The sequence below is a fragment of the Micromys minutus genome (assembly GCF_963924665.1).
Source record: "Micromys minutus genome assembly, chromosome: 3".
Classification (NCBI taxonomy): domain Eukaryota; kingdom Metazoa; phylum Chordata; class Mammalia; order Rodentia; family Muridae; genus Micromys; species Micromys minutus.
The window spans coordinates 72,119,116-72,263,294 of record NC_137972.1 but is presented as its reverse complement, the minus strand read 5'-3'; the positions used below and the strand labels follow the sequence as shown (position 1 = coordinate 72,263,294).

The following is a 144,179-nucleotide window of genomic DNA, read 5'->3' as shown; positions in this document are numbered from 1 at the left end:
GATGGCTTACAGGTTGTGGTCTAACTAGTCTAACAATGACTGCCCATCAACAGTGTTCATCCAATAGTAGTTCAGTCCACAAGGCTGGCTGTCTCAGCTGGTCCTTATTACACACTGGAATCCTGAATAAGTATGCTCTAATGCCAGTAAAATAGTGGAATTGCTCACAAGCTTAAGAGTAAGCAGGCAAAGAGAGCAAGTTTCTTTCTCCCATGTCCTTTAAATAGTCTACCAGCCGATGGTGTGGCCCAGATTAACGGTGCTTTTTTTCCACCTCAAAAATACAATCTAGATTAAAAGTAAGTCTTCCCACTACAATAATTTCATTAAGAAAAAAATTTCCTCACAGGTGTGCTTAGACACTTGGGTTTTAGTTGATTCCAGATGGAGTCAAGTTGACAACCATCACATAGACAATATGAAACTTGTAGGGTTCTGTTCTCTATAAGACTGAAAACCCCACTTACTGATGGCTGAATTAGGTAGAGAGGATCAGAGGTCTTGTTACTTACCAAGATGACATTAGTACACTGAAGGAGGGGCACTCTTATCCTGAGACAGGGGAAATCCAGTAGTGCTTACCAGCACAATAATGGGAGGAGGTGATGTGGGAAGAAGTTAAGGATGGAATGGGATGATGAGAAACTCAATATGTTGCAGGTAGCATGTGACTGCCTCTGGTTGACCATAATGGAACTAAGTGAATTCAGTATTCCTAGGAGAAGATGAGCAAACAATAACAGTACTCACTACACTTGTATATACAAAAATTTTTGGAATAATTTTAGAGTGGTAACTTCAAAAAAACAAGTCACAATTCCTTATCCATTTATTGGACATAAGAAATGTCCAAGAATATCAGCTTATATGTCAGAGGCAACCAGTTGAAGAAAAGATTAGCTTTTTAACAATAATTGCGATAGAAATACTACAAGTAATTAATGATACTGAATTGTAATAGTTGTGATAGTCTCGTGGCAGCTTCATTAATTCTTTTCCAAATGCATTCATGTACAAAATGGAAACCCTTCAACACTGAAACTTCAGACACTGGATCTCAGTTGGTTCTGATATTCCAACTATCCAAAGCCTTATCACGGACCACTCATCACCGCCATTGCATAATAAGAGTGTAAATTAGATGAAGTGTGAATGTAAACTTCCAGGTGACCAAAAGGCTGCAAGCTTTTGTTACATTCCTTTTCTCCCCCAGAGGATACCTTGTCACTTGGACCAAGAGATAGGCAAACAGTACTATAGAGATCTACTGTCAGAAGAAACAGCAGGAGAAAACCAAGTAAAGATAGGAGTCAAAGACAGGTACTTTGACAATGATCATTGTGTGGGTGCAGCAGCTGTGTTAATGAGAGGAGAATAAACTCAGTAAGCACTGGGTGGTTCTTATGTCTCTAATTTTGATGATAAATAACCTTGTGCAGTTGCCATAGTCTGAGAAATCCATAGTGGCCAGGAGGTCACAGGCATCATTCACCTTTCTTCTTTGAGAGACCTCCTACACTAACAATAGCTTCCACGATGACATGTGCCATAACTGCACCACCCTTTCTAGCATTGGGTTGTGAGTTGTTGGCTTTGTTTTCCAATCCTTTACACTTACTTTGATAGGATGCATACATCTACTGGGAAGCTCACTGCCTATGAAGGTGCATAGTACAGTAATGTTTGAGTCTGCCTCAAACATCAGTTCTTTCTTCAATCAAGAGTTTATGAGTATAAAATAAATACATCAAAGAAATGAGCACTTTTTTTGCATGCCATATTGTCCCAGTTATCATGGGTGCAATTTGTCTAAGTCACAAAGTTGAGTCTGTACCTGCGCAGTGTGATCTAAGCCCAGGGAGTTTCAGAAATTTACCACTGAACGCTCTGAGACCACTCCAGTTTGAAAGGAGTCCTCGTTCTGAGATATTTAGTGATTAATTCAAAGTAGAAATGTAAACATATCTGAATGATGTGTTTAACTTTGGTGGGACCCAAGGATAAGAAGCTGGGGACAAGAATCATAGAAAGAATGGCCAGCAGAGCAAAGAGTGATGAAATGTCCCACACTGTGTCAGACGGAGGAGTCTGGGTATGGGAGGCTGGAACATGTTAAAACATAAAAGCTCTGTGAGATTCTTGCAGGCATCTGCAGAAGAGACCCTAGCAGTGTAGACTGAAAGCAGAATTGGGGTCTATAGAATTTGGGGGGATCCTGACACAATACTAAGGATACACCTGGAAAATTGCTGGGTGCTGGCTGGAGGAGATAAGCATCAGAGGAGGCATAGAGGATGGAAATGTCTGGTTTAGGTTGTAGACTGGATGACGGTGGTGGTGGTCAGATGTGGAGGACCAAGGGAGAAACTAGTTCCTTTTGGGGAACTAAGGAAGGCTGAGTTTCTAAGGGCACCAACTACTTAAAATTGACACTTACAATTTAGGAACCTGCGAAACCTTATCATGTAAGATGTCATATTTGACTATTGCTACTCTCCAAGAATAACCCTCATAATTATATTAATAGAAGTATTGTGAGTTAAAAACCTAAGCTCCATCAGCAAAACAAGTGTGCTTTCATGCCTGCTTCTTCGTGTGTGTGTGCATGTCAGGTGCGTGCTCATGTGTATGTGTGTGGGGAGGGTGGGCATGTGTTTGTAGTTTTCATTGTCTCCCAGGCAATATATAGAAAATAAGAATCAGCACAACCTTCTTAACTCTGATGATTTCACCTTATTGTGTAAAAAGAGTCATGTAATTAATATCTTTAAAAATAACCTCTTCACATAGATTAGTTCAACTTCCTAACACACCCTTAAAAATTGCCTTTAAATTCCCAGTCATCGTTCCAAACTGATTCACTTAAAAGGGGGGTGGGGAATGAAGTTATAAAAAGAGAATGTGACCAAATTTTGAGGCGATCCCAAGCTATAGAACACAGTAGCCCCTCGTTTGGGGAACGTTATCAAGAAAACATTCCATGCCACGCCAGTTTTCTGTACTTCACACTGCTACTACGTTTCTTCCATCAGCGGAGTCCTGGACAATTTAAGGCAGTGAAAGAAAAAGGACGTTCTTGTTCTCGGGCTGATAAACCAAAGAAAAAAAGCCCTGTGACAGAGATTATAACCATGTGAAGAACAGGATGGGGAGATGAGAACAGAGAAAATAGCATGTTAATGACATTCAATATTCTCCCTGGGTCGGGCCATCAGCATTTTTATTGCTGCTATTTCTCAGCATACACTATTAGAATTTATTGAGTCAATCTGTCTCCATCACCTGTGATATAATATATTTTATTCAATAAGATATAGAATAATATTTATCTTTCAACTCCAATGACTGGATTTCGGGGCAGTAACTGCACATCATCCCAGTGCCACAAGAGTAGAAGGGATTGTACATTTTAATATCTGACCAGAGGGTTGTCATCTTAGCATCTCTAGGTTTAATGGAAAGAAATGCACAGACGTCCATCCAAGAAATTACTCAGAATCAACAGTTGTGGGGAAAAGAGGCATTAAACTCTATGGAACACTTATGCATGGGGAAGCGTAGTGCAAGGATTCGTCAAAGCCGAGATTTTCAGACGGACCCCACGACGTGTTTCCAATGGCTTCACATAGTTTGTTTTGTTGTTATTCCTTGTGGAGCCCTCATTTAAAATCTGGGTGATGGGAGCCTAGAAGCCCTGTTTTTGAGATGTCTGCCTGAATCAGGCACATTCGCAATACCCAGTGATCTCCACTTGCTACATGAGCTAAGAACTACACTGGTTGGAGGCTGGGTGGCTCTTTGGAGGAAGGCAACAGATTAAATAATACCTGCAATTGAATTGATCACATTCTCCACTTTCTGCACAGGTTCAGGCCCCGGCTAGTCAAGATATATAGTTTTTAAAATCAATTCTCCCCCCCCATCTTTGTGCCTTAATGTTTATTTCCTATTCATTTTTTTTCCAGTTTTCCCCTCAGAAATTCTGTGTCAATGTGTGACAAAGCTGTCACAGCCCCGATGAGATGGAGGTTATATTGGGCGATTTCACCCCAGAAAGGACAGGGTGCAGATCTCCTGCTGGTAAAACACATTAATTCGTTGGGCATTAATTCCTCGGCCCTTAGTCTCGCTCACTAGGAAGTCCTCGCTCCCAACTCAGAGTAGGGTCAGCACAGAAGCCACTTCCTATCAAGGAGTTTACTGCTTGATCGCCTCAAATGCTTTCAACCTGCAGGAAGGGGTCAGGCTGCAGGTAAAACAGACACCTCCGACTTTCAGCAAGCGCATGAACGCCCTGTCAGCAAATCTAATCTGGGCACCATGTTTGCCCAGTTCTGCCCTCTTCGAGGCTTCTTGCCTCTCGTCTTCTTCGGTTTCTTTCTCAATTTCATCACACTCACACAAATGTATAAAGTTGGCTCCCTTCCTTCACCACCTGAACAACACGCATGCTTATGTATGTATTTGTTTATGTGCATTCTTGGATATTAGAAGCAAGTGAGTAAACGCTTGGATGTTTGGAGCTCTCCTATGTGATTTTAAATGGCAGTCATATTCCAATAGATGGTTGTTTGATCATAAATCAATGCATTTCTTCGAGCTGCGGTCGCTGGCTCACTCAGGCCTGCTCTCTCTGGGCATAACTGTTCATAAGAGGCTATATGTGCTGCCTCTTTGTTAGGCTCATAGTAGGTGCTTTGGCTTTCTCTTTGAATTAAAATGAAACAAGAAAGCATTCACAGGGCACTGTCCTCTCCAAAGAAAACACAGTAGAGGGGTACTTGTTGGTTCATTTATTTACTTCCTACTGCCCATGAAGGGGAACCAGGAAGGAGGAAGCCTGGTTAGGAGAGATCATGTTTTAACCCTGTGGGGAACAGCTCTAAGAATGTTTTCTGTATCCCACTTACATCTCTTTAGCATCCCTGTTGTAAAAGCGCAGCTTGTCTTTACTTTGGCATCATGCAGAACAGCAACAATGGGATTAAAAGGAGTGTATCTGGTTTAAGATTATTTGGAAGCTTTAGCCAAGCCAAAAGAAGGTGTTGTATTTGGTCGGGGCTTAGCAGGAGAGTGCTTGACACAGAAAAGCTCAGCCTCAAATCCTTGGCTGTGTTCCATAGATTTCAGGTTGCCCTGTGATGTGTGTGTGTGTGTGTGTGTGTGTGTGTGTGTGTAGTTTTGTATATTGGTGTTGTGGGGAGATGTTGGAAATGAACCTGATTCTGCTTTATTTTTTTTTCTCAGACAGTAGAGATAGGCTGGGTTGTTTGCAAATGGTATTTCAATCCATTTAACAGTTCTCACTTGGCATACATTCTTCAAACCACAAGGCACTTGACATCAGCTTGGATTAGGGAGAAGAACTTGTATCTCAAGGAAACTGGGTGAGGATATGTACATGTATATTTATATGCTATCACATATATATATGACACAGTATAAAGTGTATACAGCAATCACAACTTATTAACTGTATACAGGAGTTTATCATTTTAGCTTCATATGGTAGATTTTTATCTTAGGCCCAGAGAGGACTATTCTTGATGTAGTAGTCAAAAGTAACATCAATTCCCTTTGAAAAGCAATTGTCAGCCTGTGGGTTGTGACCCCTTTGCAGTTGCATATCAGATACCCTGCCTATCAGCTGTTTACAATACTAGTTACAACAGTAACAAACTTTCCTTTATGAAGGATCAATGAAATAATTTGTGGTGAGGGGTCACCACAATATGAAGAACAGTATTAAAGGGTCACAGCATTAGGAAGGTTGTAAACCACTGCCCTCAAACAATGTAAAGATCACATTGGAACTAGGCGTGCCTCTGGAGATTTATTTTAGAGCTTCTCTCACACTCAATACAGGTATCTTCTCTTGAATCCAATGCCACCGTTTGATCATATTAGGGTTCAGAACACCACATAGTGCTCTCTCTTTCATAAATGAAAATGAAGGGAAGCAGGTGGTTGGGAGAAAAAGCACTTTCATGGAGGCAATGGGAGGGGGAGAGACAATGAAATTGGAAGAAAGGGAATAACATCTGAAATGTAAATACAGGGAATATCCAATAAGAAAGAAATAACAAAAAAAAAAAAAAAAAAAAAAAAAAAAAGAAAATGAAGAATCCAGTGAAACAGAAAGATCAAAGTTGCCCACACACTTCTGACAGAAAAGTAGTTCATCAAATTTTTATTTGGTTTATTGCAAATCTATAAAATGCCAAGTAGGCCATGGGGTTTTGTAGGAAATATGTGAACAAAGACAACTACTGAACATCTGAGCAATTATGCCAGGGATAGAAGCAAAGAAACCCTAAATACCCAGATACAGTGGTACCTGCCAATGGTGAAACCCTCAGAAGGAAAACATAGTTGTATAGTGAAGAAATGGACAAAGAAGCAGGTGCTACCTGGTGGAACAGAGAAGCCCTCTGAGCAGGGGATACAGCTAAGCAGATAAAACCAGGCATGATTTGGGAGAAAAATGTCTGTTTCAAGCAAAAAATATATCACCTTGGTTTTCATAGGATTAGTGCAAGGGACATTGTGGCTTCAGACTGAGAGACAAGGGAAAAAACAGACAGGTCAATGAGGTAGAATCTGAGTTGTACAGAAAGCCAGGAAGGGAGGAATGAAGAACTGATCTTGAGTATTGGGACTTTATTCTGAGTATATAAGGCCACTGATGTCTTTGAACCTGAGAGCACTGTTTTCTGTTTCATGCATTACTAAGTTTCCCTAACAACTCCATGTAGAATTGACTGTAAGTGAGCAATAGCGGATAGCATCCTCATTAGCTCTTGTTTGTACAGGGCAGTATGATTGTCAAGCAGAAAGTAAGACAATGCCATGCAGCCTACTCTTATCTAGTTGACTCTAGGTGAGGTACCAAACATTCAGTCTTAGAGTTTCCATACATAAATTGGGACACAGACTCTCTACCCACAGGTCTATTATGAAAATGTAGCAAATAGCCCATATGGAATGTATGGGACCTTCCCAGAATATCATTAGCATTCTAGAGTGTCAAATCTGCCTTGTTCCCTAAGTATAGAACCTTAAACTTAGTTCTTTAATAATAGTTTGCCTGTGTTACAGGCAAAAAATGGAGTCCTTAAAATGATATGGTGCCCCATTTCTATCCTAGTAGGACTCACAGCCCAGCAGGAATTGTGGAGGTGAGGGGTATTCATACAGAATACAGCTAGTGAACCATAGTGGTCATCAATCGCCAAGGGAGTGGGACAATTGTATCTGGAAATAGTCTTGAAGAGATGTGGTGGCTCCAGGCTGTGGGTGCTCTAAGGTACTAGGGGAGATATTTTTTTTTTTCTCTCATCATTATGAAGCACAAACTTGGTCCTTTTGGAAACTTCTTTTAGTAAGATGTTCTTCTTTATTTTTCTGAATGGACCAAATGTACTGATGTAATTCAGGTCACAGGCAGGCATCCCCACCAACAGTGTTTACTATTTGAACAGAAACTTCTCTACCTCTTTCAGTTACATATGAAGGCTACACAGGGATCAGATGGTCAGGGAAGATAGAGAACAGAGAAAGTTTGAAATTGGAATAAGAGTAGTCATTGCCCAACACCAGAAATGAGAGTTTAATGAACTACAGTGGATCACACAGAGCCACAGGGTATCGCAGCAACTTCTACAGAAGACTTTACAGAGCAGACAGTGATGAGAACAGACAAAAGATGCTTCAGTTTCGTAGACGAACATTACCCGTGGCAGGGTCAAAATCATCACACATAGTTCTTACTAACACACACTTGAAAAGGCTGTGTGCTTCGGGGCTGTGGTCTACTCCCTAATAGGTATCTAAAGGAAAATCCATTTTCTAACTATATTTGTTAATAAATCTTAGTAAAACATAAATTATAAAGAAATGTAATGTCTTGGCTAAAAGAAATCAATAATGCTTTTAAACACTAGCTTATTAGGATTAAAGATTATTCCCATCTTTTATTATATTAAGAAAGAAAGAAAATGATAACCATATCAATGCATGCCAGCCATTGAACTAACATGATGTTGAATGTATTGTCTAAAAAAAAAAAAATTAAAGTGTCCCATACAAATCAGCTATTATTTATTTATCTACCACATTTCTCAGGGCATTCTTCACCCACATACACATACATAATTTTATCCAAAGGCTTCCTGACACAGCGTATAAAATATGCATACAACACACAAAGACAAAAAAAGGTAAATAGAAGAATCAGAGAGACATGTCTGATTGTTAAATATAGCCTGTCATATACACAATAAAGGGAACAGTTGGTGTAGGGTGCTATTTTGTCATTGTTATTTTTTTTCTCTAGCCTAAAAGTAGGCTATATGGATGACTATTAAGAGATCTGTGATACTTGCCCATGTAGTTCATTTAAAAAAGAATTAACATTTAGCAATTCTTAAGTAACTTGGTTTGACTGAATGCATAGGAAAATTCTGGAAGCCATTTGCGTGTTGTTTAGGCCACTTACACATAGTTTTCATGAGTTCACTTCAAAAGTGAAAAAGCATAGAACAATTACAAAGCAGTCAAGATGCTCTATGTGAGTCAGTCCAAATAGACCCATGTATGCTCATACATATTTATGCATGTTCACAAATCCACATACACTTGTGTTTGAGCTCATGTGAATAAAGAATGTTTGTAAAGCAACGGTGGAGAGGGCCTGCCGCCTATCTCATTTCTTGCACTGTGCTGGCCAGATAACTACACTAGTTAGCACTAGGTGTGATAGGCAGCTGGCCCTCACCTCTGACCACACCCCCAAGGGAATTGTAATAAGTCTTGAATTCTTTCCAGATAAAGGTGCGGTGGGAATGTGGTCACATCCTCTGGGGACAGGAAATAGATGAATTCAGATCATGTTATTTATTTCATAGGAGACGCAAATTTAAAAGGTGTCCCAGTGCCAACTCACGCCTCAGTCACGTCAAGCAGCCTAGGAGTCAGGAGTCCCTAGAGAGAACAAAAGACAATTTTTTAAAGGCACCGTAGAATTTCTGCAGGTATTTTTACTTGCTCTGTGTGCCTTTCCCTTCGAGAGTGCAGTGGCTTCCTTCTCCTTTTCTGTGAGGTCTTTGAGGGAGTTCCTTTCACTAACAAACCATGAATATAAAATATGAAACTGAGATCACCTACCGCAGAGGAGAAGCCAAACATCACTGAAAAGGATTACTTTCTTTCACTGTCTAGAAATTTTTCATGGAAGACCTTGGCTGGCCTTTTAATATAAAAACATCCTAACAAGTATTACACAGGAGTTTTAAATTAGAACTCGCTGTCACCGAGACAGTTATAAACTGTTAAATATGTCCTCTCTACGCTAAGCCCCTGTGAAGTATGCGTACAGCCGTGGCCAGGACACTCTTTCTGACAGGCAGCGGGGTGAGATCACAGGGAGATTTGAAAGCTGTGTACACTGGTGTGCAGGTGGCTTCTGTGTGTGTGACTGTTCACATGTATGATCGTGTGTGGGGGCTTGTCAGAATCAGTACCTCTTTTCTGCTTCTCAAACCATATTCTTTCCGCCTAAAACTTCTAATAGAAATGGATATAGTACAGTTTAGTGGTGACTATATTTCAGAGACTACATTTCAAACTTACTGGTATTAGGAGTAAGTATTCTTCTGTTTGTGGTGTGTGTGTGTGTGTGTGTGTGTGTTGTGATTTGTGTATATGGAGTGTGTTAGTATGTGTGGTGTGTGGTATTTGAGATGTGGGGTGTGTGTGTGTGTGTGTGTGTGTGTGTTGTGATGTGTGTATATGGGGTGTGTTGGTATGTGTGGTGTGTGGTGTTTGGGATGTGGGTTTTGTGTGTATGTGTGTGTGTGTGTGTGTGTGTGTGTGTGTGTGTGTGTGTGTTGTGATGTGTGTATATGGGATGTGTTGGTATGTGTGGTGTATAGTGTTTGGGATGTGGGGTGTGTGTGTGTGTCTCTGTGTCTGTGTGTCTTTGTGGTGTGTGTCTGTGTGGGGTGTGTGTGTTGGTGGTGTGCATGTACTGTCTGGTGTGTACATGTGTGTGTCTTCATATAAGGGGTGTGGGATGTGTGTGTCTCTCTGTCTGTGTATGGTGTTTGTATGGTATATGTGTGGGATGTGTTACAGTGTATGTGTGTGTGTGTGTGTGTGTTTGCAGGTCAAAGGACAATGTTGGATATCACTTCTCAAGCACTATCTGAAGCAATGGAGGCTTTAGGCTCTCCAAGAACTCTGCCACTCTCCACCATTTCTACATTGAATTATAAGCAGATAGTCTCCATTCATGGCTATTTTCTATGAATTTTAGGACAAATCAGGTCTTTATGCAAAGCAAGCACTTTAGTATCACACCTACAACCACTGGGACTTAATTCTTCCTAAAGTCTCTTCAAAACATTTCATTTTCTGAAAAGAGCAAGAACTATAAGACTTTATGCTTCCATTTTTTAAATATTTTCCAACCAAATTCTCTTCTAATGTTCTGCAGGTTGCATAATGCACATTGCCTCCTGCTATCTGACCAGTAGAGCCGTAATTAGTACATAATTATAGTTTATAAGGCCACTTTAGTCAGAAAGAAAAGAACAGCTCTGTTACAGTCAATGAAGGATTTCTAGCTACGCTCAGGACTGGGATGAGTTTATTAAACACTTGGGTAAGCAATAACAACCCTACATTGATTAGGAAACTCTATAGATCTCTTTTATATGCTGCTTTAAAAAAAAAAATCCCAGGTGGAGTTGAAAACTCACTAGGGAATCTTAATTGTCCATAGGAACAAAAACTGACTCCTGACCAGGCCAGTAGACTAAGGCAACACAAACTCTCCCATCATGTAAAAAACAAAAAAAGAAACTGATCCCAAGCCTACACAACAACAGCAACAAAACAGGTCTCAAAAATGTGGGTTCCCAAGGAATGATGCTTTTGACAAAAAGGACGAACACAGCTACTATCAGTGAATACTACCTCCTATATGCCTTGAGAACCAGGGCCCAGCTTGGCACACTGTTTGCAGATAAAGGTTTCATAAGTAGCTTAAAGGTCACAAAAAGAGAGAATTAATTAATTATTATTTAATTAACTAAGCTGACAACAAGAGCTCTCATCCTCTAAATTAATAAATTTGTCCTCTTTACACTGAGTCAAAAATAGAGGCTGTCTTAATGAACACTGGCTTTTTGTTATTTTTAAAATCTTATAATTGACACTTTTTTTTTTGACTTTTCTCCCCAGATTAAACATCTTAGCGGGACAGCATCCCTATTCTCTACAGACACTGCAAAATCAATTCATTTTCCCAGCTTTGTTTGGGATAGGCCCCATGTCCTGGAGCCTGAAACTGTGAGTTTTGCTCACAAGGAAAACAGAGTACCATAGATGTCCATGGAAGCCAATGGCAGCGGAAGTCCCAGCTAGTCTGCTAGGGGAGAGGGAGCTGTAGAGCCCTGTGTCCGAGGGACAGCAGATAGGGCAGGCAGTTTATGTGGGGGCAATGTGCTGTGTCATCTGTGTTCATGGGAACAGGCACAGTGTCCTTCCACACCTGACCTTGGCTGCTGCCCATAGCTTCTGCTTTCTGCTCCTGCTTCTCCATTCTTCCTGATCCTCTAACTTCTGTAAAAATGTGTTTCTTTGTTGAAATTCTCTAAATCACTAAAATGCCCGATATAGTGATGTGTTAACTTTTGTATGCCTTCCTCAATGCTATTGAGCTGGCTGTATTTGGAAGGACAAGGTAAACATGAGGATTTTGAGTTTGGACAATGGCTTGAAGGCACCATAATTGCTAAGCCAAATGTCTGGCATAAATACAGTTCAAGGCTTGGAGTGGATGTATTCCACTGCTATATGCCAGCTGTTTTCATGATCTCCTATCCTTTGTCACAAAGAGAGGAGGGGTGTTTGCCATGCCATAGTTTCTATCATATCTTGGGACCACTTTTCAGGGCAACATGCTAAAAGAGACAACCGAAAAGATGAAACTAAATTTCTGAGGGATACTAGGTGGTTAAAAGTACATAGACTGTTCATGCAGAAAACCCGAGTTTAGTTCCCAATAACCCATGTCAGGTGTCTCATAAACATCTTTATAAATTTAGGTTGGGGATATCCAACTCCATATTCTGGTCTCCATAGGCACTCATACATATGCTTGAAATGTTAGGTTATAATTGAAGAGTGGCACCCATCATTGTCCTTTGACATTGTTGAAATACACACAGACACAAAGATACACACATATACACATATACCTACTCACACACAAATAAACCTATTTAAATATATTATATAAATATATAAAGTATACTATACATATTATTTATGCCTCTTCTGTGTGCATAACTGGCTTGCAGTTTAAGTCCAACGATGCTGCTGTCTGACTTCAGGACATGGGATCTAACCAGAACAAAGCTGGAAAAATGGATTGTCTCTACAATGTCTGTAGAGAACATGGATGCTGTCCCACTAAGATCTTTCATCTAGGGAGAAAGGTCAAATATTCATACAGAATATACACTGCATCCCTCTACTTCTTTTCTTGGCTTGTATTTGTTTCAGTACCAAGATTTGGCACTACAATATTCATTCACTCATTTATTCATTTGTCCCTTGAATTCACCATGGCTTTTCTCCAGTGCCATTTAACAAGCAACAGGGGAGCAGATAAAAGCCAGGTTATTCCTCAGACCCATGAGGACACATGTGGGCATGTGCTTTGAAGCATCCCTTCAAGTGGCTTGAATATAACAGGAGGCACAATGTGACCCAATGAGGAATATCTACAAAGACTGTCCTGAAGACATGGTACACAGATGGTGGTTTAGATGAAGGATGTAGGATGCAATTTGTATAAGTTGTTCCCAGAGCACATTGTCTAATTTAGCAGTTCACAATGACACTGATATCTTATAGTTTGGGAGTTTTAGAGTTTAAAATGAGCTAAAATCAAGATGTCAGCTGAGCTGATAACTTCTTGAGAATTTACAACACAATCTGTTGCCCTGCCTTTTTAAGTGCTTGAAAGCTTTTTGGGCTGTGTAGGATCATAGCCGCTTCCTTCAGCCTCAGAGCTGGTATCTGCACCGTGTTTCATTTTCTTCCTAACAAATCTATAGCTTCTCATTTCTTGCCTCCCATTTTCAACTTGCAGCCTCCATCTCTGACTCAATATCTTGATTTTAATGGGCTCAACTAGATAATCCATGATAATTTCTTCATTCCCAAACCCTCAGCTTCATATGCAACAAGACTTACACCAGAATGGGTCTCATGGTTTCAAAGATTAGGAAGAATATAGGGATACTCTGGGCAAAGGGGAGAAATCTGTACAAAGGCAGGTTCACATAATGAAACAAGTCAAGTAGAGAAAATGGGGAAGAGTTTGTCATAAGAGAGGCCAGAGAGAAAGACAAAAGCAAAGCTTCATGGGTTATGTTGATGACTTTGCTTTTAACCTACTAACAACAGGAAGCCATAATCTGATTTTGAGTGTCACTATCATCCCAATACTGGAGAGAAGAGCTAGAACCAATTGTCTTGGAACATGAGAAGAAGGTATAAAAGACAATATTAAGAAATATTCAGCCCATGTTAGTAGATTGATAAGCAATCAGATTCTGGGGCTCTGTTAAAGGATGTGAACGTGGACTCCCTAAAATTCAGAATCCCTTTCTCATTCCATTTTTGAAAAAACTGTGTATTTTAAGCATGTGTGTACATGTCTTGAGTGTATGTATGTGTACTATATGTTTGTAAGTGTCCTCCAAGGCCAGAAAATGGCATCAAATAACCTGGTACTGATTCTACAGGTGGTTATGGACCATCCTGTGTGGATGCTGGGGACCAAATGTGGGTCTTCTGCAAGAGCAGCAAGTGCTCTCAATCCATGAGCCATGGCTTCTACTTATCGCTGGGTCATTGTACTATAAACCATCCAAACGGTCACAAGAAGTGGGATTTCAACATCAAGGTCAGCCAAGCAAAAACTTCCATAACATAAGGGAATAAATCCAAGTGTGTAAGAGAGTACTGCAAATTAATTCTTGAAATGACTCTACCTAAAATAAACAAGAATCATCAGTTTACATTTTTTAAAAACAAGCAAACGGACAAAGGTCATTCTACTGTGGGTTCTCCTCAGAATTTATAGAACCCGAATTCACCTTCACACACACACACACACACACACACACACACACACACACACACACACACACATTTAAACTTACCACTACAGTGATAAAAGGGAATCTTTTATGTCTGCCGTCTAGTTTACTGTCTTACATGGGCCTCAGCAAAAACAACCTAGTCATTTCCTATCAGTTACAAATGTTAGCTCAAGTTACCCTTGAATATAAAAATCAGAACATTTCTGCAAACATTCAAGACACTTTCAGTGAAAAGTCTACCATCAATTTTGAGATCCTAAATAGTTCTTCAGAGACAAAATTGCCATAGTTAGCACCCATGTTGAGTCTTATATGAATTTCTTATTTCTCATTTGATATTAGGCAGTTTAAGGCTTATCTCAAATTCCTGGGGCTGCTCTAACTGCCTCTTGTGCAGTTAAGAAACCTTAGGAAGTGTTGCTGCTGCACATGTGCCACTGAACATGTGGAGACCAGAGGAGGACTTTTAGGAGTCCCCTCCTTTCACCATGAGTTTTAGGAATTAAACTCAGGTTGTGAAGCTTCTCTGGTAAAGGCTTTTAGCTACTGAACCATCTCTGCCACCCTGTAGAACGCCTTTATTTGGTCAATATATGTGAAGACATTATTATAGCATGAAAAGTCTTAGAGCAGCAAAATTAAATGGCAATGCCAGTTGAAAGTTGAGATTGTAGCAAATCTAAAGTCTGTTCGCATGAATTTCTAGAAACAAATTACTCTCCAGGTGTTTCCGAAGACAGACAATAAGGTGGTGTTCGTGTGCTCCACAGAAGCACCATTACCTTTCAATAGAACCTGTTCCCTCTGTAGAGACCAACTTCAAATGTTGCCATTGGAACCCATTGGTGACCACTGTCACCAGTGGCCATCAAGCAACAGATCTGGAGAACCTGACGCCAGTCATTCCCATGGCTCTCTGCATTAATTCCCTAATGACATATCTAGAAACAAGTTCCTCCTTCAAATTCTCCCTTCCCTGGGAAAAACAGCATTCTAGACTCCTATGGACACATTTGCCTCCTTCAGTTCACCTGTTGAGGGTCTGAAGATCCATTGTCTTACTCCCAAGATTCTCTGTTTTATGGTGTATGTCTTCCTTGAGCATGCTATGACCCTAAAGGATATCTTCACAGGATATTTGCAAGGTCCTAAAATGTGTGTGGGCCTTTGTACAAATTCTTTTCCTAAACCCAGTTCTTTTTTATGTTCTCATGCCAAAGAACCTTCATCAAATGGATGAATGAGAAATTCAGTCACCATTTCTCTCATTTATTTCTCTTCTATTAAGAAGTCTCATATTATCTTCCAATCCTGTGCTACAACCAGTAAGTATTCTTTGTCTGAGTTACCCTCTTACCATGTACCTTGACCTAATCGGACCCTAAATGTATTTCATTCCCTTATACATAGTATCCATCCTTTATTTCCCCAAGGAACTTCACATGTGCTGGTCTTGGACTCATCATCTACTTTTGGTTGACTCAAATACCATGATGTGACTTAACCTATGTGATGGGTTAACAAATATCTCCCCCAAAGTTTAGATAATAGACACTTTACAGACAGGGCAATTGCAATGATTCACTGTGACACTGCTATATGAAAGTAGCTGTGATTAGTATGTAAGCAAGTGGTCCTGGTTGCATCCCAACATCATAAACAAAAAAAAAAAAAAAAACAAAAACAAAAAAAAGCCCGCATTTTACTTCATGAGTTTAGTTTCATGACCTTCAATCTAAGCTGTTGAGTTTTTATTAAATGTCACACAATAAGGTTATTCTTTTTGGGCTATTTCCCCAACATGAACAAAGTCTGAAGATGTTTCTATTACTAAATGGTAAATCTAGCATTCATCTTTATAATAATTTCAGTTAAATATGAAAAGTCTCATGGTTTCTTCCTAAAGCCAACATGACTTCTTTGCTTTTATTTTCTTTCCCAAATGACGATATCCAAGGGTTTACCCAAATAAAAGAAGTCCGTTTTCAAGGCACTAAATATTTCTTTTTCAGACAGTAAGGTAGCAGAAGCCCACAAATGCCCTGCCTCTAAGGACACTAAAGTGTGTGAAAATTCACTTTCAGTAACATCGTTGGTCATAACAGACTGCTCCTTCTCATCTTCAGGGTTAAGAATTGCACTTCCTTAGCTCATAGCCAAACGGATTGCTTTGCCTAATGAAATAGGCTTTAGTGCTAAGGTCAGTTCAGGATTGTAATGTCTTATCATTTTCTTGTCTTTGGTGGTTAACAGTGTCCTAGAGAGAAACTGATGTCATTTCCTATAACTATTAATTAAATAAAAATGAGCAATAAAGATAATGCATAGGGAAAACACACTAAAAAAAAAAAAAATAAGGCTGCAGAAGCCAGAAGTCCTCACATAGGATATTAACAAGTTCTCACCATTACAAGGTATTTCTGGCATGCAACTGAACTTTGAAGTATGTGTGCATTTCATTTTTCTAAGCTAAAATGTAGGGGAAATTTCATTCTTGGTATTTAGTAACAGTTGGACACTTGTTTCAGGCAAACATGGTTAAGGTCCATCCAAGTCTCAGGAAGGGAAAGCTAAAGCTGATGTCTGTGAACTCAGAAAATTAAGATCCATCACACAAGCAATATCCATTTTCCAAACCTGCCATATTTCACATCCCTGCCCTTTCCTCTCTCACCCTCAAATTGGTCCATTGCACTTTAGTCTTTTGTAGTGGGCAGATGAGAGAAGGAGAGGTAATTCATGTGCCATATTCAGATCATGCCTAGAATGTGCCTCCCTTCAGTGTGAACATTGCTAAGCCCTGGCCTTCTTTCAAGGTGTGCATACCTAGCAAACACCTGTAAAAGAAGTATCTAAATGATTACAGAGTATGGTCAATTGGCCCAATGACAGAGAGCCAACACCCATCTTTGACATTCATTTATCTGTTTATCTTTTAATGTACTTTTGAATCAGTTTTGAGACATACATGTGATTGTGGGCAGTGGAAACACTGTAGTGAAGGTTTTTTGGTCACCAATTTCACTTTTTTTACAAAAATAAATGATGAAGTTGAGTTAGTTTATTTTGATAAATAAACACAAATTTGAGTAGACATTTTAATTCTATATTACTTTTGTAGCCTCTCTGTTTTAATCAAAGTAGCCATGTTCTCATTTCCAGCATTTTCCCAAGACTGCCATTTTAAAAAGTATTCTGAATTCATCTTCACTCTTTCTGGTAGTCTAGGGACTTATCTGTCTTAAGTAGGGCTTCTCAACAAGAGAGCACAATATGTAATAAATAAACTAATGAACTCAGTCAAAAGAACTTTCCTTATGTGTGTGTGCTTTATTCTTAGGTGAATATCTATTGCCCATTGTCATTTGTATCAAATGGGAACCATTTTACAATGCTTGCCTCTAATCTCCTTGCTTCTAAGGAAATTAAACAAAGAATATGTCGAATGTGTGTTCATGGGCAAAGTGATTATTTTTTCAAAGGAGAAAAGATTACAGACTCATCACAGGTCCAAAGTTCATCTCCTCTTTTGTTTCATTAATTAAAAACCAGGCCAAGTGCATATTTAGAAGAGTTTGTATAATCTATTGGCTCTGTACACTGGGACCAGTCACAGAACTAATTGTTGTATGTTAGTTTCTGAAAACATATTGTATGTTCTTACAAGCAAACATGTTTGACCATGAATCATGATAAGTCCACATAATTCGACACCTGGAAGTCCATATGGGATCCACGCTAAATGATTCATGCATTTGTCAATGGTTTCATTTTTGACATTTCCAGTAACTATATCCAATGAGTGTCATGTGTAGTTACTTAAAGAGCTAGGCACTATTTTCTTTATCTTCCATTGAAAAGATGACTGATTGTAGCTGACTAAGAAAAAAAAGTATATCTGTAGTCAATTATCATGACTAAAAAGTGAAGTTACTTTTGATTTTGTTGATAGGGTTGACCAGTTGTGGTTTTGGGGTTTTGTTTTGGGAGTTTTTTGGGGTTTTATTGTTTTTTTTTTTTTGACAAAGAAATTTACCTGCAGATGGTCATATGAATTATATTTTATCTCAATAAGTCCACTAGTTATTTTTAGCATGCTTTGCTATGATGTCTTTCTATCAAAGAAAGTTCATCAACACAGAGGATGAGGTCACCTGTCAATAATTATATGTTGAAAGAAAAGAAATGTTATTGTTGCCACCTACAGCACAAAACAGAAACTCTAAAATGTGCATAGATATATTTATAGACTACTTTTTTCTGTATAAATGTCCAATCTGTGATATTCCCCCTCATATCCCACTCTCATCCTGATTTTAAATTGGAATTCCTTTCCATAGGAATAATAAAAATGATTTAGTTTTTAACACACACTTGACAGCCAGACCTTTCCCCCTATTTCAAAGCAACTGTATCTCACTGTATGATGACATACTTAATATATTCGTATGTGCAATTTTAAACCTGTGCATCCTGGGAGAATTCAATAGAATTCCTAACATTTTCTTATTTCTACTACCATGTTCATTAAATAAATTTTCTTGGTTCCTATTGTTGTGATTAATCATCGTGACTGAAAGTAAGTTGTGGAGGTAAAGATTTATTTTTACAAGTCAAACTTCATCCCTGAAAAAAGTCAGGGCAGAAACTTGTAGCAGAAACTCAAGCAGAGGAGTGCTGCTTTCTGGATTGCTCCTTATACCTTGCTCAGCCTGCTTTTTTATACAACTCACTTGGCCAGACTTCCAGTCTGGGCTTTCCTATATTACTCATTAATAAATAGAATTCCCCCAGTTGCTTGACTACAAACCAATCTGATTAAAGCATCCTTTTCTCAAATGTGATTCCTTCTTTGACTTCAAAACAAAACGGGACATAAGCATTTCTTATAAAAATCATTTTGTTATTGTATGTATATGAAGGACAGATTGCGACTTCATTTGAACTTGTGAGGAGATGTCAGCTACTCTCATATTTTTACCTTGGGTCCTAGTATGATTCTGGTAAAATTCACACAGCATAAAATGTGTCATTTAATCGTACTTGAAACATGGATATGATATTAATAGAATAAAACATTAAATTGAAAAAAACTGAAACAGATGCACACAACAATTAATTTTGGAGACCTGGGAATGCGGTTTGTGAATGGCTGAGGTATGCATATTTGGAGACTAGTAGAAAGCAGCGAATTGGTAGTTGTAAAAGACATTTTAGAATTTGTCAGGCAAATCATGAGGGAGGTAGCATCCGTAAAAGACTTTAAGCCACAAAAGTATGTACTTAGGAGACATAAGGAAGGCAGCAAAAACGGATACTATTACAAACAGCCAGATGAGGATGAGCAGAAGATCTGTGAGTGGCAAGAATGGCAGTTTACATGGCCCGCAGAATCTCAGGGCTGCTAAAGAAGGAAGACTTAGGCAAATAGGAACTTAAGGACTCTTCAGCCGATTGTGTTGGAAGCTGAATCAGGAGTGAAAAAAATTAAAGAGATACAATCACATGACCAGCTTAAATGGAGAGAATTTCAGAGGAACAAGTTAGGTAATAACTGTCAGCTCCTCTGGAGCTCAGAGGTCCCAAAGGAGTCCAGCATTAAAAACTGAAAGCAGGCTAAGTGATTCCTTGAATATCACAGGAGCCACATCTTCTAAATCCTCCCACCAAGCAATAGAATGCAAAAAGGGGAAGGGCATCATTGGTGGATCTGGACCTCTGTGAAGTTTAGGAAGACCCTATCATCACCTCAGAAACTTGTGGTTTTAAAACAAATATGTGTGTGTGCATATGCATGTACATTGTGTGTGTGTGTGTGTGTGTGTGTGTGTGTGTGTGCTTCTATAATTTCCCCAGTTACCTAGAAACTAAGGATTCAAAGATATCAAATACATAATTGATCAATGAATCTGGTAAGAAATACCAAATTGGGAGATTTAAAAAATTGAATCAGCTTTGGCTTTGAATAAATACAGGCAAATGACAAATAGATTCAGAATAATTCAGAAATCATCAGTAAACACTATTAATGAGCCTTGTGAGGGCATGGGACAGGGAGAAGAAACACTAACCCAAAAAAGATGCAAAGCAACAGAAAGCACCCTATAAAATCTCATTTGTTTGGAATGACAGGTGATAATAAAAAGTAGGACAACATGGGAGATCTCAATAGGTTTTATAATTTATAATATATGCATAATATAACAGTGTAATATTTTAAGTTGTTCATTTGCTTCCTAAATATAAATTAATTTATGAATTGATTTATAAGCCAAAATAAAAGCACAGATTGTGTTAATTTACCTAAGACAGATGCTCTAAATATTCTAGTATACAGATCTCATGCATCATGAAGTGAGCGAGTTACTAACCCCCACTTAAGAACAACCCTTCTAGCCGGAAGCTGGAAACAACCCACATGTCTCGCAACAGAAGAACGAATGAAGAAAATGTGGTTCATTTACACAATGAAATACTACTCAGTCATTGAGTACAAGGACATCCTGAATTTTGCAGGAAATGGATGGATCTAGAAAATATTATCCTGAGTGAGACCCAAAAGCATATTCACAGTATATACTCACTAATAGTGGATATTAGCTTTAAAAAAAAAAGTCCAAAATAACCAAGATATAGTCCACAGAACTCAAAAAGGTCAACAAGCTGAAGGGCCCAAGTGAGGATGCCTCAGTTCCACTTGGGAGGGAGAAGAAAGTAAACACAAGGTGGGGGCCTGGGGGTGGAGGGAGGGACCTGGGGAAGAGGACCGGCAGTCTCAATTAACCTGAGCCCCTGAGATCTCTCAGACACTAAATAACCAAGCAGGCAGCATAGACCAGCTGATATTAGGCCCCAACACATATACAGCAGAGGACTGCCGGGTCTGGGTTCAGTCAGAGAAGATGCACTTTTAACCCTCAAGAGATTGAAGGGCCCAGGGAGTTTAGAGTTCTGGTGGGGTGGGTGGTGACATACTCATGGAGACACAGGGAGGTGAGAAGGTATGGGATGTGGACTAGTAGGAGGGTGGACTGGGAGGGAAACAAAATCTTGAGTGTAAAAATAAAAAAAGAAAAATAACAACCCTTCATACCCTACTTAAGACTGTAACTAGGCCTCTGAAACACACAGAAAGGTCAACAACGGGCCCTGCTGGAAGAATGGGAAGATTCAATGCAAGTGCCAACTTTGTATGATGCCTAAGTTGGCAGTAGACTGTAATCCTGAAGCAAGTGTCAAAACCCTGCATCTTAGACCAGTGAGTTCATCTTGATTTGTGATTCCCCAGTCTCTAGCTGCAGTAGAAGCACCAAGTGTCTCTCTTGGGTTTTAAGACCATTTCTTGAAAATATTCTTCTCTGTATCCTTACACTCTTTCTTGCTTATAACCAAATTCCTCACATGTGAATGCAGATGGAGTTCCCCATGTCTCACACCTGGGTATCCAGTAAAGACGATTTCATACAAATATATGCCTAATGTTTATGAGCTTAGGGTTCAAATAACTTACGGGTTAAACAAGTGATCTTAGATTGTCAGCATCATAATAGGAGCATCATTCTGCAACACACAGAGAGAGTAACAATTACCATCCTTCAGAATGCTCAGAAGTGAGTCCATACGATCCAAGTTTTATGAAAGAGTGGTCCTTTTGAAAGTGTTTCTGTGAGTCAAAGCAGTAATATATAAGAGCTGTTTTTGTTTTTGTTTTTTTATCATTAATATTCACAAAGGCCACTGTAGATCTCCGAGAAGCTACAAAACTCTGTGAGTCAATACACACCAAGATGAAAGGGATTAATATTAATATTCAACTGGGTACATATCTTCAAAAACTATTAGATCAGTCCATTAAAGACATCCAGAATACAGAAAGTTGAATTAAGGCCAAATCCACCACTAGAATCATGAAGGTAAGTTTGTTTTAGAAGTGAAGAACTAAACACTGAAGACAAGGGAGTCCTTTCCCAACTGTTGAGCACTAGATGACTAGCATTGTCTAGGCTGTCTCAGTATACTAATTAATTTGTTCCTGTTTTATAAAACTGTGTGTGTGTGTGTGTGTGTGTGTGTGTGTGTGTGTGTGTGTATGGGTATGCCTGGATGTGTGATGGTTTGTACACATGAGACAAGACACATGAAAGCCAGAAGGGGGTGTTGATTCCCTTGAAGCTGTAGGGTGGTTGTGAACTGTCTGACACAGGTGCTGGGAGCCACACTCAAGTCTTCTGCAAGAGTAGTATGTGGTCTTCACTACTTAGACAATTCACTAGAATCCCTGTCTGTCTCTGTTTTGGTTCTTTCTGTTTTATGCTTTCCAAAACTCTCTCTAAAATATCTGGATAAAATATTATTGTAAAGTATCTGATGAAGAAATAAAAATATGAAAAGATAAGTAAATTCAGAGGGAAGAAAAGAAAGGTTTCTTTGAATAAACACCCTTAAGATTCATCTTATTTCTGAATAGAAACAGAGAAGAATGCACCAGTATACACTCCTGAAATGTTAGAAGAAATACCTGCCCATGAGCATGATATGACCATTAAAAACTATCCCTTAGAAGTGTAGTAAAAGGCAGGAATGCTGCTGTGTGCCTTTAATCTCAAGACTTAGGAGGCAGAGACTAGAGAATATATGTTAATTCGAGGCCAGCCTAGTCCATATAGTGAGTTCCAGGAAAGCCAAGATTGTGTAAAAAACAATACCCTGTCTCAAAATAAACAAAAGAAGAAGTAGTAGTAACTATGAGGCCTTAATTTCCTCATTCATTCATTCATGGATTAAACAATAATTTATTTTTATCCCGATAAAAGGGAGAGCAAAAAGTGGTTTTACTCCAAATAAAAACACCAATGTGAAATGCAAGATCAAAAACTTCATAAAGAGCTCAAATGCTTAGCTATAAAAACTAATATTAACTTCAAGAATCCTGTTTCTGGTCTTGAATGGAGACTAAATATGCATCATTAGAAAGTTTATAAATAAAGACACAGTATTACAATGAAGTTAGATTATCATCGCCAAAAATAAACTACAGAAAAATTGTCTGAATTGTCAGATACAGAAACCTCCTCCGCTGGAGAGTATTTAAAAGTCAGCCAGTCATGAAGGAGACAAATAGCTGTTAGATGATAGTACACTGTAGCACTGTTTAGTAATTAAAATAAACAAACTGGAGCTACACAACAGAAGGATCAAAGGAAACCAAAACCAACAAAAATAAACTCGACTACATTGGAGTAACATAAAAATATGCTAAACTTGCTATATGGGATAGTTGTTTAGGATACAAAAGACAAGCAGGTTGTAGAGTTACTGGTGTGTTTATAAAAAGATAAAGAGAGGGGAAATATGTTCTATAGAGGGGTGCTGAGGTGTAGGGGAAGGGGAATGCACTCTGTTCGGCCCAGCTTGAGGCATCCTTTCCTCCTGAAGGACCAGCCACATGACAGTATAGTATAGAATAGAGTTTATCTAGGACATAGAGAAAGAGAGAGAAGAGGAGTAGAGAAGTAGAGGAGTAGAGGCTGGCCATGAGCACATGGAGGGAGGGGGGAGAAAATAGGGAAAGTTCTGGGAGTGGGGGACAGAAGCCAGAGAGAACAAGAGAACAAGAGAGTAAGGAGGGGGCAAGCAGCCTTTTTTATAGTGCCAGGCATACCTGGCTATTACCAGGTAACTATGGGGTAGAGCTTACACAGAATGCTACCAGTTCTAGAGTTATAGGAGACAATTAGGCAGGAAGAGTAGGTCCCAGTTGTTTAAATACAGTGATTGTGACAACTTTAATCAGATCACCAGGAAGGAGCATATTGCTACTTCATCAGATGTTCTACAATAATGTCACAGAGAGCTCACACTGACTCACCTCCATAAATGCTGGACTCACAGAAGCTAGGAGTAGATTGTCAGACTGGATGTCCTAGCTGCAAGTGTGAAATCTGACATTTGAAGAGTATATATCTTAGACCTGGCCGTAGAAACTTGAGATGGTGTGCCAGAGGACCCCCGGTAGAATCCAAACACAGCAGAATCAACAGCAGGATGAAGCACTTTTTGAAGTTAACTTTAAAGAAGAGAGAAAGAAGGGGGGAAGGAAAAAGGAAGGGAGAGAAAGGGGGGAAGGAGAATGGAGGAAAAGGGGGAGGGAATGAGGGGATGGAGGGGGAGGGAAGGAGGGAGGACAGCAGGGAGGGAGAGTGGATGCAGGGGCAGGTAAATTAAGAAATGGAATATAACTGAACATAAATAAATTTATCTCAAATACCCACTGTGAATTTTGTACTTTTAAGGACATTTTCATTTGATCATACCTGAACATAAATCAACTCATCTGAAGTACCTATTAGTGTCTTAAGTGCTTTATTCTTTGTCTCAATACACAGACTCCAGTCAATGGTGGAAGTAGATGCAATTTCTACAAACAATTAAAGAATTTTTTTTAATTCTCTTTCAGACCACTTTCCCTAGAATCACAAACATATAGATCTATATTTTATCATCCCAAAGAGCAATCCCTCCTTTGTCTGTTAACGGACAGCAAAATGGAAATGGCTCTCTGTTAAAGCTAGAAAAAAAACTTTTTTTAAAATATAAAGAAGCAGAAAGCACCAGGGGTCAGGCAGGGTCAAGCCAGCCCTCCCAGCCATGTGTTCCCTCTGCAGAGAGATTAGGGCCTCGCTTGGCCAAGGGGCAGCAGAGGGCACTCCAGGCCAGAACAGGTTAAGTTGTGGTCACTTTATCTCTTATTGTTGACGCAAAGTCCTGAGGCCATGGCCCAGGGTTTTCCTGCAGAAATGTGTTTACAAGCAGGTCAAGGACTTGCAGAGAGATAGCCATTAGCAAAACAACTTTTCTATTGACTGCAGCAAAGGAAGGTGTGTTTGCAGATGAATTATCACTTGCTTCTTAAAGTGGGGGTTGGGGGTAAGGGAAGCTTATTCAAATCCGAAATCCTGGCTTCCTTATCCCTCATGGAAATTTCCCATGAGAGGCTTTCTTGCTTTGTACACAGTCACTCTCCACTTTCGCCACTGCGGGGACAAATGTATGGCGACATCTTCCTCCTTTTGCCAGTTTCTATTTAGTCCTTATTCGGATGAAGGAATAATCTAATTCCAGAGTTAGAAAGAATCAAGAATTGGGAAATGTCAAAAGGGGGCGGGGTTAACTGGGAATATTTTAGGAAGGTCCTATGGCTGTAGAAGTGAATTCCCAAATAAATAAGCTGCGCTAATTTCATAATTTAAAAATCAGCCATAGCCTCCAGGCTACGGATATTTTTGGTGAATCCAGTTTTTGAGACAGGAACAAAAAAGAAGTGCCCAGAGTCCAAGTACAAGAGCGGAAAGAAGAGAAAGGAATCGACAAACAAGCAGAAACATAAGTAAAAGCAACAACAACAGAAAACAGTGACACAATGTTATCAGAAACAAACAAACAATAAAATAACAGATGTCTGTGCTTAAGGCTTTTAACGCTGAGGCAGCCCTGCTTGGGAACGTGACGTCACTGGCCTGGAAGCTGAGAAAAATTAGCCTCTGCGCATGTCTAGTCTTATGCAAAAGAGGGGTGCTTGTGTTTCCACTGAGAAATCTGAACTTGGGAATCTGCACTTGGGTATATGAGCTGTCTCTTTAGAAAGATACTTCTCAATTAGTTTCCTTTTCTACCCCTGCCATCCCCCTCCCCCGTTTCTTTCGGCTTCCAGCCTTCTGGCGCACACCCACACAGACACACAGAGTCTCGCACTTGCAAAGGGTCAGAAAGGTTCCTGGCCATTTCTCTCCATAGAAACCCTGACAATGTGGCATGTGCAGTCTCGACAATGACATGCCACTCAAAATCCCCCCTGTTCAGATTGTCCCTCCTTTTAAAGGAGACAGCCAACGTGAATGAAACACTTTTCCCCCTTGGGTATGTCTGACTTGCTTTCATTAACCCAGATACAAAGTGCCACTCAGAGGCTTCGGACAGTAGAATTCTTTCTTCTCTCAACTAGCAATTCATTTGACCCTCAAGAATAGTATTAACGCTCTATGGCATTCTATGTTTCTTATTTGTTTTATGCTCTCTCTGCTCTGTGAAGCATGCTTATAAAAATGTTGCCCAGTACCATGAAGACTTCACAGTAAAAGGACGTTCTCAACAGTTTCATCTTCGACATGTGTCTGTCACTCAAATTGGAAAACTTTATGCGGATTCCTTTCCAAGCTGTTAAAGATTAGCTTGATGCAGATAAGGCTATTCCCCAAACTCATTATCTTCCAAATGCACCTTAAGGACTCCCTAATAAAGTCAAGGTTACATGAAGAGTATTTTACTGAAAATCAGCAAAAGACTGTTAATAAATCTGCATTACAGGCAGGATATTTTGTCCCTGCCTCTCCTCCTTAAAGAGATGATCTTTCCCTCTATTAGTTCCCTTAAACAATAAGACCCCTTCTTAGCTGTACAACACCAATTAATCAGTGCTCAGAGAAAATGGAAATAGATAAAAATACTATTGGCTGCTAGTCACTAAATTCAAGCCATTCCGTATACATCACAAAAATATCTTTGATCTTTAGATTACCCTCAAATCAAAACTCTTCTGCAGCCTGACTCTTTCTTGCCTCTATTAGTTCCAAGGTGCTAAACACACACACACACACACACACACACACACACACACACACACACACACCTATTCCTAAGAAACATAGCTCCTGGCTACAATAGCTTTATTTTTGCTCAAACAAAACTCCAGCCCATATAATTCCTGTAGTAAATGCTTCCCTAGGCCTGAAACAAAAGATTACAATTCCATTTCTCCTTCACTGCCATACCCAGTGAGTCTCCCATGTCATCTCTGTAAGAATCATCCTCCCACGCAAAACTCTTTCTCTTCTTATCCTTATTTACCAAATTCAATTGGAAATCTGGCTTCATGAATCCATGTTAAGAAAGCAGCAAGGGCACCCCCCCCCCCAGAAGGTTTGCTAGCTGTGACATTACCACTGGGTTGCTTTTCTCATATGCAATGAAACTGTATACAAAGCTCCTGTTTGCTGACTGAGAAGGGCACGCTTCCATCCGCTGCTCCTTTCTCAGGAGCCTGGGCTCTACTGCAACCATTTGTTGAGAAGTTAAGCTTTTCCTTCTCCATCTTTAAGATGCAGTTCATGTGATTCTTCTGCATTTGTTGTAATGTTGGCCTCCTGCTAAAATCACAAACTGCAGACCTGTGACAGTAGTCATGATGGGGTGGAGAGGAGGGGGCGGTGACCCACCTCAGGCTGAGAACACAACCTCACATGCTTACATTTGATCAAACTATGTCTCAGGGTTTACTTTCCAGGGTCTTCCCAAATCCATGGCCACAGTCTATCATTTAAGTCTCTTCGGAAATTGGGGAAGCAAAATCGGCTCCATGTGAAGTTCAAAAGACTAAGCTCTTCAAGGCTTTCCCAGCCCACTTTTGCCCAAACATGGATGAATGCTTTAAACTTGTTCTCCTGAGAGACCCTATTCTTAGCCACAGCCAGAAGAGATGGAAGGCACTGAAGCCCAAGGCCAAGGGGAGAGCTGCAAGCCGATGGGGTCTCTGCAGCCAGAAGTCCCCAGGGCGAGTGTCAGGGTGGCTGCTCCAGATGGTCATGGTAGAACTAATCCTCAGGCCTGAGGGACAATTAGTCTGGGCTGAGTCATTAATAATGCCCTTCCCCATTAAGGGATAGAGGTTGCAGGTGACCCATAACTGAAAGCCTTTAAAATGTTTTTATGACCTATACAAGAGAATCCCTGAACAGCCCATGAAATAAAGGCCATACCGTTGACATTTTATACATTTTAAATTTAGAAATAATATGTACTGTGAGTTAGAACTTGTATCTACCTGCCTTCATTTGCTCTCCATTTTCAGGGTCTTTCTCTGGCTATTCGCGGAGGGGTGGGGGGGGGGGAACTGGAAGTCTTTGATGTTTGCATAGGAACATTTTTCTTTAAAATTGACCATCAATGTCTTTTTAATTTTGTGACTCAGGATGATTTTCTTGAAGCTTCGAGCCTCTGTGGGAGCCTAAGACAAACCTCAAGAATCTGCTTTCACACATGCTCAGGACTGGCTCTCTGAACTGACTGGGTTAACTAAAGGCAGAGCTACCCTGGAGCGGTTAGAGTCAGCCTCAAATAAACACCCAGCCCCACAGTATCCTACCCATTTTTAGTTGCAGTAAGCAATAAACCCAATTAAACAAAATGACATTTTAGGTGTTTTGTACAACTAATTTTTACTATTTTCTTATCAATGACTAGGTCATATCAACTCATCATCAATAACTTGTAGTTATTAGAAGTCTAATAAGAGAATAAAATTTTAGAAGTTAAGCAACTATTTAGTAAATATTTATAGAAGACCATCTGTCTTAACCAAATAATGGTTTACATTGTCCTCCATATGTATAGATATAGATGTTTATGTAAATGAAATATATTCTCACACAATTATGTATGTTCTCGCACAATCAATACATATTCAAAATTATACACATATAAAATCTACACTCAATTTTGTGTTTATACTTGTTTGTTTTATTTTATGATTAGACCAAAATTAATTTTTGTAAGATTAATTTTTTGTAGTTCTTGTTTTAAATCTGTGTATTTGTGTGGTTATGTGCAAATGAGTGCAGGTCCTCTATTAGAGGCTGAAAGAGACCACGGATCCCTGGAACTGGAATTACAGTTGTGAGTCTCCTGAAGAGAATAATGGAAAGTCCAGTGCTCTGACTTTCCTCATACATACATACATCCATAATGTCAGAGCCATCTCTTCAGCCCTTCTCCCAAATCCTTAATAGTGCATAATAATATCTTTAATGAGTTCCCAAATGTTGAACTTTCCATAGAAAGGCTTGGAGGGCTACTGTGACATCATGTACCTCCAAGGTATGAACAAAGCTTGATTCTATTGCAGTAAACTACAGCATACTTGGGTCAACATCACTAATCAACCATTGAGTGACCATTTTGTTTTTATAATTCTCTCTATAAACATACATGTATGCATACATGTCGATGGCTTTACATACATTATTCAGGAGTATCTAGAGGTAAACATTGATCTTATAATCCAATTTTGCTAGCACTTTTTTTGCTCAAATGTTGTCATGTCCTCTGTGTTGCCCCTCACCCTCTAATCATGCTTTCTATATGGACTGTCACCATAAGAAAAATTATATTTGATAAATTATATTTGTCAAACGTGGTGTTCATTAATATGAAAAGATATTTTGTTCAATCAAAGATTTATTCAAAAGAATTAATGAAAATATATTATGATCAATCAAAGATTTATTTAAAAGAATTAACATCTCAGGGCTTAAGGAATTTCTCAATGATTAAAAAGGACTTGATATTTTTCCAGAGGATCCAAGTTCAGTTCCCAGAGCCCATGTTGGACAGATCACAACTACATGTAACACCACTTTCAAACTATTCAAGTCTTCTTCTTACCTCTGTGAACACACATATGCACATGTGTGCATGTGTACACGCAAGCGCATGCACACACATACACAGACAAAATACATATATACTGATGTACATACTTACCCACAAGCAAAAATAAAAGAATTTACCAATGTTATCAATAGTGTACTTTTAATTGATATAACATTTACATTCAATATAATGGACAGAACTTAGATGTTCGGCTCAGTGATTTAGTTCATTTGTGTATACCTTAGCAGAAAGCCTCACATAAACTAAGATCATAAATATTCCTATCACCCAGCAGTGTCTCGGGTTCTTCTCATCTCTCAAAGTCCACAGACAAAGTTCAGTATGACACCTTCTACAGTTTAATACAGTTTGCACAGTATTGGTTTCACATACATGGTGGTAGATAAACTACTGGCAAGACCTGATTTAAAGAAAATAAAGAGAGCATGAGGGGGGATTTATTGGGATCTTGGTTAGAGAGAAGCAAACTATCACTTTGAGTTTCATGCTGTAGCAGAACAGCTCATGTCATGGTGGGTAGGGCAAGAGGAAAAAGAAGCCAGAACAACCTGTAACCCAAAGATGCATATGGCCACACAGCTACTTCCTAGAAGTTGGCCTCATCTTGTTTGTTGGAACCTCCTAATAATGACATGCTGTTGCTAACCCATAAGGAAGTTAATCTATTTATTATGTCAGAGCCTGATGATCTCTGGAAATATTCACACAGAAACACTTCAGGAACTACCTATGCATTCCTCAGCTGCTCAAAATGACAAATGGACCATCACTGGTTTCAAATAGTCTCTATCATTTTTGCGTTAGGTTTATTAAGCATTATACTCTATCACTTAGAGGTGTCATTCTGGTTGCTCCTTTTCTTGCCACTTCTATCGGCTGTGAGAATATGGCATGAATAGAATACTTATTCATGCTTTCAAGGGTCCCTGGGTTTTCTCAAGCTGTAATCTATGATAAGAATGATGAGAGCATTTGCAATGGCTTTGAGGTCATGAGTTGTAGGGTCACACTCTCTAATCTTTCTCCATTGCTGTATCACTTGGCAGATCTACCACCAACAGGTGTTCTATGTGTTGTACACATTTACCTGACATATGCAGTCTGATTTTGCTTTGAATTTATCCAATGACATCTCATTGTCTTTTGTTTACATTTCCTAAGTGTCTTCCCAGTTTCATATTCTTGGTTGAGCATCTGTTGCATCATTTGCCAATTTCAATTGAGATCTTTCTTTCTTTCTTTTTTTTTTTTTTTTTTTTTTTTTTTTTTGTCGATTTGTAGAACTTTTATTTTGACAGGGATGGCAAGACAGATATTTCTTGACTGTTAGAATTTGAGGAGCAGATAACAATTTTGAGAATTTTTTATTCACTGATTTTGTTTATGGATAGCAATAAGACGTTTGTGTGAGTGCGTGTATATGTGCGCATTCCTGTGTATATGTAATATATGTGTATCTAATATCTGTTACAGACAGTATGTTCTACGAATTTTGTTATAGACATGCTTCCTGGATTTGAAATTTTTTAAATCTGTCACATTATTCCCTTTCTCACTCTATCTTTTTCTCCGTTGTTTTACACCAATCACTAAATATATTCCCATATGTGTTTATAGGAAATATATATAACATTTCATATATATATTTATATATATATTTATATATATTTCAATATATACATAACTTAATATTTCATGTATATATATATATATATATATATATATATATATATATATATATATAATACATGAATATATATAAAGTTTGGTCTTAAGCAGCTCCTTCATTTTTCACTTGTTTTGAGGATATTGAACTGGAACCTGTATATTTGTATAGGTATAGGTTGTGGAATTTTAAATTTCTTTGCATAACAGTGTCATCTCAACACTTGCGCTGGTCAAGCTGTGTTGGTCAGGCATTATTACATTACCACATAATAGATAACACAGAGATCTAGGCAGAATTAGAAGTAATAGGTTCCTCTTTTCTGTGTGACTTCATGTGACTTTATGTAATCTATCCAGTTTCTATAGTAATATGTCATACAATGAATATCAAATGTTCTATGAGGATTTATACACAGACCTATGATTATTAGGGAGCAGGATCATGAAATTTCAGTGGTATTGAAGCTTGTGCTTTAGAGGGATTTTCCCCAGTATAACCAGGTGATAGGGCAACAGTGTTTACACGGGCAATGGGAAGCGACTAATCTGTATCTGAAAACATATTTACTTAATTTCCTGAAGAAAAGTGTAACACAATAATTTGAAGGCTCAACAGCAGTAGCTCACATGAGGACTCCCAGATTCATGGTCCTTTTTGAGAAATTATTTGGGACAAATGAAATCTGAGGTATGAGCATGCAGATCCCCATTGGGACTTCCACTTAAGAAACAGGAATAAAGCCAAAGAAAGAAAATTGAAAAATTAAAAGCATCCCTTTGAAACAAAATGGGATTTTCAGCATTTCATGGTCTTATATTTCTCACAAAGATGACCTTAAAAAAAACGACCATTTAAATAGTTGTTAGAATGGTACATTACTTAAGAGCCAGGCACTTTTGAAATCGAGGTGGCAGGAGGACATAGGCGGTACCGTGTAACCTGCTTTAAGAAGTCTAGGCAACACAGTAAGAAATGGCCTCACATCACAACTGTCAAGACAGAGAAGTTTTATTACCGTGGAACTTCACGTTTGCTGCTTATTCCTAACACTAGTCCAGGGCCTAGGAGGATTTGTTGATCTAATATAGATAGCGATGTCTTGGGTTTGTTCAGATTTATATGGACAGCATCTGGGAATCAGGAATTACATTTAAAATGTAATAAAATGTTCCACTTACAAATACTATACTTAAAAAAGTAAACATCGAATAATCTCAGGTATCTTTCAAGAAAATGTTGACAGAGCTCAAGCAGCTCACAGGGCTATCTTTAAATCATTTCTAAGTAAACTTAATAAACTCATTTTCGTATTCAGTGGCTGGACGGGGAAACCATCAAACCTGTGGAAAGACAAGATAGTCAGGCAGCCACTCACTTGTTACAAAATTATGTCTTCTACTTTTAAAGAAATAGTGCTTTTCAGACTGCACCAGAGACGCCTGTTTACACACACACACACACACACACACACACACACACACACACACACACACAATGCATTAGGTACTATCTGTCACCAATGGGCTACTAGAAACATCACACAAAGCACACTTACAAACACAGACCCTACCACATCCTTTGCATGCATGTGATCTTTCCCTGCAGAGTTCCTTTCTGTCTCTACTCAGGAAACAAGAAAACTGACAGAATTGTGATTTTCCTCTAAAACCTGCTCTCAAGTTTTCTCTCATCTTATTAGTGGGAAACTTTCTTCACCTTTCTGGAAAAACCACGAGCAGGAAGCTGGGGGGAGACAAGCAAGCTGCAGGGAGCAGGTAGCTATTGTATGGGCTAGCAAGGGAAGATGGGGTTTTGGAAGCATGCAGAACAAAAACACAGTTATTCTGCAGAAGCATGACATGACATCCAAATGTCACAAACCAGATCTTGAGATACTTTTTACCAGGGAATATTAATGCATAAAGTCACTCTGCACAAGTGAGCCAAGACACACACACACACACTAATCTTGATCAAATATTATGATTCAAGTATTCTTGTTTTACACATTTGTTTACTTACTTATTTACTGAATGGGAGTACAGGTGTGAGCAGGTGGAATTCACAGGACGATTTTCACAAGTCCTTACATTCCTTTAGAGTTTTTATATTTTAAAATGATTGGTACAAATGAGTTTCATGAGCTCCTAAGTGTAAGTGTGAATTCCGTAGGGCTTGTTACCATTTCAATCTTTAGTGTAAGAGAGAGAAAGTGAAGCTTTTTTTGCCACACCCATTTTTTTAGTAACATAACCTTAGAGTTTGTAGTGTGAGAATGGACACAGGGAAGGCGTGAGGCAGTAGGGAAAGTAGGAAAGAAACAGAGAAGCAGAGGGAGATGTAGAGAGGAGGGAATGAGAGAGGAGAGGAGAAGGAATGTGGAGATGGAGAAGAGGAGGAGGGAAAAGAATGAAGAGTAAAAAGAGTCTTCTCCAGTATAAAGCCCTTTGATGTGCCCCATCAAATTTCTATTTGTTGGTATCAGTTTGTGCATTGGTTTGTTTTATCATGTGTACTGGAGAGCCCATGCACATGAGATATGGTCCAACTCTGTGTGAGCTGAAATTTAAAACTATTCAAGTAGCACACTACTCAAGTGGACTCTCTCATCCTCCAACTCATGACATTTTTTTTCTAATATTTGGACCCAAACCGGGAGAGTTTGGCAGCTAAGCTATTACCCTTCAGAACACAACAAAACAGAGGAACTGATATCTTCCTAATAGTGGGCTGCAGGTTCCCATCTGTTAGGAGCACTCTGCAGACTTCAAAGGCCCACTCTCATTTTGAGGGTTCTTTTGAAAACATAAAAGGACACAAATAATTTCAATATGGTTAAATATTTATTTGGAAAACATGTTTTCCAAGACTCCTTTAGCACATCAACTCTAAGAGTGCAAGGAAACAGGGATGCCGAAGATGCTTTGCAGGGGACAGCAACCCATGCAGGGCAGAGCTCAGTGTAGAAGCCTTTCTTTCCCCCACCAACATTTTATTAAGATCCTGTGATGAGTCGGGCATGGTCCTGGGCTCTTTGCCATTGCTCTGAGAGAGAGAAGGAGCTGGTAGGGGGAGAGGGAGAGAGAGATGGAGAGAAATTGCATAATCTCTTGAAACTCATATTGCTTTCATTTTCTCCCACCACCCTTTTTTTGTTTTGATTCTTCAGAAAAGCCACGTGAGCCTCATCATGTAGATCTGGCCAGCGGCTTTAGGATGGACCACTTGCCTGCTCCAACTTCACAAGTGCTGGAACTGCAGGTGTGAGCCATCATGCCCATCTGGAGTTTATAGCTACTTACATCATAAAATGTAGTTTTATAGTAATGACTGAATGAGAGGAAAGATATATAAATGGCCAAAAATGAATTGAGTGATTGCAATTGAAATAAACTACTAGATAAGTCATAGTATCTCAGAAAGGGCCACTCCCTTTGAGAGCAGTCTGTCCCCTCATGTCAAAACAAGCCGTGGGTGCCTCACCTATGGTTGCTGTCACCATCAGTGTGAACAACATTTGGGCACTCATTGTCACTAAAGTTGTCAAGGTATGGAAAATGTCAGTGAGGCTATCAGGCCCTAACTACAGCCTACGGTCTGCCATCCAACACCAGAGATGCATCCCGTGGGTTTAGTGGTGAGCCTAAGTAGCTTTGCTTAATTTCTGTAACTTTCTCCCCACCCCCTAAAATTATGATCATCGAAATCAGAAAAAAAATATATAATTATTTTGGAGATGTCTCATCTCTTATTCTGGGAGTGTTTGAGTAAGAACATACTCCAAGAAGAGGAGAGCTAAGGTCTCACACTAATGTAATTTTGTGATCGTAGAATTGGTTAGAATTTTTATTATTTTTTATTAATATGGACACTTTTATCAGCTTTATTTTTAAAAACCAGAGACACACGTACAAATTTTTACAAAGCATTTTTGCATAAAACTATGTGAATATATTTTTGTCAGTACTTAATTTTTTAAAGGTCTGATAGTATGCATTGAAATCTTACTAGATACAATGAGCATAAACTATATGTAAAACAAAAGGTAACATGAAAATGGTCAAAGTTTTCTTGGTGTCTAAAATTAAACATAATGATTTTTAAATACCAAGAATTTCCACAAGGCTCTTGAGTTATTAATGATTTAAGGTCTAGGTGTACCCAACTCTGAGAGAGTTCTATACACTTATTTTTTTTCTAAGAATGGCTGAGGCTTCCACTTTTTGGCCTTTCTTTCTTTCTTTCTTTCTTTTTTTCTTTCTTTTTTAAGCTTCATATGGTCTGTGAGTTGTTTCCTGGGTATTCAGAGATTTCTGGGGCTAGTATCCAATTATCAGTGACTGCATATTATGTCTGTTCTTTTGTGACTGGGTTACCGCATTCAGGATGATATTCTCTAGATCCATCCATTTGGCTAGGAATTTCATAAAGTCATTGTTTCTGATAGCTGAGTAGTACTCCGTTGTGTAAATATACCACAATTTCTGTATGAATTCATCTACTGAAGGTCATATGGGTTCTTTTCAGCTTCTGGCTACTATAAATAGGGCTGCTATGAACATTGTGGTGCATGTGTTCTTAATATTTGTTGGAGCATCTTTGGAATATGTGCCCAGAAGTGGAATACCTGGGTCTTCAGGTAGTGTTATGTTCAATTTTCTGGGGAATCATCAAACTGATTTCCAGAGTGGTTGTACTAGCTTACATCCCCATCAACAGTGTAGGAGTGTTCCTCATTCTCCACATCCTTGCCAGCATCTGCTGTCATCTGAGTTTTGGACCTTAGCCATTCTGACTGGTGTGAGGTAGAATCTCAGGGTTGTTTTGATTTGGATTTCCCTGATGACTAGGGATGTACAGAGATTAAACAAAGAAGTCTTAATTATTTTTAGAAAAAAAATGTACAGAAAATTTGGGGAGATATTTTTTCCAACAATCTTTAACACTCCTTGACTGCATAATCCCACACTACCAGGACTTTGGAATTGGAATGATTTCTGTTTTTTCCAGGGACCAAGTTGAGAATTTGTGACTCAATGCTGTTCCACTTAAACTACATTTTGGTTTCTTCCCTGATGTGTGGTTTCAACGCTGATGTTTCAATTCTCTGAGTCTGTTTTCTCACAGGTAAGATAGAACCTGCCCTGAAGACCTGTGTGATTGAAAGCAGTCAGCGCGTTGCCCAGGCCACAAAGATTGTTTAGAACTGTGTGGTGGGTAGGAAAACCACAGAAGCAGCAACAAACAGTAGTGGGTTTAGGGAATCGTTAAAACAAGAAAACCACACTGTTCAACTGCTTTAATGGGAAGAAGTGATCTTGTTTTTAAATTACACTTGGTGTTGTTTACCATTTCTACAGTGTAGGCTCAAAGGGATAGTCAGCCTAGGCTGTGTAATCTCTTGTGGTCAGAGCAACAGGTAAGAAATGAAGGTAGCTGAAGCCACAGTCTTGTAAGAACAAAGAATAGGACCATTGGTGGCTTCAGCTTGAGGTGGGAGGCAAGCAGAGCAGCAGTGAGGGAACACCCCCATCAGAGCCATATGTTAGTGAGAGAAGAGACGTGTGACCTCATCAGTTTAAGACAGAGCCCCTGAGTAAAATCACATGGACAGTGTCGGAAGTTATGAAGGGACAAGTTCAGAGCATAGCTGGGGCTATGGTACCTCCTTGATCTTTGATGGCATGGTTTGTCTTCTGTCATGGTGACTATGGAAGCCTGCAGAGATATGGAGAGAGAGGTCTTGGAGCAAACGGTCCAGATGGACTTGCCAACAAGTCCTAACTCCTAATCAGCTTGCAGTGTCAGCAAAGCTCATGTGAAATCTAAGATCATGTTTCTATGCCAGGTTAACTAGCCTTGTCCCTGATAGGCAGACAAGCAGGCAGGCAGGCAGGCAGGCAGGCAGGCAGACAGACAGACAGACAGACAAAGACACATAAAGGTAACTGAGAGACCTTGATTTATGAATCTTACGCTGTTCCTTTCAAGCCTTGCTCCCAGGGCTTCACATCTTTGCGGGAAGAATCAGAGGGTTGGTCTTAGTCACTTGGGAATGATTCTAAGAACAGAACTTGGGGTTTGAACTACTCTCAGTAACTACATACACAAGAGTTCTGTTGTAGATTCAAGATGGAACATGATCTGGGTATCAGCCCCTCCGTGGAGGTTCAGGACTTGTGAGCCACAGACTGCGCATTAAATGAAAATTCATTGTAAATAAAATAAGTATGTGCATGTATGTGTGTATTATATACAAAGTATGGAGAAAAGTGCAATAAAGTACCCCAAAACACAGTTGTCTTAATCTGTTTAAAACCCATGAAATTTCATTAAATCAATTTATTTTTCATTTTATTCAGTGTGTGTGTGTATCTAAATCAATGCACAAACATGCAACAGCATACTCACAGGGGTTACAGAACAAATTGATATAGTAGTTTCTCTCTTTCCACCTTTATGTGGATTCTACAGATCAAAATCAAGGCTCACAGCTTGAATGGCAGCTCCCTTTACCTGCTGACTCATCTGCTTGACTTCTAAGTCACAATTTTCAGTAGGTGTAAGGGATGCTGTCTCTTTGTTGCTACACAGAAGATCAAGTACCCACCTTACTCTACAGCAATTGCACCTGTGAAAAATTTAAATAGATAGAAAACATGATCTTTGCCAAGATAGGATCTGTACACTCTTAACTCACTTCCTGAAGGAGACTCTGTTGTGCTTGGGTCATATATGCAGATATGGAGTGCCTTAGAACACAGCAGATCTGGAGTTTGCCTTCCACTATTGATGTATTACCATGGAAACTTCAGTCCTACTTTGGAGACCTTAGTTTGTCATCTGTGAAATTAAAGTTGTAGACTTGATGATGTATTAGGATACTTCCAGCCCTAATGTTCTATTACTCTGAGCCTATTTTCTTTTCCTTTTATTCTTTTTTGATTTTTTTAAAAATTATCACCTCAATTTCAAAGAAAAGGCAAGGAATTCTAGAGGATGAAATGTTTATCTATCCATTCATTATAACTCTGTTGTATTTATATAAAATACATCCAAATAGGAGACCTCAATATATGTGTGTGTGCATAGATATATAAACAAATATTGAAGCTGATTGCTAGAAACTATTTTATTATTAGCCATCCCTTGCGTTTGATTTCTTAGTCTCCTGATATTTTTTTTAAAATTATGAGTTTCGCTTGTTACAAACAGAATCCTGCTAAAAGTGAAAAATGCGATGCTGAAACCTACCCCAGAGAAGAAAAGTTTCTTCTGCGCATGCCTCGGTCTTTGCAAATTTACATGCAGGTGTCCTTCTGTGAGTGTTAGAGTTTCCATAGAACTCTCACATTCTTTATGCTTTCAAAAGTGCAATTTCTGAAATACCGTTTTAGTTTTATTTTCCCCTGGCTCTCTAGGACAGATGCCTGCACTCAGAACTGTTTCTGTGGCCCCCAGTCCCATGTCCGTTGCCCTTGTTCTTATCATCACTTTCCATACGTTCCCCTCAACAAACAGTGACAGGAATTCCATAACAGCTTGATAGGTGTTTCAGACCTATTCTGATTTGGGAAGCGCTGTGTCTAATTTGCAGACACAGGTTTTAAAAGGGATAGGAAAAATTAGAGTAGGCACAGATGGAAACAATAAAAATGATTAAAGCCCAGGAAAATGGGACCTTGGAGGAAAGATAAAAGAACATGAGATTATTTGTTCTTCAGAGAAGGAAATCAAAACTTGAAGAATCGTTTGAGAATGCTCGTCGAGAATGTGTAGACTTATCATAGGAACAAATGTTTCCGCTTCTTTATTTCTCTGTTTTGTAAGAGAAAGTGGATGGGCTCAGCTCGGATTAAGGCAGCCGTCAGAACCCTGTGATAGCATGCCTCTAGGACAGAGCGACGAGAAACACCAATCTAGGAAACATTTGAAGGCTGAGAAATATCTATGTGCTTCCCATGTCTCCAGACAGGCATGTGTAATGGCACATTCTGTGGAGGAGAAGTGTCATTTTCTCTTTTTTCCAGGACATGGATATTTCTATCTTGAAATGTGGAAATGCCTTTTCTGAGTAGCTCTGACTGTCAATGAATTCATCAGCGGTACAGATGTTCACGTCATCATGGAGAATTCTTGCAGTGGACACTAGAGATGGCTCAGTTGGAGAAGTGTTTGCCAATCAGGTATCAGGGCCCTTGTTTGATTCCCAGGTAGGTGGGACAATTGAGGATGGCCCCCACAGTTAGCTTCTTATCTCTGCTCCCACACAAGTGTATGTTTAATAATGCTCATACATAGGCATGGCATCCCCTCAAACAATTACACATGCACAAGCCACACATGACATGTGCATATGTGCACATATGGGAACAAGAATAGTGAGTCTCACAGTGGATTCTGTTTTCAATCACCCTATTCTCCCCTAAAGAGTTAAGAGCCATTTGAACGCCAGCTTTGCAAAAACTGAGAATTCCTCCCTGAACAATTCTTCTTGCTTTACTCTCACTTTTATTCAACTAAATCTACATATATATATATATATATATATATATATATATATATATACATATACATATACATATATACATATACATATATATATTTATATTTAAATTATTCTTGTTTCAGCATTTCTTTTTCCTATTGTTTTTAATTAAAATTTAATAAACTCTAATGTTGTCCACTGTTCCCTTTACCCAACACTCTCATGTAAGCATTATTCTTGAAAATGGAGAAATGGCCGCCAAGCTTCCATTTGGCCAAGGTTGCTCTGTGTAGCGGTTCATGCTGATGGTTCTTGCTACCAACTCTGAGTTCCAATCCTCACAGGAACAGCGCTTTGTTTGGTGTTCTTGGTAAAGCTCCTGCCATGATCTGCTAATCCCCATTGATGGACCTCCTCTGTGACCTGTTCAAGCTCTGGTCTCTCTTCTTACCACCTTGACAGAGCTTTGATGTCCACCAACAGATAATGACAAAATGGCATTTTCATAAGATAAAGCAACCTTAAGGGTTTAGGGTTGGTGCACTGATCTTGTTCCAGATTTACCTCATCACCTTTTCCATTTCTGGTTCCACTATAAACAAGTTCACAAGCACTGTGGCCATCAAAATTCCTAGAGCTTTCTGTGGTGTTCCAAACCCACAGATACTTATTCTTTATCAAATCACCCCTCCCTAGGAAGAATGTAAGTAGTGACATTGTACCAACACTCATTGCTTTACAGTTGAGCCTCGGCTCAGCTGCCCTGTGGCTTAGTGGTTTTGATGTCACTGCCTCGTCCATAGACACTGGCTCTTTCACAGTAAAGCAACAGTTATAATGCATCAGTTTTACATGGGCTGACACTTGGAAAGTGCCCGGAAGGATACCACAAACACACCAAATTATTATAATAATCAAATTGAAATCTATGAAAGGGTTTCATTAATACACAGCCTGGGTATTTTACTTGTATAGTCTTCAATCATATTGTAGGTACTCCTTAAGAGATGCAAATAACAGAAAAATGTGTGTTCCAACATTGTAACCAACCCATTGCTCCTCCTCTAAGGACAGGCACTTGGTCCCAGTCAGTGTATCTTTGATTGAGGTTATTCCTCACCATCTGAAAAGCATGGGGACATTAAGATTCCCAGGCACTAAGAGAGTCATGGAACACTATCTAATGAAGGTCTTTCCAAATACACAGTTCTCTTCGAGTTCTTTCCATGTGAGCATTTAGCTTCTGTCCTGTACTGAATCTTGATGATCAACATGTTCTCAAGTCATTTCTTCCTCTTACATCACCAACCCTGAAATATGGATTATTAGCCTACATACTAATTTTGACGAAATGTAGAAATTTTTGAACTAAATGCATGCGATATAACTAATTGTAACTCTAACAGACATCTTGGCTTTCTTATATTCCTCCAGTACATTTTCCATATAGACATTTTTTAATCACAAAGCTACAACTCTACCACGCATTCTGTGCTCACCTGTGGCTATTTTCACTTAATATATCATAAAGATTATAAACACCCATAATATTGGTGCTTCTGCGAAGTGATTGCTTGTTAGTGAGAACATGTTACTTTATTTTTCATTAGAGTTTACTTAAAGTTTTCATTTTTAGCAATTATTTAATTATTGAAAATTGTATTTTGAAAAGGAACTTTAACTTTTATAACATTTTAAAAATTATTTGATTACCTTAAATATATAATTCCCCCAAGACTTCAAACAGCAATAAATATAGCCACATCTATAATAGGTACCTAAATATTTTCCATTTTATTTTATATTATATGTGTTTTGCCTGCCTGCTCATCTGTGTACCACAAGCCTGAAGTATCTGTGTAGGCCACAGCATCAGATTGCCTGGAACTGGAGTTACAAATATTTGTGAGCTCCCATGTGGGTGCTGGAAATTGAACTTGGGTCCTCTGTAAAAACAGCAAATACTATTAACTGCTACTCAATCTTTGCAGCCCCCAAGGTATCTAAATATTATTTAGTATTTGACATATATGATATTAATGAACAAAATGACAAATGTATTTAATGACTTATCTGCTTTTATTTGGGGTATCAAGGAGAAGGCCCAGGAGTACTTGTAAAATAGGTTCTCTCTTACCATGTAGGTTCCAGGGATCAAACTCAAGCGTAGCTGCAAATCCCTTTGCCCACTAAGTCACCTCACTCACCCTACAGCTGGGTTTCAGGGTCTCTTGGCTCTTGTGTTTCTTCCTCTGTCCACTGTGAGAGTTGATGGATGAATTTATTCCTGGTATCAGCACCTTTGTACACATTGTTGGATCTTAAATGTAAAGCATAATTTAAAAGTATTAAGGCTAAGCAAATATTGAAATTGTTATAGCCTCTCTTCTGGACATCTTTCAAGCTTTATATACTTTGAGAAATGTCCATGCATTATAATTTATTTAACAACTTTTACTTATGAGGTATATGCTATTATATAAATAATAGACTCTTGGTTTTCTCCCACTATTTTTTTCTATTGAAAAAACTATGGAGATTCACTTCTTATTTATTTATTTATTTTTCTTACAACATTATTTTAAAAAGAGAGATACATGTACAGATTTTTAAAAGCATTTTGGCACAAGACTATATGAGTATATTTTTGTCAGTACTTAATTGTTTTAGAGGTTTGATAGAATGCATTGAAATCTTACTAGTTACCATAAGCATAAAGTACATGTAGAACAGAATGTAACATGGAAACAGTCAGAGTTTTCTTGGTTTGTATAGATCAAACATAACGATTTTTGAATACCAAAATCGCCACAAGGCTATATTCCTAGCTCTTGGATTATTAATGATTTAAGGTCCAGGTGAGATTTATTTTTTTTATAACCAGTTGTACAAGGTTCAACTCTTAGGGCAATAGTACTTCCTTACCACAATCTTTTCAGGACCTAGTACTGTCAGGCATATACACAAACACACAACACCTTCTTGTTTTACCTATCTTATCCATGTTAAGCACTGGCTGTTGTCACCGGTCAGGTGAGCATCTCATTCCCTCTTCCCCTTGCCTGGGAAAAACACCTTGTCCATTTTTGAAATTCTGTTGGAATACACAATAGCATGCCGCGGAGATCTACTTTGTTGTATGACTTGGAGTAGACACTCAATAAGGATCCTGGTGACATACATACAGTCATTGATGTCGCTACTTTTCTAATACGGGACTCTATTCACAATGTTTTAAAATTTTTATGGTTTTAGAAAAAAACTGATGTTACATGTCTTGTGCATGCCAGATAACCCTTTCCTTGACTTCTCACATTTAATTCACTCTTGGAAACGACCTCCATTTGGGGAGGTTTCATCATTGGCTTATGTAGAGGAAACTGATTTGTTTGTATTGTGTATGTTTACACTTTATGTCACTTGTTCAGTTCTCTTTGCTTGTATAATCAAAGCTTGTCTGTGAATACTAATGTCTGTTTTCCCACTGGTACACTTTCATTCCAATGTTGTAATTAAAACGTAATAACACAAAGAACACGAAATATTTAAAAATAAAAATGTAATCATTTTAATTTTACTTTTTTTCATGTCATCTTATAATGGCTGGACATATATATTTTCAAACATTGATAACATATTTATTTTGGCCCTGAGTTCTGATTATAATCATGGTGAAGCACACCACATAAAGCAGCAGCTGCAAAGTCTGGCTTTGCAGAACTACTGGGTGATCTCATACACAGGTAAGACCGTAGACGCCGCGATCCACACACCACTTTCAGTTATAACAACTTATGTGGTCTGTATCAAAAAGTCATAGTAGACATGCCTTAGTAATAAATATCTGTATATTAGATATCTGATCAATGTTTTCTCAGCATTCTTGAAAGCCTTGAGCTTTATCTGCCATTCATAATAAATAAATATTAAATAATATGTAATATCTCTAAAGGCTTCATCAATACAAACATTTATATATTTTTTTTTCATTTTGGCCAGTGGTCTTATAAGGCATGTAATCAATTTCTGTTAGATATTTTTATTTATTTAACAAAACTTATATTAAATATTACTAATTCTGTTTATATTTTCAAAATGCAGTGTGTTAGGGTTGTATTTTAGAATCTTGCCTTAAAATATTTTTTCACAGTCCCTCCTTTATTTTTATTTGGTCATACACACTTTTAAAAAAACCAAGCATACGTTCACAAAAGAACCAAACATTAAGAATCAGAAGGCCATAAAACAGGACTTACAGACAGAAAAAAATACCCAGGTATCAAAACAAAACACCACCAATCAACTACTGAAAGTGCTTTTGCTCAAAACACAATCAAGTTTGTTTTTAAAACAGGAATTTTGCTTAGGTTTTTGTTTTTTTTTTTTAAAAAAGAGAACCATACAGAAGTAAGGGACAAGCTTCTTACATTGCCACGGATAGGCCTCAGTTTTTTTCTTGAAGCCTTGGGCTAATCACAACCTCCTCCCTCCTCCTATCTACCGCCATACAGAAGTGTAGGCAGCCCATGCCTGCTCTGGAGACAAGAGCTACAGAGCGTCCAGAATGTGATCGATCTTGGTGACCAGCTCTTGGCGCTTTCCTGAGCTGAGTTTTTCATTCTCAATGTATGTGTCCTTCTTCAACTTGCCAGCCACCAGCCTCTCTGCCTCTACCGCCGACTTCAGTACCAGCTCCTTGACCTGTGCATCCAGCTTCTGCATTTCGCTTATCCTGTCGCACAGGTCAGAAGAACCCTCCGTCTTCAGCCTAGACTGCAGCACAGCAATCTCACTGGTCACAGCTTTGTGCTCTGTCTCTAGACTCTTCTTGCCACTATTGAGGGTAGAGATATCCCGGGACTGCTTGTATCTATTGACAGTCTCATCAAAATGACGGTAGAGGCCTAACCTCTTGTTGACCAGGGTTAAGACTTGCTCTGTAATACTTTACAGGTCACTTTCATCCTGGCTTCTGCAGCTGGATCCTTGGTGATGGAAAAGTTTAGACGGACGTAGATGATGACGGTGAAGAACAGAATGTAGAAGGCAGCCACAGCCAGCAGAGGCTCCTGCAGCATGAGCACCTTATTGAACGTGTAGTGCACCACAATGTCCTGACTGTGCTGCTCAACTAGATTCTTCTTGTAAGCAACAATCACTGGGCGGCCAAATGTGTCTAGGTAGGTGTAATGAAGCTCATCCCGGGCACGGCTGATATCATAGGGACTGTCTACCTAGATGTTCGTAGCTCCCTCAGGCAAGATGATCTTCACTGTCAGAGAATCTATCACTTGCTCATCAAACACATGGTCTGCAAACCTCATTTTCAGTGCATTCTGGTCACCAAGATTATAGAGGTATTCATAGCTTGGGAGGTTGTAACCAACGATGTAGTGTGTCTTCCACCCTCCAAAGAGAGGAAATCGAGGCCGGATTTCCATTTCCACGGAGTCATCCAAAATAAGGAGGTGGCTGGTGGAAACATTACCAATCTCATCCCGGTAATACACATCCTGAGCAGCAGCAGAAAGGATGGTCTTAAAAGAACGAATGGAGGAGATCCCACTGTCAGGCTGCCTCTGGCAATCCTAGCGGGAGAAAGGTCCCTTCAGCACTGCACCTGTGTGCTTCAAGTCCACATTCTCCTCCACAACAATATTGCCCCAGTGAGAAACCTCGATGACTCGGGTCATACTGGTGATGGTCAGGAAAGGGCTATTGTTCTCATAATGTACTTTCAAAGTATCCTGACTGTAGGCAGGGATGTCTTTAAAAGGCCCATAATCCAGGATGTCCTCAGATCTTGAGGGGTTCCCCAGCTTGGTATAGCTTTCCACATTTCGGGAAGCAAGTTTCACTCGCATGGTCTGGGTCTTTGTCGGATAGGGAGAGTAGAAATAATGGTTGACCTCAAACACCACAAACTGTTTCTCTGACTGAGTTAACTGAGTCGGATATGGATGAAGCACATGGGTGTAAACAGTTTCCACAACGACAGAGATCTTGGACCCAGGATCGAGAGCAACCGGGAACTTGACAGTGAAAAATCTCCCACTTTTCCCCTTAATTTTGGTTTCTCGTACTTCTAGGTTGTTGTCTTCCTCATCTTCTCCCTTTACCTGCACGCCTAGGTGCGCAAGCCGCGACTCCAGTTCGGGCTCCAGGGCCAGAACGAAAGAGCTGGCTCGAGATGTAGATCCGCCGCCCGGGTGCGCCAGGACCACCTCAGCCGTCACCTTGGCTAGGTGGCTGCTCAGGTCCACCGTACGCTTTAAGTCCTCGTTGACCAGCGACAGAGCCTCCGAAGAGGCGCTGCTGAGCGTCGGGCCCAAGGCCCCAAGCCATAGCAGCTTTCCTTGAAATTTTATGAAAAGTTTACTGATACTTATGTGAATACCCAGATATATTATTAATGAAATAAAGTGGCTAAAGGCAGCTTCTAAGTGTAATATGTAAACTTTGATGCCATGTGTGAATATATAATTTAGAATTATCTGAGATATCTATATTCAGAAATGGAATGAAAATATTTCCATTTTATTGACTTTCCATATGATCTTATCAATCATGATTTTATACTTCCATTTACAAAAGAAAGAAACGTCTAATTATATTGTCCAAGTCCATTTTGGGAGAGTCCTTGCTTATTACATTTGTCTAAAATTATTAATATTAATGTCAATATTAATGTTAGTTTTATTCTACAGACAAGAGCTCACTACATAGCTCTGAGTGGCCTAGAACTCACTTTGTAGACCAGGGCAGCCTTGAAATCCTGAAGAGCTACTTGCCTCTGCCTCCCAAGTGCTAGGAGTAAAGACATGTCCCACCATTCTGCTAGATTTAGAAACATAAACACACACACACACCACAGCAGAGACATAAACACAATCAAGAAAAGGGGGAGGACATCACAAGAGAGCAATAGGGAGAAAAAGACAGCAGTCACATGTTCTTTTCCATAAATGAAATGTGGATTTATAAGTGAGAATATTGATCTATCTATCAATATAACGTATGACCAGGAGGACTATCTGAAGGGATTATGTAGGGGACTAATGGAAGAGGGAGGAAGAAGCAGGGAGGTTGATGTAAGAGCCAAATATGAACATTATATAATGATATGTGTATGAAACTGTCATATTGAAGGCAACTCTTTTTGTAGGCAAACTAAAACTTGTTTGTTTTAAGGCCTCTACATATCCTCTGGGACCCTTGTGATAGAGTGGATTGCTTTTGAAGAATTTGATCCATAATGTGGAAATGCCACCCAACATCTCCCAGCAGCTCAGACTTATGCACTTTAAGGAAGTGATAGGTTTAATGTTTGTATTTTCAGCCCATTGCTGATGTTAAACAATAATTCATGTATTAACTACACTAATTCCTAGAATCACCTATCAACTTAACTATTTTCACATGGCCGTTAAAAATAAACATTAAACATTCTAAGAATAAATTATTACATATTGAATAAGATAAATCTCTCATCAATGTATTAGGTGTTTCTTTATCAACATCATTGAAGTGGAAATAAGGTTAGAACTAACAGTCTATATAGAAGCACTTCTCACAAATGTCTTATTCTAAGAACAGAAAACCGAATGTGGTGGGGGATACCTCAGCTTACTTTACTTGGCTGCAACACATAGAAAACAGGGAATTGTATCTCTTAATTTGGGACTTGATACTGAAATATTCCCTATCATGTTTTAGTCACACTGTATTCTCAAAGGGAAAACTGGTTACAAAGAAAGACACACAGCTCTGATTTGTTGGGTCTTGAATTATACATGTTCTGATTTTATTTGTAACAAGGCCACAGTTCCACAGGAAGTACCTTTGGCAAATTCCCCTTTCTTCTGCTTTTATTCTCTGCAAGATTTTATCTTATGGCCATGAACTGTGGATAGAGGATAAACATGGCTTTTCAGTACCTCAAGACCATCCTCTCTGTCTTATTTATGCTTGACCTGGTACAGCACAGCTGACCTTGGAAAGTTTAATTGAGGCTAGAATTATATGGCACAGCTTGAGGCCACCTGAATTTAGAGGGCGTGACATACACAGAGACACACACACATTGACAATATAATGGCCTAGTGAAGTGAGAGTGTATGTGCATGTGTGTGGATGTGTGTGTGTGAGTGTGTGTGTGTGCATGTGTGTGTACTTCAGTTCTGCTGGAATGACAGCTGTAAAAAGGCCTATTGTAAATTTATACTGTGAAGAAATATTGTGAGGCAATATAATGCATCTACATTCCTCCATCATTAAAACATGGAATTTATTTGTGAAGTAAATGATGATTTAGTTAAATATGGAACCTATTTAGGCTTGAATAAAAAGCAATGGGTTATAGTAATAACTAATTCAAGACATAACCATTCTGTGAAACATTAACAATTTTATAATAGTTGAAGTTCTTAATGAATGCTGACATTTCCACTTTCGAATTAAGATAATTTAATAATAATAAAGCAAACAAATATTTCATTAATGGATTTGCTTTAGGTAACTATTTTAAAACTAACATAAATGACCTATTATTAAAAATGACTTATTATTCTTCATAAGATTTTGACCAAGATTTTAAATATAATTAGTATGTGGAATCAGAGGTGTTACTAATAGAAAACTTAAATTAATTTTTATTTGTTAATTAAAATTTAAATTGGTCACATTCTTACCTGTACGCTCCCCTGCTTGACTTGTGTCACATGGCAGATTTTAAATAATATGGGTATGAATGTCACCATCAATAAACCTAGAGGTTAAAATAGGCAGTACTAATTCGTATTATTTTATGCAATAACCCAACTAATCACGTAATTGTATTGACAGATAACATTACATATGGTGAGGTATTTGTTCACATGGTGCTAACACCCTGAAGTTTTGGTAAACTCTTTCTATCTTTAAAGAAATACAAAATTTGTTTTTCATTTTTTTAGACACCACCAAACTTAGATTTGAAAATGTTCTTTAAATGACCACAATGTTAGACAAAATTAATAAATGCATGATATTCTTACAGATGTGTGTGTGTGTGTGTGTGTGTGTATGTGTGTGTGTATTTGTGTGCGCGCATGCGCGAGCATGAGTGGAGAGATGAGCATTAAATAACAAAAAAATATCTCTTTCTTTTGTTTTCTGACAAGCAGAATCTCATAGCTGTAAGCTGTAACAAGAATTTGTGAGACACGAAGGAGAGCTCCAGTTTGCCCACAGGGCATTCAAGACATACACACAAGAAGCTGGTCGGATAATTACACCCATATGTACCCATATAAACTCACCCACAAATGAGGTTTATAGCTGTAAGTGAAACTCAAGTTACTGCACAGCTTCATTAATCAATACACTCAATGAAATTATTCTTCAATTAACTCTCCAGTGATAAGAAAGACCTTCTTTGATTAAAATTGTTTCTCATATGGTGTATAGGTTATGAATGCAGAAAATGTACAAACATTTTTTAAGTTTGGGCATCAATCTCTTACATACATACTTTTATATAAATAATAAATAAATAACTATAGAAATAGTAATAAAATCATCCTTGTTTTATTCATCGCTCGATATTTCCTGCTTTTGGTTTGCTTAGAGACTTTGACAAATATGATGTCTTTAATTATTGTATGCTAACCTAGAAATATACATTTAAAAGAATGAACAAATGATAAGTCTGGTTGTACACATCTACAGAATACACACCCCTCTACATCCTTTTCATCCTGATTCATTTGTTTCTGGTTATTATTGGCTAATACATTTGCACAGGTTTGAAGAGGAATCCAGTGAGACTCTAGAGTTAAAGGTGAAGCTATTTTACTATGCAAGTTACAGAAAACATGCAGGGCCAGGTTTGGGCCTTTATCCATTTCAGTACTCTTTCCTAACCTAGCTCTTAACAAACAACTCTGAAGGTTCATGAGAATCTCCTTTATAATAAGGTGAAAGTGTTCTGTTGATATCAAACCGAAATTGTCTGCAGCAAGAGAACTAGACCATTTTTAAGTTGACAGCTTTTAAGATGGGAGATTTGTACTGAGTCACCATGGTTCCACTTAGGATATCTGGTCTTCTTCCATGCTCCACATGAGATTAAAGACTACTATCACTTCTAACTTCCAACATCCATCGACATCCAGAAAAATACACAAGACTTGATAATATTAAATGACAGAACACCGAAAGTGTAAGTTATTAAAATAGTGTTGGTGAACAACGTGGTCAATTTAGCAGTTAGCCACAGAACATCTTTCTTGTTCACTTATCTTTTGACTGTTAATAGTTCTACTCATTAGAACTTGATATTCCGGGCTATCAGCAAAATGTATACTAATATCATGCTGACTTTACTATGTTCAGAAAGGATCTGTGGTCACATACAATAAAATTTATTTCATGGTTGTTTCCCAGAAAGAAAACTAGCAAGAGCCACAGTCTAGAGAGTTAAATAGCCAGGTCCTTTGAATTACATATCTAACTGTCTGTCTGTCTGTCTGTCTCTCTGTCTGTAGATAGATAGAAAGATAGATAGATAGATAGGTAGATAGATAGATAGATAGATTATTGGTTATATATTTGATATAATTGATAATATGTATCATATATAATATATATAATCAATTGCATCAGACAAAAAATATATACACAACACAAAAAAACAAAAGATAGAATAAAAAAGTGGCTAGAGTGTCTAATGCCTGGATATATTTTTTTCATCCATAAACCACTTGAAGATAGATATAATGTGAGTGTAAAGCATGCTGGGGTTGACATATGTGTAATATCATACAGAGTGACATTTAATGACATAAGGCAATTGCTCTCTGGAGATGGAACAGACACTGTGGCCACTTTACCTGAGGCCACAGACCTCCTTCTTGTCACAGACTCCAGAGACCCTCCATCCCACTAAAATTCCCCTTTGTTGAGGTCTCAGCTGTCCCCACCTCCTCACTGTGAAAGAGTCCCTGAGTACTGAGACACGTGAAGTTGTACACGTTCATTGAGAGAAGCTGTGTCTGCTTTATTATGATCTTTCTGATTTCGGTCCATTTAAATTCCACGGTGGATCATGACATCTCAGCAAAGTCGATGATCAGTGGTGCACTGGTGTCCTGACAACTGTGTCCATGAAAAGTAATAAGCGATGAGATGAAATCACTGCGAATTGTCCTTTGAAAGCACTGTATGCTAATATCTCACCCCTATACACACGTTGGTCTATATTCTGACATCTAGCCTATCTATTGACCAACCCTAGGTTTACCATCAGGACTGCATGCAGGCAAAAGAAGTAACTTCCTCAAGGGTGTACATGAGGTATGTTTATTCAAGTATTGGACTTTTCTGAGAGAGTCTGAGGGCATCTGCTTGAGGCTGTGATATTTGTAACTTAACTCCAGCAAAGAATATTTTCTTTGTGACTTTGAATAGAATCTGGGTATTGATGAAAATACTAGACATTCATGACAAGCAATATAGGAACAAAACTGCTGGTCCTGAATTTTTTTTTTGATTTCTTATTTATTGCATTTTTTAATAGAAATTCAGAGAAAGCCTTATCTGCTGTCATTTGGTTTAAATTCCACGGAACCTTTTATATTTGACCAAATTCCCTTATCTCTGCTTTGCTTTTATTCTGCTCTGCCATCCTACCAGCAGCTGATATACTTAGCTATGGTTTAATAATAAAATTGGAGCTTTCACTGAGAAGCAGAGGCAAGAAGAGAAAAGGGTGTGCCTTGGATACAAAGTGTGCCAGCTTCCTGCCTCAGTTAGAAGGGGTTGAAAAGTGGAGACTTTTGCCTTAGCTCCAAGTGTCTCACACAAAGGATATCAGGACATCCCAGGTTCCTTATAGATTAAGGGTCAGGTATCTGAAATATATGACGAAGAAGGAAAGGGCACAATGCAGGTACACATGTGCACATAAAATCATGTATTTCTAAGAAAATTACAAGCAATCCCTCTTGTCTTTTAATTCTATTAAGAGATGGCCATTTTCTTCTTTTTTTCTCCCTTTCCAATAATTACTTTATCATGCAGGCCAATGCCATTGTGCATTTTTGCTTATTTATATCACTCTACTTCATCGTAATTTTGTACTCGTATTGCTCTTTCCTTCATTTGAAAATAGAATACAAACTATAGATGGTTTCCACCTCCCAATTTTAACATAAGTACTTATTCCAATTACAACCCAAAACTGACTGATAATTCCAAACATGAGTGACTTTGATGAAGGAAAAGAGCTAGCTGAGAATGTTGACTGACTGAAGTTTTGATGAAATGTGGGTTCTCAAAGTCTTAGGTTAGGAAGAAAAAACAAAAAAATCTCAAAGGAGGGATGGAAGGCATCTCATCACAGCAAAAGACAGACAATCTCTTTCAGAGTTGAGGGGCACTGAGCTCTTCATTCTGGCTACTGATCTCACACAATCTGGTTCACATGACAAAGACCAAGCAAAGTCTTGATGGGCCAGACCCTCTCGTGGATCCTGCAGACATAAGTGTCATCAAGACCTACACTTTAGAATCACATGACCATATGCACCATGTGAACTTATCTAATCTCTGAGTCTGTCTGTCTAGATCTGTAAGACGGATACCCTAGTGCCCCAGCCCCTTGAAAAGGACACAGAACTGCATGGCATTTCATGTGTCTGACTGACGGTGTAGCTCCACAAAGCCATAAGAAGAGATGAATCCCTTGGAAAGAACAAAATCATCTCGAGGGAGTAGCATTGGACTTCCAGAACTCCATAGAATGCTGCCATCAAGTGTCATCCCCTCCTGCATTGTCCTTCTGCATCCATTTTCACAGTGCAATACTGAGGCACGCTTCCAAGAACAAGACGGTGCATTTTATTTTTCTGTAGCCAGGAGCCATTAGGTGCCTCCCTGAACTTGGGAATCTTGGAAAGTGACAAGCTGCCACCTTCCAGTGGGAATAAATCCAGCAGAAGTCCTTTGTGAATGCCACTAAGAAAGATGGGATGGCCTCCTCCCTTGTCACCAGCAGATGTTTCCCCCTCTGTGACAGTGTACAATAAACCTGTGAAATAACAAAGGTAGAATTTGTACCCAAACACCAGCTATTTCTAAAGGGAGCAAACAGATTTGATTATCTCGAAGATATTGGGCTCTGACAGAATGTGACAACTATACCTTCCCATTTCCCTTTCAGCCTCCAGGAGATGGAAGATTTAGTACCCTTTCACACACGTTAAGTCTGAGAAACTTCTTATGGCTTCTTACGAGTACTGGAGGCTGGAAAAGAAATCAAGTTGTTTGAGATTTGTAGCAAGGATCTGTATGGAAGTCGCTTCAATTTGCAGGACAGATTCTAGTGGCATTTTGCAAATATTGTCACCATTGACCTGCAAAGACTGTACATCTAAACCTCTGTGAGCTGCCTTCATGTCAGCAAATGAGCTGCTTTCAATCCTCTTCCACAGCTCCTTGGCTGTTTCTCGCCAAGTTCCAAGCTGAGACTGTCAACATTATTATAACTTGTGGTCTTGCACAGTCATTGGTTTCGAACATTTTCTATGCACATTTATTCTGGCTGAGGCACAAGCAGGAGGTCCCAAGGTGGCAGGTTCTTGCATGACTCTAATTCAGTTACCACTGAGTTAAAATGCTTTCTTTACAGTTTCAAACCCTTGGGAGAAACTAGCTATGACAAGCTGGGGTCTGCTTATTGTGTTTTAAACCAAGGGTGACTCCAGGAAATAGTAGCAAGCCTGAACAAGCATGCTTTTCCATACTTTCTTTCTGCTTTTCTTGCTTTACATTTTTAATTATTCTCAATTTGAACTCTCCATGAGGTCTTTTAGTCCACCTTGTTGGAAATTTGGAGACCAAAATTATGTACAAAACTATTGAAAAATATGATTATGCAATAGCATTTGTAAATCTTCGGTGATTTGAATATGCACTAATCTGTCCTTTCCCCCAGATCAATTAGATTTTAAAACTTCTTTAATTCTGTACGCCACCAAACCATTAGTGAATTATTAAAAATTCACTACTTCTTTAATCATTGTACAGGAACACTCTAAATCAAATATTGAAGTTACAATTTGATATTATGAAACTTATTTACTTGATTAATATTCATGAAGCAGCTAGTTAACGCTCATATTTCAACAGGAATAGACTTTATTGAGCTATGACATTTCTTTAGCTGCTTTTCAGCCATACCAGAGTCCTCAGTGGAAAATTCTCTGTTTAGCTCTGTTCCCCATTTTTAATAGGGTTATTTGGTTCTCTGGAATATAACTTCTTCAGTTCTTTATATATTTTGGATACTAACCCTCTATCAGATGTGGGGTTAGTAAATATTTTTTCCAGTCTGTTGGTGGCCTTTTGTGCTATTGACAGTGTTCTTAACCTTACAGAAGCTTCACAATGTTATGAGGTTCAATTTGTCAACTGTTTATCTTAGCATAAGCAATTGGTATGCTGTTCAGGAAAATTTCCCCTGTGCTCATGTGTTGGAGGCTCTTCCTCCACTCTTTCCTCTATTAGATTCATTGTACCTGATTTTATGTGATGGTCCTTGATCCATTTGGACTTGAGCTTTGTACAAGGAGATAAAAATGGATCAATTTGCATTCTTCTGCATACTGACTTCCAATTGAACCAACACCATTTGTTGAAAATGCTGTCTTGGAAATAGGGCAGGTGAGTATATAAATGTGATAATTAAACAAATATATATGTTATAATATGAGAAGGAAAATAGTGTGGAAGAGAGGGCCCAGGATCAGTCACCAAGGCCCATCTCCAAGACCAGTCCCGAAGGAGGCATTGCAAGGAAATGACATCAACTCAACTAACTTAAGCCTTACTGGTTTCTATAAAAAGGAAGGTAGACTAACCTTACGCAGCCCAATCAGCTATGCAACATAGACAAAAGCTAGAAAAGGGCCAGGCAGTTGAGATACACACCTTTAATCTCAGCACTAGGAGGCAGAGGCAGGTGAATCTCTGAACAAGATGTCAATTTGAACTACAGAGTGAGTTTCAGGACAGCCAAGGATATACAAAGAACCCCTGTCTTGAAAAATAAACAAACAATCAACAGCTAGAAAGGGTATTTGGAAGATATCACAAATGAGAAGTTTTCATAAGGATTGCACTACCCCAATATACCTCACACAGCACTAGTTAAAAATAAATGAATTGTCTAAGAAAATTTATATCATCAAATACCTTGTGTTTACCTTTCTGTCACTGTCACAAAATGCCTGAAGTTAACAATTTATATAGAGAAAAGGTTAATATTGAGTAATGGTGTGAGATTGTTCATAATCATTTTTCCCTCTTTCTTGAACTTGTAAGACCTCATTTCCTAATGGAATGTCTGAGGATACCCACTTGCTTAGTTTTACCCAAGGAAGTCAATAGGCTCTTCAAGGGCATGGCCCTAATAATCTAACTTCTTCCCAGTAGGTCTAATCTCCTACCCACTACACACAGTCCAAGTGGCTAGTGAGCTTTTGACATGAGTCTTTTATATGGTCTAGGTAGAAACTACAGCAGTGTTATATTCAATATTTGTTTCAGCCAGAGAAACACCATATCAAAGATGCCGCCTTGCCTCTTCCTATTCAGTGTGATTCAGTAAAATGTGATATTTGATGCCCAGTGGCAGAAAATGAAACCTAACTTGAAAGTTTCACATCTCTATCTACTTCCTAAGACTTTTGAAATCTCATTTTCTTATTCCTTACATATTCAGTGCAGATTAGATATAATGGACACACACAGAAAAGGAAATCAGACAGCCAAGTATTTCTCATCTCAAGAAAGGCTGAACTTAGAAAAAACAAGCTTTTAAGATTTATACTTTGGAATTTCTTCTGTTTTAGACTCAGGGGTCTCATTAATCATTTTAATAGAATATTCTAAATCATGGGCTATTTGATGCATTTAAAATACTTGCCTTGGAATCCAATATAAAACTGTGAGACTAAAGAATTTTATGAGAGTTCTAAAAGGAACTCATTCAGTAACAGGATTGCTACAGTATAAAGCCTAGTGAAAAACAGAAACCTCTTTACTCTCACATTTTAAAAGCTGCAAAGGTAAACTGGATTAGAGTTCCTCCTCACTGTTCTGTTAATATTTTTTATCAATCACAGAATTGAGTTTGACTGTCTCTGCTAAGGATTCTGAGAAAGTTCTAATTAGAGTTTCATGCTAACTTGGAGTTTGTTTGAAACTCCAGAGGCTGAAAAAAACTTTAGAGAGAGAGAGATAATACATAAATTCTTCCAAAGAAGCTGGGTAGACTTGTTACATAATAAGCAATATTATTTAAATAGCAGTGAGATGCTAAACAAATTAGCCACAGGAAGTCATTCTAGCTGTCAGCCTTTGTAAAGCAGTAATCAATGATTAAAAATTACAAAATTTCCTCATCTATTTAGCAGAACAGAGGTGAAAAACTGTTGTCTGTGGATGGGTACAGAAGTTTCCTATTCTACACTATTTTATTATCAGTCAACTAAACCCTCCACAACTCCCAGGAACACCAACCAATGAGCACACATGGAGAGACCCATGGCTCTAGTTGCATACATAGCAGAGGATAGCATTGTCTGGCATCAGTGGGAGAAGAGGCCTTTGATCCAGTGAAGGTGAGTTTTCCCAGTATAAGAGAATGCCAAGGCACTAGGTGGAGAGGGTGGATGGGAGAGGGTGCACCTTCATGGAAGCAAAGTGAAGGAGGAGGGGGAGAGGGAGGGGGAGGGGAGTAGGGGTAAAGGGAATAACATTTGAAATGTAAATACAGAGAATATCCAATAATTTTTTTAAAAAATAAACTATTTCTCAAATTATTTGCAAAGTAATTATGCAGGACCTGGAGATGCAGGACTGTAATGAAAGTGGATCCCTACCCTCAGGGGGCTCAAATTCCAGTGCATAGAGACAGACAATCAACTAACAACTGAATTCTGCAGTACATTAGACATGATCTTCTGTAGAGATACAGAAGTGAATGGAGAAAAAGCAGAGCTGCCTAATGATTTAAAATATCACAATCAGACAAAAAACCCTGAAGGAATCAAGCAAGAAGATACTCACTTTGTTCTGGAGAAGAGATCACTGCCAGACACAAGACTCAAGTACAAAGGCCCTGGGGCCATAGATTAGAAACTGATGGGTAGAGAAGGACATGCTTAGTGGGCAAAGTAACTAGAGACACCCTCAGAGTCATTAATTGTATAGTCTTGGGATGAAATTACCTCTTACTGTAGAAAAGATGGAAGGTTATGGAATTAAAGATGTGTGCACCATAGTGTTACTTCATTCCCTTTCTAGAACGAATGCCTTGACTACTACTAGAGATTTTGGGGGGGGTGTACGTGTAAGAGAGATAGTATTGTGGGGCATGGGGTCAGGTACTGCAGCAGTCAAATGAGAGATGGAATCAGAATGATTGCAGTCAAAAAAATGAAGCACGGTGAGATTGGACAGATTTTCATAGTACACACAATGGACCTTTCTGATTCTTTAAAGATTGAACAATAGGAAAAACGTGAAGAAATCATCAAGTTTTGAGATGGGTACCTATCCAAAAGGTTCAATTTTCTTGACAAAATTTGGTGCACAAAGATATCCTACTGAACTGAGTCAAACTTGTTGATCTTCCCTTTTGAAATGTAAAGCAAGAAATTAGTTATCTCAATAATGAACAGATGGCTCAGGGATTAAGAATAATTGGGACTCTTGCAGAGAACTTGGGTTTGGGTCCCAGACAATGATTAATAATTCACATGACAGCTCACATCCAACTTAACTCCAGCTCCAGAATATTGAATGGCTTGTGCTGGACTTTGAGAACATAGGGCACATACATGGCATACATACATGTTACACATATGCAGCCAAAAACACTTATTGTTTTAGTAAGGGTTTTATTGTTGTGAAGATACACCATGATCACAACAACTGTTATGAAGGTCATTTAATTGGGGCTGGCTTACAGTTTCAGAGATTCAGTTCATTATCATCATGGTGGGAAGTATACCAGCCAACACAGTGCTGGAGAGAAGATGAAAGTTCTACATTTTTATCAACAGGCAGCAAGGAGAAACTGTATATCATCCTAGGCATAGCTTAAGCATAGGAGACCTCAATGACCATCCTCTTGGTGACACAAGTTCTCCATCAGGGTCACAACTCTTAATAGTGTCACACCCTAGGGCCAAATATTCAAACATATGAGTCTGTAGGAGTCATACCTAACACTTCCTGGCCCTCACAGGTTTGTAGCCATAACATAATGAAAAATTCAGGTAGTCCACCTTCAAAAGTCCCCACAGTATATCACAATCTCAAAAATATTTAAAAGTCCAAAGTTCAAAGTCTTTTCTGAGATTCATGAAATCTCTTAACTATAATCCACTGTAAAATCAAAGATCAAAAGAACAGGTCATATACTTTGTCTTTTTTAGGGTTCCCCCTTACTGTGAAGAAGCACCATGATGAAGGCAACTCTTGGGACAACATTTAATAGGGCTGGCTTACAGCTTCAGAGGTACAGTCCATTATCATCAAGGCAGCAGCATGGCAGCTTACAGGCATGATGTAGGAGGAGCTGAGAGTTCTGAATCTGACTGTAGCTAGAACAAAGCTGACTCTTCTGTACTAGAAAGAGCATCAAGCCGAACTCCACAATGACACATTTCCTCCAACAAGGCCACATCTAACAGTAACACTCCAAATGACCCATGCATGTTCAAACCACCACATACTTCCAACAAATCACGACACAGAATAAGCATTATTGGATCAAAATGTAGGGGAAGTAATATACTGAGGAAATACTAGACCAAATCAAGGTCAAAGAGCAGATGGACAAACCCTAAACTCTGCATCTTCATGTCTGATGTCAAAACTCTCTTCATATCTTCAACTCCTTTCAGCATTGTTGACTGCAACATAAGTTTTGCTCTTAGGCCTCTTCCACTTTAGAAAGTTAGCAGCTTTCTACAGTAGGTATCTCATGGCTCTAGCATTTCTAACCCATTGGGGTCTCCAAAGCAATACAGGATTCACCTTCACAGCTTCACACTATAGTCTTCTAGGCCTCTATGCAAAGATACTTGGCCTCAGTGTCTTTCCTTAGTCCCAAAGAGAGATGCTACAACTCCTTTCACACAATGGCCTCTCTGGGCCTTTATTCCGAGATGCCCCTGCAACATCCCTGGACTCAGCATCCTTTTCCTTAATCTCTGAGTGACTTTCCATAAGCCCTTCTTCTATCTTAGACTCTATAGTCAGAACCACATGGCTGAAGCTGCCAAGTTTTGCTGCTTGCATGGTCCCCTCTTTCAATTGCATCTTCGCTAGCTTTCTATTTCCAACACTGCCTTAGTTTAGCTCTCCTGGATCTTGGTCCTTAGACCATGTTGACCTTGGATGTATCTTCTGAATGCTGAAATGAAGGGCTTGTACCACCATGCCCAGATCTAAGGTTTTCTTTAATTCCTTTCTACAAAATGGAAGTTCAGATGGGTGGGATCCCCCCCCCCCAAGATAACCTCTATTCCAGATCTTAATCTGTTAATTTCCTTGAATGTAGGATTTAGTATCATTCTACTTTCTGGTACCCCTTTTCTGCTCAATCTATACATTTTGTATTTTTCCTTGTTTAGCTTGTTTTTTTTTTCCATCAAAATGCCCTTCATATGAATGAACCACACAGCAGAGTCTATACTGTTTTGAGATTTCCTTTGCCTAGGCAATTAATGTTAATCTCTTCACTTTAGCCTTGGGCATATTCTTCAGACAAGAGAAAAAAAAAGCCACATTCTTCACCAAAATATCGCAAGAACAATATCTAAGCAATGTAGAAAAATCCTTTTTTTTTAAATTTGTGACTTTATTTTCAGCAACCTTGAGCTGAAATCTATGTTTCCTGCAGTTGTGAAATTAGTCCACAAACTCAGTAGTACTAGTATCTCTTCTAGCATTTGCTCAATTGAAATATTTGATATTTTATATCATATTGAGCAATAGAACTCAAAATATCATTTATTGTACTTGAGATCTTAAAATTCTTCTCTGAAACATCTTGAGCCAGGTAGCACACTGTCTACCATGTTACTATTAGTATGGGCCATTAAGCCCCACTTAAAGCATTCCACTGTTTTCCCAAGTCTCAAAATCTACATTCCTTCAAATCAAACCATGATCAAACCTATCATGACTATATGCAAGCCCCCAGTACTAACTTCTGTCTTAGGGTATTGTTGCTGTCAAAAAACATCATGACCATGACAACTCTCATAAGAGACAATATTTAATTGGGACTAGATTACAGTTTCAAGTTTCAGTCCATTATTAGCATGGTGGGAATCATGGTGGGGGTATACACAGGCTAATATGTTGTTGGAGAAGCAGCTGAAAGTTTTACAATTTAATCAGCAGGCAACAGGAAGAGTTGTTTGCACTACTGGGTAAAGCTTGAGTGTAGAGACCTCAAATTCTGCCTTCACAGTAATGTACTTCCTCCAACAAGGCAACACCTCCTAGTAATGCCATTCTCTATGGGCCAAGTATTCAGACACAGGAGTCTATGGGAGTCATACATTTTTAAGCCACCGCACTCATATACACATTTTTTTTTCAAAAATTAATTTTATGTTTAGAGTACAAAGCCCAGTTATTTAAAGTAAGAGGCCTGTGCACCCATGAAAGAGTTATTTCCAGATGAATGGTACTCCAGGTAACACAACTATCACTGTGTCAGTCCCGTAGTAATCACCAAACACATATAAGTAACAAAAGGACATGTGTGTGTGGAACTAAAGAAACCTAGGCATTTTCAACAGTGGTGAAATCTCCAATCAATCAAAAAGTGGTTCTGAGATCAGTGTATGAATTCTAGTTTACTTGGCAGATTTTAGCTGGCACAACTGAGCAGCTAAATTGAAAAACTACTGGGAAAAAAAACATAAAACAAAAAATGGTTCTTGGTTTTCAAAAACCTTCCAGGTTGGTGCAGGACACAGGTGTATGGAACACATCAAGCCACTTTGGGAAAACCAAAATAGTGACATCCGTCACTGACAATAGATCTGCTGCACTGAAAATTTCTCAGCAAACGTGTAATACTAACCTTACGTCTCAGTCATCTGGACAACTTTCAGCAAAACAGTATCTCTGAGCAGTGTGAGGAATGATGGATTCTGGCTCATGATGCCAGAGGTTTCTCCCCATCACAGTGGGTTAAGGGTTGGAACAGTTCATGACAGGCAACCCAAAGAGCAAAGAATAAGACTGAGGAAGAGGGACAGCCTTCAAAGGTATGCCTCCATGGACCCCAGCCCTGTACACTAAAGTTTCCAGAATATCTCCAAAACAACACAGCTGACTGAGGAACATATATTGTATACACAAACCCTCAGGAAACAGTTATGGCCATCTCATAATACCATGCACTGGTCTGCTTCTCTGGTGGTAGGCTAAAGTAATGGCCAAAAACAAATGAAAGAGGAAAATGTTTATTTTAGGTCATAGCTCATAGTCCATTTTTGAGGCAAGCTATGGCAGGAGCTCAAGATTCAACAGTTCGACTACCTTTCTTATGCATCTTACCTGACTAAGAATGACACCACCCACAGTAGGCACGTCTCTCCTGTAATAACAATGGCCAACAGACAGTCCCACCAGATAACCTGAGATAGTTCCTTAATAAAAGCTCTGTCTTCCCAAGTATGTATCAAGTTGAAAATCAAGATCAGCTAGCCCACAGAAAATACATTTAGACAATCTAAAAGAGTCCCCAGAGTCTTAGCAAAGCCAACATTTTTTTTTAAAGTACAAATCCCACATCTGTTCTGAGAATCAAGAAAATGTCTCAGCTATGACTTCCCAGAAAGTAAACAAAAAAAAAAGTCTAAAAAATGAACATCAAAGATATGACACAAAGAAAATATTCCATTCCATTCTGAAAGATGGGAATAATATCATAGAAAAAGAGATATTAGAGCAAAGGAAAACCAAAACCCAGTAGGGCAAACATTAAATTCTATGGGTCTTTATCCAATATCTTTGGCATGTGCTGTTATGGCATGTGTTCAAGTGGGTTTGACCAACTTCCTGGCATTTTTATCATCCAGGAATCTCCATTTCACATCATGACTCCATTTCCCCTTCATAAGTTGCTTGTAGTGATCCTAAGTCAAATACCACCCAGCACTCTGGGCTTTCCTTTGAAATCTGAACAGAAATCTCTCCACAACCTCATAATTCCTACATCCTGAGTGCATTCAAAATCAACACTATATAACTGAAGCAAAGAGCTGTCTGCAGCTCAGGCTGTAGTCAGAACCCTTTGTACCATGAATGTAGTAGCCTCTAAGTATGTGAATCCAGTAAAACACTTCCATTCCCAGCCCTGGGTAAACAAGATGTTCTAAAGGTTGTTTCTCCAAGCCAAATCTCAATGAACATTCATACTCTGCATACATGTTTCAGGTCTCTCTGTATTTTGCTCTAAATATTTGCTACGAAACTTGCTCAACCCAATAACCATGTTACAGCCTACATGTTAGATTGCCTTGAAATTTCCCCTATCACATGAACTAGTGCATTTGTTTTCAACTTACACTCATGAAAAGTTCAGGGCAGATGAAATATAGCAACAAGTTCTTTGCCAGAATACAATACACAGGGTTCTTAACCAAATTCCCAAGAGAGTCTTTGTTCATCAGGGTTTCTGTACAAAACGTCATGATCAAGAAGTTGGGGAGAAAGGGGTTTATTCACCCCTCACTGTCACATTGCTGTTCATCACCAAAGAAAGTCAGGACTGGAACTCACACAGGGTAGGCACCTGGAGGCAGAAGCTGATGCAGAAACCATGGGAGATGCTGTTTACTGGCTTGTTTCCCCAGCTTGCTTAGCTTCCTTTTCTATAGAGCCCATGACTACCATCCCAGGGATGGCATGACCCACAATGGGCTCTCCCACCCAAGATCAGTAATTGAGAAAATGCCTTACAGCTGGATCTCATGGAGGCATTTCCTCAAGGGAGGCTCCTTTCTCTATGTTAACTCCAGCTTGTGTCAAGCTGACACACAAAACCAGCCAGTACAGACTCCTACCTAAGACTCCACAAGCAAAGGCTCTACTGTCCATATTCCTTTCAGCAGCATTATCTCCTCTGATCCCACCACCTTACAGCTGTCTAGGCTTCAATAATCTGCTCCTTCCAGTTTACCTGGATTTCTACCGGAAGCTCATTCCTAAAGGCTTAAAAACATGTGTGCAGAGTCAGGTGCAGCAATGCACTGCCTTTTCTAGTACTGATTGCCTAGGTTAGTCAAACCTTTCCGGTCCATGATAAAATATCTCACATAAATACACAGCAGAGGAGAGATGCTCAGGCCTTAAAAGTTTCTATCTGTCACAGTGGGTAACTTAAGGCAAAGTGTCTCACTTCTGGGCATCCAGGAGGGACCTGGAAGCAGAGGACATCTTCAAAGCATACCACTTTGAATCTGCATAGGCTACTGAGAAAACGCCTGTCTTGTCTTCATGTAGGTCAAGCTCTCTGTGAACGAAGGCCAGATTTTCTTAAGTAGAAACTCAGAAATATAGTTAGCTGGGCCCGGAATTTTAAGTGCTTATCCAAACTAAAATTAAAACCTTGAAGTTTGACTCCCTGCCATTATTAATGGATATTTAACACCCTGCTAAGCTGGTCTCCCACTTGGCTGTTTCCTTAAAGTTGGTTGAATAACTGGTATTCTTCCTGCTCACAAAGTCTTTGTTAATGGGCATATTGCAAAATAACCTTAAGTCAACAGTCTGTGTCATCTGTACTAAGGAAATGTAATGTCTGGATTAACGCATAATAGCCTGGGTTAGGAAGAAAAGTGAGTCACCAAAGGGGTTGGTTGAAAGAAATAAATAACTAAATCATTACCTTGATACCAGACTTAGAAAGCTTTAGTCCTCAAAGGCTTAATGTTTAAAGTGTAAAGACTATTGTAGAAAGGCCAAACACCATTATGAACTGCAGTTGGGTGGCCTGTGATAAAAGATTATTTGCCAATATTTAGCAAAATAAGGATGCAGACCAAAACAAGATGCTGTAGGTAGAAATCATGGCAACAGGACACATTTTTTTCCAAGGAGATTGAAAAGCATCAACCATTGTTAAGAATGGGAAAATAGTAGACAAGAATACATTATTTCACATATTACCCACAGATAACTATGAACATATATTTCCATAAAAGTTGTTTAGTTATTTATTATATCAGTCCAGTGTACCTGATATATCTATATGCATCAGTCAGCAGTAGATGTGCAAACAGACTGTACATATGTGGTAATACCAGTGGGTTGACTTGAGGGCTACCATTGACTGGCATTGATTTGAGAGGCATCCTGACTCAGGAGACAGTGTTTTGCTGTGCTTGGTAGGGATCATGTGATATGTGGAATGAAGGACCTAATTATAAAGTGTTCAACAACAAGGACAGATACCCAAATACCTGCCTGCAAGAAAACAATGTGCCTGGAGTTTTGGGAGGGCATACAGGTGTGCAGTGACTCGGAGGATTCTTGGGGGAAAGAACACGTGAGTGTGTCAAAAAATGATCAGGTATACATCAGGTAGGCAGTGACTTAAGAACCTATTCTATGGAATGCAGGATCACAGGGAGGAAGGTGGGGAGCACCAAGGGGGCTGAAATACTCACAATAGTGCTGCATTTATACAAGAGAGAGACTAGACCTAAATGTTCTCATGTTTCCAATCCTCATCTGGTCTGATTCCCAAATGGTTGTCCGTCCTGTTGTAACCTAGTCCCTGATACCAGAGATTGACTATCACCTGAGCTAGCAGGGTGGCTCCCTCCTGCCCATTTTTTTCACATCCATTTCTTCACTGGTTATTCAGTTATTAATTAATTAACTTTGTTAAGGAATAAGTTACATATCACTAAAATTCTTGAGTGTGCCACTCAGTGACTATTATTAAACATGAAGTTGGGTGCCACCACCATTACAACCTAAATTTAGAACATGTCCATTGGTTCCACATGTTCCATAGTACCATGTATCACCTTCCATTTTTCTGCACCTTGTTCTCCTCACAAAGCCTAAGTGACTGAATCTCTGTAGACTATTTTCCTAGAACTGCCACATAGTTGAACTTGCATAATAGTCTTGTGTTTCCAATCCTTGAATGATGCTTGGTATCTGGCTTGTTGGGCACAGCATTATGTTTCTGAAGCTCATATTGGAGCATGCCTAGTGTTTTCATTCAACTCAGGGTGTGATTTTATCATATTTTATTTATGCATTCATCGCTGGTAGGCATTTGGGTTGTTTCTACATTTATTCATTAGGAATAATGCTTCTGTGAATACTGATAACTCATTTTTGTGCAGGCATATGGTTTCATGTCTTTGGTGTATATATAGAGAAATACAGTTTCTGAGTCATGGGGTCAAGTTGACTTATTAACAACTCCTCAAGGGTTGATCGACAAGATGTTTAGTTCACTCAGCAGTGCACCAAAAGCGCTGCTCTGTGCTTGTGCTCAACAACGCTGTGAAGTTCTCTTCTAACTTCAAGTCAACCACCCTCAGGAGAACACCAGATTCCCAAACTTGCTCTCAGAGTAGAACATCAGATTCTCAACTCTGACCATGAGGTCCAAACAGACCTGATCCCTACTTGTCTCTCTGTCACTTAGTCATCTTCCTGGCCCCTCCTTCTCTCTAGTTCAGCTGAAGAACTCCCTTTCCATTTTTTTTTTATTTGTTTGTCTGTCTACTTATTGATTTTTTTTTGAGACAGGGTTTCTCTGTGTATCCCTGACTGTCCTGGAACTCAAGCTGTAGATCAGGCTGGCCCCAAACTAAGAAATCTGCCTTGCTCTGCCTCTGGAGTGCTGGGATTATAGTTATGCACTACCACCAAACAGTTCCCTTTCCATCGTTTAAATACTCCTATACATTTTAGAGGCTGTACCCAAGATTTTCTTTCCATGATTGTTTGAACTTCTTCACACACTCATATACTTAATACTTCATCCCTTGATGATGGTGCTGTTTTGGCATGGTCTTAGAATCTTTTGGACATAGGGCTTACCTGTGAGTGAATATCACTAGGAGAAGCCCTGAGATCTACAGTCTGACTCCATTTCTGGCCTTATGTGTCAGCTTTCTCATCTACCAAAATAAGAGCAATCCACCAGCAAGCTTCCCACCACCATTGGTAAAGCTATCTCTGCCACCATGCCTTCCTTTGCAAGCATGATGGGTTGGACCCTCTAAGCTTTGAGCTAAAAGAAATTTCTTTTTAATTAATGATTTCACCAGGTACTCTATCACAGAGAACAAATAAAGAAACTGACTAATTAAGTTAGCCACATCTCTTATAGCTTCTTTGTCCATCCTTCAAGTGTGATCATTTTCTCAGCCAAACATTCTCAACTCCCAAACTGGGCCAAGTCTTCTGTATGTTTATATATCTTTTTATCCTGGTTGAAAACTGCTTTTATTGAAAAACTGTTCATTCCACCAATAGAATTGAAAAACCTGCTGATGGTGGGGAGTCTTACCACTTAAATATTCAAGGACTCTAGTTATGTTATAGAAAAAAAACAATGCTAGCCCTTACACAGTATAAAACACTAAGGCATTCAGGAAATGTACTTTAAATGAAAGGAACATGACAGTATGGGAAAAGATGACTGGAGAGGTAGAAATGAACTAGATATGACTGGGCTTTGGGTACCTGATGAAGAAGCATCACTTCTGCTGTGCTGAGTACTGTAGAAAAGATAGTAATGTGGAGCATTGCTTAAAGCGATTTCCTAATTCTCATTATTTTTAATAAAGAAGAGATTTCAAAAAGTAAAAGTTAGAAACAGAAAGTTTGCTTAGGAGGCAGGCAGGGACGGAATTCTCTCTTTCTTATTCTGAGTGAATGAATGTACAGAAACTACTTATAGTGGGAAGAAAATGAACATTGAAACAGTAATTACCATACAATTAGATTTGTGAGTTTGGCATTCATAAAGAAATGCCACAGTCACCATGATGACAATGATCCAGAAATTCAAAGTCACCTAGAAAAGTACAGGACAACAAGCCAGTGCCAGAAGATACCATAGTAAAACCTATGTCATGCAGGAAAGAATGAAAAACACAGCCAAGCCATGCAGAAAGTCAAAGCAAAGATGGTCTCAGTCAGACAGCAATCAATCCCCAGCCAAGAGATGGTCCTGAATAAAGGAAGATCTAGGGTCTGTACCGGAAGAAAGAAATCGATCAATAAGATTTTATCGATCAAATTGCTAAAGGTAGTGGCTGGCCCAGGATGTTTTAGGAGTAATTTTCTGAGGATCAGTAAACTATTCACTTTGGGCATGCCTAGATTGTGCTCAGATCACTGAGATTTAAAGCTGGGGACGATGGCGGGAATGGAAAGAAAGGCTTAACTGTGCCCAAGTTTCTGCTGTCTTTCGCTCTTCCTTTCCCGTCTGTTTTGACATCAAGTCTGGCTTGTTTTGTCAACTGTGCAGGAGACAGATAAGGATGGCAGGTATGCAGGTTAGTATTCATTAAGTCTCTGACTGCCTTGACATCTGCCAATAGCTAAAATGCTTTAATTTCAAAGTCTGAATTATCTGCGATTCACTTTTCCTTCTAGTAAGATTTAGTGGCACAGTCACCCCCTCCCCTCACACACACAAGCACTGCACTGTGAGAAAAAGCAAGCACGTTTTTCTACCAAGCCAGGTGGCTTTCTGTTTTGTTCTTCTTTTACATTTATAATTCTATTTTATTTTTTAAATCACCTTCACAAAAATGCTCATTAGGCTGCTTTTATTCTCTTTGTATTTATTGTTCTTTTCTGAACTGTGCCTCAAGAATTGAACCCTTATATGTAGAAAGGTAATAATAAATTTAGGGTAATTTAGTGTAATTACATAAACATTTCAATAACTCAGCTTGGTTGAGAATACTTTTACTTGGTTAATCTTATTCAAAATAATGTGCTTAGATTGAAACTTTTTTCTTTAAACTCTGTTTTAAAAAGTATATAATATTCTTTAAGAGAACTGCAAGTGTGAGTTTGTTTCATAGATGTTCATAAACAAAATATCACAGATAATATCTATTTACTTTCAGAATGATAAAAGTAATTAAATGAATAATGGCATTCAATCTAAATTAGACTATTATTTTAAATATTATTTTAATCTAACTATCTTCTCCCTAACATGAGTTGGAAGAGGTGAAGTTTGAAGCTAATTGCCTAGCACAACTTTTCTGAGGCAGAACTTAAAACTGCAGGTAATTAAAAAATTGGAATTGGACATGTATTCTAAGTTTTGGCTATGGGAGTAAATTTAAATTTAGATTTTTAAGTCCAGTGAAGAAAACACAAACCAAAAGCTGTTCAATGTTTAGGCAAAGATTCAGTGATAATCAGAGAATTGAGGGATCCTCAGATAAAGAGTATGTGTACTGAATCCAGATTACTTGCACTGGAATCAAAGAGAGACAGGGGAAGTTCTAGACAACCCCAGTAGGCACTCTTTATGGAAGGGAAACTCTCAGGGACCTCACTCCTCGACAAAGAACTACAGACAACTAAGGACTTCTGGAAAAGCAAACATTAGTAGTTCCCAGGCATAAGCTCCTAATTGGTTATCCAGTTCCAGGTGGTCATCCCTGAAAACATATGCATGTAAGCAATGTTTATATAGATATATCTATGTATAGATAGAGTCAGCAGGTTGTATTTACATTTTCATTCATTTATTCATATATGTAACAAAAACAAAAAAAGGGATGATAAATTTCAGAATGAGAAGGGGGATATGTGAAAATGGGCTGACTTTCCTCATGTATACACATAGGAATTGTATAGCTTTATCACATGGCAATTCTTACTTTAGCTTTTTGAGTGTATCTCATGTTGATGTCTATGGAGTCTTTACTAATTTATGTGTATATATATATATTTATGTATACATATGTAACATATATAGCAACAAATAATGTACATACTTCAAAATTATAGATATATGTCTATATAATTACTTTTCTATATATACATTTATATATATTCAAAGTATGAATAAATATTCATATATTTAGATAGATGAGAGGCAGATGCTATATAAATAGATGATAGATAGATAGATAGATAGATAGATGATAGATAGATAGATGATAGATAGATAGATAGATAGATAGATAGATAGATAGATAGATGATAGATAGATAATATATAATGAGAGGTAGATAGGTAGGTTGATAGATAGGAGAGAAAGAGAAAGATAGAGGCAGGAAGGGAGGGAAGGAGAGAGGGAGGGGGAGAGAGATGGTAGATAGATAATATACATTCACACATTTCTTCAACAATGGCATATGATTATACAAGGTTGTCTTCTGCAACTCATAGTTTCCACTAAATGAACTCTACCAAAGCTGCTGACGTCAACAGATTGACATGTCCTTCATCTTCCCTTTTGGTAATTGACTTATTTGAACTAGCTGGGCTTGAAACGGCTTCAACAATACCTTTTCTACTCTTGCTGATCATCATTAAATAAATTTTCACTCCTAGCTCTTTCCAAGCCCCTCTCTTCCTCAATGTTCTCCCACCAAAAGTCTCATGCTATTCTATCAGTTCAAAGGTTTAGAACAAAATTTAAATTGTTATGTCAACATGCATTTAATATTTAATGTATATACTTGGGTGTGGTGCAAGCTATCCAAGCTTTTTTTACTCCCACCCTATCCAATAACTTTCTCATAACCATGTGTGTGTGTGTGTGTGTGTGTGTGTGTGTTATTGTGTTATTGTGTTATTTCTCCTGATTGCCTCATTACCATAATAAACTCCCATGGTTAATACTGACCATATATTGCTAACTCGCTATGAACTGGAGGTCCAGCCTGATACTGCCTCCAGCTTTGCGCAGCAAAAGTATCTCAGAATGAGACACATGCCTCCAAATGTACCAGAATGATATTTTTAAATACATAGACATTAAGAGCAGAATTACTTGGCTTTGATGTATTCAGTTTATCCAAATACCTCAAGACAGCTTTCCAGAATGGGCACAGTAGGCTATACTTCCAACCACTGTGTACTAGGGTGTCCATACTCCACTGATGCTATTCATTCCTTGATTGGTAAATGTGTAGAGTTCCACTTAGATAAAATGCCCATGAGTGTCTTGATCTATCTTCTTCCTGTTGACTTGCTGGAGCTTGTGTGTAGGAAAAAGGTGAAATTCTGAGGGTAAATGTGTCATGGACATGGACTTGACCATGTGTAGAACCAATGCCTCAACCCTATGGGAATGTCATAACCTTCCATGGTAAGGCTCAGAAGAATGGCAAAGCCTTCTTTGGGTCCAACACTGAATGCTGACACCATGTGCAGAAAATGTCTGTCCTCCACAGTCCCCCCACCACCAACCTCTCCTAGGTGTTTATTGCCTGAAGATTGTTCCCCTGCAGAGGCTGCTCCTATTGAGATGAACTAAAACTTCCTCCTTATTCAGCTTTATGCTATAACCTGGTCTCCTTGTTCAACTGCATATAATAAACTTTTTGAGTTTCTGAATTGCACATAATAAACATGCTGAGCTTTCAGGATATGCTGGTTTCTTCATTAGTGAGTGTAGCCCACCAGACCACATCTTCTCTGCCCACGTATCAATGCATCTGTCCTTTTATTATTCTCTCATTGGTTAGGTCAGTCCCTGGAGCTGTGCAGAATGCTTGCATATCCAAAGCACTCTTTTCCTGACAATTCTGATACTGAAGATTCCTTCTCGTGGGCTGTCAACCATTCCCAGACTTCATCCATGTTATTATTTCTCAATCCCTTTGCCTTCACTGCAACAATGTCAATTGTTCCTTCAGTTTGTGATTTAAATGTCTGTTAAAACTTCCACGTATTCCTATCACAAATATTGTGTTTTAGTTTTTTCATAATTTTCGTTTTACATTTTATATGTTTATCTTTGACATATAAAGACTGATTTAGAAGTATAATAGCATTGGCTATACTTCAGTCTTCTCCATGGTTGCTTAATGTGATTTAGAAAATTATACCTCACAAATTTGAATCCCTATTTAACTAATAACAGTTAAAATAGAATTTACTGTTTATTATACATAACAATTTAAGGAATAGCATAGAGTTATGGGATCACTCTGTGGTCCTTATATTAAAATTATAATATATGCAATAACATTACCTGATAAATATATTATTTATATAAAATGTATTTTTAAAATATATTATTGCTATTTGAATATGTTATAGTACATATCATACTTATTCATTTAGCTCAATATTTATGAACTGCCCATCTAAGTCAATTTCCATCAATAAGTTTTAATTTATTAAGTACATTTATTCTTTCTACATCAATTTTATATTCAATCAAATGTTAATCATAACTTGCCATTATCCTAGTTACTTTTTCTACTGCTGTGAAGAGACACCATTTAGGGCTTGCTTACAGTTTCAGAGGGTGAGCCCAGGGCAGCAGGCAGGCAGGCATGACCCTGAAGCTTACATCATATCTACAGCCATCAGTCAGAGAGAGACCCAGATGATAACTGGTATGTGCTTTTGAAACCTCAAAGCCCCACACTCAGGAACAGGTTTTCTCCAACAAAGCCGCAAATCCTAGTTCTTCCCAAATAGGACAACCAAACATTCTAATGCATTTACCTATGATGGTTATTTTCATGAAAATTACAAAAGACATGGTGTTTCTCAACATTTTATTTAATATCCACACATGTATATAATGTGTTTGGACCAAGCCCACTTCTTTCCAATGTGCTTCATCAAGTTCTTTACTCACTTTTATATGTTATTTATTTTTGTCATTTTGTTAAATACCCAATGATTCCACTTAGTGTTACTTGTGTGCACATGTGTGTGGGACCACCTGCTGGAACATGGGTACCATCTCAGAACCTGCATCCCTGGGGGAAAAAAAGACTTGATGTTTTTCTTCCCTAGAAGTCATCAGCTGCCCATGGCTTCTCAGCTAGGAGTAGGACTTCAAGCATCCTTCCTATTTCCACGCTGGGAAATTTTCTGGCTTGATCTGGTGTAACTTGTGCATGTAGCCACAGCTGCTTTGAGTTCACATGCAACTATGGGGTCCTGCCCGGAACGTCCAGTTTTGCTAGCTAATGTGATATTTTTGACAAATGAGTTTTCAATTACAATATCATACCACCTCTGCTGACTGTACATTTTAACTTGCTATCCTTACATTGTCTTAATATTTCTTGAAACTCGTTTTATGATATTTTATACTGCTTTTCACAAAATGATAATCCAAACCTTATCATACCACAATTAATTTTGTAAGTATCTTTAGCTTTATTAAAATTTAATGCATTTCTGTTTAGCATGCAAAATAGAATAACTATGGCGTGAGTGCATGTGTGTGTGTCTGTGTGTGTGTGTCTGTTTGTGTGTGTGTGTGTGTGTGTGTCTGTGTGTGTGTGTGTGTGGTTTTACCTTGCTCATATTCAACCCTGTTATTATCATATCAAGGGAAAAGTTAATGATTACCAAATATTTTTAAGACACTTGGCACCATTTTTTGCCGAAAACAAAATATTTCCTCAATTCAGAAAAGAATTTAACAGTGGTTTTAATCTAAAAGCAGATTTTAAATTATTTTATGGGAAAGAATACACTTGGCATATAAATATATCACTAACTCATTTTTAAACAAAATTAAACATTTCATTTCAGGAAAGGAACAGATCTCCTACATGCATGAAGTATTTGGGGGCTGAAGTAACAGGATTCTATCTTATCAGCATGTTGTCTAAAAGTGAGGAGACAGCCCCTGTCATTGAATGCTGTTGAGTCTGTAAACTAGCATGCCCTCTCTGTGGAAAATAACATGTCTAGGGCACTAAGTATGGAGTGTTGGTTGAAAGTCTAAGGGGTACTAGTTTCAGTAACACATATACTAAAACTTGAAATGACCAAAGAAAATCAGCATGGTCCCTGAAGTCTGACAACACTGACTGATACACTGTTCCAATGGCTGGAACCAGAAGGCTGAAAGAGTGCTCACTGGATTAAGTGCCTCTGTGCAGACAGGAAGACATGAGTTCAAATACTTGGCACTGCAAGAAATAGCAGATGCCGTACTACATGTGTGTAATCATAGTGCTGGAGATGCGGGAACAAGTAGATCTCCTGTGCTTGTTGACCAGTCAGACTAGCCAATCAATGAGTTCTGGATTCTATGGAGACACTATCTCTACAACATCAGTGACAAGGCATAGGTGACACTCACAATGATAATCTTTAGCCTCCAAAGCCACATGCACAGTGATACACAAACATACCAATACACACATACGTATACACTCTGTTTAGAACTCTGCTTCCCATGTGTGCAAAATGAGCAGTAAATGAGGTAATATATACTGCTTCCAAAGAGAATATTTATGCATATAAACAAGATCATAACAAGGCTAAAAATAACTCACTGGCTAAGAGCAGTTGCCCAATCATGAAGACCAGAGTTCAGATCCCAGCACCTATATAACAGCCCTGTAAGTCTACAAATGTACATCTCAGAGATGTGTGTTTTTCATTAGACAATGTGTAAATGAATGATATAACTATATTTTAAACAGAAAAAAAATATTGCAATGATTAACAGGGAAAGACTGCTTTGGTTTTAGACATTTGGCTCCATTGAGCCCCTGATCACTTGGCTCCTTCGCATTTTTTTTTTTTTTTTTGACTTACCAACTATATTTTTAACTGCATTTGTCAAAGCATGCTTAAAAATAAATCCTCCAAATCTGGGACTAGTGAGAGCTTCATCTTTCTCTTCTTTCCCCTTTGATGACTTATGTTTATATTTTTCTATCTTAGTGACTATGCTATTATCTTAATTTATTTCACTTTTTAATATGTCTTAAAATAATCTTTTCTCAGAAAATTTTCAGAATGATACAGACCCTGAGAGCCAGTAGCTCTGGAAATCTTCCCTATCTATATTTGTGTGAGTCAGGGTTTCTCTTCTTTGGAAAAGGCTGACTTACAGGTCTTCATCCTGAGTATAGACAGATGTGGTTCCCTTGTCAGGAAGAATTTGTAAAGAAGGAAAGTCTATACCAGGTTTATATCTCTGTATTGTTCATTGTGTAAGCGATGATGATGTCAACGGCATTTTGTTTCTCTTTACATCCAAAATTATTTTCAGATTTTATGGAGCATAATTCTTTTTCTTCTATAGTCTATGCTACAAATATGCTTCACAGAATCACATATCGGAGGTTTGCTCCCCAGCCATGAGTACTACTGGGACTTCCTACTACTTTACTACAGAGAGCCTAGTGAAAGCTAGTAGGACTTTTGAAAACCTGTGTTTATATAGGATATGAGGAACAACCCCTTTGTCTCTGTCTCTCTCTTCCTCCCTCCCTCTCTCCCTCCCTCTTTTCCCCCTTTCTCTCTCTGTTTTCTGCCACCACAACTTCAACACTTTTCCTCTCTTGGTGCTTTCACCATGAACAATCCTGCCCCATACTCAAGCCAAGAACCATGAAATAAACCTTCTAAAACCATGGAGAACAGTTACCCTTTTCCTCTGAAGTTGACTTTCCCAGGTAATAATCGATCACGACGAAAGACATCTCACTCTAACATTTTCCTCCAGTAGTTTTTCTCCAAATACTTGTGGAAATAATAGTTTTATTAACTTTCATAAATTAAACAAACCTATTTTTAAAAATAGTCTGGGCATGAGTGTACTGCCTACATTCATGTGCACCCATCTCTTAGCCTACATTGGTATATGTGACATTCACTGCTATGATATCTCTCCAGACTTAACTTGCTGAGATTTATTTTTCTAAATAACAAAAAAATTCTCCTCTTTGGCAAGCAAGAGAGAAGGTACAGCCACCCCCTGTGGAAGACTGTGTGGAGACTTTGGTACTGTGATACTGTGTGATACTGTGTGGAGACTGTGGTACTGTGTGGAGATTGTGATACTGTGTGGTACTGTGTGATACTGTGTGGAGACTGTGTGACACTGTGTGGAAACTGGTACTGTGTGATACTGTGTGGAGACTGTGATACTGTGTGATACTGTGCAGAGACTGTGATACTGTGTGATACCGTGTGGAGACTGTGGTACTGTGTGGAGACTGTGTGGAGACTGTGTGGAGACTGTGTGATACTGTGTGGAAACTGTGGTACTGTGTGACACTGTGGAGACTGTGATACTGTGTGGAGACTGTGGTACTGTGTGGAGACTGTGGTACTGTGCGATACTGTGTGATACTATGTGGAGACTGTGGTACTGTGTGATACTGTGTGGAGACTGTGGTACTATGTGAAGACTGTGATACTGTGTGGAGACTGTGATACTGTGTGATACTGTGTGGTACTGTGTGATACTGTGTGATACTGTAAGGAGACTGTATGATACTGTGTGGAGACTGTGGTACTGTGTGAAGACTGTGGTAGTGTGATTCTGTGTTGAGACTGTGTGATACTGTGTAAAGACTGTGGTACTGTGTGATACTGTGTTGAGACTGTGTGATACTGTGTGCAGAGTGTGGTACTGTGTGATACTGTGTGATACTGTGTGAATCTGTGTGCAGACTGTGGTACTGTGTGATACTGTGTGTAGACTGTGGTACTGTGTGATTCTGTGTGATAGTCTGTGGAGACTGTGTGATACTGTGTGGAGTCTGTGGTATTGTGTGATACTGTGGTACTGTGTGATGCTGTGTGATAGTCTGTGGAGACTGTGTGATACTGTGTGGAGACTATGGTACTGTGTGATACTGTGTGGAGACTGTGGTACTGTGTGATACTGTGGTACTGTGTAATACTGTGTGATAGTCTGTGGAGACTGTGGTACAGTGTGATACTGTGTGGAGACCATGTGATACAGCAGATGTGGAAGAGCTTCAGTATGGTCCTGCACCATGGGAATAAGAGGGAGTCTGCCAGAGAGAGAAGTACCCCTTCAGCTTCTGAGAACATGGCAGACACATTTCCTTACCCTGAGGCATGGTAGAGGCCTAGAGCAGATAAAAAAAAAAAATCTTAGAAACTTCTAGAGACTACCCACCATTGCAGAGAAGTTCTCAACACATACAACTGAGCCAACAAGGAAGTCCAATGAAGACTGCTCATTAGATGGTGCCAGACCTAGTACCTGTAGTTTGATTGAATATATCTCAAGGAATACAAGGCTAGCTCAGAAACTGTACTGGGGGCAATGGGGATGGCTCCGGGGGTAAAAGCTTTGATGCCCAAATCCGAAACTCTGAGTTCACTCCCTAGATCTCAGTAATTTTTGAATGATTCATTGTTGCCATATTTAACCAATGCATATGTCCAGTGAAAATTCAATTCCAGGTTAGTAAGAAATAACTCCCTTCCCCCCTGAGCAATGATTTTTTATTGGATATATTTTATTTACATTTCAAATGTTATCCCCTTTCCCAGTTTCCCCTCCATAAACCCCTATCCCATCCACCTTCTCCCTGGTCCCTCACCAACCCATCCTCTCACGCTTCCCCATCTTGACATTCCTGTCCCATAATAGTCAAAAGAAATAACTTTTAATTCATATCCTTATATCATCTAAAACAAATGCGTAACAAACTACTATTCACTGTTGATCTCGGATTTAAATATAACTGGATTCCCTATATGTTTCTTATCAACGCTTTAAAATAATTGCATCCTGAGCTGGAAAGGCACCCAGTGAAAGGATGTTTGGCTTGCATGCACAAATCCTGGGTTCAAGCCACCATGCTGCAAGAAAAACAAATCACTACATCCTCATTGCTTTAGGGTACCATTTAAATGTATTATAAAGTTCTGTTAGAGGCTAAAACTAAGAGACTTTTATATGCTTGACCAGAAAAATGAAATCATTGAAAAGACAGAGTATGAGTCCTGGTAAAAAAGAAAAATGATTCCAAGCCGTGCCTGAGTATTAAGGTAAGCTAGTGCTAAGGAAATCAGGCTAGATGAGTGTTTTACAACCTAGTCAGGACCTCCTTAGGGCTAGATTGACCTCATCACAGGAATCACATATCAGATATCTGCATATCAGATATTTACATTGTGATTCATAACAATAGCAAAATTATAGCTATGGGGTAGCAATGAAAATAATTATATGGCTGTGTATGTCCGCAATATGAGAAACTATATTAATGGGTCATGGTGTAAGCAAGTTAAGAGCCACTGGTCTAGAGGTTTTTCAAACAGAAAGTAAAACAAGCATGTGATCCAACCAGCTAACCATTCCTGGGCATATACCCAAAGGACTCTAGATCCCACAAGAGATATTTGTCCACGCAGATTTATTGCTGCTCTGTTTGTAACAGCAAGGAGAGGGAACCAGCTTAGATGTCTGTCAAGTGCATATTAATGAAAATATAGTATATATGTGAATGGAATTTTATTAATAAGGAAAGAAATTTTAAACCTGTAGAAAAATGGGTTATTCTAAATGAGGTGCGTCAGATCTGAATGACAGATATCACACATCTTCTCTTGTATGAGCATCCTGACTTTTTCATATATGTGTGTGTGTGTGTGTGTGTGTGTGTATATGTGTGTGTGTGTGTATGTAAATACATATCATCATACATCATACAACATACATCATATATCATATGACATATACCATGTGTCATGTGTCATATGTCATGTGACATACGTCATGTGCTAAATATCATCATATATATCAACCATATATTATATATCAATTTCATCATATATCATATATCACATAACAATCATATATATAAGTCACATATAATCACATATCATATACAACATATATAATATGACAAAATATATTATGTTATACATTGTATATATCAGTATAATCATTTATAATTAGCATTTATTATATATAACATGTAATATATGATATTATGTATAATATATAATTATATATTATATTAAACTGGCATGTTTTTATTCCTGACATAGAACAGTCTAGAAGAGGAAGACATCTAAATCTAATACAGAAAAATGTTTTGGCAAAAACTCATTTCTGTTATAGTGTGTGTGTGTGTGTGTGTGTGTGTGTGTGTGTGTGTGTGTGTGTGTGCATAGGCACAAGCATGCAAACATGTGCATTTGTGTGCTGTATAGTGTGAAGCTAAGTTCATTTAGGACAAAATAATATTCTGAAACCAGTCATGGAAATCATCCTTTCACTGGGGAAAATGTTGTCAAAGGCAAGCTCTTTAGGAACCGGCCGGTAACTGTCTTTACATACAGTATTCTGTATATCAACACTGGAATGTATTCATTCTTTTTATAATAACAGTGGGGCAACTTTTTGCTCCTCAAATCCATATAACAAAACAATTCTAAATGGCTCATGCGTAGAAATGTTGTCTTTGCCTTACTGGTTGGTTGCTTTTCTTGTTGGCATTCATTTCTGCTTTTATTTTTTTAATCTCAATATCGATGCTATAGCAAAGAAAAAAACAGCTTAAAGATTTAAGAGATTGTAAGCACATGTGTCCAATTCTTACATAGTGGAAAATGCCTCCAGGAACTTCAGGGAAGAACGTTGAACCACGATGGCAAGAGAAACTCAGAACAGAGTTTGGTGACTCTGTAACTAAGTCATATGTGACATGACCTCCACATCAACCAACAAACATTTTTCTAGCACAAACATACCAGTTCTTCTGAGATATTTTGACCTGTACATTTTAGAATAGCTTCATTCAGACTCCTGTGTTTTAAAGTAGTTTGCAATTGAAACTTCTGTCTTGAGTTTCTTTTTTTCTTGAACTGATGAGCAAACGCTGACTTCTTCTTTCTTATTAAGTAACATGTAAAAGAGCAGTGTGGTTTATAAGACATGGAAAATGGCAGGTGGTTGCATACTAGCAAATAAAAGCTGTGTGGTTCTATACCAGCCATACAGGCCAGTATGAGCTCACTTCTAAGAACAACTTTGCCCAGCCTTTGACAAAAGCGGTAGGCATCTCTGTTTAATTTAGTCAACATCCAAGACCTCAAAGAGTTCATACTTATGAGTCAGATATTTTTTTCTCTTGAGTGTATTCATTCATTTTATAATAATGGTGAGGCAATTTTTTTCTCCTCAAATCCACATAGCAAAATGATTCTAAATGGCACATGTATGGAAATGCTGTCTTTGCTTTTCTGATTGCTTTTCTTGTCAGCATTCATTCCTGCTTTTATTTTTTTATCTCAGCATTGATGTTACAGCAAATAAAAATATTTATCCTCCAGGTGTGCAGAGCAAACAATTAATAAAAGGCAAGTCTCTGAATTGGATGTTATATAAAACAGTTCACAAAACTGGACAGTGCCTATGTTTTAATCAATGAAATTATACTGAAATTTCATGAAGGAGTAAAACTAGCACCACAGAGGGACAAGAGTGAGGTTACATTCTGTCACTTGCAGTTTGGGATATTTTACATGAATGTGACCCTACAGCCACACTGGGGTCTTCAGGTCTCTTAGAATAGCTTCTTTTAGGAGTGGGTGGCTGGGGCTCCACCAGCTATGGTGAGAAATGAAAACAGCCCCCTCTCATTTCTATGTGCATCTTCAGAGTCAGGCATTTGTAGAGGGCAGCTTCACACATGCTGAAGAAATAACATCCCAGAAAATGAATAAGAAATAAATATCCTCAGATTAATGCTCTATAAATACATGTGCTGTAGGTTTCATCAAATATTCATGGTATATGCATGTACAGATCAAATTACCTTTAAATATTAAATTTTCTTCTTATGATGGAAAATTTCAAAAAATAAAATAAAAATTTCTTTAGCGTTTGTGAGGAGCAGAAAGGAACTCCCTGTGTTGTCTGCTGGAAGATTGGGCTTTTAGTTTAATGCATCTTTGAGGTGAGAGGGGACATCATTCTAGAAAATGTAATATAGCCCCACCCTTCTTCCTGGTGCCTTCCAGATCACACTGGATCTTAAAGACATAAGCAATCCATATGTGTTTCAATGAAGAAATGAATGGTGTGGTACTTCTTGGATAGCGTGCTTAGGCATATGGTACAGACCTCATTTCTGCAGAGCTCAAAGGATAAAAGAAAAGGCCCAGAGAGCACTGAATTCACATCCGAACATCAGGTCATGCATGCCTGCTCCCAGGAATCTTCAGGTGCTAAATGGAACCCTGGTTTAACAAGGCTCTACCGGGCCCTACAACTCAAGTCTGTCAATGGTCAGGTTAAATGTCACACAGAAGACAGGGACTATTGCTCTTTGAAGCATTGAACAAATGGATGGTGGGGCATTGTCAGACATTTTCTTGTGCATGACAGTGGGAAACTGTTGTTAGTTCAAGTCTGGGTTGGGATCCTGCTCTGCCTTTTATCACTGTGGTCAGCTTGAGCTTCCAGTATTTCTTAGGTCTATTTTCATCAAAGATAAATATGGGACAATAAGTAAGTATTGTCCTCACTGAAGTGTCTAAACCTCACAGTGGTGGCAGAACATCAGTTAGGATTCGAAGGTGAGGCTGAGGACATGGCTTAGTCAGCAAAGCCCTTGCCAAAAGACTCACAGAAAAGGGCCAGCTCCAGAACCAACCTGAAACTCAGGACACTTGTAAATCTAGCAGTGTGGAGATGGGAGGCAGAGACAGAAGGATTCCTGCAAGCTCACTGGCCAGCTAGCCTAGACTGCTCTGTGAAGTTGAAGACCAATAAGAGAAGCTGTCTCACACAGAAAAAGAGAGGTGCTTAAGGGCCGACAGTTTATTTGGTACAAGTACACTGAGAGTCTATGTGGAGCTCTGATACATAAACCAAAGGCAAAAGTCCATAACAGCAGTCACCTGTCCCATCCCTAAGATCAGGGAAGACATCTTATTCACTCACAACGTCAGCGCCGCTCTCTCAAGTCCCCACATCAGGTCTCAAAACTCATTTCCTCCAACTGCTTGAGATGTTGATTTAAAAAAAAAATAGAGTTTACGGATCTATAATGCAGGTGGGAAACCTAGTTTGGGCTCTGTGCTGAACTTCCAGGCCAAAGAGAGATGCATTTACAAAAAAATAAAAATGCCTGAAAAGTGGTACTCTGGTTTGTTCTCTGACCTGTTGGCTATTGTGCAGGTAAGAAGGCAGCAGGCAGGTTCAAGTTCTAATTTGGACACACAATTTAACACTGAAACTGAGACGCATTTTGAGTGATAGGACTTTAAGGGAAATCCAAGGCTGCCCCAGGTAAAGAAAGCAATCACTTATATAATTTATGTACAGAACCACACAGCCTAACATCTCCATGCATAAAGACACTCCAGAGTACTATTATAATTTGCACTAAAATTAAAGATAATTATTTCATATACTAAGAAACATATTGATAAATATAAAATATGCCACAGGTTTTTTAACTAAAATTTGATAAAATTACTATAACCATGGAATTTATAAACGTGTTTCAAATTCATATTCTTCATATGGTAACCACATAAAGAATACTGGAAACGGTCCTGAGATTGTCTTGAATCTCTGGGCTTGATCGTGTCCCGCATTCTGTTTACACTTCCAAACCCTTTTCTCAGTGCCACCTCCAAGTCATCAAGCACTCACTGTGCTGGAAACACCAGGTAACTGACTACCTTTGCTTACACCGGTTGGGTGTTAGGATTGTTGAAAGTGTCACATGAAGTTGAATGAAGATGTAAACAAGATCCAGAGCCAGAATCTCTGTGTGGTGCACCTCCAAGGGTCTCTGCTGCCTGTGACTTCTCATAATCCCCAGGGTAGAGTGTATAAGGAGCAATGTCAAAGAGAACTCCAGACAGAAGGCAGACAGCCAGGCACCTGAGCCTCTGCTGGCTGCAAGGAGAGACTTGGGCAAATGACTTCTGGGAAAGGAGAGGTGACAAGGACACATGCTGGTTCCCCATCTGACTCTTACCTACAGCACCATCTGTAGCTACTACACAGAACCTAGAAGTCCCATGGCCTCTGGGGATGTAAAACGATCTCAGAAAACTCATAAACCCCAAGGTGATTGATGGCTGCCCACACTGACTCAGAAAATACACCTAGGTGCTGAAACCCTTCGAGCATCCTCCGACCGGCTCTAGTCCCTGATGTCAGTTCTTTGGCTATCAAGCTGAAGCTTCCTTCCACCTGATTGAATGAATTCATACGCAAGCACAAGCACACTCACTCTCTGTTATATTCCTACAACACTAAGCCTGACTTCTCACAGTACTGTAAGCCCTTCCTCCTCCATAGACCACATTTTTGGGGGTGGAGGAATAACACTAACAAAACTATCCTGAAATTTTTCATTATCACCTCTAGGCACATACTATCAGCATTTCAAAAGAGGAGATGTGAAGCATCCCAGGAAATGTCTTCCTCCTCCCATAAGGAGAAGAGATGCTAGCCAAGGTTGTAGGTAACCATTTCTCTAAGGATTCCTTGACAATAGCATGACAAAGGTTCATAGGGAGCCATGATGCCACAATGGTAATGATCAATGATCGGTAACTCTTGTCTCACAGGATGCCTGTTGACTTTGCAGATGATCTTAGAACAATCTATAGCATAGGTGCTTGCTGAAGACTTCCATAGAGTGGCCATGGTCTCAGCCTGTGCTGCAAGGAAAGATGAAACCTGCATTTGTTTAAGCCAATGTGTTTGAAGGCCCTTGTTACAGAAGTGTAGCCTTCTTCCCATCAGTGTGTTGATTCAACCCATATGTCTGTCTCATCTTTGAAATGGGGTATTTGTGGTTCATTCTATGTAGACAGAAACTAAAGCACAAAGATTGTGGGAGTTTTGAATCATATTAATATTAAGTAAAATAGTCCAGACTTAAATATTTCTTTGGCAAACCTACATTAGTATATTTTCCTTAAGGGATTTATAGTTAACAATAAAAATAAATATCATTCAATTATTAGTCAACTCTGTTTTCTACAAAACGCAGAAAATAATAGGCCTGGAATCAATGGTTATCCAATTTCTTAACATCAATAAAATTAGGATATTTGATTTCTTACCATTTGTTAAAAAATTGTTTTTATTCTGGAGAAAGAGGTGGGGCTTGCCCATGAATGTGGAGACCAGGAGTCAATTCAGCGTATGGGTCCTAGGAATCGAGCTCATGCCATCAAATATAACAGCAAACATCACTACCCACTGAGGCACCTTGCCAGTCAAAGTTGGTATAGTACTTAGCAAGAAGAAAGTTGTTAAATAAAATAAAAGCTTTAATCCATTTGGGAATGCTTTTGGCATATCTTAAATTAACTGGAGCAGGAGCTGCAGGCGATGACCCAGCCACGAGGGCCGAAGGTCCCAGAGAATCCCAACATGCCCCTGTCTGTAAATAAATTACCAACTGAAACTTTTCGTAGAATTCTATGATAAAAGTTTTATCTTCTCTAAGACCGAATTATTTTTTTTCCTCCTAGACTTTAACCTTCTTGGGACCAGAATCTTTGTAAGATTAGTCACTTTATCTATGAAGCCACACAGTTCTGTTCACAGCATGAGTTTCAGAATATGACTAGTCACTTAAATTATACACTATTCCAGCTGTCATCCTGCTGATTGAAAGTCAAGTGCATTCCCATGGTCTTTAGAATTACAAGTAACTTTTACAAGTGACACCTAATGTACAATTACTCTTATTGTCAATACAAGTTATAGAAATAAGAGCTGAGAAAAGTGTAACCTTGTTGTCATGACCTTCTAAGGAAGATTCCCAACAAGCAACACTTCACTGCAGAGTCCAGCTGTGTGTGTGTGTGTGTGTGTGTGTGTGTGTGTGTGTGTGTGTGAAAGAGAGAGAGAGAGAGAGAGAGAGAGAGAGAGAGAGAGAGAGAATAGAAATGTCATTATAGATTTTGATGGATGAGCAGTACATCCATCAATTGACCAGCTATCTATTCAGTGAAACCATCATAAAACAAGGGGAAAAAAATCACATATAAAGCAGACAGCTAGCAGATGGTCAGAGCCAGTGTTTTTGGATACCTGTCTTTTAATTATAGTTATAGATGCTCTCTTCTGGCTTCCTTGAACACAGAACATTCATTTGGTACACAGACATCCTTGCAGGCAGAATACTCACACAGAGAAAATAAAAATAAAGGTAAAATAAAATTAAAAAGAGGGGCCCCACTATGGCTAGCTAGGTCTATGTTGCAGACACACACACACACACACACACACACACACACACACTTGCACTCAAGAAAACAGAGGTATTTGCTAATGTAAAGGTCTCAACCAGCGCTAAACAAGCCCCGTCCAAGTGGTTCTTTCTGGCGATGACCTTTGTCATAAAGACTGAATTTTACTTCAGAAGCATTGCATGCCATCTGGCCCCAAAGAGCAAATCTATTTTTATAATATCAAATTTGCAACAAGGGAAAGCCACACACATGCTCAGTGTTGGATGAACTTCCATTTTTCACACGATTGACTTTCACTCTTCTTCCTGGGGCCCCCCGAGCTGGGTGGGCTCTTTTCCTCTGCTTCAGGCCTTATCTCTGCTGAGTTGTAGGATTAGGAGCCCGAAGTCACTGAACAAACAGGGTCTGATTCTCCACAGCAGACCTTTTGTTCGTATACATTTCCCTGGCTCTTGTTGGAGAAGGCAGAGAGTGCCTATCATGTCTACACTAATAATATCCTTCAGTAAATGATAAAGTCAAGTCCAATGTAAACCGAGAGGCTTTATCGACGTGTCAAAGCTATCCCCTTACAGCTCGGTACTGGCCAACTGTGCATCCCTTTCTTAGACAAAGACTCCATGCACATTAAAGGGCACTTACCAGAGTGGGTGTTTGTTTGTCAAAGGAGAGCAGGCTGCCCCTGATTCATCGCCCCGGTTGTCACTGTCATCAGAGGAAGAGAGGTGTACTTTACAGCAAGACTCCGTCCTTAATGATCTCCTGAATTGAGTCAGGGGAGAGCCAGGGTTTCCTGTCAACTTGCTCTTTCTCCTTCTCCATGTTAATATTAGCTGATGGACTCCCTCCGAGGCAAAGCATGTTTCTTACTGTGAACAGAGTGAACTCTGTGGTCGACCAGTTACTCTTCCACCCCGTTGTCAGAAAAGATGAGTCAAAAGGGATTTTCACATGCAGTTCGTTCCACCAGATGTCCCTTCTTCCCCTGTATCCTGAGAGGGGTTCAAAATCAATTCATATTCCTTTACAGTTCTAAGTCAGGAAAATGGCCATGCTGGCCTTAATTGATGATAAGCCAGTGCAGTTTAGTTAAGCTAGCCTATGTATGATAAAATCATTTTAAAAGGATTGTTCATAATTCTGTGTCTTTTGCAACATCAACTGACACTTGCCTACAAAACAATAATATACTTTTTCTTCTCCTTTTACTCTCTAAGTATATGTTACTGATCCCGCCATACCCAAGATAGGTTGTCGAACATACGCATATAGGTTTGTGTAGTCTATGTAATAAATTACATAGGTGTATCCATTGTATATGAATTGTGCAATTTACACAGATGCCAATAGCATGTGGCCTTATGTAAATATTAAGAACAGTGGGAGATACCCTACACTAGAAACAATTATATGCTTCAGTGTTCCTTGGACTTTGATTGCCATTTGGTATTTTTGTGGTTTTTGTTGTTGTTGTTATTTATGTATAATAGTCAGAGAATGTGTGATGGATGTTCAACCATTAGTCACAAAATTCTCATCTTAAAACCCTGTTGGGACTGACAGGGATTGGAGTATATATCACATTGTTGCAGTGTTGGTTGTGGTCCAAGCACAGCATGGACCAGCTTGACATCATGCTTAACCGGCTCCGTTGCTGGTCAATTTTCTGATTAACCCATGCATGGCCTCAGTGAGGAAGCACTAGCTTCTTGACCAGCAAGTGAGATGGATGATCTGCCGGTACCTTGAGATCTGAAGAAAAGTGAAGCATGAAAGAGAGGTCCCTCTCGATGTTACCTATAAGCTGTTGGAGGAAGGGCCAAGTTACAGCCACAAGACACTGAGTATAAACAAGAAGCGAAGTCATAGAGGTCTCAAGTTTTTAGTTACATTTACACATGAGGGAAGTATGTGTTCTTGTAATTATGGGGGCCAGATGACAAACTCAGTTGCCATTTTCCAGGTGCCACCTACCTCTTTTGTTTGAAACAACATGGCCTCTTATAAAACCCAGAGCTTCCTAAATAGGCTGTGTCCCACAAGTCCCAGGGATCTTTCGTAGTGCTGAGATTACAGGCACACACCACACTTGCCTTTCCCTCTCATAAGTTTTTCAAATGGAATTCAGGTTCTTGTGCTTGTATTTTAATAACTTGGATATGAGGAACGTGAGGAGAGGATACTCAAATGCTGGAAGTCAGGCACTAGATAGGTGAATGAAAACAGTTCTAGAAGAGGTGATATTTGAATCTCCTTACATGTTCCAAATGGTCAGGAGTTCTCCATGGAGAGGAAAGAGATGACATTGGTAGTTGAGAAAGGGGGGGAGGTGAGAAATGCCAGCAGCAGAGAACACGTCAGGTTTTAAAGAAACTCCAAAAAGATACCTGTGTGCCTAGTTTACCTCCATTGCTTCTCCACACGATCGCACAGGGGCAAAGAACCACTGTGTTTGGTCTTATCTGGCACAAAAATCTAGCCATGTTTTGGTGTTTGAGCTGGTACTATGGTCAAGGTTGCTTCTCTTCTGAACTCATGGTAAAAGTTAATCAAGATGCTAGTGCTTGCCCGCTGAGGCCCTCCATGGGTTAATCAGAAACTTGACCAGCAAGTGAGAAAAAAAAAAAAAAAAAAAAGCCCAAAAGGTTGAAAAAGGCAAAGTAATATGTGAACTCATGTGATCATGGTCCAAGCTCCAGCAGTTTGATGTCAATCATTAATTTCTGTTAATGTAAACCCAGAGCCATCCTGAAACTCCCATTGAGGCAGTGTTCAGTTCTTTTCAGTGGGAGAGGACACTGAGAAAGCACATTACCCTCTGTTGTAATTGAGATATGTTGGGATGTCTTTCCAACTCATAGTTCTTTCTTTATTGGGAATAGTTTTTAATGGAACTTTTTTTTTTATTGTACACACACACACACACACACACACACACACACACACACACACACACACACACACTGTAGCTGTCTTCAGACATACCAGAAGAGGGCATTAAATTTCATTACAGATGGTTGTGAGCCACCATGTGGTTGTTGGGATTTGAACTCAGGACCTCTTAGAAGAGCAGTCAGTGTTCCTAACCACTAAGCCATCTCTCCAGCCCTCTATGGAACTTTCTAATTCCTCAAGTTCATTTGAAGTTACAAACTTTCCAGTGTGTGCTATGGGAGCATGCTGTCCTACAAGCACTGTTAAAAGCTGAGGCTAGAGTGTCAATCTGACACAAATTAGAGTCACCAAAGTCTGTAGCCTCACCTGAAAGATGATAATGATATCCCTACTTGATGTTGAGAAGACATGGCCATTGTGGGTGAAACTTTCTGGTAGTAGTCAAGATAAAATGGATGTGTCATGAGGAAGGTCCTCTTCCCTTTTACTCACTTGGCCTTCCTTCTTGCTGCTGAGTTAATTCGCTCTGTTGTTTTTATTGATGCTACTGCCACTTCTACTGTCGTTGTTGTTGGTGATGATGATGATAATTCCTTGACTGATAACATTACCATTTTTTCAAGCTTCCATTGAATATGAAAGTGTAAATGACTTTCCAGGAAATGTCTGGGCTTCCAAGACTAGACTGGACTGCTGTGGTACCTACCTTTTAGACTAAATAGCTATTAAGTTCTCAGTTTTTCTGTGTGATTCTGCTCTTCTAGTTTAAAGCTGATTTGATAAAGTGTGTGTGTGTGTGTGTGTGTGTGTGTGTGTGTGTGTGTGTGTGTGTGTGTCCCCATGTTTGTGCATATTTTTTTTTCCTCTCTGGTCAGCAATTCTGTTCCTTTAGAGAATCCTGACCAATACAGATATGTAAGCCCTGTACAACACCCAACAACTCTGCTGACTAAGTCTATGGGCCAGAGGTCAACTAAGTATTAAATCTGACATGGGAGTTTAGACAAGGAGGCTTGGGGAAGTTGTGGGAAGGCATCTGTACGGATTATCTAAATGGAAAGGTGTCTAGGAAGTTAGATAGTGAGTCTTGATTTAAGAAGGTTCAGTCCAAGCTCAGCTTTAGCAAATGACTCCTAACTTTGGGCAGTTAACCAGGTACTCCGAGGTTTGAAAAAAGTGATAAATCTATTTCCTGTGAAAGACAGTAAACTAGTTCAAGCTGGCTTACCTTGCTATCCATTCTTCATAGCTATATCCTGTCCACAATGATCGATTGCTGTCCATCAAGTCAGTTTGAATCTATTAGGTCACTGCTGACTGGAACCAGGAAGCTTATCGTCAACAGAAATGTATTTATTCCTCATGCACAGGCATATGAAGAAGGCCATTCAGTGGCCATGTGTGATTCACTCCCTTAGCCTTGACTGGCAGGCCAGTCACATTCTTTGACATTTTAAAATTATTTTATTTTATTTTACTTTATTTTATTTTGAAATATTCTGTTAACTCAAATAAACACAATTATGAGCAACCTTTATATCAAGGAACAAAGCTCAACATTCTTTTTTACATGGACTTCTTCACTTTAGACAAACGCTCTGGTGTATCTCAAGAGAAAAGACACAGAACCAAATGTTCTTTGAGGTCCTAAGACTCACATTTCCACACTGTCTAAAGACATATGACTCAATTTCTCCAGCACAATGTCAGCATCTTTCCAATGAACTGCTTTTTTTTTTTTTTTTTTTTTTTTTTTTTTTGGCTAAGCTAGCTTAAGTTATTTTCTACTCTCTGCAAATCAAAGAACTCACTAATATAGTTCATTTTATTTTTATATTTTATTATTCTGAATTACTATCAATCTTCCTGGTGATTTTTCTCCTTGATAGATAATGACAGTTTCCCAAGGGAAGTGTTCTATTTATTTTCAGAGTAACAGTACAGAAGACTAGCAACCATAAATTCAAAACTTTGGTCTTAAATTCCTCAAGGAAGACTCACATCTTGTATGGTTTGGAAGTACTGCACTTGTATAGTCCTCAGAATAGTAACTAATTTAAAGAGCTGTTTCCATCATCTAAAGAGCTGTGTGTGTGTGTGTGTGTGTGTGTCCGTCCCTGTGTATGTGTGTCACTGTGTGAGCATGCATATGTGCATGTATGTGTTTCTTCTTTCTTTATTATGTTGGTCTTTGATCTTTACTGCTTTAGATGAACCAGCCTGAGCCCACAAGATCATAAGACGACTACATCTTCCTCCTTCCTTTCTGGTTCTATCTATGGCACCAATTTGTGTCCCAGTTTCAGGACAGTCTTCTTCTCAGCTTCTAGGACTTCCTTCTGATTGGTTGTCTTTTGCTCAGTTTCCATAATCCAGGGCAGCCTTGTTAGTGATAGTAAGAAAGTGGGATACAAAAAAAAAAAAAAAAAAAAAAAAAAAAAGATCCTCAGTGCCTTCAACTTCTTGTACTGTGTTCATACCAAAAGAAGCCACCCACAGCTTTTGCAGCAAAAGATTCTCTACTACCATTGCAACGTTGTGGCCAGACAATATCACATAGGTGTCTTCCTATAGCAGTCATGGGGCATTTGATTTCTTTCCAGGCACTGAAAAGCCATCTGCCTCCATCAGAGGAAGTTAGAAATAAACTCCATCACTGGAGCCTCAACAAGAGTTTTGATGATAGACACCAAATACCTTGGGGTGATCAGGGATATGTATGATATATCCCATCTTACACTTTGGGTTGAGCCACACATAGACACCAGGAATTTCTCACTAGGATTGTCACCTTCCACACTGGGTACCCTTCACCCTTATTGAACCTGCTTTGCATTGTTGTACTGGCACTGTTGATTGGGAACCCAAATGCCTGTTGTGAAGCATGCAGTGTTGTGGGTGATGTTCATATGTGAATCTGTGCTCCACTGTTGCACCTGTATCACCACAGTGACCTGGCCCTTCCTTAGGATTTGCTCAGCTAGGTTGTTCAATGCTTGTTGGGTCTGGTCCATATAGTCAAAAGACAAAGTTAAGTTGGGTTCTTTCCGTTTGCTTGCTTGCCTAAAGTTCTATCACTTAGTAACCTCTCATAAAAAAGATCCTAATAAGAACATCTTTCATAATTAGAGATGGTGGTCTTAAGACATGGTTCAAATCTTTAAAACATTTTAAGAAAAGAAAAGGGGAGACAAGAAGAAGGGGGAATGAAAAGAAAAAAGAGGTGGAGAAGGGAAAGGGGGAAAGAGAAGGAAGGGAAACAGCTGAAGGGAGGGATGGAGAATTCCAAACAGCTATTCCAACCATTAGCAATGTCTCTACAAATCAGCCTTACTGTTAAAGCCAAACCGTGTACTGAAAACAATAAAGCACTGTAGCTCTCAGAGTTAGACAAAAGGGTTTACCTGCCAGCATCCTTCTACAAGCCATACAGCCTTATCCCTTCGAAGCCACTATGCAAGTAGAGAGTTAGGCCTTACACAAAATTGTTCTATCAAACAATACTTGTCCAAAAGTGACAGCATCTATATAGTAAGCTGTGCTTTTATGAATATGCTGACCCCAAATCCAGGTGCTCATAGACATCCAGTGGAGATGGAGAAGTAGTGCAGGAGCGTGAAATGCTTCTGTTCCAGCCGAACACATGGACACGTGCTCTAACCTCTGCTGTCCAAGGGGGGCCCTGACCTGAGGAGTACTGCATTGTGAATACCTTGTCCATGTCCAGGCACCTGAGATATAAACTCTGGAAACCTTTTTTCCTTCTCACAGGCAGCTGTGAAGCCCTGCATGTTAACACGCATGCTTTTGACTCTGTGCTCTAGTGAAGGAATGAAGTGCTCCTGTGTTAACAGAAATTCTTATCATCTCACCCTTGAAAGGCTTTTGCTTCTGCAGCCGCTTCCCCCATGAGGCTGGGTGTGTGACCTTTGGAAAGGAGACAGTTAAAGCCGGAACTGTGGAATTCCATTTGGCCATCTGAGTGCCCCCAGACAGTCCCAAGCACTCTCCGCATAGAAAGTATTGTAAGAAAACAAACTATTCTGGTGTCACAGGCCTTGGATACCTTCTAACCTTGATAAGCACTTCCATCTAAACAAAAGGAGGATCAATTTGCATTTTCCTTTCTTCTGGCTCGCATCACGCTTCGTTTTACCGTCACCATTAAGGGTGGTTGCCTTGTGCATGGGCCACATTAGGCGGCTTGGGCCTATTGTTCAGTCATAGTTCCTCAGGATGCTTCAGTTAGGAGGCATTTGCACAGTGACTCTGCCTTTGTCTTACCCCCACCCCCCATGCTATTATCGAGAATGTGTTTATCCCAACAGGTCCCTTCAAGACCTAACCCTCATTCTGTGGGAAAAGATGTCAGTCATTACTATCAGTCACAACTGAAGGGAACAATGCTCAGGGTCTTAGGAGAATTATGTGCACAGACCTTCACACTCACGCTCCTACGCAACACTCACTTGGGCGGCCAGGTAAGTAAAGTTACTAGCTTCTCAACTTGTCCTTAATGGATTGCAAGCTGCATAAACTAAAAAATAAAATAAAATAAAATAAAATAAAACCATCTCATGGTTTGAGCTAGCCATGCAATGCCGCTACGCCTGGCCTTCAAATGATCATTTTCTGCTCTGATCTATGGCCTTGGAATTTTCAAGGAGCAGAGGAAATAAACCACAGACATCCCTTAAGCAAACATCTTTCCCTGGGCAGTAACAGAAAACATGCTCCTCCCCACAGGAAACCACAAATGTAGGAGTTAGGATAATTGAGCAATGCCTACTGGCAGGTAGAGTAATGCAATTATTATAGATGTAACCTTTGAGACAGTACAAACAGAAAGTCTTAATCCAGAAAGATGTATGCACTGGAAAGAGAGACTTGAATAAGAGACTAAGAGCACTGAAGAAGCCAAGTGCAACTCCAACACTGAAAAGATACCTTGGTCAGAAGTCAAAAATTAAACGGTAAAATATTGATATTTTAAAATGAGGTGTACCAAATACAAAAAAAATTTTTTTAAAGTAGAAAAGATCAATTTTGTCTCAGTATATTTGGCAATCCCATTTCCAGCCGGTCCTCATTTTGTATCAGTCCTGTATGACTTGCATGTCCTGGTTCCATTTTAAAACAATCAAGAATATGTCTTGAACGTGTTTTGTGAAAAAACTGAAGTTTGAATGCCCACTGCTCAGGCTCTTTGTCGGGGATCAATCACATTGTGTCTGGAAAGTACACTGTCTAAGCTCTTTAGGGAGAGTAAAGGGTCTTTAACTTTTGCACAGGGCCTTGTGTGGTGTAGGCAAGGATGATAGAAGAGAAGTTGGTAAATACATATAATGTAACCGCTGGCAGAATTGAGCATCTTTTCGATAAATACTCCACTCCAAAGCCTTAGACGACTGGTTCTCAACCTGTGGGTCGTGAGCTTTTTGATAATGGAATGGCCCTTTTCAGGGGTTGCCTAAAACCACCGGAAAACACAGATATTTCACAATTTATAAGAGTAGTTACAGGTATGAAGTAGCAACAAAAGTAATTTTATGGTTAGGGGTCTCCACAGCATGAGGGGTTGTATTAAAATTGTATCACAGGATGAGAAAAGTTAAGAACCACTGCCTTTGAGAGACACTGAGGCATAGCCTAGTAGAGGATAAACTCACACTTAGAAACAACATTTGGAGTCTTATCCAGAGACTGGAGTAAGCTAAGAACATGGTCTAAAGAAGATGACTTCATGGAATGGAGTTAACAGAAAGCAATGAAAATACATGCTAAACAGAACCCTCCCTCACCTGGCCAAAGTAAGAGAGCTGGTGGGCTGACAAACTCAACCACCACTCAGGACAGATCCAGGGTTTGAACTGTCCGACCTCAACGCCTACCCCATCTCTGAACTGCTGGCACAAGTGAAAGGGTCAGTGCTGAATCCAAAGCTGCAGAATCCAAGACTCAGGATAGAAACAGGGTATCTGAGAGGAGTCCCCATCAGGATCCCATATTAATGGTGTAGCAAAAGCCAGAGGCCCTGAACCCGAGCAAAGACTCACTGCAAGGAACTTTTGCCAGTAAAGATGTGTGGACAGAGGAGTATACTGTGGGACACACTGTGACACATGACAGCTTCCATGGTGAGATATCTTATTGTTTGTTTGGTTTGGTTTTTTTTTTTTTCTTTTTTTTTCTTTTTTTATTTTAGGAGAAGGTTGCAAGGGCAGAGGGTGGTTATGTAGGGGCAAGGTGATAAGTGGGTTTAGAGTCCAAGATGTGAAATTTACAAGAAGTGTGTGTGTGTGTGTGTGTGTGTGTGTGTGTGTGTGTGCTGTTGTGTTTGATGTCTATACACAGGCACAAACAGGCACAAGATAAAAAAAGGCCTGTAATTGGTCAGTAACAAAAAAAAAGGCAGATACAGAGGTTTCTTTATTGTTTTCTTTTTCTTTTTTTTTTTTTTTTTTATTTTTGAGAGAGAGAAGCAGGAGAGATAGGAGAAGATAAAGGAGGAGAATGACTCACCCCTATGTGGCTTTTTTTTCTTTTTTTTTTTAACTTTATTTTTACAAAACAAAGATAAATGTATAGATTTTTAAGCATTTTTGCATAAAAGTATACAAATACATTTTTATAAGGTTGTAAGTAAGTATTTGTGGGTACATATACATACACATATGTATATATGTAACAATAATATAAGAAAAGAGGTTATTAATTTGAGGAGATAGGAGAGAAACTGGGAGGGGCTGTAGGAAGGAAAGGGGGATGTGATACAGTTCTATTTTAATTAAAATATATTCTTTTTTTTCTTGATCTTCACACAGTCTGTGGGTTGTTTCTGGGGTGTTCAGAGCTTTCTGGGGTTAGTATCCCATTGTCAGTGACTCCATATTATGTCTGTTCTTTTGTGACTGGTTTATCTTACTCAGGATGATATTCTCTAGATGCATCCATTTTCTTGAGAATTTCTTTAGGCCATTGTTTCTGGTGGCTGAGTAGTACTCCATTGTGGAAATGTACCACAATTTTTGTATCCATTCATCTTCTGAAGGACATCTGGGTTCTTTCCAGCTTCTGGCTATTATAAATAGAGCTGCAATGAACATTGTGGTGCATGTATCTTTGTTGTATGTTGGAGCATCTCTGGGGTAAATGCCCAGAAGTGGAATAACTGGGTCTTCAGGTAGTACTATGTCCATTTTTCTGAGGAACCGCCAGACAGACTGATTTCCAGAGTGGTTGCATCAGTTTACAACCCCACCAGCAGTGGAGAAGTGTTCGTCCATGTGGCTTTAAATAGCCATGGATATCTATGAATATCTCATATGGGATAGATTATTACAGGACAATTTGTCTTATCTAGGTAGGCAGTTTGTATCAATATCAATTGCCTCTAAGTTTATTGTGGAGATATTTTGTGGAGTGAGAATTTACAGATATAAATCTGATTGATACATTATAGGCCCTCAAAATTTAGATTTTTGTCAAATTACTGGGAATTGTGACTATAAACACATGGTGCAGATGCTGGGAATGAGAGCAAAGTCTGCTGCAAGAGGGCAGTTGCTGCATAGGGCTAGCCATGGAGGCAGAGAGACCACTGGGGAGAGTAGCAAAAGGTAGGGTGGTGCGGTGCCTGAACCATTTGCCATTGTTTATAATGTGTGTGTGTGTGTGTGTGTGTGTGTTAGAGTAAATGGTCCATTTCCCACACAAAATCAACGAGCATCTCAATATTAGCCATCTTCCCGACCCTCTTGGCTTTTCTATGAACTGGTGCTATTTATGTACTTAACTCCTCATCAGGACATTTGAGGACACTGGAAAATTACAGAGCAATGAGCCAGGAGGTTTCAGCATAGAAGCCCATTTCCGTATTCCTAGCTTTCAGACATCAGGAAGAGCTGTGTTTTTCCACAACATCTCTTCCACCAGAGGACGGAACCTACAAGTTTTCTAATTTCTTCTCCAGAACATACAGGATGTGGGCAAGTATACTTCACTCAGCAATAATCATACTTCGCTCAAAGCCTGGGATACCCTCGAAGAGCCCAGCAGAAGATGGGATTTCATGAATACTACACAAGGAACTTGAAGACCATTTTTGGGGGGACTTTCGGAATTTCCCAACTCACACTACTCCCTGCTCCCAGTACAGAGCAAAAGCCAATCATGTTGGAGATAACATGGGAGCAGTGGTGATTGAGAAATCAAAGTTCTTTGTTATACTAGTAAGTCTACCCTAAGAACTTTACAGTAAAATTAAAGGCAAATAAAAAAAATGTTTCGGGTGAGTATTTGTGTTAACCAAAGACTTTCCCTTTTTACGATAAAGTTCCCTATAGAATTCTTCTAAATGGTAAAGTCCCCTGGTGCTTTTAAACAGTTGTTTACAGATCATTAACTACTCACAAAAAGGCTGGTGTAGAAAACCTGCCAAAGTATGGGAATCTCTCATTGATTAACAAAATTTAAAAGGATGTCTAAAAAGGAAAATTCAGTTTGCCAGAAATAAATCATTCAGAAGCCATTTTGGAAAAAAAAAATTGTATGTATTTCACCCCAACATAAGATAGATTTCTTGTAAGCAAATGCAGCGTACGTCATAATAATAATACTGAAACATTATGGTATTACATGATGCTATTGAAATTTGACACTATATTATTTAAGTATTCCTATGGTTTCCAGGTCTAAAATGCACATAGCATTTGGTCAACACTTCTATATGACTTATAAGAATGATTGTAAAACTAGAATAGCTAGATTAAATGCACCTGAGTTTTTTGGATACACAAACTCTTCAGAAAAGTTGATTCCAACACACATTCACTTTATTACAAAGTTCCCTCCAGCATCTACCCAGTAAAGGTGACCATGAAGAGCTGAGCAAATTATTCCTAAGGCTTTAACTGAAAAGACTGTTGGTTAAATTAAAATAACTTGTGTGTGCACATTGCTTTGATCTCACGGTCTTTTTTCTTATACACCAGGCATTGTGGCTCATGCCTGCCTGTTGTTGATCTTGACCCTTTTTGAATTTCCCAGGATTTGAAGATAACTTCTGAAAGACATCCTTGTATAAAGGTGAGGAAGCATTCCTTCCATTTTCCAGCTGCACTTTCTTCTCCTCCTGGGAGTTAATATTTTAATTTTGATTATGGAATTTTAACATCTCTGAATTTATGGTTCATTGGTTTGGGCTTGCAAAATCTGTTCCCCAGAATTTGCACACACACACACACAAAAATATTTAATTTGTGTTTTCTCCTCTGATTTTCTGTTGTTGGATTAAGAACCTCAAAAAGTCTGGTGAATAAGGCCACTCTCGGGAGCTTCGTAATTATTTTGCAGAGTTCTGGGAATCCATGAAATGTTTGCAAGTTCTTCGTCCCCAGAAGTGATTAAAATGGAAGTTGAGTGATATTTATGATTATGGTAGACAGGATCTCTTACAATAAAACAACAACAACAATCTGGGATATCTTGACTGAGAGAAGCAAAATAAAATGGGCCTTTAATGGCTTTGAACAGCACACAAGTTAATATGCCTCGGCCAAATGGAAAATAGCTAAGTTTGAAGCTGTGCTTTGAACAAACTTTACGATGAACTTTTGGCCTTTTGTATTTGTTGCTTTTGTTTTTGTTTCTCTCGAAAACCTCCTGGAAGTAACATGTAATAAGAAGATAATGTGTCCCAGAGATGAACTAAATCTTCTGAGTTCTTTGCTGTTATGATCTTGGGAAAAAAATTTCTCCCCCGGAGCCCCTGGCCCCAAACCTATCTCACAGCCCAGTTTAATATGGCTGAGACAGTCTTCCCATATCCCCAGTGCTGATATGAATCATTTTCAGTATTGAGTTCTGATCATTATATACAAGGTCACTTTTTAATTAGAACAATATAGTAAAACATATGCTTGGAAGATGAATGAGGTACAGAGTTAGCTGTAGTACACTGAACCCTTTTATTGGAAAGCCCTTAAAAATAATAAGCACCATGTATAGTCCAGGGGCCTTTGCAACATATTTCAGTGCAACAAAGTGCCTGCCGTGGAGAATGAACGCCCTGTTACAGTGAACAATCACTTGGCAGCGTAGGTTATTTTAATGGACACATCACTTTAAACGAAGCCTTCGCCATCTGTTCTGCCCTCTAATTACAGATGCAAAAGGAACATAATTCACAATTGCATCATAAAAAAGTAAGATATAAGTGATTTAAATGCATGTGTATCTTCTTTATTCAACCCAGCACGCAGCTGTTATGTTGTTTTCATGTTTAAAACACAAATGAGCAGAGAAATCACTCGTCACTGATGGAGTGAAGTCTCTGTTACAGGACTTTTTGGGGTGTGGAATAATGTAAAACTGTGATCTCCTCCTACAGAGGTGCCCCCAAAGCTGATGGAAGACATGTTTCTCCCAAATCCTAATGTTCATTTGGTTGCTGAGCAGGCTGTGGCATTCCAATGACTGCACAGGTAACGACATTTTCTCATAACCAAACAGTGTAGCTAAATCTTCCTTCAGTGTAAGGTTAATACACCAATTATCCCTGGGTCAAAAAGACCACTCTTGGTTTGAGTCTGGATATGCTTAAATGATTTTTTTTATCGTGAGACTCCGGCTAGTAGGGGCATTTGTTCTCTCCTTTTGTCTCAAAACTATACTTCACACTTCCTTCGTATATTTAATATTAATAGTTATTTATTTGGGGGAAGAATGTCTTGCTATGAGAGCTTCAAGGTGAACTAACCTCCACAGGGCTATTCTGGGGAACAATTCTTGTTACTCAGTCCAGACACAGCCACGGTGTGTCTGTAATACGCTGCTCCTTCTTGCAGAAAAGTTTATCAGATTCACTGTACATGTGCTCAGTCTGCTTTCCACAAAGGAAGTTGTAAAGCTTAACAACATTTTAATAGAATAAAAGACTTGCTTCTTAGCGCTCATTGTTGAGAAATGGTGCTTAAAATGAATTAACTAATAAGAGGTGCAAATAAATAGTTTTAAAGGCCAGGCAGAATGTTTAAAAGTCTATGCTGTAACCCTGTAGGTAATAAGAAAAATCAGGCCAACGGAAGTTTTTCCTAAGAAGTGTGCTTTGAGTAGTTGGTAATAAATGGGTGCTTTGAATGTGAAGGTTAAGTTGCCTAAAATTGCAGCCTTCCCAACAGCCTAATTGGCATTAGCAACTATGTTCTTTTCACAGATTAATTGTAAATAACAGCTGATATAGTCTCAATACCAAAATTATAGTTATTATATCCAAAGGTGCATAATTTATAAGATTGTATATTGAGTGTCCATAGGTTATGATTACCATAAAGTGTATGCATTGGGCATATATAGAAGTATGTGTATATGAGAGATGCTATTCAGCAGAATGTGTTCATACATATTTTTACCAGTGGTGTTTCCATTTAGTCAATGCCCCTGCGGACAGTGTTCAGTATTTTTCATATTGCCTCCAAGTACCATGACAGGTTACAGCATGAGGGTAGCCGAGGTTGCTTTGAATAATTACACTGCATATAAATGGTATGCATGCGTGCTCTTTCCAAATTGTAACATTTTGTATTGAATACTAGTCATTGTCATAGTCTAATTTTTACTTTATTTTGTTGTTGTAATTCCTTCACACAATAGATCCCAATCACAGTTTTCCTCTTTCCACTCCACCCAGTATCTCCCCTTCCCACCCCACCCCCACCCCGGCAACCTCTCCTCTTCCCCCAGGTCTATTGCTCCTCCTTTCTCCTTCGGAACAAAAGCAGGCCTTGCAGGAATGTCAACCTAACAAGGCAGAACAAGACAAAAAAAGGCTATACACAAACCCTCATATCAAGGCTGCATGAGGCAAGCCCGGAGGAAGAAAAGCATCTTGAAGGCAGGAAAAAAGAGTCCAAGACACCCCCCTGCACTGTTAGCAGTCCTACAAGAACACCAAGCTAATCAGCATAATGTATTAGGAAAGGACCTAGCACAGACCCATGCAGGCTTCATGTTTATCACTTCTGTCTCTGTGAGCCCCTTTGAGTTCTGCTTAGTTGATCCTGTCGCCATGTTCTTCTGGTTTTCTCACCCACTCTGGCTCTTTTATCCTCATCTTCCCTGGAGTTCCTTGAGCTCTGAAGAAAGGGACCCAATGAAGATCTCCAGGTTGGGCTGTCTGCACCTAATATTTGGCTGTGCCTTTAATACCATCAGCTTCCAGATCTATGAGTATAGCAGGATATTATTAAAAATCATTGTATTGATTTTTCTATTTTAGCTCTCTGGGCTGTATAACCTCAAGTTTCTGGTTATCCTGGCAATGTTGGACATGGTTTCCATTTTGTGGCATAAACATCAAGTCCCATTAGTCATTGGTTGGGCATTTCCACAAGGTCTGTGCCTTCGTTGCTGCCGTACATATTGCCTTCAAGATAGATTGTAGATGAAAGGTTTTGTTACAGGATTGGTGACCCAGTCCCACTGCTGGAAGCCTTGTCTGGTTACAGAGATAGCCAGTTTAGGCTACACATTACCAGGGGTGCTCACTAGGGTCACCCTTGAGAACTCTTAAGAGTTTTTACTACTCTAGGTTTTCACCTCATCCCCAAAACGTCCCCTCAATTTTTGTCATCTCTCCTAGTTCTCCCCCACCACACACCTGATCTCTCCTCTTCCCACTCTACCCACACCCAGTCCACCTATGAAGTCTATTCTACTTCTCTTTCCTAGGGAGATCCTTGAGTCAGTCCTCCTGGTTATTTAGCTTTTATAGGCCTATGGGTTGTGTCATGGTCATGACTTACTTAACAGCTAATATCTACTCACAAGTGAGTACATTCCATGTTTGTCTCTCTGAGTCTGGGTTATGTCACTTAGGATTATCTTTTCTAGTTCCATTCATTTGCCTGTGAATTTCATGATGTCACTGTTTTTAACAGCTAAGTAATACTCCATTGTGAAAATGTACCACATTTTCTTTAATCTATTCTTTGCTGAGGGACACTTAGATTGTTTCCAGTTTCTGGCTGTCATGAATAAAGCTGCTATGAACATTGTTGAGCAAGTGTCCTTGCAATAGGATAGGGTACTGTTAGGTTTATGGCCAGCAGTGGTATAGCTGGGTCTTGAGGTAGATCGTTTTTCGGTTTTCTTTGGAACTGTCATATCGATTTCTGTAATGGTTGTATAAGGTCGCTCTCTCAAGGAGTGTTCCTCTTGCTCTACATCCTCACCAGCATGAGCTGACACTTGTGTTATTGATCTTAGCCATTCTCCTAGTCACTCTTTTAAATGAACCAAATATTGTATATAAAAAAATCAGAAACAAATTTGAGTATTGTTGCTCTAATCTCTTCTTTTTATTATTATTTTACTTATTTATATTTCAAGGTTGACCCCCTTATTATTCTCCCCTCTGCAAAACCCCACCCCATTCCTTCCACTTTGCCTCTAAGAAGGTGCTCACCCACCCACCCACTCCTACCTCACTTCTTTATCATTCCCCTTCACTAGGTCAACAAGCTAGACAGAACCAAGCGCCTCCCCTCCCAGTGATGCCAGACAAGGCAGTTCTCTGCTACATAGATAGTGGGAGACATGGACCAACTCATGTATGCTCTTTAGTTAATGGTTTAGTCCCTGAGAGCTCTGAGGGGTCCAGTTAGTTGATGTTCTTATTCTTACAACAGGATTGCAATCCCCTTCAGCTCCTTCAGTCCTTCCCCTAATTCTTCCATTTGAGTCCCCAGGCTCAGTCCACTTGTTGACTGTGGGTGTCTGCATTTGTCTTGAGTTCTGGAAGAGCCTTTCAGAGAAGAGTTATACCAAATTCTTGTCTATGAGCACTACTTGGCATCAGCAATGGTGTCAGGCTTTGGCGCCTGCAGATGGGATGGATCCCAAGGTGGGGCAGTCTCTGGAAGGCATCATTTTTCATCTCTACTTTACTCTTTCTCTCTGCATTTCATTTTGACAGGAGCAATTCTGGGTTAAAGATTTTGAGATGGTGGATGGGTCCTCCCCTCAACCGGGGGCCATGTCTACTGGAGGTGGTCTCTTCAGGTTCTATCTCTCTTCTCTTTCCATACCATATCCTCTTCTTCTCCCCTTCCCTCCCCCACCCAGTCCCACCCTCTCTCTACCTCCTATGATTATTTTGCTCCCCCTTCTAAGTGGAACTGAAACACCCACACTTCAGCCTTCCTTCTTGTTAAGCTTCATATGGTCTGTTGGGTTGTGTCATGGGTAAGCTGAGTTTTGAACTAACATCCATTTATCAGTGAGTACCTATCATGTGTGTCCTTTTGGGTCTGGGTTACCTCACTCAGAAGGATATTTTTTTATTTCCATCCATTTGCCTGCAAAATTTGTGAAGCTCCCCCTGCCCCGTACTGATTTTTGTTTTACACCTTTGAAGACTCAGAAGTTTCTTTGGTCTCATTAAAATTGGAGCTTGACACTGGGATACGTAATATCTCTGTATAGCAAATTGGAAGTTATGCTAAATTCTTTTTTACTTTTTATGTTCTCTCCTGGTGTGGGAGATCCAACCTAGGGCCTCCTGCAGTGCATGCAAGCTAACTACTACTGACCCATGTCATCCACACACAAAGAATTTTACCTTTTCTTTCTAAAAAAAAAAAATGCAGCTACCACCAATGTAAGTATATCACTTGCGTGCTTATTACAATGAAGGGTACCTAATAAGCCCATAGTGCATAAGCCATGAAGGTTTATTTAATGTAAAAATGAACCGCTCCATTGTGATCAACACAGAAAAACATTTGAGAAAAAAATACCCTTTTTTTGTTTTTGTCGTTATAGACAATAACTTTATAAAAAAAAGAATGTAAGTAATAGAAAAGTAGGGCTTCAGATCATAAGTTCTCTCAGCAGGTAAAATTCTGACCTTAGCCTGGTCTCTGGAACCCATGGTGAAAGAACAAAATTGCCTTTACAACGTTGTCCTCTGATCTCTAGATGCACACACACACACACACACACACACACACACACACACACACACTCACTCACTCACTCATACACTCCAGTAGGTAAATAGGTAAATTAATTTTTATTTTAAAAGAAAGGTATAAATTTAAAGACTATGCTTTGACTTAATTTAATCCAGTGAATTATCAATAGTAATTTATTTTTAAGAGCAGAAGGATATGTTTCTAATCGCAACAGGTTAAACTTTAGCACCAACGTAACACAGGTCCCATTGGTACTTACTTTACCATGAACATGAAAGTAATAATTACTGAGCAGCATATGGATGGAAATCACTTTTGGTTAAAATTCTGAATAGAAGACATGGGAAAGGAAGTGAAGATTTATCTGTGAATCATACAGACGTCTTTAAAAAAAAAAAAAAAACTCAGATATTCCCATTGATGTAGAACACAACCTATGGTCCAGGAGAAGGAAGAACATCCGGTGTGTATTAATGAAGTACATTAGATGTCCTCTGAAAAAGTAGCTGAATCTGCTGTTATAAATTCTCTAGTAAGCCTACATGACTAAGTGGAGTGATGTTGGTATAAAAACCAGAGCCATGGGCTAGAGATAGGGCTAAGCATCTATAAGAGCTCATTATGCAACCATGAGGACAAGACTTGGGACGCTAGTATCCACAAAACAACCTGGAGTTCCCTACTTCTTGTGACTCTAGGTGAACAGAACCCAACACTCTCTTTGGGCCTCTGTGCATGCACATCTCTGTGCCATGATAGGCATGCATAGGGGCATGAGTGGGAATGTAGAAAGTGAACTTGGCAGTTATTCCAATAGTTTAGGCTTGAAAATCTGAGTGTTGCCAGTAAATAGGGCATCAAAAATAGAAAGCATAGAACCAGGTCATAGAAAGGAGAAATGCCACAGGTTTCAACCACTGTTACATTTAGAAAGCTAGTGGAAAAGAGAAGAAGCCAGTGCAGGCAGAGGTAAGGATAATGCTTTGTGTTCAGACCACAAAGACAAAGATAATATTAAAAATGGGATCTAAAACAGAGATCGTCAGAAAGCCATCCGTTTTCCTGAACATTTTGCTAAGAAGAAGCGGTAACTGGTTTTGAAACAAGTAGAGTTTGCTATTTGCAAGGAGCCACACCAAAAAACGTTGATGGATTTTATTATCATGGAACATAGGATTGTAGAGCAATGCTAAGTGGGGGATTAGAAGCAGCAAACTGCCTACATCAGCTGAGCAGTGCTCTGCGAAGCTGGAGTGAACAAGCCTAAGTCATAGGAGTCTTTCCCTGTCAAGATTAGTGAGAAGGAAGAGCCGACCCAGCCCTTGGTTTCCTGTCATAGGCATTGGTTCCTCTTGGTTTCTTTGCACAGAAGGAATTCTTCAGTCTTCGCATCCAAAACAATCATCTTTCCTTTTATATGTGACAATAGTCTAGTCCTAGAAACAGAGTAAGTAAGAGACAAAAGACTGAGTTCCCAGCTCAGCACCACTCCCAACAACAGACTGAAACCGTAGTGTACAACCATGAACAAGGGGGTGAACTTAAACATCCATTGGACCTAAAAATAAAAGTTTTACATCATGCACATAGAAATAGGGTTTTGTCAAAAAATGAGATCTTCAGCAAGCTAGAACAGAAATGTTTATTTAAGACAATTTTCAAACTGATTCAGCCAATAGCTAAATCCCATGAGGATATCCACAAGCCAAAGTCCTTGCCTGGAAAAAAAAAAAAGTTTTTTTAATGGTGTGGTTTTAAAACTATGTGTCCTCAAGTAGAGCTAAGAAAACTTGAAAGGACATGTCCATTCCAATTCCATGACACAGTCCTAAATATAATACAGAGGAAATGCTTGGGCATTTGAATATATTAAATTTACTACCCTTTCTAAATGTAGCACCAGGATACCTACCTGAGATTGCATCTTTAAATGGCCTATTTCCTAAAAATCCTGTCTCATTTTTTATGCTTGCTTATGATACAGGTCACTGCCAGAACTCAGAGAACAAGAAAGAAAGATATTGTTTGTAGCTGTCTATTTTGCCCGTTTTGCAGATTCGCACAGAAAAGTGAGAGGGCAGATTGGTTATCTAAGCTCAACTAAAATGAGGGTAAGGTCTTCAGAGCCAGCGCCTGGATTTTTCCTCTCTCGTTGAAGGATATCAGAAGAAAATGTTGAGGGATCTCTTCAGTCTTAAGGGCTGCAGAACAACCCAGTGTAGGAGTTTGTCGTGTGAACTGAGTCGAAGGACAGGAGATGTAGGCTGTGACAAATGTAACAGTGCAGCAAGTCTAGTAGCTGTCCATGCATACAGAGTGACACACACACACACACACACACACACACACACACACACACACACATATATATATATACTCCATCTCCTCTTCTCTTCTACCCATTCCCTTTTCCTCTTTCCATCTCTGCCTCATGAACATTCTTGGTTCTGAAAGCCTGTAAAACTGTGTGCCCTCTGGAAATGTTTGCAATCCTTGGAAGACACATTCATGCACAAACACACCAAGCATAACAAACTTTCTAGTTACTCATGTTTCATTATCACATGGAAATGCCTTTCATGTCGTCCTTACATTTCCCTCTGAAGTAGGGTTGTTATTTGCTTATCTTCAGCTTCACACACACACACACACACACACACACACACACACACACACACACCACAAAACCCTCAGCACATACATCTGATAGCTGGTAATCAATGACCTTTGGCAAAGAAGTTAGAGGATGGTTCAGCTTAAGACATAGTGACTCTGGGAAGAGGAAGAAAGCGATAGACCAGGTGCAGGGGCATCATCAGGTTCAAAGCTACTGTTTCCATCAAAATTCCACAGAAGGTGTAAAAATGGTAGCCAGAATTCTGCCTTGTGGGTTTCTGGAGCACTTGAATTGTTCTTAAATATAAACAAGCAAAAGTGGTGCCTAGGAATAACAAAAACAGTGATTCTAAAAGTCAGAACAAATTACTGAAGCCCACAGTTTCAAACCATTATGCATTTTGATCAAACTGTTCAGAAGCTAACCACAGTAAGTTCAAAATTAATGCTTAAAGCTCAACAGGAGATAAATCTTTATCCCTTCTCTCTTACAGAGGTGGTTTTTGCCAGCAGGAAGGGAGAGGTAATCAGTTTCTTCTCCATCTCCAAGACGTTTGTCTCTCAACTTTCAGCTATTTAATTTTGTGGGGCAAATATATTACTTACTTAGAAGATTCCTAGAAAGAGGTCCAATCTTTCAGATGTTCTCAGTTGAAGGACTAGAGCTCTCCACCATGAGGCTGCCACAGAGTTATCTAAAGAGATATTTCTAAAGTACCTCAAATTCATACGTGAACAAACCTTCTAAAATTCATGCTCAAGTGATAGATATCACAAATTGTTGTATGACTTACTTTGGGAAACTGATAGGAATTAGAAACCAAAACTCTGCCAAATCTTAGGACCAGCTAATACATGATTAACCTGGGTTCCAGTACTGATGCTAAATTTTTGTTGGTGTGCATAGCATAGAATGAACAGCTCAATTCTGACCTTTAATTTTTCAGCCCTGTAGTCATAAAACATACAAATGTCTTCTTTTCTTGAACCATGATTTTTAAATGTATTTTAGAGTCTGTATACTCTATGGTTTAGAGATGGATAGTGAAAGACTAGTTAGAGACAAGTGCTTATGTCTATGGATGGGTCAAACCTGATCATCCACACTGAAATCTAGACAACTAGAAGCTGATGACAATGGCCAGCCAATGTAGCAGACTACACAAGGACATTGGCGCACAATGGGCTTGAACTCTGCTGTCCTCGATGTCTGAAAGCCTCATAGCAAAATGTTCTCAGGGAAGCTTTGTACTTTCTGATAATCAGCCTGATACCATGGTGGGGTTTTTTGAAAATTAAAAAAAAAAATCATGTAAGTGATGTAATTGTACACAGTTTTGTAGTCTTGCCTCCTGCATTCATTACCCCCCCCCATAGCCATTTCCAGGGATATCAAGAAAATGAAAGAAACCACTGTGACTAAGCTGGAATGCATGAAAACCATTCCACCTCCTCCTAGAGGACAAGGAATAGATCCCATGACTCTTGTGTTTATCCCTCACCAATACCCTCCAGCTACTTGTTCACCCTGTACCCTTAGAGCCATCCTGGGCCAACTTTGCCCTGGCTCGCTAGTCAAAAGGAAGATGGTTGTATCTCCTGGGGCCATGATGTGAGGCCTTGGAGGAAATGTTGTTTGGGAAATAGCAAAACTGTGTGACTACATTAAAGTCAACACTATTTATCTTCATCTCTTGTCCTATGGGCTGAAAAAGGGGCACCACTGTTAGGCCCTACCCCCGTGCACAGCTGCAATAGAAAGTAGGCAGGAACTGGTACTTTCAAGTGTCAGACCTTTTGTTCTGACTACTAGTTTATGGGGCTGACGTGAAGCATTGCAGTCAATGAAGCCTTTGTCCTAGGTGTACAGGGTAGAACAGTGGAAAAACTGCCTTCTCTTATATCCCAGGCCCATCCATCTTCCCTCACCCTGTTTCTCAACTTTTTCTGTCTCTCAAGCAGACAGAGAGAGGATCCCTCCTGGGTTAATGTACTGGAAAATTGCTCTGCATGTTTATGAGGGGGTGCCTTCCAAATGAAAGAAAAGAGGAAAAGGGGAAAAAGACTGAGAAGAAGAGTCATTTTTCCCACTGAACTTATTGGCCTTAAGCTTGTGGGTCTGACCCTGACTAAGGAGATCTTCATGTCCTGCTAGGAGGGGCATTGTGAAGTTTGGCAGAACGCACTTCCGATTGAATTTCTCTTTTTATTATTCATAATCACGCAGTCACTTTAGACAGCTCCCGTCACCCAGTGCACCACCCATACCCTGACTCCAAAGGCAGGAACACTCACACACAAGCATCCTAACCTCATCCTGGAAAACAGCCCTTCCGCTTAAATCAGTTCACCTTGAAATAATTTATTCTCCTCAGAGGAGGAGCTGGCTACCCTAGGCAATCTCCTTTAAATAGCAGATATGCTTTCATACAATCACATGAAACACTGGACCATGTGACCTTTGCCATGGACGGCTATGGAACCCAGAGGACACTGTGATGCGTGATGTCACTCACTTACTTATTTTAGCTATATTTTTTCCTAGCTAAAAACAGTATTCGTTAACTCTGATCTTTTTTGCACATTCTTATTAGTTCCTCCGTGGGAGGTGTGAGGCTAAATGTCATGGCAAAGACATCCACTCTGTGTGCTCATGACAGACAAGCCTGCGTTGGCACCAACAGATTAAATAAAACAGACCTGAGATCTTACAGTGTTTCCATTCAAATGGTCGTAGCCAGCAGGGCCACAGAGTCCTGGTCATTATTACTGAAGTGTGTACCTTGGAAGACCACCAAACGCCTTCTTTTGGATAATGGAAGTAAAGTGAGCAGCTTGGCATCTTTTCTTCGTCTTTCAACTAGTTTGAGTGAAAAAAAGTAGATGCTTTGGTCTACTACTAATTTAATCAGAGAAGTAGGAGGGAATGTCTATTTTCATATCAAAGGTCCATTTCTCTGGTGACCTGACATATATTTAGGATGTTTGAAACAGAAATTTGAATTCAAATGTTTAAAACAACTCAAATGCAGCTAGCAAAGGAGAACAATATGCAGCCGTCGGGGCCCTAGACGGGCTTCTGTCTTCATTTTGAATTTAGGTTTCTAATGTCTACAAGAACAACTTTCACATGAAGATAGATGGTCAGTTACCTAACGGACACATGGAGACATCTTTTACGTGAGGAGGCTTATCACAGAATGTGATCAACTCGATTACAATCTTTCTTTCTTTTTTACTTATGGTACTGGAAGCTGGGTAATTCATGAGAAATATATTCTGTGTTAGCACATGAAGAATTTTATGACCATCCAGTCCGATGGCTTCCTCCCCATCTGTACTTTTTTGGCAAACTTTTTCGCAATCAAAATCTGACTTTCTGTTTTCGAGTTTAAACTCTGCCCTACAACCAGGCAAGGAACTCCTTTAAATATGTAGCAAGATTATAAAAAGAAATGGGGTGAACCTGGCAGATAATGCCCAGGAGAGTACGGAGCAGCCTTCACGTCAAAAGTACACAAGTTAATAGCTACCACCTCCCCCCATCTCTTAGCATGTCTCCTTTGGAGAAAAAAAGGTCAGAAGCATTAGGACCTAGGGCCTGCTCCCTGAAGACCCTTAATAAGCAGACGTTACAGTAACGTGCTCCGGGAATCAAGCATAAATATGACCCCTGACCCTGCTTGTCAGCTGAGCCACTGAGTCTCTTAGAAATATACTCCTCACTCTTCTAAACACCCACTCTTTCCCACCAGCCCCCTCTACTCCACTGGCTTTCTGTCCCTGTGGCTTCTGCTCCAGAGCTCACACACTTGCTGTCGCTGTGACCTTTCTCTTCACAGAGGTCAAAGGCCGAAGACCTCAGGCTGGCCTCTTTTCTTGCTGGGGCCAGCTGATGAATCATTCCCAACTTGAAGGGAACAGAGGAGAGGGGAGGAGGTTCTGAAGGTCTTTTCAGAGAAACAACTGTGGCCTATACATCAGCATTTACTCAGGTCTGACACTTTCAAAATTCAGCCTCCTCTCTGGGAACCACAGAAAGAAGAGCTGAGAGGTCTCACCACCCCATGAAAATGGTAGGAGTATTCATGGTTAGTTGATGGACAGTACCCAGAAAAGAGCCAAGGATGTGGAATCACGGAGAAATGCAAACTCCGCTCAACACATTTCTGATTTCCTCCTGTGTTCTCTGAAATCAGTGTGACTCCCCTGAAAGAGCTGTTCCCAACATTCTCTGAATGTCTGATCAAGAGCACTTTGATGAACTATTCAGAACTACGCTGCTTTTCATTTAGAAAAATGTGTAATTACATTTTTTAAAAGAAATTCTGACATGTGTCCTATAAGACCACATGGGAGTTAGGAGAGGTGGAACGGGGTGTGTGCTAGGTTTTTTTTTTTGTTTGTTTGTTTGTTTGTTTGTTTGTTTTTTTAACTCTGCTTTTTGTACAATGGTCTAGTTTTGGCTTTTAATTTGTGACCAGTGTGCATGTAACCAGACAGCATTTCAGAGTGTCTCTCATGGCCTTACAGGAAATATTTCCAAATACCACCGAGAAGCATTGTAATGCTGTAGGCAGGGCATTCCAGCCTATGTACCGACACCCCAAAAGAAAAGAAAACATGTTTTAAAAGTTGGTGGGGGGGGGCTTATTTTGCATTTGTTTTTATCTATGGTATTTATTTCTTTATTTACTTATTTATTTTCATTTTAATAGTTTCTTCTTCTCTCCTAACATCCTCATCCCCAACACACACACACACACACACATACACACACTCCTCCTCTATTTCCTTTCAGAAATGGGTAGGCCTCCCATGGACATTAATCACTATAGCATATCAAGTTGCTGTAAGACTAGGAACCTCCTGTCCTATTAAGGCTTGGTGAGGCAACCTAGTAGGAGGAAAGGGTCCTAAAAGCAGGCAAGAGAGTCAGAGAAACCCAGTCCCTCTGCTCGGAGTTGCACATGTGAAGACCAAGTCACACACCTGGAACATATATGCAGACTGCCTAGGTCGGTCTCAGGCAGGCTCCCTGGTTAAGACTTCAGTCTCTGGGAACCCCTCAAGGCCCAGATTAGCCGGTTCTTTATTTACAATTTTAAGAAATAGCCTCATAATTATTTTGGTTAGCTTCCCATTTCTCTTATTAAATCAATTTTTAAAAAGATAAACGTGGGAATTTCATGTCTATGTTTTTGGAAAAAGAAACGTCAATGTCCACAAATGCTTGTTGTAGGGCATTATCTCTTTCTTCTTCTTTTTGTTTTCAGTTCTCTGAGAATTTTGTGCTTGTGTATACATCACCCCATCTCCTGCGTTCACCACTCTCCATGGCCTCCTGAACAAGCTCTGCTCAAAGTCTTCTGTCATTTCCTTTAAGACCTCAGCTTTGGTTGAAACCTGAAAACCTAGCATTTAAAGACTGAGGCAGGAGCAAGGTACATAAGTGGTCGGGCTGGACAAAGCTGTGAAACTCATCTCATATAAACAAACAAAGAAGAATTTAAGTTTTAGGTTTTTTTTTGGTTTTTTTTTTTTTTTTTTTTTTTTTTTTTTTTTGGTGTTGTTTTTATGGATTCTGAAAGGGTTCTCTGTTGTTCCTGGGGAAATGAGACTATTCCAGATGTAGTCCTGGAAGCTGTATGGAGAATGGCTTTTCCAAAAGTTTACGGCTTCTGTCAATGAAAGACTAGACTGAGTAAGAGAGAAATCCTATAGATATGAACCTGAGTCCTCTGGGTGGGAATAAAATTATTAGAACAAACACACACATTAGCAAGAGTAATGATAAGAATCAAGGACAAAGCAAACACGGAACGTGAGAGATAGGTAGAAAGCCAGAAGGTTGTCTGAGAGGAAACACCCATGAGTCTAAAACAGGAGTGAAAAGACCAAGAGATAAGATCAGGAGGTGGAGGTGGAGGGGTCAGCATCTATTTTGGATTACAACCACTCACTTTGAAAAATTATACAGAAGACTTAATCTTCCAAAAATCACCAAGTTGTAAAAGCTTACTTACGTAATTTTGGACACATATTAAAATAATGTTGATTCACAAGGGAAAATATCTACACCAGTCCTTGGAAGAAATTCTGATTGTGGATAAGAATAGCCTTTGGCTCGTGATAGAACTCTGTGTACTTAGAAGTTAGATATAGCTTCATGGGAAATGACAAATACTTGGGAAATAACACAGAAAAGAAAGCCCTTAGGGATGCAAATAGGATGAATGGAATTCCTTGGTTCTACATTTCTTTAACCCCAAGAAGAAAGGCAATAGGCAGATGTTTCTTTAAAGAATACAGTGAAGTGTTTCACGTTAAAAAAGAATAAATAAACTAACCGTTAATCTACCCTCAATAAATCCATAAATAGAACCATGCTTGCCATTTAGGAAGACAGCATTGTCAATAAAAGTGTTAGTGTGTATATTTTTCTTCTTGATTATCATCTTAATGCAAAGAGCACACCAGCCATTTCCATGGTTTTCCTAAGTTATTTCCTCAAAGAATAAATGAAAATCGGTTCATTAGCTAAGTTCTCCAGTCACAGGAAGTGCGATCGCTCAAGAGTTCTGTGTGCTAACATTTTTTTCCTTAAGCAAGTTTACAGGAATACATAAAATTTTGCAGTCATTCAATGTGAGTATTGAAGAAGTCGCCTTGTACACATGGTGCCGACCAACATCATCAAAATATATGGCACTGTCTCTCTTATGTATGTGTTAACTCATGCAATTGGTATTGATAATTACAAAAACAAAACAAACAACAATAAAGCATCTTTCCCCTGTTTATCAGGCCCTGTAGTCCAACTCAGTAATGAACACATAAAGTAATGAAAACTTAAAAACAGATAAGCATGGTCTGCAGAAGACCTGCACATACCTCACAAGTGATGGCAGACTCTCTTTTCCTATTCTGGATTCCTACAGGGCTGTCCTCATGGGCCATGCTTATACTTGGATATTGTAATTGGAAGACTTCCTTTGTAGCTCAGTGACAACCTGATACCTTCTTGGAGGGGATTTTGCAACATTGTACCCACATACATGAAATAAATAAATCATTAAAAAGAGCAAAGAAAAATATACTTTAAAAAAGGGAAACTCCAGTTTATGCAAATTCACTAACTCAATGAAAGTGCCAACTCAGCAAATTTTTCCTGGGTGCACATTATCTCCAGCAGATCTCTGAAATGACTTACTTGGTTGTTTAATCAAACTCACTAGAGATATTCACAAAGATGGCTAAACTAATTCCATGTGTAGATACAGTAAGGTGATCAATACCAGAAGAGACCTAGATGTTTAATGTCAGCAAACATAATAATCAGGTATCTTAACACAGATGATCAAACAATTTTCAGATTGTTCATCACCCTAAAGACAAGTGTTGGGTGTATTCATTAAACCGGCTGTATAAAAGAGTAGCGAGGATGAAAGGAGACATTGGCTCTCATCCACATTATTGGAGATTCTTGCCGATAGGTCCTTCAACCAACTGCAAAGTATACTCTCAGGATCTTGTCTTATATCAACATACATACACACACACACACAGAGAGAGAGAGAGAGAGAGAGAGAGAGAGAGAGAGAGAGAGGGACAGAGACAGAGAGACACAGAGAAAGACAAAGACAGAGAGAGCGAGAAAGAAAGAAAGAAAGAAAGAAAAGAAAGAAAGAAAGAAAGAAAGAAAGAAAGAAAGAAAGAAAGAAAGAAAAGAGAAAGGAAGAAAGGAAGAAGAGGAGAAAGAAAAAAGAAAGAGAGAAGAAAGGAAGAAAAGAAAAAAGGAAGAAAGAAAGAACAAAAAGAAAGAAAGAAGAAAGGAAGAGGAAGTATGTATGTTCAATTTGTCAGATAATTCCACAAATTCACCTCTGAAGCCACCCCTAGCCCTGCTAGAGGTGTTATGATATTTGCTTTTATTACTTCCATTTAAGATTATGATACACTGGTGGATTCTAAACCTTATTACCAATCCCTATTGCCCAACTAAAAAGTTAGGAGCTCCTCTCTTTTCATCTCTGTATTGAATTGTAGAAACTTAGAACAGAAAGAAAAAAAAAAGACCACATATTTGAAAAGTACATATATGTGGCTGCATGCGCCATTTGTAGACAACGGTGACTAAGGGCAACTGGCCCAAATTTTGCACTTTTAAACATATTTTAAAAGGGTCAAAACACACGGGTCTGGCCTCCTTTAATGTCACTATGAAGATGTCACAGATGCCATCAACAATTCCATTCAGAATGTTTGAAGGGATACAGCAACACTTCAAACTAATCACCACAAAGCAAGGGGAACATTGGTGGGCATCTTGGATGTTCCTGTTTCATAATTTCACAGGTCGAAATTTATAGTCACTTAAATAATTCTAATTCTTAGAATTGGAATAACTGGAACCACACCCCACTTCAATCAAACCTTGGTTTATTATGTAAAGATTTTTGCTTGGATGGTAATTAAGAAAATAATAAAAACAAAGTAATAATAATAATAATAATAATAATAATAATAATAATAATAAAAACAGCTGCCAAAGGAAATATTTGTGCTATCTCTTTGCCCTGTCTCACTATGATTAACATTCTTTCTTTTCTGGATTCAAGAGATATACTCTACTTTTGTAATGTTTTCAGAGATCAGTGGTATTTTTCCCTTCCCTTGCTCCTGTGAGGAACGATGTTAAATCTTCCCAGAAAGATGTATTCACCTAACTGAAAAGAATTTTACGTTCTTAATGCCTTCACATTGAATTTAATGTTTTTTACATTTCCATACTCTAATACTGTGATGCTGAGTTAATCACTGTAGTTCAAGAGCCAGTAGCAGGAACCTGTTAGGTGAAAGGCTGAGTCACTTTTTTTTTTTTTTCTGTTTTTCTTTTCCTATTTTATTTTTATTTTTTGAGAAAAGCATTAATTGGGTTATAATTCAGGTTCATGGTTTACAGGTTTGGGACCTCTGGTGGACAGCAAACATGGGTTCTTTTGCTGTCTTTTCCTCCACCTTGTTACTAAGGTGTTAAAATTTTAGCTCCTGGGGATTTGAGCTTTATTGGGTCTCCTCCTTCTATTTACTTATTAACTTGACAGAGCCATTGTTTCAGAGCCAGACAAGATTTCAGATTTTATAAATCAGCTTGCCTTAGGGAGAGACATAGTTGAGCTTGTACCCTAAATCTGTTCTCATATTTATAACCAAATTACTCTATAAACATGATTCTTAAAACACATATTGAATCATTCAAGTTAAAAACAGATGTTACTCACCTTCCTACACATAAAAAAAGGAAAGAAAGAAAAAGTGATTCTTTTTGTGTGTGTGGCCATCAGCTCAGAGACACCAAACAACAAAACATGGGCCAGTCAACTCACAGGCAGACACCAAGAGTTTTACCTTTATGCTTAGAATCGTTGCGTCCATTTCTCCCTTGTAGACTTGACAAATAGATCAAAGAAAATATTTGCTGAATCTGTTTCTAATGTTTCAGATAGTCTGCTCAAGGTTTGAATAAAAACAACTAGTTAAAATTTTATAAGTCTAATAGTAAATAGAAAATTAAGGAGTTGATAGATTATCGGAGAAAGAGGAGAAAACATGGAAATCTACTGCCAACAAATCCAATATGCAAGACACAGACCAGGTACAAGGTACCATACAAATTTAAGAAAGAGTGTTTGAGGATAAAAGAGTAGATATGAGACTGTGTATGCCAAAGAGCTGACTGCAAATAGGCACTCAAGTTAAGGGGATAAAACTTTCAGGCTATGGAAAGCACTGTGAAAATATTAACCTAGGAAATATCCCAGTGGTTAAAGGTTCTTGTTGCCCATGATAACAGAAGACCCAAGTTCAGCCCCTGGGACTCAGATGGTAGAAGGAGAAAAATCGAATCCTGAACATTGTACTCAGGCCTCCATCTCCCATGACGTGTATATGCACATTTCCATGTTCACACACATGCAGAGAATAAGAAGTAATTTAATTATGGTTTTAAAGTCCTGTTAAAATATCACAGAAATTTACAAAAAAAAAAGTAAACTGAGGTAACCTAGATAAAACTAGCTTGTCTATAACGTACTTTTGATTATCCCCCAAATGTTTACAGGCTTTGTCAGTATCTATATGTGATTACATTAAGGGGGAGCTATAGCTCTCCCCCCCAACGACTCCCCACAGAGTTGCGGCTCCTTGGGATTTAGACCCATGCCCTCAAGCACCCTTACCCCCTGAGCCATGTCATCAGTCTTAGAAGAGCATCCTTCAAATGGCCATATGTAGAACCATGGAACAGGCAGGAAGGGCAAGAAAGAAGGTGTCTGTTCTTAGCAGCACCTCTTCAGAGTGCTCAGAACTGACCTGAAGAACTGTCAGCAGCTGGTCTCTGAGAATACCATTCTGGGCTTTAAATCTTCATTGCTGGAAGGGAAGGGGAAGCTATCATTAAATTTACAAGCAGTCCTGTGTTTCTCGGGAAGCACTTTCCTCGGGAAGCCTTTGTAATTCCAGATGATGTGAAGAGAAGCTGATTTTCCCATTGAAGCCGCATTTGAGCCAGGGACTTTGTGTCTGCCCCAGGCTCTGTGGCCTGATGAATCACAGGAATGGAAGCCAACACGGTTCTGCACAGCACAGTGTGCCTGAGTGTTGTAAGATGTCAAGCTCTCCAAGGTGTGTGGAAAGCATTTCGGCTACGAGGGGGAAGGAAGGCCAAGCTCCTTCACTTCCACCAAGGCATTTGTCTTTAACCAAATGCCTTCCAGGAAAATGTGGAACTTAACAGTCCACACCAACACTGGAAGAGACATGTGTAAAACACACAGAGAGGAAGCTGGGTCTTGATGGGAAGACACCTTTCACTCCCACCAGGCGCACAGCTGCTCAGAGCCGTGTGGACGGGCGTGGAGGGGGCTGAACCTAGAGGTCAGAGTAAGTCATCCTCTTAAGCAGAGGTAACAGAAATGCAGACATGGGACTACTCATCAGACCTGGTGGCACATTAAGTCCATATAGCATGTGTGCTATGTAACCATGGTGGCTTACATTCTAAAGCCAGGTAAAGCCAGATCAGGATCACATGAGTGTACTACCAGTGTTCTTAGGGAAGTAGACAGGAGAATAAGCTCACAGGCCAAACAGCCTAGTATAATAAGCATAAATGTATGTATATGCATATATACATGTGCACACATGTATGTGTAGTTGTGTACATGCATCTATGTAAATGTATATAAATGTATATGTGCATGTATGTAAATGTATAAGTGCATGTATGTAAATGTATATGTGCATGTATGTATTGTGTGTATGCATATGTATACATGCATAGGCATGTGTAGACACACACTTGCATACATACACACACATACACACACACACACAGTGGCAAAACAAACAAACAAACAAATACCCCTGCCTCAAATAAGGTAGAAGATAAGGAATTGTCACTTGACTTCTACACAGGTGCCAGAGCACAGATGCACCTGCAATCTCTCATGTGAATACACACACAAACTCGCTGACATACATATATACATCAAAACTTACTCACCTTCAACTTAATAAACCGGTTCAGACAGCATTTACCCTCTGTGCTCAGCTTCATTCACTTGGCATAGCACCATTTCATAGTATCCTTAGCACTAAGGTAACTAAAGTAGAAATTCCACACCTACTTCCAAGTGTATATTTTAAATACTTGGACTCTTACGTCGAAGACATATCTGCACTTAAGTGTCCATTGAAGGATATATTTCAATAGCCAAGATGAAGAGGAGGTAACCCAAGTGTCCAGCATTAGATTAATGAATGGAAAAAAAATATCCAAATATGATGAAATAATACGGGGTCATTAAAAAGAGGAAATCTTTATTTTAATATTGATTAATTATTTTATTTATTTACATCCCAGATGTTGACCCCCTTTCCATTTCCCCTTTGCAGAGTCCCTCCCACCTCTTTGGTCTCTTGACCCACCCTGTATCCCCACACCCTGGGGTATCACCACTCTACAAGATTATGGGCACCCTCCCCCAGTGAGGCCAGACAAAGGAGTCCTCTGCTACATATGTGCTGAGGCCTCAGACCAGCCCATGTGTGCTCTTTGGTTGGTAACTTAGTCTTGGGAGTTTCCAGGGATCCAGTTTAGTTGACACTATTGGGTCCTCCTATGGGGTTGCCATCCCTGTCAGTTCCTTCAGTCGTAGTCCCCCTAACTCTTCCATAGGTGTTCTTGATCTGTGTCCAACCCTTGGCTGTGAGTATCTGCATCTGTCTCAGTCAGCTGCTCTCAGAGGACTGCAATGCTAGGTTCCTATCATGTATGTCCTAAGAAAGCAGTCTTAAATGAAGTCAATGAAGATAACCTTAGAAAAAGAGAAAGAATTACACTACTTTTCCCCTAAATTGCAGTTAGAACAGGAATCTAGACAGCTAATAAAACAGAGAAACCTTTCGTGTGGTAGAGAAACCAATGTTTGTCAAAGTTTTTAAGAATAAATTTAATTTTAAATAACTTCTAAATGGTTATATGTTTAAATAAAATTTAAAATAAAAATCAAGATTTCCACTTAACAGGTTGAATTCTGTGTTGTTAAGTGTGTGAGGGAGGAATCATTAAATAGTAGATAAGATACCATACTCTTAAATGTGAGCTTTTGTATATGGAATTTTCTGTTTAGGTTTGAACTGGGTGTCCATGTGTGTGATCTTCTGTTGGTAGTTTTGTTCAAAACGTCTGCATGGAATGAGGATTCCCATCAGTTCAGGTCAAAGTCAGAAGCTGGAGTTGGAGGGCAGTGTGGCACCGTCTTCTACCAACATACAAGATGATGCCTGAGTGGTTTGGCCTCTCCCTCTTGGACACATATCTATTCTGCATTTCCTTACCAGGCTAGTAGAACCTATTAGGATTCTAAATGCAGCCAGGTGTAGCCAAGGGGTTCATCTCAGAAATTCTCTGGAAACCTAGACAACCATCAGATATTAAACTACTACCTGGCCTCAGGCTCCTTTCCTGGCAATATCACAAAATGTTCACATGTCACCTGTGTTACAGAAATAGGATATGGATATGGATAATATAGTAAGGACAAGAGTAAATGAGGCTGTTGGTTTGTGGAAACATTATTCCCAGAACTAAGAGAGTAGCCATCTTGTACCTCAGGCCTTTTCTGACTACTACACTTCCAGGAGAGTTAGGTCTCAGAAATATCAGGACTTCAAGCCTTGGTGTCACAGTTGTAACAGGGCACAGTCTTAATGTCTGATGCCTGTCACCTAGGCACCACATAAGGCAAATGTCTTTACGATCTCCTTCAATACTCCAAACAGGAAACGAGTAACCCTCGACTTGTCCTCTCTTGTCACCAAATGAAGTTCCAAGGACTGGAATTGGGTTGCATCTAATTGAGTTGTTGGTCAAGGTGGTCCTGTGCAAATCCCCAAACAATCCAGGCTGTTTCAAAAGTGATAGGTTGCTCTGCAAACTGATAGCAAGACCCCATCGCTGGAGAAGCCATTGAACACAGAGAAGCTGAGCTGTGATCTACCTAGTTTAGTGTCCTTGGTACTGGAAAGTGTTCTGTATGCTACCAATGGAGCATACATACACTCTTTATATGTATTCACTTATATGTTGATCTTTAGCTGTTAAGTCAATGATAAACAAGCTACAAACTTTAGAATTACAGGGGTTGGATGGGTATTAGCTATAAACATCAAGCCAGCTACAAAATCCCCTATCTACAATGGTGGTCTGCCTGCAGGATCACAAAGGTAGCACAAAGTTGTGGGAATAATCAATTGATGTCTGATTTAATTTAAGGCAACTCCTTGGGATAGAACCCATACCTGACACTGAATGGGTGACAAAGAACCTCTGGCTAGACCACCCAGGGATTTATGGGAAAACCATAAACTTCTATTGTACTCAAAAGATGTAGCAATAAAGTGACTCCTAATGACATTCTTCGATACTCATGGATCAATGTCTTCTTCAGCCAAAGTCAGAGATGCTTTCTCCTGCAGCAGATGGGAATACAGAGACCCATAGCTAGACATTATGCAGAAAGTGAGAGACCTTAAAGGACTCAGCCTCCACTCAGGCCTCAAGAATTCTGTGGACGAGGAGGGAGAAAGAGTGTAAATGTAAGACAAGATAGAAGACACCAGGCCCTCTAATCAACTGATCAATGCTCATGAACTCACAGAGACCGAGGCAGCACGCATAGAACTTGCACAGGAAGGCCTGGGCCAGATCATCTGTGCGTACATTATACCTTCTGGTCTTGTGTTTTCCTGGGGTTTCTGTGTGAGTGAGTGGGCCTTTGCTTTTTGTATCTTCTCTTAGGTTATTGTCCTTCTGTTCCTTTTATCCAATTCCAATGCATTTGGTTTGGGTCTATCTTATTTCATTTTCTGTTATATGTTATTACCATTCCCTGGAAGCCTGTTTGTTTTCTAATGAGAGACAGAATAGATCTAGAGAGGAGAGGGGTGAGGAGAGGCTGAGAGGAGTAGATGGATGGGAAACTGTAATCAGGATAGCTTATGTGGGGGGCTTTCTTTTTTAATAAAAGGAAAAACCCACAGAATCAGATCTCTTTGAAGATTGTTTACAGTCCTTCAGCATCTACATGATATCATACTTTAAAAAATGAGGTGAAAATATGATGCGGTTGCACAGCAGATCTCTTGAAGACAAGGTTTGCAGATTCTCACCTACACTGTGTGCTCAGACTCTGCCATATGCAGTAAGGTCTGGAAGGCAATCGACAGGTAATACAGCAGGAAAGCTCTCTCCCCCGAGACATCTTTGCAATTCTGCAATATTGACTTCCTCTCAACCTTTCTTTGTGTTTTCTTCAAGTTGCAACCCCATTTGTGAACTACAGGGTACTGTATCATCACACTGGAGACTCTGTTTTTCCACTGGGTTCCCAGTATCATTTTAAAACCCGTAATGTCAGCAAGGGTTGTAGCTCAAGGGTAAAGTACATGTCTGGCATCTTCCAGGCTCTGTCTTCTGCTTCTTTGGTACATACCCACACATCTGCGCACACACAGACACACACATACACACACACGCTCAAGTACCCCTGTAATTTCCTAAAAAGTGTGAGTTCCCAACTTTGTATCTCTAAAGGAGAGATATATTTAGAATGCTCATTAATGTCACTGACAACTCAGATCTGTCATGTAAACTATGGACCACGCAGGACAAAGAATCAAAGATAAGAAAAAGAAACCAAAAAAAAAAAAAAAAAAAAAAAAAAAAAAAAAAAAAAAAAAAATCCTTGAGGTTCAAATTGTTTGTGTTCATCCCCTGATGTCCTAAGGCAGTTGACTGCCAGTTCCTTGCCCAATCTGGTTGATTGTAATAAGTCCTCAGAATGTTCCCTGTTATCAGTCATAGCTACTATAAGAGGGTTTAGTCATCTTTGTTGCCAACTCCTACATACGCCTAGAGGTTTAGGGTACTGCAAATAGTTTACATATCCAACACAAGATAAGTAACTCTAATGATTTGTTTTATTGCCATGACTAGGAAGGTATAGTTTAATGGACCCATAATAGGTGAAATTAATCAAGAGTGATAAAAATCTCACAAAGGATCTTTATGATGGCCTCCACATTGCCTTGGAAGTGACAGAGTAGACGCTCTGGAGACACTGTCCAGGACTGGGCATGGCTGTGGGAGAAGACTGAAAAATAATGTGAGCTGTTCTCAGAGATCATCAGAAAGAAGGGGATGGGATGCCATCGACACCCAGTAGGCAATGCTCATTGTGAATTTAGTAATCCAAGGGAGGAGTGAGCAGGCGGAGACATGGAGTAGATATTATTTATTTGTAAGTGATGATGCTTCAGGTCCAGGTCCTGCACCTCCGTGATAAAGGAGGAAAGTACTGGAACATCTCCTGTTCCTTCACACCATTAATTGACTAAATCATTCAAGTTTATTGAACACTTATTGAATGCCATACATACACTGACCACCGGATTGAATAGCCATCAGTCTGTGTTTACTGACAACCTCCTGTGAGTAACGTAGGTAAGAGAATATGATCCAGCTATGTGTTGAGGTCAGATTGGGCCCTGCCCACAAGTCCCTCTACATTGTGTGAAACTGTTTTCTTCTTGCTGTTCCCTGACAACAGACACTCCATTTTACTAGGAGACCCGAAGGATGACTCTACACCTTACTGAACAACACCCTCTGCCCAGTACCACTCACAAGTCACAGGTGGATGCCTGACCTATTCTTAGAAACAAGAAGAATGGCATGCTATTAACTTATCAAAGGAAGACCATGTGGGCAATGATCATATTAAAATCATAGAAAAAAAGCAGGCCTGAGAACTTACCCAATGCACTGGACTGAGAAAAGAATGTAATTCCCGTACCTGGACGCCATAAAGAGGAGCCTGACATTGTTATGTCACCTCACGTTCACGTGTCAAGGGATCAGCAGGCAGAGAACTCTCTACTGTCCCTGGGGTTTCAGCTCAGCTTAGCCTCTCACACAGCCTCCTGGAACACTGTGAGACTACCTGCACCTGCTTTCCATTCATCTCCATATATATTCATCTGGAACAGGTCCTGCCCTTGGTCTCTAAAATTTCCATAATCCCATGATTCATTTCTGCAATTCAACTCAACCCTGAGGCTCCACTGTGTGATTCTGCAGCCTCGTTCTCTCCAGCAGAAAATCCAACACGGATTTTCTTTCCAGAACATTTCCAAGAAGAGTTCATTTTCTGAGCCCAACAGTTCTAAGGTAGACTACTAATTGGGAAATGCACACACACACACACACACACACACACACACACACACATGCACACATGAGGCATTCATTTAACGTGTGACAGAGTGCTAGTGGTTAGCAGAAAATGGTTGCAGAGCGCTGCATGGGCAGATTGGCCATCATATACCCTTGTAAACCAAGCCCCTTAGAAATCACAGGGAACGTGGATGCTTGTGTCCAGCTGGGAAGCTCCACTCAGGAATAGCTATGGAAAGTTTGAACAGCCTGGAAGTCAAGCATCACTCACTGCATGTGGCGCTTCCCACATGTTCACCTACAATCATCAAGACTAAATTAGTAACTGCATATTTTTATGATTCTCATCTTTCCAGAGACAAATTCATCCCCCCCTCTCTCTCTTTCTCTATCTATCTATCTCTCTTTCTTTCTCTCTCTTGCAATGTATTGTCCTGACCAGACAGTTGAGGCTCATCATGGAAACCTTTACTTTGTGTGAGCCTGCAAGTATTTCCTTCCACTTAAAGGGTCATGTGAGTTGGGGTGTGACTGAGAACTCTCATGTTGCTGTGTCTGTCTTCAGCACTTAGCTGTATGTTAACAAAACAGGTTGCATGAATTTGAGAAAATCTCTGGTTTGTTGTATGAAAACTAATCTTACCTGGAAGGACAATTAGTACCATGTCCCTGTAAGACAAAAATACTAGCACATAATATAAAATACAAGAACACACACATTACCGTTTCATGAGATTTGCATAGTGTGGGCCAGTGGTTGATGAAGCTTGAACCTCTACTATGTCAAAATGCCCAGACATTACATTTTTCAGCTTTAGCCTTGCTGACTAGAGAGCTGGAAAGTGTATTGCAAGCAGCCACTCTTGGAAGACACATTCATAGCTGCATCTTTGTAAATAAACATATAACCTTTGCAAAGGTAATTTAATGCTTCACCTTCAAGAAGATACTGAGAACACAAGGAGAAGAAAAAAAAGATTAAAAAAAAAAAGTCTCATGAATAAAGTCTAAGGCTGCAGGCTAAGGTAGTTATTAAGTTCCAAGCTGTTTTCCCTTTGCTTTTTCTCGCCACGGAAATAAAAACAATTATTGCCAAGATGTACTAAAATTAGAGCACATTTGTCGTTTTTAAAGGCAGCTACAAGCACATGTGAGCTCAGCAGTAAATGCAGAGGCAAAGAAAACAGTGGTGCCCTGGGGCTGCCCTCTCTGGAAGTGACATCAGAGAAGGAACAGAAGAAAAAAAAAAAAAAAAAAAACAGTGACACTTAGTGCAGAAGCTTCCTTGGTGGGAGAGGCATTGTCCAAACGATCTGAGAACTGGAAGATACACAGAGCAGTTTTGGTGCAATACACATGTAGAGACTTGCTGGGCACTCCAGGAAGAGCCATTTTGTTTCTGAGGGTGGAGAACCTTCTAGAAGTCATAGGTGTGTTCCATAGGTTCAGAGACTGTCAAGCAAGTATATTCCTGCCTTTCTCTCCAGCTGAGCCTTCACAGACTTGTCTAAACAATCAGTTATTAGTAGTCTAAGGCCTCTGCCACCAATCTCCAGACTCACCTTGCCTAAGAGTCAGGGAAAGTTCAAATATGAACAATTATTAGACTATCTGAGCAGACTGGCCAAAGAAAGGTTTTATAACAAGTGGAATTTTTTCCCCTTCTCGTTGGCCCATGTTTTTCTCAACTTAGACTTTTAAGCCAGGAGAGATTTGGCCAGTCTTCTTAATTATTATGATAATTGTTAGTTCTCATTCCTGTTACTAACATAGCTTTGGCTTTGCATCTTATGCCTTATCCATTAGATGGATGTAATGGCAAACTGGGAAACAACAAACCCCGTCATGACCCAACATGTTCTAACCATTTTAAACAATGTTGTGAAAAGCCTGAAGCAAGATATGAATGTACACACACGTGTGTGTATAGTATAAAATATAAAAACATAATACAAATTATAATATATATATATATATATATATATATATATATATATATATATATATATATTCAATCATATACTTGAAGTAAAAATGGAATTCTAAGGGAGAAACATTTTCACACACTTCCCAGCATAAGCTCTAGGCTTGCTCAAATAAGAAAATTAGTTTCCTGCCATGAAAATATTAGACTCTACTTCAAATAATTCAAAGTTTCAATGTGAGTGTGTTTTGCTTTCTCTCTACTCACCCCTAATTCTTATGCAGAGGGCTTGTGGGCACTGAGAACTGAGATGTCTTGAAAGTTTTATATGGCTCTGTGTTTTGCATCTATGAAGAGTAAGTTTCAGCCATGGATGCTGAGAGACTGGCAGTTTCCAAAGTAACCATCTTTTGCTAGAAATCTACCTACTTGCTTTTAGTGTGACCCCCTGTGGTAAAGCTGGCCTTTCTTTTAACATTATAAGATGCCTAAAGATGCTTAGCTATAGGGCAGTATACAATTTTAAAATGTTATTGTTCAAAGAACACAGGCAGACCATTTGTGGCAATGGTTGACCCAAGTGTGGAGTCACAGCTGTTGAAGGAGACTCCATCCACTTGGGTTTCAGTAGCAGTCAGTCAACAATGATCTATTACATTGCTCTGGGCCACTACAACTGGGCCCTTCTCTTCTGCTTAGCTTTGGACTAGGAAAGTTGAAGTTTGAACTGAGGAGTATCAAAGAATCTATCATCCTCAGAATGATTAAAGACAATGGGATGAATTTATTACCTCAGCAACAAAACACTGTGTTCCTAATTCATGTGGGTTATTGTCAGGAATGCTCTATAGGGGGTTGGGGATTTAGCTCATTGGTAGAGAGCTTGTCTAGCAAGCACGGGGCCTTGGGTTCAGTCCTCAGCTCTGAAAAAAAAAAAGACAAAATGACAAAAAAGAAATGCTCTCTAGGAGAAAGGCAGATGTGCCAGTGGCCATGTCTTTAAGGACATCTATAGGATGTGTGTGTACAGGAAAAACAAACCACATCTATTTTTAGCCTAACTCAGAGTGAAAACGCCAAGGAGATTTAAATCCATATTTGAATATTCACCATCTTTCCATTCCTACATTAAATACTCAGGGACATCATCTGTCTGAGGCCAAGGCCAGGGATAAAACTGTAAGTCAAGAAAACATGGTGCCTCCCTGCAGGAAGTCAATAACCAAATCAGCACACAGACACATAAAAACTTTTAATTAAGATACTATGAGTATCTAGTACATAGACTATTGTACACTTTATTAAACATTTTTTTATAAAAATAATCATTATGTACAATGCTTTGTTCCAAGCTCCTACATGTATATTTTTCTTTTCTTCGGTCATATGAGACAGATGGAATCTGTCATTTTTCCATTTATCAGAAGAGAAGGGTGAGGCAGAGAATCAAGGAGACTCTCAAGGTGAGGTGTGGCTTTGAACGAATTAAGCCAAGAGCAGCTTCCCTGACTTCTACTGTGCTTCCAAATGTCCAAGAATATAAAAGTATGCTCACCAGACAGGAGCAACATGTAGCTGTTCCAGAACATTCTTCTGAGCAGCTGCTGTCTCTGTGCTATGTCACCTGTCCCAAAATCTCATTGTCAAACAGAGTTTGCTGTATTGGGAGTGGAGAGGGGAGGGCAGGCTGGTTCTTGAGCTTCTTTCTCTTTTCCATAAGAAATTGCTTCCCTGGGGACTCCTTAATCAAAACAAATCACAAGGGCCATGTCCGACTCTTGTTGAATTCTTTCCATAGCTGGTGAGAACTGAACACATTATTGGGCACCTATGACATCTCTACTGCTGGTCAAATGCAGAGAAGAACAATCCAAACATGTGGGTTATGTGCACTGACCCTGAGGTTGAGCAGAGCATGAAAAAGATTTTGAAGTGAGGCTGGCATGATAGGAAGTGTCAGAGGCCACAGGGCTTTTTACTGTGTCCACCACTTCTACAGAAGATTTAATGAATCTGCACTCTGTGATTAAACCCACCCTCTTTCCTTGTTCATTGCAACATCTGATCCTTGCCAAAGTAACACTGTATCGTGTGAAACTAAGACCTCATGAAATATAAGTCAAAGGGGTATACACACACACACACACTCACACACACAAACACACACACACACATTTCAAACCCGATATATCAGTTGTCCTATCACTACACATATGTGTGTGTATATGTCTATGCATGAACTCACAGACATGGATGAAAATGAGATGTACATATCTAATACTGATTTTTACATTCATAAAATCAAACTCAGTCACTTTTCCCCCTCAAATCGGTGATGTCTGTTGCTTTCCTTTCTAGTGCTGATCCAAAAGCTGTTACTGCCATCTAAAATCGCCTGAGTGCTGCGAAGTCACAGGCACATGCTCTGCCTACAGAAGGATCTGCTAAGAAGGAAAAGAGAAGAACTATATGCCATCTTGCTGGACGCCTCAGTTTGTTCCAAAACGTTGTGTAGAGTTGGCCTGTTCCTGAGTCCCCTTCAGGAATCTGGCTCACCACATCCTCTGATTTTTCCATCTCCCTCCACTCCTTCCCATACCTGCTCTGTTTCTAATGATTAAAGCGTGCTCACTTGTTCACTTTGGTTCCTGTTTTGTTTTGTTTCTCCCCTAAGGCATTGACTACCCCCCCTGCACCGTTTGATGCTTCGGTTTCTGATGTGTGCACACTACCCGGGCCACCTGGAAAACCGCGCTCATCCTGCGCCTTCTATTGCAGAAACAGACTGGCTTCAGGATGGTTACAGTGGAAGATACTTTGCGACTGCCTCACTCCAATTTCTTGCACTGGGTACTGGTTTGCAACCCTATGCTCTCTTGTTACCATCCTTGTTATGAGCAAAGCAAATGTACCTCTCTCTTCCTTTGCTTTGCAGAAGATCAAACTGCCCATGAATATCAAGAATCTTGATACAGACTTTGCATCTGAGTCCAGATATATTCAAGTGTCAAGTATTACACTCCACAGCTGAAGGCAGGAATCAATTACAAGCATCATGCCTGAGAAAAGTGAGACTCAAAGTTTCTGAGAATGTGCTTTCTCTAACTGGTCAAAATGAGATTATCGGCCAACACTCCTTGATTCATAGACACAAATCAAAACCTGTGATTATGCCGAACTGCCACATCATACAGCAGGACTGGATTTTTAAATCTCCCTGGTGGGACACTTAAACAGGCTAACTGGGGTTGACTTTCCTCATGGAAGATGGTGCTAATATTGAAAATGCAACACCAGAAATTGGGTTCTTTCTGAAAATCTGTGGCCTACTTAGCAGCCTAAAACCAAAATACCCAGAAGATTCTATGCTCAGAGCTGCATAATCAGATGTGATCCAGGTGTGAGCTCCCTTGGCTTCTCAGAGTCACCTCCTGCACCTTCTTAGCAAGCCATCAGCTGCCTAAGCATACTAGCCCCTCTCCAGGTCAAGTGTGGAGATCACACCGAGACTTACTGGATACCAGGTTCCCTCCCACAGTATACTGACAACTTTTGATACCCCACACTTCCAGCTCAGCAATCTTCCTATGAAATGAACACTTACATGGTAGTGAATCTGTGTTTTCCTTGAAGATCCTCATATGAAATTGCCCAGTAAGCCCAGTCAGGTAGAAAACAAAACACTTGTACTTTCTTTTCCTCTTTCCCTTTGAAACTTCCACATGAGCTGGATAAATTCAATCTCAAATTCAGACTAACAAATTCTGTTATCTTTCATGTCAACTTTAACATCTTTATGTAGATAAAATAAGGGCTTAAAGATTACTCAGAAACACTGTGTTGAATAATTTGGACATGGAACATGCTGTTTTGAGAACAGAGGTCAATGAGCTATGTGCAAATGAACCCTGTACAAATGCCTAACGTTTTCCTTAATATACATGTGGGCTTCAATATAAAGGACATGAAGAGGAAGAAGCTTTTTCTGGTCACCCTGTGACGAGAATACTAAGAAACAAAGTGACCTACGCACCATAAATTCAAAGCATAGCCATATTGTCTTTTGAGACAAAAATCTTACAAACCAAAGAGAGTCAATGATACAGGACGGGAAGAGAGACTGGACTGAGGAATGGATTTCTAGAATACTTTTTCTTCCCTGAGATTTAACTTTTCATAAGCCATACAATTATTTCATTCTACTTTAAAAAAAAAAGAAAACAGAGAAATTCTATCAAAGCCTCCTGACTCGGTTTCCCATGGAATATTAAAAACACACTGTAGGCACAGACTTCAAGTTTGCAGGTTTAACCCCAGGGAGAGAAAATTATGATTCCCTCCATTTATCCATGAACCCTGCAGCTGCCAAAGGCTGCACTCTGTTAGTAATTACACTGAACAGATGAGGGACGTTTTAATTTTTTTTTTTATTTTGACCTGCAGTTAAACAAAATTTGCTTGTTTTATTTTTGGTTAAAAATGATGAGGCAGCAGCGACCCGGGTTTCACCCCAGAGCTGTTGATTTTCCCCCCCTCCTTCATAATTTGTTTCAGACTACGAGTGCACAGTTTCATTTTAGTGGGAAACACTCGCTGCCAAGACCTTCAGGGGTTTTATCTGCAGTTTATTTTGTTAGCTACGAGTTTAAGATTGTTGTGAACTCTCCTCTTCCTCTTCCTCTTCCTCCTCCTCCTCCTCTTCTGTTTTCCTTTCAAATTTCCCAACCAGAGAAGTTTGTCTTCAGCTTTGAGAAAACATATCGAAGGTAAAAGGATGCGTTCCAGAGAAGCGAAAAAAAAACAAAAAAACAAAATCAACGAAGGACTGAAGCCAGTGGTGCCAATGGGAGAGAAATCATAAACAGTACAACAGAATTCGCTGCCATAAAGGTTTAGTGTGCTGTCCACACTCCACTCCCACCCTTCCCCTTGTAATTCAGATTTAACACCAATAAAAGCGGGGAACTAGAGATAATTGGCTAGAGTCAAGCATTGAATCTCAGGCATTTCACAGGATGACCCAGCTAGGCAACTGCAGCTGAGTGCATTTTAACTTACGAGTCCAGAACAAAAAACAATGGTTCATGAGCTGGAAAGAATGCGCTACAACACCCCGTTGCCCTCGCTGGTATTTATAAAGTTTTGGCAAAATTTCATAACAAATTTCAAAATAATGTGAAAGTGGCCCGTTTCCGGTTCTGCCATGCACCATGCCTGCCATGGGGATGTTGCGGTCAGGGCAAGTGGCCAAGTATTTGCCTGGCAACAGCAATGGAACAGGCCGGCTGCTACTAATCCCCACGTTTGTCCAGTGCCTTTTCTACTTTGTGTTTCAAAGAACTTACGCGTAGACCCCCAGCTCTCAATCCCTACAACAAGCCTGGTAGGCCAGGCTGATTTGATTTTTGCAGACGTTGGAGCCAAGATTGTAAGGGGGGATGGATTTAATCAGGGCCACGGAGAGAACAAGAATGACCATAGAAAATTAAACGCACTTTTCTGACTTAGACCAAAGAGCCGTCCATTAGTGTTCTATTGTGGGATAAGGACACTAAAGCCATTTACTGGCTCTCCTTCCCCTCCTCTTCCATTCTCTATGGGGCTTCTGCTGTCCTTCCCTACGATCTCACCCATGAACCTGAGGATCCTCTCCAGACAGACTGCAGAGGAGTTCGGAACTCCAAAGTCTAGCATAGCTAATTTGCCTAAGCCTAGCACACCTTTCCTTAGCCTGGTTCTCTCTCTCCACTCACCCATTTTAAATACCTTAAGCCAGTGTGTAATATTCAGGGGGGCGATGGCACCTTTGCTGTCTCTGATTTAGCCCAGTGTTTATCTCCCCTCACGCTATGTATTTTTGCTGCGTTGAAAACATGCTCTGCCCCGCAGGTGCTGGGTCTGAAGGTGGCTCAGAGTATTGTAAAGAGTAAAAAAGAGGTGCTTGGACTATCATCTTTCGATGTGCACTACCCAATCCCCGCATCTTTTCTATGGAATTATCCATTTAATCTTTAAGGGATTGGTGTGAGGATGAGATTGGCCCACACTTTGAGTGTCTATACAGTCAGTGCCACTGGGCTGTTTTGACCCAATCGTTTGAACTCCCGGTGTGACTTGCATGGAGGCAAATGGTACAAAGGAGTTTGATGCTGGGATACAGGCTTGCATCACCAAAAGCAACAGACTCGTCCTGCCAGGGATAGATACGATAGGCACAGCCAGCACCCCGGAGCAAGCTTTGGAAGCAAGCACCACTATATTTCTTCACTATACTATTTCATTTAATCCCGCCCCCATAACCAGGACGGGAGAATTAAGCAATTCTATAATTACACAGCAAATAGATCAACTCAGATAGCCAAACTGAGTAATTAGAACTGAAAACATTATTAACTGAGTTTGTAAATGAATCCTTCAGGTGTTTGTCTTAACTCTCTGGGTCTCTTTGTTCCCTGCAAATTATCAGCCAAGGATAATTTATTCGGTTAATTTAATTGGCACGAGGGCCCAACCAGATAATTCAAGCCTAAATTATTCACATTGTCTTTCAAGTGATCTCAATGTTAAAACAAGATTCACACTTCTTTTCGACTCTATCTGTGGTGTTTCATCTAGCACAGGACAATCTGCGACAGTACACCGGAAAATCTTGAGTGTGTTCTCTGCCTAGCTTGTCCCGTTAGGGAAATAGAAGCCAGGTTAAAAAAAAAGTCTTAGTTTTTGAAAGATCAGTGAACTTGTTAAAGAAATTGCAGGGTCTGATGTAGGCTTAGTACTCCCTACACAAAATTCTTGGAATTATCTTGTAATTTGGACTTTTTAAAAAAAAAATGAAATATTTACATATGCATGGAGAGTTATGCTTGGCAATGAGATAGGAGTCTAAACATGAAATTAATTTCTGCCTCCTGCACACCGTATTCACATGCTCTGAAAATAATCTTACACACTCTTTTTCTCAAGTCTGTCTTTCACACAAGGAGGAATGGGAGGGGAGAGAATTTTCCATTTATGTCGTCATGTAATGCTCAAAATTTTTCAGATTTTTGGGCATTTCAGAGTTCACATTTTTTTTTCTTCCTTGTGAAACACAGATAGGCATCCTTCAGTTAGGAATTTCAGTAGTTTCGATCTAGGGTTGCTCCAAAATCCATAAAATTGGAAGGCTTTAGTGAGACTAAGACTGCAGTTAAATTGAGAGTTTGGTCTATCTGCAGGGCATACGTGACAACAAGAGGGGTACTCTTGAGACACAAACAGACTTTGGTTTTATATGACTTTTCAAAGATCAGTCTACTTCCAAAACTAGCCACCTTTGTACAACAGAGGAAAGGACGAGGCAGAACTAATGTCACGATGGAAACAACCTTCAGGTTCCTGATTCTCCTAGCAATGAAACCCTGTTGACTACAGTTGGATAATGAGATCATACTTCCCCCCGGGTTTCAAAAAGTGGTTCTCAACCTGTGGGTCTTGACCCTTGGGGGAGGGTGCTGTGTATCAGATGTTTACATGATTTATGAAAGTAGCAAAATTACAGTTATGAAGTAGCAACAAAATCATTTTATGATTGGGGGAGGGGGAAATCACCACAACATGAGGAACTGTATTAAAGGGTCGCAGAATTAAGACGTTAAGAACTGCCTGTCTGATGCAAAAACAATTACTAAAGTTTTCCTTTTTTTGTTCTGTCATAAATAAAGAAATGCAGCCAGAGGTTGTGAATGCACTTGTAAATAAGTTAAGAAGTATGTATATATGAGCACACTGTATGTGCATGTTCACATGTCTGTGTGTTAGTCAAGAGTCAAGTAAAAATACAACCAGAGTTTATTAGATACAAAAGCAAACTGAAATTTTTATACAAAAAAATTAAAAACCACTATATTTTTGTATTCAGTCTTAGACCATGTTGCTTGATTTTTGGATTAGACAGCATTTAGGGTTTTAGTGAATGCTCTGCCTTCTAAGCTTGAATTTTATTTCGGATTATTTCTGTTGCAAACATGTTTGTGGATTAAGTTTAAGGTTTCAGCATGGGCATCCTTCTAACGGGAGAGAAGTCCAGTTTGTTGAGCAAATAAGACTTCTCCAAACACAACACAAGATGTTAGAAAGTAAACCTAGAATCTTAAAATATAATGATAATTTCCTTCTCTTTACCTAACTGTATCTCTTACATACCCTACCCCACCAAACGGTAGGCTTTTGAGAACTCCAGACCTACCCCTTCTAACTTGTAAATTGAATCAGTTTGGCCAGATTTTCTTACAAGAAGAGATAGTATCATATTTAATTCAAAAGTGATTTTTCCTGGGCCTTACTATAAAGGAAAAGTAGGGCCAGAGCATTTTCAACATCCTGTGGTCTGTTACCATTGGAGCTAGTTCTGGTTCCCTGATCTAATTTGTGGTTTTGTATATCTTCTTCCATGTCTCCCAATAGACAAGATGAAAAAGGTCCTACTTAATACAAATGGATCTTTTTTTTTTCTATTTACACAATATATGAGTGTTTAAGTAGAAGGGAAAATAGTTTACCCACATTTGTAAGCAAGGCTCCAATTGTTCCAGTAATGGACTCAGTACCTTCAATGTTGGCACGTTTTCTTTTTCCTTCAAAATTAATTACAGAACCTACTTGAATGTGTACACTCTGCTGGTGTGTACATAGAGTGGGCATGTGAAGAAATTGCTGGACCATTTTAGGCATAAAAATACTTTATTTAAAACATGCAATTGATTAAGGGAAAGTAGAGAATTCTGTTTGAATTATTAAGAGAACTGTGGGCTGCTAATTTTGTTTTTGTATGGATAGAGCCCACTTTCTAAATAATTGATGTCTCCTTATGACCAAGATTTTTTTTCCCTTGGCTCCTATGTACTTTAGAGAATGATTATAAAATCAGTACCTGAAATATGGTATCATGAACATGGGAAGCTTTGTGAATTTTATAATGTAACATGATTATTTTTCTCCTCTCTCCAATCCTTCAAATCCAGACTGAGAGACCCCACTCCCCCTCATGGCTCCCTTTTTCCTTCTGTCTAGGTATATGACTGTTGTGTACATTCATGTATGTCTTTCTGCCTCTCTGTTTTTATCTCTGTCTCTCTTACAGTCCCTCTCTCTCTCTCTTTCTGTGTGTGTGTGTGTATGTGTGTGTGTGTCCTTTTTTGAGCAGTGGAGAGCCTGGATTTAGTTCCAGACCTCATTTTCTTAGAAGGCACTGAAAGCCGTTACTATCCGAAAAAATTTCAACTCTGAATGAGAAAGTAGAATGGAATCGAAATATCCATTTAGTCTGAATCTCTTTACAACTCGTGCTAATTGGCAATTGTAGGTGGTCTTGGTAGACCGACTAATAATTGAACAGGAAAGAAGTCACAATTCCCTAAGTGAACCTGCTGGTCCCCACGGTGTCACAGAGACAAGGTGTACTGAGTTGTTCCGGCTGTCTCCTCTATATGGCTGCTGTTGAGGTATGGAGGGAATGTGAGCTTTGCTCTTGGGGTGCTGTCTGTCACTAACACTGAATTCAGTCAAGAGAAACAGAAGCAAACGATGCCAGGACCCATCTTGAAGCATCTTCTGATTCACAGCCAATTCACACTGGTCCATGAAGGGTTTGCAATAAAAAGTAATATGTTGGGGGAAATTAAAACATGAATTGGAGCTGTTAATTACACACACATTGGTTTAAAGCTGAAGCAAATACTTCTATCTGCCCTTTGTTGCACATTTTGCATGCTTTCCTGTTTCTCTACTGCTCTTGCTCGGTCTGTTTCTCTCTAATCTACCGCCCCGAACACTTCCACTACCCAATTCTAGGACTTAACAGAAATGTAAAATGTAAATTGCGGCCTAGATTGCTGCTACTGCCGTGTGCAGAGAGATGGCAGGTGCCACCATCGCTGGGATGTGGGAGGGATCACCTTGCACATTCCTGTGTCCCTGGACACTCTTCTTGTATCCTTCACATTGCTCGTGTGATTCCTGTCCCATTTTGTTCTTTGGCCAACCCTGTGTATTTCCCATGCTAATTTTCATGTGTTTTTCTTGGCACGGAGAGAACTCCTCTACACTGGAGACTTCCAAGCCAACTTACTTTCCATTGAAACTCCTTATTTCTCACTTCTCCATTTAAAAACTAAAGGAACATCCTGCCAACTTTTTCTTCCTGCAGGGAACACCCATATTACTAGTTGCTGCATCTCCTAAAATATTAAGGAATACCTGACAATGGTAACATGTTCTGAACTAACTTCCACTCCTGTGGCTGAGAGCCTTCCAAGGAGGACTCTGACTATTCTGAACCCTCAGATGACTGCCAAGGCAAAAAGGAAAGAAGAGAAGGATGTAGTTGGCATAGGCCCAGAGTTCATGAATGAGCACATCAGGATGATTGACAGCATATAAGCTCACAACAAAGATGACAATTCTGATTACAGTGTCTTATACTAGGAGAACCTGAATTTCACCCAGTAAGCAGCAAGGAGGTCTCAATACTTTTTTAAAAAGCATTATTCAATTTAAATTTGGGGGGAAGAAAAAAGATAGATAGATAGATAGATAGATAGATAGATAGATAGATAGGTAGGTAGGTAGGTAGGTAGGTAGGTAGGTAGATAGATAGATAGATAGATAGATAGATAGATAGATAGATAGATAGATAGATAGACAGACAGACAGACAGACAGACAGATAGATAGATAGATAGATATGCTATACTACAATGTTGTAGTTAGTTGACCAAACAGATCATCGATGAATAAGGACACTGTCAAAGTCATCACAGCGAAAGCTTCCAGGGTTCTACTGGGGCCAGTGGAAATGTATGAATGAAGAGGAAAGCCTTATTTTGGTATCAGTTCTGAGGACATGACAGAATTCACTATTCCAAAGGTGTGATGTTTCAGGACTGCTCCAAAACCAGTTTGAACTGGTCTTAAAATGCAAAGACACCCTTAGTTGCCATGAATCTGAGTGAAGAATCTTCAAAAATGAGATGCCCTAAGATAGTTGGAAACAGGAACCTAGTTTTACACAGTGGCTTCAGGGACGGGGGACACAGGTGACGACTGAAACAATTAAAAGTTGCTGAGATCCTGTAAGAAGAGCATTTAAGGCAACATGGGGAATAGGTTCCTCTAAACTAGTACTTAAAGAGGAGGAAGCAGGGTAACCCACTGCTGGAAGACATCCGGGATTCATTGCTACCCTCAGCCTGAGTGAATTTGATAATCAAAAGGCTGGAGAGCCCTGGTGAACTTTCAGTGGGCAATTTGTGTATTTAGAATAACGGTTTAGGATGGAAATGAAAGATGACCAACATCAACAGACGGACACAGTCCTGGGGAGTAATATATATTTATTTCCCATCAGCTCACTGGGACCTCTTCTGCCATAGGAACCATGGCTGACCATGGCTACTCATGAGGGCAAAGAGTCAATGCTAACTGACAGTGTAGTCACTGTGATGACAGCGACATCAATGCTAACTGACAAGTGTAGGCTCTGCCCCTTCCTTTTAAATTTTTATTTTAAGTTGATTTAACTGTGTGTCCTGGTATCCACGCCACTGCACATATTTGGAAGTCAGAAGAAAACTTGCAAGACTCCATCTCTCTTTCTGTGATGTGGGTTCCGGGGATCAAAGTCAGCATGTTAGACTTGGCTGCAAACATCGTGACTCTATGAACCATTTCAAGGGCCCAATTCCACCGTTCTTGTCCGTTTTTCCCTTGAAAAGCCTGAAAGCCTCCAGTGTGCTTTAGAAGCCACTGTCTGAAAGTTCCCATTCTTAAATTATGATATATTTTTATTAAGTAAACAAAATAAAACAGGGATTTTTTCCCACATTTTTCATCTTATTCAGACCATGTGAATGCACTTAGCAATGAATTGAAGCAGAAGTATTCTCAGCTTGAATTATAAACAGCCTAATAGTGGGTCTGTGCTTCATTCAGTGACCATCCATGACGAAGTTGTCTTATTTTTCCTTGCTGGTATATATTTCTACTTGTATTTATTTTGGTATTATCTTGGGAATTCCAGAGACGATTTGCCATATCTGCTGGACACTGAGGCAGAAAGTCATTACTTAAGCTTGTACTGAAGAGAGGCAGGCCGCATCTATAGTGGCTACTTCTGTTCTCAAACTAATGCTTTATTTATTTAGCTGTTCATTCTAGGGACATGAAAAGCATGTCTTCAAAAGCCCCAAATTAGCCTTGGGAACAGATGAATAAATATGAAAACAATTTATCCCTTTAACAGCCTAATAAAATATGTTTTCATTATGCTAACTGACCCTGATAAATTCAATAGCCATCAGTTAAATATAGCCATCATCTCTGAGAAGTACATCCAAATGTTTGCTCATTTTCTGATCCTCCAGAGCCTCGGCTGTATGAGGATCATTAGTTGTGACATCTATAATGTAATACTTTTTGCCTATTTTTTTTTAACAGCAAGATATCTTTTCACTTCAAAAGAGGAAGGCTTTGAAATCTTGTTTCAAGCCATTTTGAGTAAGTCAAACTTTTGATTTAAGCCTATTTGATGTCCTCTTGTTCAGATCTTTGAGAATCTTTCAATAGCCACTTGATTCGAGTTAAGAGACTGAGGTGTGTTTGCCACGCAGGAGGCAGCAAGTGTATCTTTCCTCTTGTACATAGAAAATGTGCTTGGAAAACTAGACATCTAAGGTCAACCACTGCAGCCACAGTTTTTTTACTGATGCCCAATGGGAGGCTTACACATGAGGCCTCATTCTCTGCGTTTCCAGAGAAAGAAACAGACTCCCTTAACTATCTGCTAACTTAGGTGCTTCAGAATGTCTCTGAGAACAAGCCTACCATCAGCATCTTGACAAGTGGTTAGCACTCAAAGGTAGGCTGAACACTCTGATAGCCAAACTAGGATGGTCACACCATTCATTCAAGTGGCAGGGTTGGGAGACATAGAGTGTGTAAAAGACTCATCTTCTCAGGTAGCTACTGTCTAATGTGTTGGCTGATAGGGACACTCCCCAAAAGCACATCTCTATCTGTTTCTAGTTCTTATTTGATGCCCTGTGCCATTGTTTTATGTTGTACTTCTCCTCCATGGGGTATTCCTGCTCTAGTTCCTAAAACGAAGAACACGTGCTCTTGTTTGCACATCTGGCCTGGGCATGCCTGGCTCCAATTTAAAAACCTACATGCTGGTCCAATTCCATTACTGGACAAGGAAATTCTGCTAACTGGTGGGCTTATTTGCATGTCATTACCCAGAATGCATCCCCAGTTCACAGATGTTCCCCAGACTTGATGCAGAGGGAGGTGGGAGGAGTGGGAGTGGAGAGGGCAGAAAGGTGCAGGTGACAGCTTTAGGCACAAATAAAGAAACTTGTATACATGTTACTTGAAATTTTTTTCCCTCTGCCTTTTATCAAGTAACAAAATGTAATACAATGTATGACTTTTTACCAAGCTTTGAGATAAGTTTCAACTTATTTTCAAAGTATTTAAACAAATAAAAACAAGGGGGAAAAAACCCACAGGTAACTTTCCATTTATTTATGGTGATGAGAGATCAGACAGAGACAGAGGTACACTCTACTAACTTTCATTCTGTTTCCAGTATATGCCCCAAAACTTTCTTTTTTTTAAAGTTCAAAATGTTTTTTTCCAGTGATGTTAAATTGATAGAAAGAAAGAGAAAAAGGAAGGAAGAAATAAGGAAAGACAGACAGAGAGAAAGAAAGAAAGAAAAGAAAAAAAAGAAAGAAAGACAGGAAGAAAGGAAGAAAAAAAGAAAGAAGGAAAAAAAGAAAGAAAAAAGAAAAGAAAGAGAAAAAGAAAGGTGGGGATTCTCCGTTGAACTAAATTTTGATAAAAGCCAAAGTCTATTTGAAAAGTTTGAAATTGGATAAGGGTAATCACACCATTCTGTTCTTCACAAACCTCAGTTAGTCACAATGTAAACATCTCTGAGAAGGTCCCCACTATTGTTTTCTGAAAAATACCTAAAGGGTTCTGGGCAACAGCCATAGACTGAGACTGACTCCGCACACACGAAGAAAGCATGACAACTTAGAAGTCTCCCAGTCAGGAACCTCAGGGCTGCCTTTATTTACTTACGTTTTACAAAAGAAAGGAATGCTTCATTCATAACAGAGAGACCCGAAAATAAAATAAAATAAAATCTATAATTGCTTTTGGGTCTGGAGTTAGAATGCAGGTGTTTTGAGGGGAACATAAACATTTTTTTCCTAAATGAGGCGTTGAGGGCTGGGAGAAGGGCAGTAAAATTAGTGGAATCGCTGCCTGATTTTAGCCAGATGACTGCTCCAGTTGGACACCAGCGAGTTTTCATTAGGGACTCTAATTTACAAGCCATTCAACACATTCCAGAGGGGCACAACAGCTCCCCCAGGTCCTAAAGAATGCCAGCTCTCCCATCCCCCTCATGGTGGAGATGCAGAGTCCTGTGACTTTTAAAGGCCAGCAAGATCCAAGGGAGTAGAAGCTCAAATCTTCGGAATGGAGGACATCATTATCTTCCAGGGTGCACAGGGCCTGGGGAAACCAGGTTCTGGTACAGCCTCTGCACAGACGTGCTCATTTGGTGCTGTGCTAGAACATGCTGTGAGGACACATCTGTGAGACTGCACACATAGGAATGTTTTCTGCCCCCAAGCACCTGATAGACTCCCTTACATTTGGCTCCCCTGGAAAAGTTTAGCTTTTTCTTTTGTGATGTTTACCAATACTGTTTACAGAAGCGAATTTGATAGGCATTTTCTGTTGTCATTTACATCTCTGTTTAAAGTTAGGGGCTCTCCATCTAGACACTGAACAGGCTTCTAAATGTGTGTGCTGTATAGACACACAGCATAGATAGCCCGGGTCAGGGCTTGTATTTCTGGTCATAACGTCAGGCCGGCACTTACAGCAACAAGGTCAACAAAGCAAGAAATTGGGTGGAATCATTTTAAATCCAGCTCAACCTGCTCCTAATAGGAAAAAAAAGGTTTTAGCATTATATCCTGACGGTAATACTGACAAATGTGCAACTGCTTACATCCACAAGGAGAGAGACCTCTTGTATGCAAGCTTGTGTTACAGACAAGTCAGAAGACATCTGGGAGAACTACCTTCAGACAAACAGCTAAATATGACACAATCTCTACAATTGTAGAAACTAGACTAAATTACACTTGCTTCTTGTCCACTTTATGAAGCCAAGTTAGAAGCAAAAATGACAGTGAGGAAAGTCAATTTAACATATTAATTCAATCAGAATGCATGTATCACATCTAAAATATACCACCTCTTGTCCAAAAATATGTCAGACTTTTTGCTCTTTCGTGTCTCTGATGGGTGGTGTGTGCAGATAAAGATTCTCACCGGGAGAAGATTGCCACTTACCTTTGTTTGTATCATGCTGTGTGGGTGTCTATACTGCTGTTAAAATTTAATTAAAGGTTGTTCTACACACCTACCAAATGATTCTTTGGTAATTGGCCAAAACCCACAAAGAACAAGCAATTGAGAGCCTTTGGGATGACAGTACTTCTGGTACCAGGGTTGTTTGTTTGTTGTTGCTGTTGATTTTTTTAATATACACTGTCCTTAGATAGCCAGTGTGTAAAGGAAATGAAAATTTAGCAAATATCTGAATGGGCTTAAAAAGGTAGGAAATTATTTCCTGATTTATGACTGAGAACCCTGTGTATATGTGTATGTGTGTGTGTGTGTATGTGATATTGGGGTAGAAAAAGTTAAAAGTTGTTTATGTCTTGGTTTATCTGGCCTTGTACCAAAAACTAGTAATTTATTTTTCAATCAATTAGTATAAACTGTTTATCTAATGATTTTTCTCATGTTAATGGAATTTGTCTCCTATAGTAGAGAAATGTCTCAAAGATACTGTTAGGGGAAGAATGAAGAGAGTGGGGGGCATATGGCCCATGAGTTGTGGCGAGGCCTGGGGGCAAGGGAGATGCCTCTGGGGGGTCCGTGTTGGGAATCCCTTCCCCCAAAGGGACTAGCCACACAGTGGTATAGTACAGAATGGAGTTTATTCAGGTCATGGGAGAGTTAAGAAGGGCGGTAGAGGAACAGAGAGAGAAAGAGAGAGAGAGAGAGAGAGAGAGAGAGAGAGAGAGAGAGAGAGAGAGAGAGAGAGAAAGTAGAGAAGTAGAGGCCGGCCATGAGCACATGGAGGGAGAGGGGGGAAGGGAAGGGAAGTGGAGGGGTAGGGGTGGGAGAGCAAGGCTGCAAGAGCACAAGAGCAAGAGAGAGAGGAGGGGTCAAGCAGCTCCTTTTATAGTGTCAGGTCACTGGGGCGGAGCATACCTGGCCACTGCTGGGTAATTGAGGGGTGGGGTATACCTGGCTGTTGCTAGGTAACTGAGGGGTGGGGTTAACAGAATCCCAACAGATACTTCCTAGAACTCTTTTTCTTTAAGTCATGAACATTGTTATTCCAAAATAGGAAAATTACAAATAGCCCAACTTTTTAAACTGTGTTAGGAATCAGACTTGGGTGAATTAATTCAAAGCACTAAGTGGTTCATTATTTTAAGGAAATTTAATTGCTGACATTTCTAGAAATAGGTTAAACTTAGTCAAGTGAAGGAATTGCATTCGGCTCATGGTTACATTCAAGATGACCCAGACAATAAATCAAGCATCTTATATAATGAGGCTTTTCCTCACAGTCTCTACAATTGCCATTGTGACTGTATGATTATACTCCTACAAGGTCTTAATTTTATGTTTTAGTGTGTCAAAAACTCTCCAGGAAGCGGTTTATGCCATTATGTGCATGTTTATCAGACTTCCTACACTAGTGCTCTCTGGTAGTATCTGGGCTTTCTGTGAATTATTCTTCATGATGTGTTACATGTATAACTTCTTTGTATTGTAGCTTTAGAACAAAGAATTCTAAAAAGTGTGTGATTAAGTGAACCAATCCCATGAGTCTATGCTGAATTCTGTGACTATATCTTACTATCACAAATAACACCATGTACTAGGGAAATACAGTACAGATTCTACATTAATTTGGGGGTTATTTCTCTAATTCCCCCACCTTGGGCTAAAGAAATTGGAATTTGTAAGTAAAATATATGCATTTGCTCCAGGCTTTTGATTTTTATCAACAAATTGCCCTCTAAAAATAAAAGACAGTTGCCAGGAACTCCTGGGAAGAATGCTGGCCCACCCAAGTCTTTGAAAAAAAATCTTAAGAATTTGGAAGAAATGTGCAAATATTTCAGAAATATGTTGCTGAGGAACAGGCAAACAACTGGGGTTGCTCAGTAGTTGCTTACTGTTTACATGTTTTCTGGTAGTCTCTGGTGGCTACTCATGTCAAGTCTTCTGTCCCACTTGAGGTTAGTAAGAGTCTCATGAGCAACACACACCCCAGAGTAAAAGAGGTGAGCAGTCAGACCACCTGCTCAGTGTCATATATGAAGCATATATCCAAGCTTGGGCACAAACCATGCTCTGTTTTACTTCAAAATTCAGACCTGTAAGTAGGCCTGGATCTTGTACTGTGTAAGTTATGCAATGCATAACTACCATGCCAATCATTTTGCCACGCCTCCCTCTGGCTTTTCCCCCCAGCTAGCTCTCCACCCAGGCCGGAGGCCCGGATTCTGAGAGTGTCAGAGGCGAATCCCTCCAATCTCCAGACTCATGTTTTCACGCCTTTGACATTTGTGCTTCAGCCCTGGGACAGCTTGGGTCTGTGGTCTGTTCAGACTTAAGAGAGCTTGCTGAGCACTAACAACCTCAAGAGAAACAAACATTCTGGAGGGGTTTCTGCCAACAGCACAGTCTGGCCCGCTGAAAGAAAAACACACCACCGAAGCCCAAGAATGTTTAGCCCTGACTTAAGTTGGGAACTTTCCCTTCCTCCGTACTCTAGAAGTTGTTAGAGCTGAAATGTGGGTGATACTTAACTTTTGTCCGATTGTATGTGCAGCCAGTTGGACTTCGAGATCCTTGGGATTTGATCCTCAGATAAACCGAAAGCCTAGGGGAGTTCTTGTTATTTCAGATGCGTTATCTCTTAATCTCCAGGAAGGGGCTGGTTAGGTGGGGAGAAGCTGGAGGAGTCTCCCCTGGGAAAATAGAAAGAACCCTGACTAATGCCTGCACTGCCTGAGGAAAAGAAGGAAAAAGGTTTCTGCGCCTCCCATATCAAGGCAAGTTTCAGAAGTACTCCCCTAATCTTAACACACTCTAGAGATGCATGCTAATCCTACAGAGGTGTCATTCCTGACTTATTCAAAATGCAATTCAAAACTATCTCTCCATAAGGGGGAAAACATCTCAATTTTAATCCTGATGGTAGAGGCTAGCTGCTTTTGGTTTACTAACCAAAAAGAGTAAGGCTTCTGACAAGAGCTGGGAGAATGTGCCTCGCCCTAATGGAATCTAATTAAATTAATCATCTGAGTAACCAGGTAGTTAAGAAAATAAACTAAGTAATCAATCGGAGAAGCGATTTACCATTTAGAAGAAAGAGGTTGTGATACATGTGCCAATATGTCTCAAAGAGCAAATTTTGTGGCTTAGTGTGTAAGAAATGTACACCGTGGCTTCGTTGCAACCTATTCCTTTATAACTCAGAAAGGATTCATTGCCCCAAAAAACTTGTTGGAAGTAACAGTCCTCTTGACATTCAAGTTTTTAGTCATAAAAGAGATGTACCATTGCTGAGCATCTTTTAAGGGAATAGTTACTAAGCAATACTCAAAGTTAAAACAGTGGGTGCAAGACCAACAATGTCACAGTATCAGTGAATAGATAGATCTTCCTCTGAGTCTTGAGATTTGTTAAGTCTTCAATTGTAGAATCATGGGGAGACAGAAAGTGGGCTATAGGATTTCCAAACTCCCCCTGAATGATTATAAACATAAGACTCAGTATATAGTGAGCTGTGCCATTGTGCAGGGGACTATACCTGCTATAAACTCATTCATTTCTGCTGTTGACTACAGCACAAGGTACAACCTTGGCTATCTCACAACTTCTATGTGCTCTCAGAAAACACTTCCCAGAAGATTCCACCTCAGTGATGCTGGTCTCTTCTTAATCACCACTAATTTCTTAGCTCCAGCTGATAGGTATCAATAGTCCCAGTAATGCAAAGGTTTTGCTTTAGTAGTTCTGGTATCTTGTTAATCACAGCTGATCCTTCAGCCCCAGCTAACCAAACCCACAGAATCTTCACAATCAAAATAGCAACAGCCCTGATAAAAGTCTTTAATTTTGTACTGTAGCTGGACTTGATAGTATGTACGAGTCACCCAGGTGGTACTAGTTTTGGAGGAAAGAAGGGGTCATGAAGAGCAGCTGAGGCTTGGCACTGTGAGAGGCCATGAAAGGCCATTGGTGAAGGTGCAGCCTCCATTACAATTAGTGCCCCAGGACTGACCGTAGTGTTTTAGAGATGCCAGCACCATGAGGTGACCACCAAGAACAGCAGCAGCAGTGGAGAACAGGCAGCTGGAGCCTAGAAGACAAGGTGTGTGCTCCAAAGGGCAGAGCTGAAAAAATGACCCAAGTCCTTGGAGGAGCCCAGAAGTTTGTGAGTGGATCCCAGACATTGAATGATTAGAGTTTGATTTTGCTTTTGACTGTGACTATTCCCTGATGTTTTTCCCTATTGAAGGAAGAAGTGGAGCCCACAGTTAAGAGACTTTGAATTGAAAAAACACTTTGAATTTTAAGAGAGATTGGATATTTTAAAGGGGCTGAAATTTTAATATGTAAGATTTTGTAAAGACTGTGGGACTCTTAAGGTTACTCAGATCTTGGGAATATATGTTTGTGTGTCAAGTTGAAAAGGGGTCAGTTGTAGTGGTTGGTTTTGTATCAACTTGACACAAACTGGAGTTATCACCTTCTGTCTTGAAAGACAAAGGGAGGAAAAGAAGAAGAGATTGGAGTCTCAGAATCCCTCCCATGGCCAGAACCCTAATAGTCAGAAGTCTTTCCAAGAGACAATAGGTCTTTGTATTCCAGCTTGCTGACCATACTCCAGCCCATTGGGAGATACCGAGGATCCAAACTAGAACCCCCATTTCTCTCCCCTTTGTTCACTAGTCTCAGGTTCCCTTGCATTCATTCTTTCTCTCTTCCATGGGTTTCCAGTGTCTGCCTTATCCATCACAAGTTTCTCCTCAGCTGTAATGGGTGCAAGGGAATACACTTTTCTTGTCCTAGTATTATGTTATTCAGAGGCTCCAAACCATTTCTCCTAAGTTGAAATTTCTAGTTCTGGGGCCCAAAGATAACGTTGATCTATGGCAACTCAAGGGTCCATAATTGAAAATATTCCTTCCAGTTAAAAACCACACAAGCCTTCGTGTTTCTTCCGGAAGGTGCTGTCTAGAGTCCAACACTTCATTCACAGTATCCGTCAGCCAGCACACACTGTCTGTTTTCATGCTATGCCGATGGATTTGCTCAACCTCCAAGCCAAAAAATTCAACATTGATTGCTTAGGCTGGTGGCGCGGCTCAGTTGCTCAGCAAGAAGGAGCTCTGGATTTTGCATGCAACTGCACATGGTGGTACACACTGGTCACCCAAGCACTGGGGAGATGGAAGCAGGACCGTCAGAAGTTCAAAGCTATCCTTGGATGCTTAGTGAGTCCCCAGCATGCAATGCATCTCTCACAAAAAGAAATGGTAGATTTTCTTAAGTCTACCATTAATCGATATGCCCTGTGGCCCTGTGTATTGCCCAAGGCGTTTTGCAGTTGTTATTTTATCTTAGGGTACTGCACATAATGTTGCTTCCTACTTCTGCCTTTCCATGTCTTCTTATTATAAACAGCATAAGATATCATTGCTATATC

The 144,179-nt window shown here is 39.5% G+C and overlaps 1 protein-coding gene across 1 annotated transcript; it reads right to left on the bottom strand.

Moving 5' to 3' along the window:
• Positions 1-44,389: 44,389 nt before the first annotated feature.
• LOC308418939 (dolichyl-diphosphooligosaccharide--protein glycosyltransferase subunit 1-like) lies at positions 44,390-111,543 on the bottom strand (the record flags this gene model as incomplete). Its single annotated transcript, XM_080914451.1, is given in 7 exon segments — positions 44,390-44,788; positions 44,791-45,075; positions 45,079-45,429; positions 45,433-46,196; positions 107,736-107,862; positions 108,326-108,493; positions 111,478-111,543. Coding segments are annotated over 7 exon segments (2,160 nt in total).
• Positions 111,544-144,179: the final 32,636 nt, after the last annotated feature.